This window comes from Sebastes fasciatus, chromosome 14, assembly GCF_043250625.1.
Source record: "Sebastes fasciatus isolate fSebFas1 chromosome 14, fSebFas1.pri, whole genome shotgun sequence".
In the NCBI taxonomy this organism is placed as follows: domain Eukaryota; kingdom Metazoa; phylum Chordata; class Actinopteri; order Perciformes; family Sebastidae; genus Sebastes; species Sebastes fasciatus.
This window is the reverse complement of record NC_133808.1, coordinates 5,408,012-5,552,190: the sequence shown is the minus strand read 5'-3', so window position 1 is coordinate 5,552,190 and position 144,179 is coordinate 5,408,012. Positions and strand designations below refer to the sequence as shown.

At 41.7% G+C, this 144,179-nt stretch overlaps 4 protein-coding genes and 2 long non-coding RNA genes across 8 annotated transcripts; 1 reads left to right on the top strand and 5 right to left on the bottom strand.

The window, feature by feature from the left end:
* Nucleotides 1-37,161: 37,161 nt before the first annotated feature.
* On the bottom strand, nt 37,162-46,948 carry inhbb (inhibin subunit beta B). Its single transcript, XM_074658227.1, has 2 exons — nt 45,734-46,948; nt 37,162-39,626 (listed from the first exon to the last, which is right to left on the bottom strand). The coding sequence occupies exons 1-2, from the start codon at nt 46,128-46,130 to the stop codon at nt 38,788-38,790; spliced, it is 1,236 nt and encodes a 411-aa protein (XP_074514328.1). The 5' UTR covers nt 46,131-46,948; the 3' UTR covers nt 37,162-38,787.
* A 5,670-nt stretch (nt 46,949-52,618) lies between these two features.
* On the bottom strand, nt 52,619-67,582 carry klhdc3l (kelch domain containing 3-like). The gene is made up of 9 exons (XM_074658264.1): nt 67,485-67,582; nt 65,875-65,963; nt 61,314-61,493; nt 60,985-61,067; nt 60,771-60,849; nt 58,648-58,694; nt 57,580-57,700; nt 56,262-56,451; nt 52,619-54,614 (listed from the first exon to the last, which is right to left on the bottom strand). Exons 3-9 carry the CDS (start codon nt 61,471-61,473, stop codon nt 53,975-53,977), a joined length of 1,320 nt encoding a protein of 439 aa, XP_074514365.1. The 5' UTR covers nt 61,474-61,493; nt 65,875-65,963; nt 67,485-67,582; the 3' UTR covers nt 52,619-53,974.
* LOC141782199 (uncharacterized) lies at nt 67,043-108,623 on the top strand. 2 transcript variants are annotated; one of them, XR_012597074.1, is made up of 3 exons: nt 67,043-67,344; nt 87,808-87,864; nt 108,460-108,623. It is a non-coding gene; the product is annotated as an uncharacterized LOC141782199 (long non-coding RNA). The 2 variants fall into 2 exon arrangements; XR_012597073.1 differs by lacking the exon at nt 108,460-108,623 and adding an exon at nt 95,437-96,262 and having other exon boundaries at nt 67,047-67,344.
* Nucleotides 72,558-79,992, bottom strand: slc10a2 (solute carrier family 10 member 2). The gene is made up of 6 exons (XM_074658266.1): nt 78,861-79,992; nt 77,944-78,062; nt 77,680-77,768; nt 77,346-77,521; nt 76,974-77,131; nt 72,558-73,776 (listed from the first exon to the last, which is right to left on the bottom strand). Exons 1-6 carry the CDS (start codon nt 79,271-79,273, stop codon nt 73,589-73,591), a joined length of 1,143 nt encoding a protein of 380 aa, XP_074514367.1. The 5' UTR covers nt 79,274-79,992; the 3' UTR covers nt 72,558-73,588.
* gtpbp8 (GTP binding protein 8) lies at nt 86,408-102,577 on the bottom strand. 2 transcript variants are annotated; one of them, XM_074658269.1, is made up of 8 exons: nt 102,424-102,577; nt 101,076-101,280; nt 100,833-100,986; nt 96,655-96,753; nt 95,420-95,550; nt 93,556-93,655; nt 90,183-90,301; nt 86,408-89,170 (listed from the first exon to the last, which is right to left on the bottom strand). In XM_074658269.1, the coding sequence occupies exons 2-8, from the start codon at nt 101,246-101,248 to the stop codon at nt 89,080-89,082; spliced, it is 867 nt and encodes a 288-aa protein (XP_074514370.1). In that variant the 5' UTR covers nt 101,249-101,280; nt 102,424-102,577; the 3' UTR covers nt 86,408-89,079. The 2 variants fall into 2 exon arrangements, with proteins under 2 accessions (XP_074514370.1, XP_074514371.1); XM_074658270.1 differs by having other exon boundaries at nt 101,076-101,273; nt 102,423-102,572.
* Nucleotides 108,624-139,190: 30,567 nt separating the features above from the next.
* LOC141782158 (uncharacterized) lies at nt 139,191-142,335 on the bottom strand. The gene is made up of 3 exons (XR_012597065.1): nt 142,153-142,335; nt 141,518-141,657; nt 139,191-139,683 (listed from the first exon to the last, which is right to left on the bottom strand). It is a non-coding gene; the product is annotated as an uncharacterized LOC141782158 (long non-coding RNA).
* Between the last annotated feature and the right edge of the window lie 1,844 nt (nt 142,336-144,179).

Here is a 144,179-nt window from a genome sequence, read left to right as displayed (position 1 = left end):
CAGGGATACTTGAAAACTCCTCTGAAAACGCCTCTTTAGGTGTGTTCCCACCTCATAGAAAATCCTTCTGCAACCAAGTGCATCAACAGCTGTCACATTGCAAAAGTAAATAATGACATGATTATCATGATGATAATAATAAGAATGACATAATCACATTCTGCCAATCAATGAATAAATAAAACCAAAATAAAAGTCACATCTTTCCACAAGCACTGGTCGGTATATAAACACACAAATACCCCAGACAAAAAGGGGGGAATACATACACAATATCTATTCAGTTACCAATACATATAAGTTACTTTTAATTCATTAAGATGCTTATTTTTATAATGATAGTAGGGGCAGCCATTCAAATAGGTCTGGTGTTGGGCCAAGGGGAGGTGGGATTAAGAATGGGGACTTTCTGTACCAGAGCAGGAGAATTTCAACAAAAAAGACTAACCCTAACTATTCGAGGTCAATGCCTAACCGTAACTATTCAAGGTCAATGCCTAACTTAACTATTCAAGGTCAATGCCTAACCTTAACTATTCGAGGTCATTGCCTAACCTTAACTATTCAAGGTCAATGACTAACCTTAACTATTCAAGGTCATTGCCTAACCTTAACTATTCAAGGTCAATGACTAACCTTAACTATTCAAGGTCAATGCCTAACCTTAACTATTCAAGGTCAATGCCTAACCTTAACTATTCGAGGTCAATGACTAACCTTAACTATTCGAGGTCAATGACTAACCTTAACTATTCAAGGTCAATGCCTAACCTTAACTATTCGAGGTCAATGACTAACCTTAACTATTCGAGGTCAATGCCTAACCTTAACTATTCAAGGTCAATGCCTAACCTTAACTATTCGAGGTCAATGACTAACCTTAACTATTCGAGGTCAATGACTAACCTTAACTATTCAAGGTCAATGCCTAACCTTAACTATTCAAGGTCATTGCCTAACCTTAACTATTCAAGGTCAATGCCTAACCTTAACTATTCGAGGTCAATGACTAACCTTAACCATCTCGCAGGAGTTTCCCCAGTTTCCCCAGTTTGCTGGTTCCCTTCTAGTCACTACCCTCTGTCAACTGGAAATGACACTTTGAGGACAAATACTGTATGTCACTTGGTTAAGGCAAAATAAGCTGCACGAACTGGCTGGATAATTAAACCTGCAATAACTATTTTTTGGCCACTCTGGGCAGCAGACGATATATCATCACCTTTTAAGTTGATATGTTGAAGTAACAGGTAGCAAACAGTTGCTTAGTTACACATCTAGCAATTACCCATTCATTTGGAGTCGTGTTTGTGTCCACCTGATGAAGGTACGTCTGGTATTCTCTCTTGTAGCTCTGTTTTTGGTCTCTACCAAATATCTGGCTCGTTAGCTGCTAAATGCTCCACTATGTTCACCAGCCGGTCTCTGACTGCTGTTTGCTGCTGAGCAGGTAATGGACAGTGGCCTTTAGAGCTTTTTTTGGTGAAAACAGCTGTCTGCTGCGGCTGAAAATGACACTGTGAGAGCCGTGAGAGTGAACCAACGCAGTAAAGTTATGGGCCGGAGATCTAAACAATGAGCTGAAAGTCACCATAAATCTCAGAAATGGCTGTTTGAGAGCTTGCTTCTCTAACCTTTAGGCCACCACGTGTGACTATCAGGATGTCCACCACACATTATTAAATTTAGGAAGCAACATTTACTGGTCATGTGAATCCCATCCATCCATTATCTGTACCCGCTCATCATTTACAGGGCGGCAGGAGGCTGGAGCCGATCCCAGCTTGGTCATGTGAATTTACTAAAATAATTTTGTGTGTGTGTAAAGTGAGTGATATTTAACGGCTGTCAGTTGTAAGTTAGCTGTGAGCTGTGAAACGAAAGCTCTTTGTTTCCCATATACACCTATACTCTATAGCCTTAAAGGACCAATATGTAATATATTTACTGTAATAAATCATAAAATGACCATGATATGTCATCAGAGATTAAGGAAACATACTGAATTGAGATACTGGCTTCTCTGACAACAAAGCTACAGCCAGTATGTTCTCCTTTGAAATTTCCATTCCGGTCCAGAACGTCTGTTTTTGTTTTGGTCTGTGTGATCCTGTCCGCTGCCAATTCCGACACCCTATTGCCACATATGAATCTACAATTGAACACGAAGAGCGCATACCTCTGCCAATGCATGACTTTAAAAACAGATCACAGTTGGCGGTACCGTGAGCTGGTCGGCTTATTACTAACATGGTGTGTTTCCGTGTAACGTATCGGCGGATGCTTCTCTCATTCAGCAGCCTTGTTATGTCTGTATAATGTAACAGTACGTTGTCTCTCATCCCGTCAGCTACCGCTTTTTTCTTTCTCACCGCGGCCGGCCAGCAGCTCCACACATCCACATACGTATCTCTCTGCTCTCAGAAGGAAGAAGGCGGGGTCATGCGTCATCAATGCATCATCAGTTGCACTGCACTGTGTTATATCCTGTGGTCTTAATGTTCTAGCTGATCGGAGTCCGTAAAGAAATTCCTGAATCCGGATCATGATCCGGATCACCACCAAAATCTAATGGATTGTCCATTGTGCTACACCTCACCTCTCCAAAAAATGTCATTCAAATCCATCGCGAACCTTTGGAGTAATCCTGCTAACAGAAAAACAAACAAACCAAAACACTAAACAGCCTTCTGCAGCCATGGAAGCAAGCTAACGAACTGGATCAACAGAGATAACGCTAACGTTAGATTCTACCCGACCTGAAAAGTCTCTGTACATCTCTCTGTGGTTCGTGTGCAGCTGGTTATGAAGGCAGCCAATATTTGAGACACACAGCAGCCGCTGAAGGGATTCAGACTACTGCTGCTGGCAGACGAGCCACGGCTCCAATGTTTTGCATTTTGACTGCTGCTACCCATTTTAAACGCTAGCTGTCAGTTCTACATATTGCTCCTTTAACACTATAAATATAAATTGTAAAAAAAAACTGGTCAGTTACCATTGACTTCCAGTGAAATACAACATTATTCCTCAATGAATTATTATCAAATTACAGCCCAACTTGAGTAGAATTTAAATTTGCTATCGTTAGTATATCTTTGAAACGTAAAAATGCAAGAAAATACTGTAGAAGTACCTTTGGAGCTACTGTACTACACTGTCAAATACATGTGTGAGCATGCCGTCATCTGAATGTTTCTGACTTCATGTGACCTGTACAGAGTACCGTACCATACAGTAGATTACAGTACTTTCCATGTCATAACCTCTGCAGATGTTAAACAGAGTTGTGTGAATGAGTGTGTGAGGGGTTAAGTTTAAGGGTAGAGTTGTAGAATGGTTCGGTAGGAGATGGGTGTGGGTCTGGGGGGGGTGCGACAAACAGGAAATAGCCATCAAACTGTTAATTCAAAGTTTGTTTAACTCCTCATTTCCGCTGCTTCCATCCGCCTTGCTCAGCAGTCCCTGTGCAAATTTAAGGCTAAAGCAAAGGAAACGTTCTCAGCATGCGATCTACCGATGACGCCGGGATTGAGCTCAAGTTTCACCGCGCTCAAAAGAAGCAGAGTCAAATGAAATGAAATATATTTACAGAAAACAAATGAGCTCCACCGCAGGGCATAATCGGGTTCAGGAATGTGACAAACTTGAACGTAGCTCGCCTTCTAGCGTCCTGTCTCGTTTGATCGTAATTGGACTGTAAAGATGTTTGAGTATAGAGAAGAATAGTCTGCTTTGTCTTTGTGCCAGCTTCATTGTTTTTCATGTGATAATGCAAACAGAATTCAACAGAATTTTGTGTGATGAAACTTGATGTCGAAATGTAAAGCAGTTTGTAAAATGATACTGCAGATGATGCAGGTATCATCTGTAATATCTTTGCCCCATGACCATTTTAGAGTAAAGCAGAGTCCATTGTTGATTGACATTTGACACCCAATGTTACACCAGGCAGCAACGTTCAAAGCCTGACATTTCTCATGGATGAGACACAAGCTTTTGTTTTCCTATTGCAACATGACTTATGTATGAACACGCTCATCTATTACAATGTTTGTGTGATGCAGGAAAAACAATTCCCATTCTCAGCCATCGGTCGATACATCACGTCATCACGAAAGAAAGCTTCTCTGTTTAAATCACAGGCCCTGCTGTTTGGGTTAGAGATTGTAATGTTGTAATGGCTGTTTACAGAGCTTTAGGGTTGGCACACCCTCACACACTGTCCTTTAGCTGCATGGAACAGTGCACACACACTCTCATCTATACATTCAACAAATCAAGTTTGTGAAGTGTTTGTGCTGATATTGTAAATTGCTGTTACTTTTGGACATCTTTGGACAAAGTAGCATTTTTTCCTTCAGAGATTTTCCTCTGTTTTGCCCGCAGTGTGTCACAACGGTTCTCACATTTCATGTGGAGATAAACGTGCCGTGAAATTGACTTTTCTCAAACAATGGACCTTAACTAACAAGACAGAAAATAATTATGTTCCAGTCCCAGGACAGATTTTGACCATGACACCATGTACATGCTGTATCCTCATGTATCCTCTTCTCTTCTTTTAGTTTTAGGACACTTTCACACCTGTAGTATGGTTCATTTGGTCCAGACCTGGGAAACCAGATTTTACGTCTGGTCTAGTTTGTGTTCAAAATGGCTTTTTTATGAATAAACCAAGATACAGATGGACAGGCATTTCATTGATTGGAAGGTTTTGGTGATTATCAGGTGGGGAAATCCAATTCACTGACAGCAGATCATATTGCACTTTAATGCTTCTTATGTGTATATTTATGTTCTCTGGTGCCATAAAGAGCTTGTGAAGAAATAATTATGGTTATTAATATTATCAGACTGAAAATGACTGTATTTTATATATAAATCGGGTAGATACGGATATTGATATATTGATTTATATTTGATCAGCGCTGCCTAGTTTGACCGTTTGATCGGAGTTAGTGAGTGATTGACAGCTGTTCAGAGATGGCAAGGCTCCAGCTCGGCTCTGATTGGTTGTTTTCCTCCGGTCTGTGAAATCTTGCAGATGCCATTAAGAGCACAGAGGCACATGATTTTTTTTCAGATTACCTGTCTCATGCACTACTATCAGGATATAGTGACTGTTTTTTAAAAATAACTTCTTTTACTCATATTTGCTCCATCTAAATGAAAACAACCACAATTTTTTTTTTCCGAAAACGAAAAGGCTGTCAGCAATTTTTTTTCTCCATCTCGTATTAAAGCGCCATGGTCAGTTCAGGAGTATCTAAAATCAGACATGTTATCATCGTCTAATGACAGTGTAGATCCTGAGAAGCCGCTCTCAGGCCAGCGTTAGACGAGCCTCTGATGACAGACGCTGCTGTGTGCTGGGCACAACCTGAAATTAGAGCTAATCCCTAAATGTTATTTCATGAGATTACCCTTTCAAGGATCGTGCCATACAGTTCTCGCTGTGCCACATCGTCCCACAAGAAATGAATAAACAATCTATTCTTCTATCTGTTTATTTGAAGAAAAGCAGAGCTCACAATGGTTGTTTTGTCAGACATAATCAAGGCAGCTGTATTTAGAGAAGAGATGATTGTGTCTCAGGTTTCCTTCCAAGGGGGAAACAGTCGATGATCCAAAACATGAGCTTATTTACGTAATGTCATCACCAGACTGGAAAAATGATTCAGCCTTTTACTTTGTGAAGAGATGGCTTATTTAATTGTTTTATTAGTTTTGGAGGATTATTCCAGGAAGTTAGAAAACAATCAGTCATCGCCTTGTCTGGAGGAAACACTTCAAACACGCACACACACACACACACACACACACACACATGTCACATTCACATTTTATTGATTAAACTGGCACTCTTTGACTAATCATCTTTAGGCTCCTAATTTTTTTTGTCTGTTATACAATGACATCAGATGGGGGTTGGGGAGTGGGGCTCTGGGGTTGGTCAGTTGATCTATTATTGTCCATTGTGAGAGCTCAGACAACAATACTCTGATTTTGACAAAATATAGAGGTATGATGTAATGTGGAGTTTTGATGTGACAGGCCAAATACTCCTCCACTTGAACCACAGACAAGACACACTACATTGTATAAATATGCTTTAGAGTTATGTGATAATACTAATATGTTTTGACACCACTCATTTCTTTAATGCATTAACACAATTTATCTTCCGGAGGTTGTAACCGGCTCGGTTTTAAAGCTGGAGTGAAGATACTGACACCATATGAAACTAGAAAACCTAAGGAATCCAACCATGTGTATGCATCATGTGAATGAAAATGGGTTCTATGGGTACCCAAGAGTCTCCTCTTTACAGTCATGCCCACTTTATGATAATCACATGCAGTTTGGGGCAAGTCATAGTCAAGTCAGCACACTGACACACTGACAGCTGTTGTTGCCTGTTGGGCTGCAGTTTGCCATGTTATGATTTGAGCATATTGTTTATGCTAAATGCAGTACCTGTGAGGGTTTCTGGACAATATTTGTCATTGTTTTGTGTTGTTCATTGATTTCCATTAATAAATATATACATACATTTACATAAAGCAACATATTTGTCCACTCCCATGTTGACAAGAGTATTAAATACTTGACAAATGTCCCTCAACTAAAAATTGTGTAATTAATTGCGATTAACTATGGACAATCAAGTGATTAATCAAGATTAAATATTTTAATGAATTGACAGCCCTAATAAATATGCTTTAGAGTTGTTAGTGGGCATATGTTTTTACTCTGGACAGAGCCACGTTAGCTTTTTCCCCTGATCTAAAGTCTTTCTGACAAAGCTAGGCTAACATGTGTTGAGCTCCATACTTACAAACACACAATTTGTTTTGGATCTTCTCATCTCACCTTTGGAATGAAAAAAAATAAATGTTGAACTATCCCGGTAAAGGGATGATTCATTTATCCATTAATTTAATTCATTAGTGACTGATTTACCTAGGAGGTGCAACATGATTCAACATGCGCATACTACCTCCTAGGCTCAGCAAAAATAAAATCTGTTGCTGCTGCTTGACATGAGTAATAAGACAAATATTTCGTTGCATCAAAGAGTCATTTACAGTAAATGTGACAGTAGAGTGATCAGAAATAGCCAGGAACATAAGGTAGCTTGTCTGACCTTTCTCACGCTGCACTGCTGACACCTCATAACTCCCCATGTCATTGTATAATAGCATGACACAGTTCATCACTAATGCCACCACTTCAGACCTCCCACTGGGACCAGCCATGGACGGAGTGTGTCTCTCCATAGCTGGGGTTAATTCATCGTCCCCTCAGGAGGGATCACACACAAACGCAGCCCCCCTCACTTAACCACGATCCAGCCCCGGTGCAGGTGTGCGACCGAATCTCCTGCATCTGACCGTACACGTCATTCCTCCATGCTCCCCCCCCGATCTATGTCTGTCTCCCTGCCTTCCTCATCAGATCCCCGTGGTACAGATTTGTATCTGTCCATTACTCAGCGAGACCGCAGGGTCCTGCCTGCTGATCCCCGTAAAGACTTTACTGGCCGCTGCCCACTGTCAGGCTGCGGACACCTCGGTATGTTGCGTCGAGGGGACAGCTGTCACAACATTCATCAACAGCTCAGGGAATTGTGTCATTCCAACCTCCCATGCTGATTAGATTTCAGCCATATACTGTAGGCCTATTAGCATGAAGGTGGATGATTTACTGCTCTTAATGGGATGTATGGAGCAACGTACAGCATGTGCGCTGGTGGCCTGTGCAGATTTGTGCTATCAAAATAACAAAACATTGTGTATATTTCAAAATTTAAAGTTGTAAATTCTGACATATTATGATGCACTATTTATCAGTTTTTAGTTCATAAAAGCTTGCACGTTTGTACTTCTAAACATCCAGGGATGTCTTTGCCAGCAAAAATTCACCACATGGAACATGATTTATTATTTTATTTAAAGAATAGAGTTAACTTTCTAATCTGACAATTCAAGGAGACATGAACATGCAACAGCAGAACATCCATCCTTCCATTCATCATTATCTGTAACCGCTTATCCTATTCAGGGTGGCGGGGGGGCTGGAGCCGATCCCAGCTGACATTGGGTGAAGGCGGGGTACACCCTGGACAGGTTGCCAGCCTATCACAGGGCTGACACATAGAGACAGATGACCATTCACGCTCACATTCACACCTACCTGACATTTAGTCAACACTGACCCTAACCTGCATGTCTTTGGACTGTGGGAGGAAACCTGAGAACCCGGAGAAAACCCATGCTAACACGGGGAGAACATACAAACTCCACACAGAAGGGCCCCAAGCCGGGTTTGAACCTGCAACACTGGCACTACGACATTACGTCATTCCACGTGTCATGAGGACTCATTTTCGGCTTTTCTTGTGTCATTTCTACGCCACGCAACAAAACTACCGTAACGTCCGTAGTTACCACTAACTTAGGTTTAGGGAACAAAGCCACTCACTTAAATTTAGGAAAAACATTATGGGAATTTTTTTTGCGTGGCGTAAAAACGTCAGGAAAAAGGCTAAAATGAATTTTTATCGGGTTGGGTTGCCTGTAAGCAAAGAAAACCCACTCAAATGTGGTTGGTCAACACTACTCAGACTACAAATTGAAGCCTCAGTTAGCCTCTGCCAGAAGAGGAAGAACTGGTAACTCCAAAGTTGCCTAAGTTACATGTTTTGTCTTCTTAGCTGCCAGCCACTGGTAATCCTACATTTACAAATCAGCTGAGTTTTGTTCAAACTTGAAGGATGTGTAAACTGAGCAGCGTTAAGTACTGTGCTGGCAGATTATAAGACCATTTTACCTTTCCCAACATTTGTTTTGGGAAAAGTACTTTTTGAATGCGAGAAGCACTTTGTCAGACAAGTCTTGTCGGGAACATTTCCCCGAAATACATCTAATAGTACAACATTTGTGTAGTTTGTCCACTTGTGTTCTCAAGGACAAGTAATAAATTTCATTCTGTTTGTGAGTCAGACTCTCCTATCAAGCTCTTGGAAGCGGTCAGAATGATTTTCTCTTGCTGTTGGCATTGCACAGACAGTCTTACTTGTGCTCCCGAAGACTTCTATTCAAAGAGAACAGTACGTAAGCCTCAAATATAATGTGACCCCTACTTTTCAAACATAATATATCGTATTTTTCCAGACTAGTTTTGGACATTGAGTGAGAAGGGATGGCAAATGAGCTCATGATGGACTGACGACCTCATACAGGCCTCCTGGTCCACTGAACCACAGGCAGCCGTTCCTCGTGAAACACTGAACTATCACTTAACAGCCCTCACATGCCATTCATGTGCACACAGAACTAACAACCATCGATTAGTGGATTCAGGTGCACTAATTCAAGCGTAGAACAATGAGGGTACTTGAGGAATAATAGCCACTGATCTTCAAAGTAGCTCAACGGTTTGATTCCTCAGTCTGCTCTTTGCCTGTGTCACAACACGGGGAGGCGTTGTGGGCAAAGTGAAGACTCCCAGCTGGATCTGACGACCCGTAGAATCAACACAAAACCTGTAAGAAGGGGATGAAAGAGGAGTTTAATCCCTTCCATTGAATGTGCGTTGACAACACATACGAGGGTCTAAAGTGTGCGTTAGATGTGGGTAATGAGGGTAGGTTGTAATGTTGCCCCCGACCTGGGTTGTTCTTCGTTGTCCAAACACTTCAGAGCTCTCCGTTTGGATCAGAATAGCAATGGACAGAGAGGATACGGGTATGAAAGACTTGTGTAGCTCAGTGGACGGGGTTCAATTCTCATTGGAGACATTCATAACAAATTTTACTGTAAGATTGAAAATATTGTTCATTACAAAAAGGTTGTTTTGCTTGTCTTTGTGGTTGTTTTGCATCTTTTTGTGGTTGTTTTGCTTGTCTTTGTGATCGTTTTGCGTCTCTTTGTGGTTGTTTTGCTTGTCTTTGTGGTCATTTTGCATCTCTTTGTGGTTCCTTGGCTTGTGTTTGTGGTTGTTTTGCACCTCTTTGTGGTCGTTTTGCGTCTCTTTGTGGTTGTTTTGCTTCTCTTAGTGGTCGTTTTGCGTCTCCTTGTGGTTGTTTTGCTTCTCTTTGTGGTTGTTTTACATTTCTTTGTGGTCATTTTATGTTTCTATGTAGTCATTTGATTCACTTTCCCAAGACATGCTATAAGTCACTTCATACAGAGGATCTGTTCCAGGGGCCCTGGGCCTGTACTGGCAGGCCTGTTCAGTAAACCATCTATGTTATTAATAAGACAACTAACTATCACCTTCGTACTCTGATGGGGGGGCATCAAGGGGAGACAATCAGCTGTGCCACCCTCTGGCCCCGGCCCTGATGATGAGAACTTTATGAAAGTGCTTTGAGAGTATGGCTTTTACATGCATAGTTTCTCTCTTTCTCTCCCTTCATTTCTCACTGTCTCACTTCCTCTACCGTTCACAGCTGTCCTCACTTCAGATTCCCTTTGGGTGTGGGATTCCACATGTCTTGTCAACAGATATGAAAAAAAAGCTTGCATTGAAATTCAAGAGCACCTAATTTGGTTTTTCAGCTTGGAAGATTTCTTTCTGACACTTGAGAAATGAGTCAAAACATGAGCCTAAATATTAGTCATATTTTTTGGTGTAGGATTTCAATGTTGGCTGCTCATCCACCCTTCTCAGGCTTGGCAGAGAAAGCCCTTTTTCAAGCCGTCACTGGCTCGACAGGCAGTGATCCCGCCTTTCATTCGAAAGGCAGGGAAACCTCAGCAAACACGATGCTGAGAGCTCCAGCTTGATTGATGACCTGTTCTTATTGATACAATCCCTCACATGTGGTTTGGCCATTGTAGCACATGTGGTTAACCAATAAAGAACATATCTAGGTTTGATGCAAAGAGGACATGTAGATTACAGGCTTTGGTTCCTGTTCTAAATCAACTCGCTACATTGTCATTGGCTGGTAAAATGACTCCAATGGACAGTTATATTTTTCAACCTGTCATTATTGTTACTCAGAGGTTTTTAAATAGGTTTTCTGTCATGCTTCATGTTCCCAAAAGTGTGTTTTCTCATGGGATACAGCAAGCGTACGCAAGGAGCAAGAAATTTGATTTTGTTAAAGGAAATCTTTAGTTTATTACATATTTTTCACAGTAGATAATTTGCCATGTCATTGCAGGAAAAGCACAGGTGTATTTAATAACATTTACGATGGCTGCATTCCACTTAAGGGAGGTCCTGGTGTTGTGCGTGCTTGCTCCCTGGGATAGTGTACTGGGACACTAAAATGGAACTGAGCCATTGTTAATGTTATCAATTCCACCTGTGCTTTTCTTGCTATAACAAGTCAAAATATCTGCTGTGAAAAAAAAGAAGTTCCATTGCTGAGATCTGGGACCGCAGCAGCACTGCTAAATGAAGTCAGACGGGTCAAGAAACACGAGCAGTCACATGCTCAGACAGCTTCTTTTTTTTTTTTTAAAAGCAACAAACGGAAGACAAATTGCATTTCAATTATAAACTCAAACTGTAATCGCAGATTGCCATGCATGTATTAAAAGAACTGGATGCCATATTCCAAAATGGACGCCCCATTCATTTCAATGAAAATTGCTCAATGTAAAGTACATATGCTAAAAATGTTTTTTTTGGGCTTCTGCATTTGTGGGTCAATAGAGCATGTATCTAGAGGCCGTCTTTGGCTGAGCCAGCTGACTTACTGCCAATGCCTCGCTTGCATGAATATGATTTATTGATATGGCTCTTTGAGAGTTTTCAAATTTTACTGAACCTAATGGGTAAAATTCCGATAATACAAGGTCATTTTTGGGTGTTTGTGTTCATTTTGCTTGTCTTTGTGGTCATTTTGCTTCTCTTTGTGGTCGTTTTGCGTCTTTTTGTGGTAATTTTGCTTCTCTTTGTGGTCGTTTGGGTCTCTTTGTGGTCGTTTTGCGTCTTTTTGTTGTCGTTTTGCTTCTCTTTGTGGTCGTTTTGCTTCTCTTTGTGGTCGTTTTGCTTCTCTTTGTGGTCGTTTTGTGTCTGTTGGTGGTCGTTTTCTTTCTCTTTGTGGTTTGTTTTGTGTCTCTTTATGGTCGTTTTGTTTCTCTTTGTGGTCGTTTTGTGTCTCTTTGTGGTCGTTTTGCGTCTTTTTGTGATGCTCGGTACAACTTATACATCATTTTACAGTCTTCCTTTTAATGACTTCCTTTTTAATGTGCCAGTTCGGAGCGGGCCGATTGCTTGGTCTCCCAGTATTGCTGCTTGCAGTGTTCTCAAGAACTGCTGACTCCAGGGAAGGGTAGAAGAGTTTGGTTGTTAATAGATCCAGCATCCAGCAGCAAGAATGAACTGAAGTCAATGAGCCGCGGCCTGTAAAGACCCACTGTGGACAACACTCGACTTGTGTTCAGCCCCCCCTTGTTTATTTCAAGTCTATTAATGTTGAATGTGTTGCATGTCCAACTTGCATCAACTTCAACACTGCACATCCTTGGGTCCCCAGCAATACACTAACCGTAGAATGTGAAATGTTAGATTCCTTGCCTTACAATGTGAATGGGAAAAAAGTATGTTTTGGGCGAGTGCGTGTCATGTCATGATATACCGATTGTGGCCACCATGCAGTGGGCTAACTCCGGGTCTGAGAAGTGAAGCCAATGCAGAAGTGCCTTAAACTTACATTCTTTATAATAGCCAGCAGGGGGCGACTCCTCTGGTTGCAAAAATAAGTCTGATTGTATAGAAGTCTATGAGAAAATGAGCCTACTTCTCACTTGATTTATTACCTCAGTAAACATTGTAAACATGAGTTTATGGTCTCAATGGCTAGTTTCAAGTCTTCTTCAATACAGCATGATGTTCATTTAGTAAATTATGGTCCCATTTAGAGTCAAATAGACCATAAAGCAGGGGATGCTTTAGGGCGTGACTACCTTGTGATTGACAGGGTTTGTTGTCCGTGTTTTCGTCTTAGAACTTTAATCCTTTCACAGTGTGTTTTCAGTTCAAGAAAGTTAATTATAACCTTTTTGGTGGATTGAAAATGTCTTATTCAGTGTTCGGTTGTACTCAGCTCCACCCTCTGATGTCACTGCCGGTTGCAAAGAAACAACATGGCGACAGCCAAATACCAGGATGGAGACGGCCTAAATGCCGAACTCAAGGCTTCAAAACAGCAGTCCACAAACCAATGGGGGACTTCTCCACTTCTTATATACAGTCTATGCCACGATGCCAAAATTGCCTCAAGTTTATAAACCAATTACCTAGTTTGACCTACTGTACTTATTGTTGTCGTATGCACACATACTCACATGCTCTCACTTTCAGTTATACCTCCAAATAAAGTAGTGTAGATAATCTGGCTAAACTTTTGGTGTGTTTACAACCTGCATGATTGTCCGACTGCTCATGTTTCTTCATTCTAGTAATGTTGCCGTGTTCCCAGATCTTATCAGTTACTTTGGTGGGTTATCAAAACGGATGGAAATTACTACCGAAACTAAAAAAAAAATAATAATCACTCAAGTTGTAATAAATAGAGGAAAATAGAACACACAAGAGAGGGAAAACGAGACTAAAACACTATTCGGCTATAACCTGAGGTGACACCACGTCCTCTAGATGCTGCTTTTCTTTACTAGCAGTGAAAACTATTTAGGGGTTGACCTTTTTACAGATATGCAAACCAATGGAATTCCACTAATTAGTAGAGCTTTGTCTTGTTCTGTCATATTTGATGGCTAAACACTTGCACTTAACTGACATCTAGAACGTAAAAGAGAAGCCTTTGTGTTGTTGAGGACCACTTGTATCTGTATCCATGAGTGCACTGCATCATTGACCATTACAATCTAATTGTGCAATGAACAGAGACGTAGTTATCCTAAACTTAAAGTCTCTATTCACACATCGCTCCAAGAGAAATTAGAAGCAAAAACTTAGCTATGACTCTCTCTCTCTATGACAGCACTAATAGTGATCACATAATACAATGCCACAAACAGTTGTAGGAGAGGGTGGAGAATCCGGTATACCTGTCTGATATCTGTCTTAGCGACCTTGTTTTGGGGGGGGTTCCTTCCAGATTTTCTCACTTTACTTCGAACTTGCTATATTAAACGAGGGTCTTGACTCAACGACACTGCTACTTGTTTAGAGGCAGGTCATTTAATGGGTCAGACCAAATAATAATCTTCCACACACATCTGTCTCCATAATGATGAAACAGTTTCCTTCTGCTAAAAGCGACCACGGCATGTAGGTTTTCAGCTTAAAGTGGGAAGTTAGTGTTCATTGACCTGTGCTGACACAGGCCAGTCAGTCGGCTTTGATCCAGTTTGTCACTTCCTAATGTGGCTCAGGCTTTGCTTTGCTGGCGTTTTGGTTTCTACTTCATTATTCAGTCATATTAGCTATGTGTGCCCAAACCAATTAGTAGAAAGTGACATCATTTTCAGTCCACGCGGAAGCTGTAGTGGTATTTATTAGGATCGGTATATTTCACGTCAGTCAATGAAACAGGGCAATTTTAAATAAGAATCATACGTGCTTTTTGCCATTTTCATGGCTTATTTCTGGCACCATTTTTTGGCTCTTGCACAGGGAGGTTTCCATTCTAAACCCTGCTGACAAAGCTAAGATTTGTTGTTCTTGCAATTGGGGTCTGCCCATTGTTGCGATGGGCCATTATTCCGAAAGCTCATTGCTCCAAAAATACACACTGTTCGTGCAACAACAGAAGCACGTAGCTAATTATTAGGCAAAATGATGTCAATTTGTCTTCCTACTGGCGAAGGCATGACCCACCACTCTGCATCTTATTACTCGTTGCCTTTTTTGGTTGGGTTGGTTAGGTTTAGGCATGAGGAATGAGATTAGTTCGGTTTAGGGTCAGAATATCAGGGTAAGCCAACCAGAGGCAGAGTAGGGCGGGTCATGCCTTTGCCATGGTAGGAAAAAAATATCACAACCAGGAAGGTCCGATGACTTGATTTTGCATTATAATTGGCCATGTGCTTCTGTTCTGGATAACAGGCTGTTGAGAAATTTTTCGGACTATTGGGTTTCGGGAAAATGGGTCTTCGCAACAATGGTATGGAACCTTGCAATACAGGAAACAGCTGCAATCGAACACCAAACCTATTTGAATCGCTCAAAAACATCACAGATGTGGCTGAGTCAAGTCAAGTCAAGTCAATTTTATAATTTATGTATAGCCCAATATCACAAATCACAAATTTGCCTCAGGGGGCTCCATAATCTGTGCAGGTTACTACACCCTCTGTCCTATATATATACAGTAAATATATATATATATAGATATATATACTGTATATATATATCTATAGATCTATAGATATATATATCTATAGATCTATATCTATAGATCTATAGATATATATAGATATAGATATAATGTGAACATATATGAAGGGATGGATCCAGGAGGATGTCAAGCAGCTTCCAGGCGTCGCCAAACAGATAGAGCCAGAGCAACATAACCTCCTCTCCACCATGGAACCTAGAGAGAGGACATTGCAGAGGTTTGAGAAATGTTGCAGAATGCATATATAGCAATTATGAGGATGATAGAAAAACTGCTGTCACAAAAATGACCATGACCTCTTAACAGCATTCCGTGGTGGTTGCATGGAATGTGTTAAAATTACGTGGCGGCACCACAGAAACAATGCCAACGGAATGTTGATTAGGATCCTTTTTCGTAGTGGACACACAGATTCCCAGGTTCAACAGAAATAGGTTTTGCCGGTGAATGGGTGGGTCAAACACAGACTTTCACCCAGGAGACCGGTGTTCGTGCCTCGTGTGACACCAAAAGTCAACGTTGATTTTTTTAGGTTTTTTTGGGCTACATAAAGAAGTTACATAAGAAACGTAGTTTCTTTTATCCCAAACCTTGATATTTTATTTCCTAAACCTAACCAAGTAGTTTTGTTGCCCAAACCTAATGTTATAATGTTTCTGTGATGGTCACAGGTTTGGAATTGTCCGTCTGCTGATGAAGGCCTCTGCAGTCATGACTCAGCTGCTGTAGCCTGCTGTTGCTTTCCTCTATTACTGACTCATTAGCTTTCTACTCTAAATAATTGTCTGGATGCTTTTAAACACATGCTCAGTCACACTTGAGATTATTTTATGGGCTTGAAAGGCAAACGGTTCGGTGAATCATTTCCCCCATTAATTAATGATACATTATTATTGCAAGTCATATTTCTAAACAGATATTTATTTAGGTCTCAATTCAGAAAGCAATGCAGTAACTATTTATGTTGCACTGACTTTGAGTTTTTCACTGTCAACTGTTTTTTCAGCATTGTCTGATTGATCTCTCCACAAACTACAAATTGCAGGCTGATGTGTCAACAGTAGGATTTGCTGGGTAACAAGCGTGATAATTAATTTGCTGTGACAGGGAAACACCCACCATGTTTGCACATGGGAGCAGGTAGTTAGGGAAAATAGATTGTCATATCTGTTTCTTTTTTTTTTCTTTTTTTACAAAGTCTTGATTATCTGCCAAAGAGTCCGGTTGTGAGCCAGGTGCTCGCTTCTTGTGGTTGTCAGGACAAGGATGGGCGGCAACCACGTCAGCTGTGTATGTGTGTGTATGCGTGCGTTTGAACCTGATGCATTACTGACAGGAGCGGGCCCTGGTGCAGCAGTGAGCCATTGTTTTCCTTGGCAGAGATTAGCGGCCCCCAGGGGCCTGTGCCACAAAGAGAGCTCTGTTACCCACTAGAGTGCTTTATTGTGCCCCAAATTACCCCCGTGGAGAGGGGGAAAAACAGCATGGCAAATATCGAGCATGCATAATGTCAATGAGCAAAATGACAGCTGCCGAGTCCAGAAATTCCGTGCTGGAGGCTTCACAAGTGCTGCTCGTCTTCTCATGCGGTGCCAGAGGAGATGTGTCGAAAAAAACAATTCCGATAAGTGTACAATTTGTTAACTCATAAATCTAGACTGTAGTTCAAATGTGTTAAGAAGCTTGTGGTTTTTTTTTTTTTAGATCTTCATCAGTGCTTGTGAAATGTATATGACATTTGTGTTTCGTTCCACTTTGATTCTCATGTTTCGAGCCCCTCGTTTTATCACGTCAGAAGAAAGAAACCACGTTGTTTTGTGTGGCTTTACTCCCCTCTTAAAAGCTTGTTCCTTTTCATCTGAAACATGGGTAGAACTTCACATCCCCAAATTCCTCTAAGACGGCTCAAACCTCTCCAAAAGACGAATGGGGTCATGTCTACAAAGAGCAATAATCTTCTTTTCTCCGCGGCCTACAAACGGGCCTGTCAATTGGCTTCATTGTCAACATCCTCGGGGACTGGTTTTTAAAAGTGTCAAGATCAAAAGGCTTGACTGACAAAGCACGCTTTTTATTATTGCAGTGGCAACCCATAAGCTTTTAATGTTGGAAATTACGCTCATTAAGTATAAGCTGTACAAGCTGTACAAGCCTTGGATCTTGACGGAGGCTTTGAGGAGTTAACCACAAATAAAAAAAAACAAGCCCATAGCGGAGATAAAGAGGGTTGTATGTAAATATGAGCCCTTTGTACTGGTGTGAGCAGAGCACCAGAGCTCGTCTGCGGTGTTTCTTATCGTTCCCGGCAGCATGGGATTGATGGAATTTAAACAGTTGGTGTCTTTGGTTTAGAATGAAGGGAAAAGGAGGAAGGGCAGGCCGGAAAAAGAATGATAATGAACAAGTAAGTCGGAGAGAGATTGTAATAAACTGACAGAATTAAAAGTAATACCACTCAGAGTGTAAACATCAAAAATATATTTTTTTATATTAGCTTCATGTTTTTTTTTTCTCCTAATGTGACAAAAGTTGCATATTGCAGCTTTAACTGAGGATATGAGTTGTTGGGAGAGTGAGAAAGACGGCGAGCAGTAGCTTGCAGTGCAGTGTTGGTAGTTGCCCTTTGAGTGGCCAGTGCGGTGAAAGGCTGGTGGGCAGGCGTGACTCGGCCCTCTCCTCATTGTTCCCAGAGCTTGGTATTCCTCTCATAGCATGCCCCGGGCTCTAGAGGATATGCTTTTAAAGATCCCAGGCCCTCCTAATGGCCCCACTCACCTCCCCAACTCACACTTTTTTGCAACAAACACACCCCTTGAAATTCATTTCTTTATCTTTCACCTCCGAAACTCAAGGTGAGTTTATTCACAGAAATAATTTGGCGAGAAAAAATTAAAACAAAATTCCTCCCACATTATTATATGTCTTTTAATCCCACCCTCCACATCCACCTTCTCCATATATCCCTCTACTCTTCCCCTCTTTCTTTCATCCTTTCCTCTCTCAGGCCTCTCTCTCTCTCTCTCTGCCTCTCCTTCCTTTTTGCTGAGTGTCCCGCTCAGCTGGCCAGCACCTTTTCACTCTTTGCCTAGGGAATTGTCCCCTGCATGTCAAGTGTAGCCATTAGAAGGAAGGGTTTGGATGAGAGGTGCTTTTCAGGTCCCCGTCCCCCTCACCTTTGAATGGAGACAATAGAGCTGTTCTTTATGTCCAGATGACCACACACAAACACACACACACACAAACACATACTGCCAGAAAACTTTCTAGTGTCCTGCAGCAGTAAGGGCCCGTACGATAAACTCACATTTCACTTCCCCGCTCTATATGCAGATAAACACGCAGTAAACCTACATATCCTGCATATTTGTGAATTTTTATGAACATCAAAATATAAAGTTAGGCAGGCGTGTCTACCTCTGCGCCGCTGACACTGCCACCTTTGCCAGGCAACAGCGGGTACAGAGCTTCAGAGCCGGGGATGAGAGCGAGCGGGTGTCAGCTCTGTGCAGAGCACCGGAACAAAAAGCACCAACACATCTCTGACAGTATGATAATAATGCACTTCCCGTGCCAAGTCTGATCGTCTCTAGATATGTAGCCTATAAATAAGATATATTTTCATAAAATACAGTTGTACTAACAGGATACAGTAGAGCCCAGAAGACTTTTCCATGTCACAAGGCAGACAAGCTCTTGCGTCTGCCTGTCTATTCACATGAGGAGTGCAGTGATGCCTCGCGGATCCCAGCGGAACATTGGTTCAGTAGGCGGTCCTTAATGTGGCCCAGGACTAATTTACGTACACACTGCTAAAAGAATGTGGTCATATGTGTCCCAGACCACGTCAGAATGTGGTCTGAGCGATCCGATCTCAATGCGTCTTGAGTGCGTTCCTCTCAATCCTGTACTGAGAGCTATCCACTTGTGATCCAATCACCCAGGACACGTTAATACCAGGTCTGAACAGGGCCTTTGAGTCAGGACCAAGTGCAAGGGGAGATGTAGCCGAGTCAAATCCAAACTAAAGCAGAATGGGTGCTATCACATGAAAAGGGCCAGAATTGGTCTTTTGTTCAGTTGAAATGGAATGAAATATCTAGCTCTCAACCTTGCAGAGTCATGACATTGTAATGCTGCAAAACCTCTTGAGGAGGAGGTTAGATTGGATGGCTGGACGGTTGGTACCGCTGTCGTAAAGCAGATTGAGGGGCTGTACACATGCCACATTTTTTGCGCCTTCAAATACATTGTTCTCGATGTAGACACCGGAAGGCACGCTCACAAGTGAGAGTGACGCCGCCCCCAAGATAAAATAGTTAAATTTTTGGCACACTGCAGTACATACCGCATGTCATGTGACGAGGAATAACCAATCACTGCCTGCAGGTATATTTTCTTTCTTCCGTAAATATCAGTCTATGGTAAATATATGGAGGAGAGTTTAATCATTTTAGTGCAGGGCTAAACCAGAGCTTTAAGATCTGTCCCATGGACTATTTTACTTGCTTCACCCTCTCTGTCCGAGAACGTCACCACATCCGGTTGAAAGGTCGGCCAAACTGAAATTGAGCAGTAAAAATACTGTGAGGGATTTACAGTGCTAGAAATCAATTTATCTTTTTGACTGTGTTTAGTTTAGTCAGTGAGGCTTCCTGCTAAATTACCGCAACTTCAGTTGCGTAGTGACGGCTGGCGTGACAGGAACGCAACCTCCCGAGCACATTGGAAAAGAAAAAAAGCGGCACAGCCGGTGTTTTCCACACGTTTTAGACGCAGCATTTGTACAGCCCCTAATTCAGCCGGTATGTTTGCTAGATACAGTGAATACAGGTCGCACACCGAACTGTGAGGACTTTAAATCAGGAGACCGGTGTTTGTGTCCCAAATTGTTGTTGAGTTATTTTGAAGTTACGTTGGTGATGTTTGTGATGTGTTGTCCGTACTTATATTACGTTGTTTACATACTTATTTTATCTTTGTTTACATTTTTCCTAAACCTAACTATGTGGTGTTGTTGCCTAAACCTTAGACTTCTATACAATCAGACCTCTTTTTGCAACCAGAGGAGTCGCCCCCTGCTGGCTATGAGAAAGAATGCAAGTTTAAGGCACTTCTGCATTGGCTTCACTTTTCAGAATCAGTGGTTGTTTTTTATAAACTGTGGCCGCTACCATAGTTTTGTTGCCTAAACCTAACCGCAGCCATTCCCTCGTAACAACGTGCTGTTAAATGACGCGCAAAAAGCCGTTTCACAGCGTTAACCCCGTGGCGTATAAAGTGAGACGTGAAAAGCCTAAAATGCATTATCATGACACACGGAATGTCCTTAAGATGGCGTGCTATTAATACGCCTTCCCATGAGATCAGGTTGATTATCCACTGTTGTAGTCAAGTCAACATTACTTGAGTAAAAGTTACTTTCATGTCAAAGTCTAGTAGACTTTGAGTCAGGACCAACAGAATTAGTGACATCCATGGAGACTGCTCTCACATGTAAAGGGCCAGAATTGTCCGTAAATATGCATCATCATAATCAGTAAAGGTAAAAGTTCATTTCTGATGGGCCACCAATGGCCGGAGGGGGGATAGCATGAGGATAGCATGAGCCGGTACCTCTTGGGAACTTATTGTATGTAGGTTTTTTAATCATGCAGATCATGTCATCTAAGAACTTCTTGTCTTAGATGACATCAGTTCAGTTCAAGTGTTTGTTTATTTGGCATTGTGTTCAGTGGCTGAAGCTGGTTTGCGTCAGCAGGAGCCTCAACAAAACATGTCCATGTCCCGGTCCGCTGACTTTCACCGGCTGGCTTCCTCTAATGAGACCAGCCACGCCACAGATTACAGGAGACACGTTTAATTGTTTCACTTCCTCTGTGGCAGCCAGTCCTGCTCAGGCTACATGGATTTGACTGTCTGAGCTTATTCCAAGGAGATTCTCTCTTTAGAGCTGCAGGTCTCCCTCAGCTGCACCGTGGCCTTGAGAATCAATTCTGCTGATTGTCAGAGTCCAAAAACTCCAGTTCAAAGCAGGAGAGCTGAGATAAATTAGCCTCCTGAAAGTGATGACTGCAGAGACAAATCATTTTCAGTTAGCTTGATGGATCACAGTACAACATCAAAGCTGAAGTGTTTAAACACATTTGTAAATTAGATTAAAATCAAAAGTCCTTCTGTCCGGAGTCTGAGGTGCAACTTCATCTAATTTAATATACTTTGAAAAGGATGTTTTTCATGCATTATAGTTTAGAATTATATATATCACATCCAGTCTGACATGCCAGTGTAAAAGGACAACAGAATCCAGGCCCAGATATCGTGCTTGGCAATCTTAAGCCCAGAAACTTCGAGGAAGCTTCTGGCGAGGAAACTTAAAGCACACTCTCTTTTAGGCCACAACGCAAACTTGGCATTCACCGCATTCTCCACCAGCTCCGTTAAAGCCACGGGTGTCAGGACATGTTAGTCTCTCTGCTCACTTTTTACAAGATGTGGCAGTGGGCTTTTCTGAGGAGCGGACCTTGACAGCCTTATCTAAAAGGTCTCTTAAGTGCCTGGCTTTAGCGAGTGACTTACAGGAAGTTTTAAAAACACACATTAAAACAAGCTGGAGGAGGATCAGAGAATGGAAGGGGGTCATTGTAAGCCTTACAACGGCATTCCCATTCCCACCACCACGGGTTTGTATAAGCCCCTTACTGATAATGCGCCGTACAGTCTGCCCATGCTTGCCTCCTTGACTGACAAAGTCACTCATACCAGCGGATTAGCCGGCTGCACAGGGGCCCTCCACCTTTTAAATGGCAGAGGTTGTCTGTAATGTACCCATGATGGACGTGCTGCGACATGTAGCAGCTAGTTCCAGAGCTCCGCCACCCTCCACCTCTCTGTCCCTTTCATGCCTCCTACCATCCCTCCCTTCTTTCCATTCTTCACCTCCCTCCCTTACCTGGTTGCTACATCTGTGTTGAGTAGTATGCATCAGGTGGGAGGCCTGTCCTCCCCCCTGCAGCAACAAGAATGTCAAGATAATCTTCAGGTGGCTGGTACACACACCGGCTTACTCCCAGGGCTGATTGCTGACCTCTCCGGCTAATACATGCAAAGGCTAAGAAAACACAGCCCCCGAGGAAACATAATGCTACCCTTCGAAACCTCGCCGGCTTTTTAGTGCACCCCGCTGTGAAGGAACAAACAAGTCCTGCTGCTTACATGCATTCCAACTGCATATAAACACAGAAGTTAGGCTTTGCCCAGTTAACACTTGTCCTTGTTTCACAGCCTCCAGCCTTGCTTTGACCGGTCCCCTGAACAAAAGCAAGACGGGTACGGGTGTAATTATTCCTATGAAATGGAATGCCAGATGCTGAGAGTGTGGAGGGCTAGATTTTTTTCATCATGTTTCGGTTTACAGTCATTTTCACTTTGGTGGTGATGGTCAATTCATGGGGCTACTTATTTCGGCTACTATGTGATGATGCCTAATTTATACTTCTGCGGAAAAGCTTGCTCAGAGCTTCCGCTGAGCCACACAACTCCTGAAAAATGTTACTATGCGTCAGGCACCGCGGACGCCACAGAGTTCTGACTGGGCATCAGAGCCGGGAGGTTGGATTTCCGCCTGACAAAGGATTTAAAACCGTGGGTACAAAAAAATAAAATAAATCAAAGCTGCAAGCAGCGATGAACAGGCCCTTGCACCTTTGTGCACATTGTGGGTACTGGCAAAACTAAAGTGTAGGGGGCAAGGAACATCACTAATGAAAGAGGATCTCCCAGCTGAGTCCAATGATTCCTACCACAAGACTCTATGACAAACGGTTCATGAGTTATGAAAGGGGTAGGGGCTAATATGTAGGGGCGGGACTATGAGTCTGTATTGGCATGTAAATGACCCCAGGCCTGGACCGTCATCATGGTTCGTTAAAGAACAAAGCCTGTAAAACGCTAAAAAAGGGGCGAAAATGGTACATCGATTTCAAAATGGCTGACTTCCTCTTGGGTTTTGGGCATACCCCCAAGAGGCTTTTTTGTGCGGCTCCACATGCTACATCTACCTACCAAATTTCATACATGTAGATGAAACCGGAACGAGGGGCTAAATTTTCTTTTGACTTTGTAAGGGCGCTAGCGAGCCAATTTGCAACACCCAAGCTCGAGACCCTTAACAACTTTTTGAGCACCTTAAGGCCCTCAAAAATGTGATTAATTTGGGTGAAAAATAATAATAATAAGTCCTTCAGTTTTGATAGGGTCCTCGTGGCCCGACGTTGTCGGTGCTCTGGCCTTTTTTAAATGTTACACATAGTCCAATGCAGTGCTATAAATGCCTCTACAGAACGCATAGGCGTACTGCCATAGGAGTATAAATCAGGCATGATGATTTCAGGACATCAAAGTCAGGACAGGCATCAATCATTGCATCTTGGATTCTTTCCTATTCAAAGCCTGTACTTTAATGTTAATTTCAAAGGTGATCTGGACCAAAACAGAGCTAAAATTAGAGTGAATATTAGAGGTACTTTTGCCAGATGGCCTGAAAAATGACCCCAAAATGAGTGCTAATGTATTTGCTGGATGTGAATATAGGATGCCAACATGTTAGCCATTAGGTACCTAAAGGAACTTCTGTCAACAATAGGAAATTCTTGTTTATTTGTGTTAATCTTTATGTAAAAATCGACCTGTGTTGTCAGTCTAAATCTCAAAGAGGTGTAGAATCCTAGTTTCATTAAAAAAAAGTTATTGTTGATTGGCCCAAATGGCAAAAAATGGATTCAGTTGGTATCAGAAACATGACTAACTAAAATGTTTAGTTGAGAGTAAAATACTATTTCCTATAACCAATCATCATGGTTGAAGTTGGTCTTTAGTCTTTCTCCTTGTGGTTTCCAATTACTTTCAACAGATGGGTTGCTGAGTGTACTGTGTGGATGAGAAGTTGTTCCATGCAGCTCTTAAATTTGTTTCGATCCAAAGTGAACATTTTCCTCTATCCTGTCCTCCCACAAGTTGAAGTATTAAGACAACTACCCAACAGCCCCAAGGAGATGGTTGGCATTGCTGCCTTGGTCAAGGACACTTTAGCAAAGCTCATGTGTGGCTGTTGAATCCTGGTCCTCCAGTAAAGGATTGGTCTCTCTCAAGACCCTCCCTGCTTATCAATTCTTCATCATTTAATTGTAAGGTAAGGGAAGTTATATTACCAGAATAGATATTTAAGTATGTTCTGGACTTTGGCCACAATGGCAACAGATGTGCCCATTCTGACCAACTTTAGTTTCCACCGCTCACGGAAAATGACATCAGAGGGTTATTATAGTGAGTGAAATCAGCTCGCATGCAAAGAGAATATACAGTCACTGCGATGAAAAACCATTGATGAAGCTATTTCCTATTACACCTACAGGTGTGATTAAGCCACAGCTGTCTGGGTTCAGAACGTCGGCTAATGCCGAATGGGGCACACCTGTGTCTTGTGCCATGCGTGTGTCAGTCCTGTGTGTGTTTCATAGTACAACCTTATAAGGGCTGCTTCCAATGCAGACTTGCCGTTATGAGACGCAAGTTCCAGCCGACCCCCTGCATTTATGAGTTATGAAATGACTGTCTGTGAGTTGTCAGCATGGGTTTAATCGTTTCAAACCCCTCCCTTTCCCCTCTGCTTACTTTTTGCTCAAGTAAGTCAGTAGTTTCCACATTGCAACCTCATACGCTCTGTCTGTGAGTGTGTGTGTGTGTGTGTGTGTGTGTGTGTGTGCAGTCAGACAAATGTCTGAGGCCTTGCCTCAGCCAGCTGCTCCCAGCGATGAGGTGGAGCACCTGCACACTGACTTACTCATTCACACACACAAGGACTTGTATATATATACACACATTCTAGATTGTCTAGCCTCAGGATTACAACTGACTGACTTGTTTTAATCATCTGAGTCACACTGGGTGTTTGAGACGAACATCATTAACAAAATCACTTTTACATCCTGTTGGAGACAACCTCAAGTACACCCACTCCGTCAGCCTGCATTATTAACCTCACTTGTCACTTGTGAACAAGCAGATTTGGTAAAATCAATACAATAGAAAATCAACAGGAAAATGACAATATAATTATCTGGCCTATGCATTTTAAGGACCTGGCCTCAGCTACGTAAAAAACACTATGAACCGTATAAACTGTATATAAACCCAGCTTTGACAGAGAAATAACCAAATCTCATGTCATTGTCATGGTCATCATTCAGTGAGACTTGCATCTTGACTTATAATTTGCTTATGACAGAGGTTGTCTCTTACTACTTGCGACTTGACTTGGATGACTTGTGCCTCAATGACTTGAGACTTGACTTGGATGACTTGTTCCTCAGTGACTTGAGCCTTGCCTTGGATGACTTGTGACTCAGATGACTTGCAACTTAAGTTGGTTGACTTGTGATTCAGATGACTTGAGACTTGACTTGGATGACTTCTGCTTTACATGACTTGTGACTTGACTTGGATGACTTGTGACTTAAATAACTTGAGACTTGACTTGGATGACTTGTGATTCAGATGACTTGTGACTTGGGTGACTTAAAATAACTTTTGACTTGAAATGAGATGGCCTTGACCTTAAGGACTTCAAAATGTACTTAAGACCTGATCTAACAGACTTAAAACTTGACTTGGACTTGTCTAGAATGACTTGAGACATGACTTGACTAAGATGCCTGATGACTCCAAATGACTAGGGACTTGACTTGGACGACTTGAGACTCTAGTGATCAAATAACTTCAGACATGACTTCAATGTCTTGTGATTCAGTTGACCTGAGACTTGACTTAGATGACTTCAAGCCAAATAACTTGGGACTTGACTTGGACATGCCCTCAATAACATTAGATTTGATTTGACAGTCTCTTATTAGCTTCAAATATGGATGTAATGTGCATTTTCGTCCTCAGTATAACCAGGGATGTTTGATTTATTTGATGCATTCAAGATTATGATGGATTAAATATAAATGCAGAATTTGGGTTCGCCTGGAAATAAATGTTAGAAAATGCATTTCAGTAACACAACTAGTCAGTGTAATCTTTGAGGTTTTTGGGGAAACTGAAATGAACTATGGGGTTACAACAGCCTCAGAGCCAATAAATAAAAAAGGCAAAGATTTATAAAGTAAAACAAAAAAGTTAACTAAAAGTAACTTATACTCAGGTAAATCAAATCAAACCATCTCACTAACCTTTCTGACTTCATAGGGTCGAGGGTCAACACCTAGAATGTGGATACTTCACTAAGAAATCATAACGCACAAACAGCTATTTAGTGAACTCCTTAAAGCCTCATTTCCCATTAGTTAGAATAGGGCACACCCAAACTTTGATGCTCATTAGATCGCCATAATAACACGCAAGGGCTGTTGATATGTTGATTGACAGTGAGATACGCTGGCATTCTGCTGGGACTGATAGGAAACCCTCGGTACCAAGACAGCACATTCCAAACAGGTCTACGAACAGATGATTTGCGAGGGAGAGGGTTTTAACTTACCGCTGCTGCTTAATATGTTGATGATACCCCTTATGTGGATTTTCTGTTAAATCCCTGTGGCTTTACTACCGCTTGGTTAGACTTAAACACAACCCTTCCCTGTTATTGCAAGGGATTCTCAGTGAAGCCAGCCCAGATAGAGCTACAGTTACCACTGATCCCACTGGTGTTGGGAAAGCATGCAAAGCATCTGGGTCTGTCCCGGCGAGAACCCTATTACTCATGGTCACTAATCCTGCTGGTCCTGCTGGGTCAGATGAAACGCACCCAGAAAACAGAAGAGAGGAAACGAGAGAGAGAAAGAGGGCACAGGAAAGGACACTGGAAGACATAAGGAAGGAGGTGCAAAGGGAAGGCCGGAAAGGACAACAAGTGAGGGACAAGGACGGGAGATGAAAGACAGTAGGGATAAAGAAAAAAATAAAAGAGAGAAGGCGGTGGGCTCTGATAAGATGGAGTACTTGGCCCTCTCTGTGTTTTTGTTCTGTGATTTCAGAGGGCAATTTCACACTAGTCTTGTTTAGTCCGGTTGAACAGAACCCTGGAGCGGTTACCCCCGCGGTGCGGTACATTTGGGTTGGTGTGAACGCCGGACTGGAACTCTGGTGCGGACCAAACAACCGCTTTCTGGTCCGTCTCAAAGGTGTGGTCTCAGACCGCTGTCAAGTGAACTCTGGAACCGTTAATTTCTGGTGTGAACACCATTCGAACCAATCACTGGAAGCGTGCCATTTTTGTGTCATTTCATTGCTTCAAAACATTTGCTTTTCCTGGTTTGGTGACAGGTGAACTAGTAGCCTATTGGTGCGTTTGCTACCATTGAATTTGATGAATTTTCTGTTTATTGTTTTACAATAATTAGCTAGCTAGCACACCCCACTGTCCCTCCGTCTCCGTCCCCGCCGCTAGGGGACTAGTTCGCCGGTAGGAGAGTGGTCGGCAACTGCGTAGTCTCCTAGCAGCGGGGAGTGACGGATGGTCTGTTTAGACCCAGTGTCTGCCGCTGGCTACCAGCCCGCTGTTCGGCTCATATTCTGTAACCAGTGTAGCATGACAGCATGGTGGAATTAGCTAGCTAGCTAGCCAGATGCTAAATGAGTAAAATCTTAACAGCTTTGCTTCATCCATACACTCTTGTCACAGCGTAACACATCACAGGCGTCGAGGCAACTGTTGAGTACGAGGAACTAACTGTATGACCAATAATCAAACAACATTTCCTCCACATGACCGTTTGAGTTTTGCCATTGTGAATTTGGAAAATTGAAACAGTATCATCCTCGCATTGGTACGATTCAGGAACCGGACCTTTAGGTGTGAACCTCTGTTCACTCGAGAGGAAAGTTTACTCTGTGTTATTACCTCCGCCAAGGCCGGAGGCCTACGAAGGAGGTTATGTTTTCACCTGCGTTGGTTGGTTTGTTTGTTGGTTTATCCATTTGAAGGATTACTCCAAAAGTCTCTGATGGATTTGAAGGAAATTTTTTGGACAGGTGGGTTGTGGCACAATAAACAATCCATTAGATTTTGGTGGCGATCCGGATCATGATCCGGCTTTGAAATTTTTTTTAACAACTCCGTTCAGCCTGTGCATTAACACCACAGGCTTTAAGACATGCGCAGTGTAACCAATGACGCGTTCATAAAGCGACGTACTCATCTCAACATAAACAAAAACACATGTGGATGATGGCGCAAGCTGAACGGCGATGGGGGGGGGATGCGACGTACATGAAACCTGTCTTGGTGGAGGTCTGCGCTCTCCGAGTGCACTTCTAGTTTTAACCTTGTGACAAACAACAGATACGTGTTGTCAAGCTGAAGGATTAGACATACAGGCATGCAATATTAGCCAAACGCAATCAATTTGTTCTTCACACACAAACACACAGGGATAGTTATGACATGATGGCACTCCTAACCTTTCCAATCTTATATAAGGCCTTTGAGATAAGGACCAAATGAGCATATTCTTATTAAAATAGAATGTGATCCACTTTACCCCATGTGCCACCTGACACTAGAGGCCCAATCTAATCAGGTCACTATACAGCCAGCTTGCTGCTCCAGGACCAGGCCACTCCATCCTTACCTCAGCTGATATGCATGTGGTCAAGAGAAGGAAGTGGCTGAGATAACTGAGGCGTTTCTCAGTCAGACAGGCATGAGGTAAGGCATCAGGAATCTCTCACAGGGCATTACCTCAGTCTGCAGGCCTACAAGCGGCTGTTGTGGTGTCTAGGAAAAAAACAAAAAAGACATGAAAAAAACACACCCCGGAGGTGGTACCTATTTTAAGGGCCCGGTCCCTCGTTCGTCGTCATTATGATCGTCTGCTGTGGTAGGAGAAAACACCATGACTCATAATTTCACGTTTTTCAGGGTTGGCTGGGGTTTGCGTGTAATTAAAGGCCTTGCCTGCTCTTGTTCAAGCATGGAGCATGTCAATTTGTTAAGTGATTTCACACATAGCTCTCCTAGAAGCTGAAATAAGTAGCAGATTTGTTTGGGGAGATGTGTTACAGACTGGGAGACATGATAAGTAGTCAGAGTTATAGTTTCTTTCTGAGCCCTTGTCTCATCTTGTTATATCCTCAAAAGCAATAATCTTTTAGGTTTTTAACAGCAACCTATGCTGCTTCCTGGCACGGCCACAAGGAATGTTCAGAATGCACCTGAAAAAGTCAACAATAAAAGTATTTAGGAGACATTAAATTGCACACAATGACTGCCTAGTACAACAGACGCCTTTGTTGTGTGTACTCTCAGCTCACCACAGAAGGTACAGCACGGGCAGGGATCCTGTTCCACCGCTGTAATTTGAGATTAAAAAAAAAAAAAAAAGAAGCAGGGGAAAAAATACTTTAGAGGGTGGGTAACTTCAGATGGTATCTCCTCTTCTGCATCATCTGAGCCATCAGAGACAATCAAAGACTGTGTGTGGCACACTCACTCACCCTGATCCAGAGCCAAGGCGCCGCAAAATTAATTTTGATCCAAGCGATATCCACAAGCTCAAACCATGCGTCCACGCCCAGAGAGAGGACCCCCCCGCCCACAACCATCCGAGTTCCCTTTGCCTCGGATGTGTTTGACTTTGTGCCCTCTGCAGTGGTTCGCTCACACGACGGCTAAATCTACAGGAATGTCAATATATCAAACTCTCTCTGTCTAATGCGCTGCGAAGCTATGTGAACTTGTCCCATCTGATAACGAGCAAAAGTAAACGTTTCTCTGTCATTGTTCATCACACACAGATACCAGAGATTTGCTGTTTTCATTTTCTGTTTCTTCCTCACCTCTCGTTTTTTATCTGCCTTGGCAGCTGGCGCCAGGCATGTGTTTAGAAGAGTGGAGCATTGTTTTCCTTCACACTGTCAGGGAGGCTGTTTAAACCTGAAGTCTCTCAGTGTTACACACACCCACACACACACACACACACACACGCACACACACACACACACACACACACACACACACACACACACACACACACACACACACACACACACACACACACACACACACACACATGCACACGTATTTGTTTCACTTTTGAGGACTCACTTTCATATCCTTAAAACCAATCTTCTCCCCAACCAGTTCCCTTAAACCTGACCCCAGTACAAGACCAGTCATTTTAGATTGTGCTGAATGAACAATATTATGGCAAAAAAAAAAAAAATCTGAGATTTAGAGAATAAAGTTGAAATATATTAAGAAAAAAATCATAATGTTATGAGAGAAGGTAACTTGAGAAAAAAAAGTTATAATATTATGAGAAAATTTGCAATATTTAGAAAATAAAAAATTGTAATAAAATAGTTGTAATATTTCAATAACATTCTCGAACATTCTTCAACTTTCTTCTCATAACATCATGACAACAATTACAACTCAATTTTATTTATTTAATTAATTTTTAACTTTAACGTATAATTATTTCCCTAGATTACTACGACATTATTTCCTCAAAATTGCAAATTTAGTCTCATAGCATTGCCACTTTTTTTCCTCATACAACTTTTTTGATCGAAATCACGACTTTATTTTCATAAATCTTTTTTTTTTCTCAAAATATTACCTTTTTTTTCAATATTCCAACCTTGCTTACATAACATTACAGCTTTTCTTTTCTTCTATAGATTTATTTATATGATATATATATTATTGTATTTGGATGTGTCTTCTAACTTTGCAACATTTTCTTAAGTTGTAGTGCGCTGAGCTTTCAAGTCCACCGTAGTTATACAAGACTTTTTCTGAAAAAAAAGTATTCACTATTCAAAACTATGACTTTATTTACGACATTGACTTTTTTCTCAAAATATCACCACTTTTTCCTTATAGCATTATGACCTTTTTCTCAAACAATACAACTTTTTTCCCTCAAAATTACAACTTTACTTTCATAACACATCTCTTTTTCCAAAAACATTACAACTTTCTTCTATATCTTTTAAGATGCTGCTTTGTGAGGCATAAGTCAGTAAGACCCACAAACAAGCTTTGCCAGAACAGCATCAGTTGTTCTTCTATTATTGAAACATCTGTCAACAGCTCCTTTGTTGTATTTATTCCATCCAGACCAAAAGGACTTTCCCATGAGGTCATACACACAGACACGCACAGTCTCTCACACAGCAGGGGATGTTAGCGCCCTGACAACATAGTCATTTCTGCAACCGCAACCCTCTCACAATACAAGGTGAAATTCATCCGAAAGAGAACAAAAAAGTCAAGTTAAGGCCAACTGGGGGACACTTCTGCTTCATGAACCACTGCAGTGTGTCCGCTCCGTGTTTTCATTCACAAAAAAAAACAGTCATCCTCACATCGGTGTCTCTGATTCTGCCTCCTTTATAGTGGCCACTATCACCACATCCCACTGCTCTAACCACCAAACATCCTATTCTTCTTCAGATTATGCTCTCTCTCTCTCTCTCTGAACAAAGGTTCTTGTCTTCTTTTGATGCCACAGTTTTTCTGAGTCTTCTTCACTTTGACTCAGCCCCCACTCCTCCTCCTCCTCCCTGCATATTTTGGTGTTGTGTTTTTGGTATGCTCATGAAAAGGCCCGCAAAAGACGGGACAATAGGGCACCTGCCAGAATAATGAGCCCTCAGAGAGAAACGCAGCTGGGGCCGAGAGTCATACAGGAACGCTGATGATGGCCCCGCTTTAAAGTGGTCAGAGATGATCTCCTAGCCACACCTTATATCCCCCTGGCTGGAATTTCCCCTCTGACACACACACACACACACACAAAGCAGTCATGCTCAAGCACACACACACACACATACCCAAGGTGCACACATGTCGGAGATAAATATTTTCTTCCTTGTGCTGTGTTTATGTCACAAAGGTATCAGTGTTTGTCTGAGTGTGAGTCACACACGCTGCCACCATCCCTGCCAGGCCTATCAGTTAGCCGACTATCACATACGCTACGTCACTTGAACGTGGACAGAAACTATGCTCCTCGGAAACAAAAGCCAGACTGTTTACATACTGGTTCTACATTTACCTCCCGACAGCACATGAGGACATTAGTCACCAGGATTCCTTTCCCTTTTAAAGGTTGTAAAAAAAAAAAAAAAAATCCCTCATCAGTCCAGAATACCATCAGTGAGCTAAATTTAGCTGGTCAACAGGTCCAAGAGTTGCTGTAACAACAGCAAGCTGTCCGATGGCATGAATAATGTGGGTACAGACAGAGACTGAGGGGGATGCTGATTATAGAGCCACATGGTGTTTTCACGCCAAGCACGTTTGGAGCAGTTTCTTGGACCGTAACTTCTTTTGGGGAGATGAGCAGAGAGCTTTTCCCATTCGGGCTGCAAGGAATAACCACGGTGAACCAATGTGAAGATATACAGTAGACTGTTTTATTACGGGTATTATTTATTAGAGTCATTTCATCGATTGATCAGCTTTAATCATGAAGTCATTTATCGAGCAAAAATTCCAAACATTCTCTGGTTCCAGCTTCTGGTGCTAAACTCTGCTTACGTCATTTTTAATCTTTGGTCTCGGTGAAATTCTCATGGACATGTTTCACTATATTCTGACATTTAAAGGGACTCTTATGTAAGAATCAGAAATTGCTTGTTAACAGTGACATCTGTGGCCGTTAAGTCAATAATAGTCAGCATCCTGTTGCTCCTACTACGTAGACGTGAGTGAGCATTGTTGGCGTTAGCAGACTCCATTTCTAACCGAACATTAGCTGTGGTTGCACACTGTTAAGTGTGTTGTAAGTGGAGCTGGAAATAAAGCCACTCGCAAGCGTGCATATCGTCACATCCGTTGGATTTTCCTGGAAAATTAAAAGCAGTCTACGGGCTGATAAAGGAAACCTAGAAAGTAGTGGAAGGTCTAATTTTTTGGGGTTAAGTTACAACCTGTTTACACATTGGCAATAAAAAAATATTAAAACATGTACATACAGTCCCTTTAATAGACCTTATGACGAATCAATTAATTATTCGACAAATTCATTGATATATAAAATAAGTTCAGTGGTGGAATGTAAATACATTACATACACTAAATACTGGACTTAAGTCAAATTTTGAGGTACTTGTACTTAACTGGAGTATTTCCGTTGCTGCTCTCATTGCCCTGAAGGGGATTCTTACACAACAATGACCCGCTAGCTGTACATTATTATTACACGGCTACTTACTGAAGAAATCAATATTTTGACACAAAAATGGTCCGCCAGAGTCCGACATCAGAGCTGCGCCCATAGCAACGGTCTGTTATACAGAAATTACAGACCGCAGAATGCCCTGATTGACCAATCAGAATTGAGTATTCAAATTATCCAATACTACACAAAAAAGGTAAAGATATTATTAAAGTCAAAAAAATTAAGAACTTTACAAATCTTATTTCTTTCTGCTTTCCCGCCCCGTTAATCGTCTAATGACCCCTCAGTTTTATCTTGTGACCATTTGGAGGGGCCCGACCCCTAGGTTGGGAACCACTGGGCTAAAATACCTACAGTATATAATTACAGATGAAGCATCAGTAGTAACAATCTAATAATGTCATATATAATAATTTATCAGTCAGCAGAGACATCCTTCTGCAGAACGAGTTCTTTTACTTTTGATAGGAAGTACGTTTAGCTGATCATACTTCTGTATGTTTACTTTTGATATGAAGTACTTTTACTTGTAATGGAATATTTCTACATTGATTTATTGGTACTTTTACTTAAGTGCAGGGTCTTCCACCACTGTATTAGTTGCAGCCATGTCTTACCTGCAGTACAAGGTGTTCAGGGTGCAAATGAGATGAATGTTGTTGACCAAAAAAAGTGAACTTTTTCCAGAGCTGCACCTCCCAGTCCTCCTCGTTGGATGGAGTTTGAACCAAGTCGCTAAACTTTGCTACTTCTTTCAACGTAGACAAAGGCAGCGCAGACCAGATCCACTCCGTCTGTACTTACCTTTCACAATAAAAGCCCTATAGACATCTAATATTCGCAGGCGATATTTTGCATTTTTGTGTCGTTTATTCGTCACGACCCCCGGTGTGTAAAGGCCATTACTCTCTAACCATGCCTCCTTCCATTCTCAGGATTACATTGCTCCACTCACTGACTGGAGGTGATCCTTATGCCAGCACCAGCCACCGTAGACAACACAAATGAGGGCTTTGTGGCCCTGAGTGTGCCTTCAGTACTTTGGGAGCCAGGAGGTCAGGGTGGTGGAAGGTGGGGTGAGGAGGTGGGAAGGTTCAGGGGGCTGATGGGGAGACATGGTTTTGGGGGGAGAGCAGGGTGTAGGGGGGGAGGCTGAGTTTGGTGACAAGGCTTCAGTTGTTTTGCTAAAAGCGGGAGGAACAACCCTGACATTATGACATTGTGGACTCACAAAAATACACGCACACACCATGCACTGTGGCATGTTGACCCCGTCACCTCCTCAGACACAACGTTCAGGAGACAGAAAATAGAATTACTGATGTGAGCATTTAGAGGCAGTGTTAATGGTATTTTCTCAACGCTTGAGTCAGTCTGGTCCGGTGTCAGTCAACCGATTTATAAAATCATGTCCACTGCTTCCCCGTGTTTTTGAGTGGAATTGCACATGCTGACAAAGGATTAATAAATGTTGAGAAGTCAATAATAAAGCTGTTATCTTGGTACTGATTGGGAGGTTGTGTTACTGGTGAAACCCAACTTCTTGCCGTCTTTTTAAACGAAAAAAAAAAAATATATAGAAAAAGAGAGGGAAAAAAAATGCAGAGATACTGAACGCAGCCAATAAGAATTATTGGATTAATCACGTTTTTTTGCTCATTAGTGCTCACAAATATGCTTTGAGGTTTGCAAAGCCTTTTTTACTCCAGCAGTAATCCGCCCGTGAGAGAGAGCTTGCAGGGACCTCAGTCCACGTTGCTCCAAAGGTCAAAATGTCACTTTGGGTTGTAGGGAGAAGTAAACAAGGGTGGAATAAGCCTCCTGTCTTAAGGGGCCCACACCATAAATCCTTAGAATAAGAGTGCCTCTACGTAGGTCTCTGGAAACTGAAACAAAGGGTCAGGCTTTAATCGGCGGTAATGGAAATCCTGTTGTGTTAGCCCAGTGAACCCAGCTATTAGCAGAGGGCTGCGATCACAAACATCTTTGATGGGAGTTGGATACTATTAAAAAACAAAAACAAAAAATCTCTAGAATTCCATTGGTGGAGTGATCACGTGAGCGATCGGAAAAATCATCAACGACACGTGCGGTGCAGTTCTGCAGACCACGGAGCCAAAAAAGCAACGAGTTGAAGCACAAGAATGCCTGGCCTCGGGCGATGAATAGTCATAAATTCATCAGTGAACGCAAACCGGGCTGATTTGGAGGAATGAATGCTGTAGCGGTGATAAACCAGTTGACCCCATCAACTTGGCAGCTGTCATGACCTCAACCTGCGAAGTATTAGACGAGGCAGGGCCGAGGGACAATATTTGTTTAAGCTGATAACTAGGGGTTGTGGAGGTTGTGTGTGCGTACATGTTTGTGTTTAGTGCCTTGTTTAAGCGTGAGCGTGACTTTGTCTGCACTTATGCAAGTCTGCAGGAGCGCAATGCTGAGCGATGGATCCGTATGCTGCAGTGATCATTGATACAAAGAGTGCGAATGCGAGTGTGTGGCCCAAGAGTGGAACAGCGGCATGCTTAATGGCCTACAGCTTTTTTGCTCAGCGTCATTAACATTCCAGCTGTGGAGATTTTGGCGTGCATTAGGAAGCGTGACGAGACAGCTATACGCATCTCTCCCCTTGCTCTCAGCACACACTGTCATTTGTCAAGAGAGGTGCAGGCTCCACACCGAGGAGATTAAACCCCGGTCGCATCTGACAGATCATTTATCTTCTTGTCCGCCTGCCTGTCAGTCACACGCGCTGTGATATTGATTTGTTTTCCCATTTTGTTTTACTTCTTCTTAGAAGGACGTTCTGCTCCTGCTCCTGCTGACTCATCCATCCAGCGACATGGTATACGCTGGATCCCTCCCCAACATGCTATTTCGCCCCGCAGGCAAACAAATCTAACCGCACTCCCTTTGCGCGTTCCTAATAGATATATTTAGTGCAATTATCTGACAGATATTTAACAGAGACACTTGATGTGTTTTGATGGAGCCTTGCAGAAACATTATGTGTGTTCTAGCCGTTGGTAGGTGTTGGCACAGGCCAGACATTCAGTCGGGCAAGCCTTAGCGCTGTTGCACAAAGTGTTGACACGCTGCTCCTGACATGATGGCAACGGTAAACCTACCTTGAGAAACAGAAAACATCGTGTGCAGTGTTGCGGGGGGAGGGAACCGCTCTGATGCAACATACGTGCACACATGCGCCACAGGAACGCTGCCAGTTTCCACAGTTTTCAACACGCAACATGTGCACCAAATACAGATGCACAATTATCTGCATGCACACGCACAAACACACATCAACAGATGCTGCAGCCAAAAGAGGAATCAAGCAGGTACGTGAAGGTCTGTGTGCTGGCAGCCAGCGTGGATGCCATTGAAGCTGTTAATCATGGTTGTAATTACTGTTCTACAGCTCCAGATTATGGGCGACACTCAGTCCCGACAGACAGCAGGAGAGATGTTTTATGTTTCAACCAGTATGGACGAGGCACGCGTGTGTTGTAGCAGCCAGCTATTTCAGCCTCACCTTTTTTGTTTATTGAGGTGTCAAACCCAAGCACCAGATATCAGTTCTTCATCGGGAGAAAAAAGTCTCGACAACGTGACGCAGAAAAAAGAATTAAAAGTTACGAAACATTTAAGAAAACATTTTTTATTTGACATAAACTGTACAGATGACATTTATTTTGACTAAATGATTCTTAGACAGGAACTAAAAATAACGTTCTTATTAAATAGAAAACTGAAACAAAAATAGAATTAAAGATGAAAAACAATGAAAAGTGTTGCTTATTGTACAAAACAGAGAATGAAAATAGAGCTAAGAAAATGAAATCATATATCGTACCCTGATACAGTGGTAGGCCTATTGCAAAGTGATCAGAAACAGTATTGTACACAGTAACTCAATGGCCTTGCCATCTTAGTACAATAGCTAAAAATCTTGGCCTCTTTGGTTCCATTAATTAGGTAAAATACATTTGAAACAAAATTCAATTTACTTCTATAAAAATAACTTTTCAATGGCAGTTTTTGTTTCACTAATCCCGCAACTTTTCAGTGCAAACGTCACAACAATCATTCGCTTTGGAAAGGAAGCGAAAGATTACATTTCAAGTATTGATAAAGAGCAGGAGGACTGGAGCGAGAAAAGAAAGGAGAGAGGAAGAGACAAGGTGGAAAGAGGAATCAGTCTAATAGAGCATGTTGAGTATGGGGTATAGGTTACTATACATTGCATAGCTCATGTGGCACTTATTTAGCGATAGGACAGGACACTCAGTACCCCTTGGAAGGCATTTCTTTATACAAGTGCTATTCAGGGTGTGCATTTCAGTTTCTGCTAGTGCTGCACTGCACTGTGGCGACCCACTGGGTCCAAACTAGAGTCTCCACGTCCGCAGGCCCACTTCTACTGAGCCTTAAAGGGGGGGGGCAGGAGGAAGCAGTTCTCTCTCTCTCTCTCCGTTGCACAAGTGAAGTGCACTTATGAGATCTATCTTCACCTGGTTGTCATGGTAGCAGGGCCTGCAGCTCTCTTGACAGGCAGGAAGCCGAGGTTGCGGCCCGTAGTCAACGGCAGCAGCAGCTCTGTGGAGGACTTTCTTTCGCCTTTTCTGTGGAGGGGTATAATCCTGCCAGGCATTAAGCGCTGCCGGTCTAATTCCACCAGAGAGGACAGTCAGACTGTGTCTGTCGGCATAGTAGGGAAGTGCTGCTGTTCTGAATTGTATAAGCTGATGAATTGTCAGTGCTTTATAAAAACAAAAGTCTGTCATGTGCTTAAAGTACTTAAAAGAGGGCTGGAGGAGCGGGGTTGGGAGCGTTGGGGCGAAGCCAATAATGTCATCGGCTGATCCTGTCACTTTCCTTAAGCGCTTGTTATCTTCATTCAAGAGGAGATGATGAGCCATTATTTTTTGACTAGAAATGGCAAACTAGAGCAAAGTATCATTTGGTGATAATCATTCCCTTCTCGTCCCGTCACTGACCAGTCGTCGCCGAAACGGACTAAACTCGGACAGCAAGCATGTCACTCAGTCTGATAAATACACACACTCGCACAAACACGTGGAAACGCACACATGGACGCAACATTGGTACTTGCTAGACGTACCGGATGCACCAGTGTGCGCGTCGCTCGCACATACAGTAGGTATAGATATATTGTATATGTGTACCGTACAATAACGTCCTGTTTGTACAAAAAGGCCTTTCTGACTGTTCCAAGTTCAAAGATAATGAAGGGGTCGGTGTGTGGACTCAAGCACAGCCACACTCCTCCACGATCATGTTGGGCACATCCCTCTTGACGATGTTGTATTCATCGTCGAAGTAGAGCATGGACATAGTACTGAGCTTGGTGGGGATGCAGCAGGAGTTGACCGAGCCCGGGCTCATCCCTCTCATGCGGTACTGGTTCACTACTGCAGTGTGGAAGGACGAAGCCGAGCCCGGCACACCCGCCATGTAGGCCGGGCAGCTGCCCTCGCAGTAGTTGCCGTAATAACCGGCCGGCGCAATGATCCAGTCGTTCCAGCCGATAAGGCGGAAGTCTATGTAAAACTGCTGCCGGCAGCAAAGGCCCCCGCTGCTGCCGTCGCACTCGAGCCCCCGCTTGCGAATGCGGTGCTTTCCGTCCACCTGTCGCGCGCGCACCACCAGGAAGGGCCGGTGGGACGGGTCGCCCGGGTCCACCAGAATCGGAACCACGCCGGACGTCTCGCAGCCGTCGCAGTGGACCTCCAGGTCCTGCCGCCGGTTGCCTTTCCCGAACACGGCCCGCACCGCCTCCGAGAGGGGGAAAGTATGCCAGCCGCTGCGTTTCAGATCCACCCGCTTCTCCACCAGGACCCAGCGGCCTGTTGCTCCCCCTCCTCCTCCACCGCCGCCGCCACCTCCTGGGCCTCCCTCTGCACTGGTGGCAACCCCAGCCTCCTGGTAGTGGATCTTGACCGTCACCTTCCTCCGGAGGCCCTTCTCAGGACCGCCTGGCAGGACACGGAAGAAGAGCCACAGGTTCGCCTGGGACACGTACAGGTTCTGGTTGCCCTCGTTGGAAACCAGGAAGAACAAACCAGACTTGGAAGATGTGTGATCATCTGTTGGAGACAAAAAAAAACAGGAATGGTTTATTCTCAATCTGCCATCTCTACAACATTAACGGTTCAATGTAAATGGAGAAAAACATGACACATCAGTCATTTGAATAGATAGCTTGATAGATGAAAACAATGTATGCATAACAGTCAGGTAGTGCTTCTGTAGAGCTGGATGTGTCATTATCGACTTTGGAAAAAGTAGTTTGACAAAGAATTCTTATTCAAAGATTGGTTCAGTTATCAACAATAACAATAACAGTCAGTCTTATGGTGGGAGAGGATGATCTCTGCTCCATTACTGAAATTCCATACTTCCATGACATCTCCATGACAACTGAGCAAACTTCTATCTGCTGATGAGGGCTATGAGATGAGGCTGAAAGCTTGGGAGCATTTCTACTAAATGGACCTTGTGCCAATAATTTTTTTTGCCAAATACATTGTTATTATTTCAAAAGAAAGGGCTAAAGACTGTTTCCCTTCTTCACACACACATGTACCCACATAGAAAGCAGAAAGCCTCCCAAAAAGGGCACAGCTCTGTCTTTTAAGGGCTGTTTTCCCCTTGTTTTCTCTGTTCGCCCTCAATCACTGTGTCAGGTGACCTCTGTGGCAGCTCCTGATAGGCCAGCTGTGACGGGGAAGTTCTGGGATCAGGCCCAGTTGGCCCCAGGTCCAGCTTTGTAAGTGACAGGGCCAAAAAAAAAAAAAGGAGCGAGGGAGGGACAGGGAGGAGAACAGAGAAGAGGAAGACGAAGGAAAAGGAGGAAGGACGCGAAGTGGAAAAGGTGGGAGGGTGGCGGACACGGCCAAAACCCCCGGGGGGTTCATTGAGTTCGCCCCCACCGTACCCCACCCCTCCCCCCCCCCCCTCCTCCTTCCAGTGTGAGCACCCCTGAGAGTGACAGCACAAAGCCCGCTGCGAGGCACTGGGAGACAGCCGCGCTGCAGCCCCCGCCATTGAAGCGCGTGGCTTTCCAGCGAAAAGCATGATGTGGCAAAAATAAAAGCCATTTACATGACACTGGCCACTTTCTACAACGGCACAATGAAGAGATCCCCGGGAGTCTAAAGGTGGCGATGGGCTTCTTCTCTAAGCCTAATGATGTCTTCCAAATTACCCCCGAGGTAACTTGAAAGGTTTCTATTTCAGGAGATTCGCCACAATGTGCTCGAGCGGAGCAGCGCCTTTGAAAGCGGCTAAATGACTTTGTTTGCCGACTGATTAGTGTGTGTCAGTGTCAACAGGTGGCCACCAAAGACGGGGCCCCCCTCTTTAAGGCGCCTCACGCCTCTTCCTCCTGTAAACCGCGGCTTTACATTCACACAGGGACCTGTTCAGACCAGCTCTCCACTCTGTTGCATGTCAGCTGGGAGCTCAAGCACTTCACACACACATTTTCACCCAGCCATGCATGCATACACACACCCATCCCCATGGTAAGCAATACATCAACTATCAGCCTTCTCAATACCAAAGCCTGTGGGTAAAGTATCAAGTGCACAGTGAGAACATATTGAAATCCATCTGAAGTGAACGGTATAAAGGCATCAGCGATCAGCAGGCTGCTGTAAAGGCCCCTCAGGGCTACAAGTAACTAACCTCACCTCATTTAGCACCGTGCGTTCCTACTTGCCTCGACAGCTCCGAGCTCAGCGAGAGGGGGGATCGCACAGCAACAGTGACAGCGTGGTAAACAGACAATAAAACTAATAGCTCAGCTGCTGTTTGTTCAGATAACTTGGTTAAGACGTTTGTTTGTTTCATAAGGTGATCGGTTCCCATTCAGGATATCTGCATTACCCGGCAGGATCGGATCTCCACATCAAGTGCAAAAAAAACTGATGCAGCATTGACAAGTTTTGGCATTTGGTTAACATGTCAGTCACACCGGTGATGCTCTTATAGTTACGCACCTTTTTGTAGCAGGACTTCAGCCAACTTTGAATGTCATTGTCAATTAATCTGTCATTTATATCTACCGATTAATCAATTCATTATTAATCACCATGTCCTCAAGGCCAGGCTGTGTATCAAATTGCTTGTTCTGCCTGACTGATTTATCTGAGTTATTATTATTAAAATAATGAAGGGATCAATTGTTTTCTGACTTTAATCCGTAGCCCTGTTTGACAGCTTTTTATGAATCACACAGGAGTACAAGTCACAGTGCTAACGCTTTGTGACAGAAACTATGAATCAGCTTATGAAAGCATCACTGCCACAACAACAGAGGAGTCCATCTTTAAATTTAAAAAAAAATATGATTATAGTGCTGAGACTTAGGATGAGACTACCACAACAATTACAATTACATAAACTCCTATCGGGTCACTTTAGTAGCTGCTCTGGAGCTTTCAGTCACATCACATGATTCTCATCAGTTGTCCAATTCTCTGTTTTCCTGAGCACATTAACAACCTCTCATCTGTGATAGCTTCAATCAGAAAAATAAAAACATGTGATATGGCCGAAAGCTACTAAATGGACCTTGAGGTGTCGACAACTCTTCCAAAGGTCAAAAATGAACTATCAACCTACTGTCTGCAGTGTATTTGAATGAGTAAATAAATGAAAAACTGCAACACTTTACCCAGCTGTTACTTTTGGGGGATTTGAGGAATATGAAGCCCTCACTGAGCAGGGCACTAAGGATCACCCTCAGCATCACATACAGGTTTGATCTTTGGGCTTCCTTAGCATAGAGTGCTCCAGGGGCGGCATATTTTTGTAGGCCAACCAAGAAGTTAGAATTGCACGGGTTCCCTCGACAAAAAGTCAATGGGATTTTTTCCATTGGCTTTTTGATGCTTTCACGTTTTGTTACGTAAAATAATCTCTACAAATGAACACCACTTTTATGATTTTGAAGCATGAATGCAATTGCCGGGAGTACAAAGCTAGCGTTAGACTATAAACGAACTACGCCAGCATGAGTATACACAACGAGGCTGTGAAGGAGGACGAGTCGGTGTGATGACGTTTAGTAGTCTCATTTAAACACTTGTTAGAAACCGCCTTTTGTAAGACACATAAAAGCTTCAAAATTCATCAGTGGGATATTTATTGACGTATTTTATGTCGCAGAACAAAATGTTAAAATCTCTTCAGCTTGTGTTAACCACAGACCTTATTTCAGGCATCTAACTGAAAACCCATTGACTTCCAGATGAGGGAACCGGAAGTGCCAAAATGCTAACTCATTTCAGGGTTTTAGGACTCATTCCTGTAGCACTCCATAGAGAGAGCATACACCAACATACCATATGACTTACAGTATAGTCTAGTGGTGTAGTGGCGTTAATGAGGTGGGTGTACTACTACGTAGAAGTGGGTATACTATACTTTATATTCCGGTTGCTTTCTGACTGATAGATACTGTAAACTGCCAGAAAGAGAGGTGGGTAAACACTACCGCTTATCTCCACCGAGGTCCTTTTAAGGAACAAATTGTTCTTTTCATCCAGTGTTATAAACAATTTGGAGCTGGCCCCGACACGCCTCGCCTGACCCCCGTAGTTGAGAAGTTACCAGTGAGAATCAGCGGGCGGGACACCTGGGTGGGCTTGTGTGGATAAGGAGAGCTGCTTCAGCGTGTCCCCACCTGCGCCACCAAGTCAGAGGAGAGGCCAATGGAGGCAGGCAGGCAGCCCCCGAGCTCATTACTCAAAGCTGCTGTCGACAAGACCACACGCCGTGGAACGACAAGGGCGCGGCATAGGAGCATTCGCGGCTCTGAGATGAGCAGAGGCGTGCGTATAGCAGCAGCCGTCCCTCAGGCCCCTAGTCTCAGCACTCCAGGAATTCCGCATAGGGAGGGTGAGGAGGTGAGGGAGGGAGATGGAGAGGTAGGGGTTTGATGCGCTGGACGTTTGGCGAGAGGTTAAAGCCGCTGGCTCTGTTGTTGTCAAAGCTTTACTACAGGGGCATTTTTTAATAACATTGCATACATCATTTATAGGACCACGAGCTATAGAGAGGCAGCCAGGCCCATTGAGGACTGAAACACACACTTGCGGGGGTGAATGTGGAAAATGTCTGGACCCGGTCCAGGAGGGCCATGACTGACAGCTCCTCATGAAAGAGTTGTGTCCTGAAGTAAACCTGCCAACCCGATCCTCGGGAGGAACCGGGCTGGAGTTAATGACCTCCCATAATGAAGTCTTAATTCCGTGTCTTGGACCACTCGCCGCGGGTTCACTGGGTCCGAACGGCTATAGTGAGCAATCAAGAAGCGGCGATCTAAACTTCTCCATCGAACCCTTCTCTCTATTTCGCCCTCCCTCCCCTCCTGCCCTGCCTGAGTTCCCCGCTCCGCTCCCGTGGATACGGGACACCGAATCCCTCAGCGAAGGACCCGCGGGACCATGTCAGGAGAGAAAGGAGATTGGCATCGTCTCCCTCACCTGCCCGGGGCCAGCTTGGCAGACCTCTTACCTCTGTGCTACCGCAACTGGAGATAAGAGGGCCGGCTCGCTGGCAGTTAACCCTGTGCCGAGGATAGGCAAGAGGACGCGAGCTGACCTCCACACATAAACACCTATCCACATCTATTTGCTGGCTACTGTTGGCTAAACATATGCCAACCTCACCCCTCCACCCACCACCACCAAAACCCGCCTTCTCCTAAACTGTGACAACAACAATTCAGGCTCCCTCATGCTTGGGGGACAAGCTCCCCTGGCTTCAGAGCTTTCTGGAGACCTTGCCTCTGAGCCATGCCCCGGCTGGCAGCATCCGATCTGGGGGGGCGTGAGCCAGCTGGCCAGGAGGCAGACGGGGTCTAGGGAGCAGGGACCCAAGCCAGCTCCATGGTACAATGCCACACAAAGGCTCAAAGGTGTGAGGAAGAATAGAACTAGAGAAAAAAAAAAAACAGAAGTAGAAGAAGAAGAAGAAGCAAAAGGAGCCCAGCGAACCTTTAGAACGACAAAAGCATTCTTTACAACACTGCAATATGGGCACACACACACACAAACACACACACACACACACACAATATCACCCTCCCACCCCACTCCAGCATCACCAACACCGTCCCCCCCTCCACCCTCCACCCAACCCACACTCCCCCCAATCCAACCCCAACAAACTCAAATGTCTCATGCATTATTCGGAGCAATTTCTTTTGTTTTCCCTGTTTTTTTTTCTCCCCTCTCCTGCTCGACGTTGACATGTTGGGTTCAGCAGGAACACATAGTGCTCTTATAATAATTGCCTGGCTTTTGTTCCCTTGTCATGAGGGCGCTCAGATCATTCCCATTGGAAGGCGGGACCTATGGCAGTACCCATTTGGGGCTAATTGTAGCGGCAGGGCCAATGGAGAAACAGACAGAATGGTGTGTGTGTGTGTGTGTGTGTGGTTAACATATTCTATTTTGGTGTCTTTAATTGTATGTTTTCTTTTTGTTAAACTAACAGCTTGTGTCAAAGACGTGGTTCTCACAGTGCTAACTGACAATTATTGGATTCTGTCAAGCGCAGATGATTTTAGGTGTGTGTGTAGAGAAGGGTGTGTGTGTGTGTAAGAGAGAGAGAGAGGGAGAGAGAGAGAGAGAGAGAGAGGAAAGGGTGTTCTCTTTGGACTCCTGAGAATTAGTTAGATACACATTCTTAGAGGAAGGGATAAATGGCCAATTGAGGGACTTTGTCCGTATTTAAAAGAGGGCTTTATACATTGGAGTATTGAGTGTGAGCTCAGCTTTAGTGATGAAATTGGATTCAGAGGTTTCTTTTTATCCCCTAGACAACACATGGGGGTAATTTAAGGACTCCTCTTTGGTTTCATTTCTTGTTGAAAACAGGAGGATTGAGCAGCAACCACTGGCTTCAAGGCAGGAGAGAGAATAACTGCAATGCAATAAGATGATGGAAACGATGACTGCACTGGATCCAATTTATTTAAACAGCTGATGTGTCTCTCTCTCTGAGTCTCTCTTACTCATATCAACATGAGAAGCTTTACGTGATGAAATTCCATCTATGAATGAGTGATTAACTCACCTGTGCAGGGCTATATACCTGTTACACCAAGTCAAAAGGTGAATGGGTTGGGGTTCATCCAGGGGTCGGTTTAGATGCGCGCCATGAATTATTGATTATTTACCTGATTCTGCGAAGCAGATGATCTCGGAGTTCTCCGCCTGAACCTCGTTGTTGTAAGCAGCCTGTCCGTCGAAGCTGGGGATCTCCACCCGGCCGTCCTCTCGCACCTTGCCGGCGTGCAGCCTCCGCAGCGCCGTCACCATCGCAGCCTTGGGGATGGGATGGGTGATGTTGGGTCTGTCTCTCATCTGCAGCCGGTTCAGGATGTGCCTCTTCACCGCCTCCAAGAAGTCGATGTTCACCCGCTCCGACTGATCGGGCGACCTGAGGCCGCAGGACGCGCACGACTCCTGGGGAGGAGAGCTCTGATCCGTCTGCTCCGTCTGATCAGAGCGCACGGAGAGGACGCACAACACTAGACAGACACACAAAGCCACGCTGGAGGAGATGATGCTCATCTTTCTAAACTTAAGATCACAGTCCAGATGCTATGGGAGAGAAGGGTGAGTATGTTAGACACACACCCTGGGCTTTTAAAGTTTGATTTACAAATTGGAAAGTTCCTGGAGGACATCCACTTGTGCTCCAAACTCGAGATATCCACAGAGGCCAATGAAATGTTTGTATTCCCAAAACATACAAGAGTGCTGCTGCTGAAACTGCAAAGCTAATGAACTCCAGTAGTCATTATGCATTCAGGTTATCCAGCAATGCGTCTTTTTTTTTCTCTCTGCACTAATAAAAGTTCATCTCTCTGATTGTCCAAGCGTGCAACTCACAAGTTTTGGATTTGTTGACGCGCTTCTGTCACACCACGTTCACTTCACACACTGAGTGAGGAACTAGATACCAAAACAAAGTCCAGCGCCTCGCAGAGAAGTCTTAACTCTCGGTGGGTGTCCAGAGGCGTTCGGTCCACTCTGTCCCATTCAAACTAGACATGCAGAGCAGAGAGACTCCTCTTCTTCTTCTTCTCCAGCTGCAAGTCCCAGAGAGAGAGAGAGAGAGAGAGAGAGAGAGAAACGACGCGTCCTGTGTCTTCTGTGTGTATAGATGCGCCTGATGGGTACCGTAGGTGTCCGGTGCGCGCAGCTGTGTGGATTGGATGGCTCAGCTCCGGTGTGCGTCCTGGTGTGAGATGCTGCTGCTGCTCAACTGAGACCCTGTTCTGTTCTCTCGCTTTGCAATCACGACAACAGGGGCTCCGCGCACCCAAAGTTTTTATACAGGAGTCGAAACCACGTGGGGATTTCCACCAACTGGACGCAAGGGATTATAGTAGTAGTCTCCAAGGGCCACGACTCCACTGATGGAACAAGGTTTTATTATGGTAACACCCCCCCCCCCCCCCCCCCCCCCCCCACACACACACACACACACACACCACCACCTACACACCACCCCCCTCCGTCAAAGACTTATAGAGTGAATCATAATGTGATATCATCCAACTTTAACACATCACAGTCTTGGAAGAAGCACAGGTTTAGTTTGTGCGTAAAAGGCTGTCTCACTGTGGTTGATGTGTAGGTCACAGTTTCCAGTTTCTCATCTTCAAAGTCTCTTTTCCATCGCCATATAAAACGTGATCTAGATAAATAATATTAAAAACACATACAGGAGCCCTCACAGTCTCTTTGAATCAGTGTGTGAAAACTGACTTTGTGAAAAAGTTTCAAAATTATAAAGAGAATTATTTAAATGAAGTGTATAAATATAATATTTAAAAATAAATATAATATAATAAAACATCAAAAAAGGTCTGGGTGAACGAATAAATACAAGTTGGAACTTTATAGTCAAGTGAGTTCATGGCTTATAATGCTGATTAACAAATAAATAGCGCCATCTACCAATATACAGCTCTCATTACACACTGCAGCTGCATAGAGATAACTTCTGAATTGAATATAGATAGTCTTATTTAATTCTAATATGTCTTGAATGATAGTGCCCATTAATAAACTGGAAAAACAAAGTTTGGAAACTTGTGTTTGGTGGATTATTTCTCTGTTGTTACAATGCTAATGGTCATTGTATTTTATATCGTTGGAAAGCCTGTTTATTTACCTTCGCAATGATGTCCAACTTGTAAGGATCATGCATTTGTGGGATGAGCAGCACAGCTGATTATGTGGGTAGCGCCCAAGAAAAATTTGCCAAAATGCTCCGTCAATGGTAAACAGTGTATTCTCCTGTTGGTATTGCCTCTTGTTTTGAGTTGTTTGGTGGATTGGATGATTGAACTCTCTATCAGTAACAAGGAACAAACAAGACATATTGGCAATTTTACACTTTATTCATTTAATACACCGTCAGGAGCCTCAGTAGCGGTGGAAGATCCATACGCAGCCACAACAGCCTGGCACCTCCTCCTCATGCTGGTCACCAACCTGGTCACACGTTGCTGTGGGATGGCGTTCCATTCCTCAACCAGGATTCGTTGCAGGTCAGCCAGGGTGGTTGTGTCTGTCACTCTAACACGTACAAGCTGATCCTAAAAGTGTTGAATTGGGTTGAGGTGTGGACTCTTGGCAGGCCGTTCCATTGCCTCTACTCCCACATTGTGGAGGTCGTCTGTGTTAACCCTGGCTCTGTGGGGGCGAGCGAGAGTTAGGTCCGAGATTGTGGAGATATGGGATCGCCACTGGCTGCAGAATATCATCCCGATATCTCACTGCATTGAGATGGCCTTCAATGATGACAAGCCTTGTTTTGCCAGTGAGGGAGATGCCCCCCCCCCACACCATGACACTTCCCCCACCAAAAGCTGTTACTCCATCGGTTCAACAATCAGCATAGCGTTCTCCACGTCGTCTCCATACTTTGATCCTGCCGTCCAACTTTCGCAGACAAAACCTGGACTCATCACTGAACATGACATTCCCCCACATGTTCAGGTTCCATTGTCTGTGTTGTCGACACCAGCGCAAATGGGCCTGAAGGTGAAGGGCAGTCATTGCAGGCTTCCTGGTAGTCTTATGAGAATACACTGTTTACCATTGGTAGAGCATTTTGGCAAATTTTTCTTGGGCGCTACCCACATAATCAACTGTGCTGCTCATCCCACAAATGCATGATCCCTACAAGTTGGACATCATTGCGAAGGTAAATAAACAGGCTTTCCAACGATGTAAAATACAATGCCAATTAGCATTGTAACAACAGAGAAATAATCCACCAAACACAAGTTTCCAAACTTTGTTTTTCCAGTATATAGTATAAAAAGAAATAAAGAAAGAAAAGAAGAAGCGCAAGTTGAAAAGATAATACCCTATGTGGTAACACTTTGATGCCCATGTCTATAATGCATTATAAACATACTTACTTGTATAATCTACTTACATCACTGTATAATTATAGTTATAAGCACTATTCATAATGATTTATACTAATAATCATAACACATTATAAAGCATATAATACTCATCATAATAATTGCTGGTCAGCCATATTTCTTTTGCGAGGATCATAGCGTATTATAATTCCCATCGTTGTAATACATTATAATATTTGTATAATGCACTATTATCACAGTTATGATGTATTATAATGTGATTATAAGTTACTCTAAGTGGTCATTGTTTGCTGTAAAGGGACAGTTTGGGTGTTGGATGAGGAACTTATCCATAGTAGGTGTATTACCTACAGTAGATGACGGTCGGCGTGCCCCGAGCTTGGAGAAACAGACAGGTGTACCGACACCGGAGCAAAGCAATACAGTGCTGTGAACGGGGACGGCAGAAAAACTTATTTTAGCCACATAAAAAGAAAGGCTCACCATGAAAATTGATATCCGTTTAAGTGTACACTATATTTAGAATATCTTCCGACGGCGAACTGAACTGAAAGTGAAACATATCTACACTGTCTTTGTCATCTGAGCCTGCTGGCTTCGGAGAAAGCATAGATAACGGCTTTAGTTCCCTGTCGGAAAGGGCCGTCTGACGGCAAGATAAAGCGGTGAAAATATTCTAAATATAGTGTCCACTTAAATGGATAGCGATTTTTTTTATGCGAGCCTTTCTTTTAGGTGGCTAAAGTAGGTTTTGCTGCCGGCCCCCCGTTCACAGCACTGTATTGCTTTGCTCTGGTGTCGGTGCTCCTGTTTGTTTCTCCAAACTGGGGCCAACCATCAAGTAGGTAATACACCTACTATGGATAAGTACCTCATACAACCCCATTTCAAAACACCTAAACTGTCCCTTTAAGTAATCATTAAATCTATGCAAGAACAGCACACAAAATGTTGTAAAATACATTTCTACTCTACTTATATCAAACAATGACCATGCATTATAACAGAGATTATAAAAAAGATTCCAATGTATTACAACAATATTAATTATAATACACTATGATCATTGCAAAAAAAAGCCAGTGAGTGACCAGCAATTAAGAAGTATTATGATACTTATATAAGTCATTATGAAAAGCTTTATAATGTGTTAGGATTATTGTTATAAAGCATTATGAATATTTATGAGTGCTTATAATTATATAGTGCTATAAGCAGATTACAATGCATTATGAATATGATTGTAATGCATTATAGACATGGGTGTCATAGAAAGGCAGTACAGCAAGGTGCAGGATTATACGTGCATATTCAAATGGACTATATGTATTATACAGAGGTAGACGTACTGTATGTTCTGTAATGATATTGCATAAGAGGTAGCAATATAGATAGAGAGCCCATTGTGATGTTGTTCTTGGTCTTTCAGCTGCTCCCGTTAGGGGTCGCCCCCAGCGGATCGTCTGAGATATGTTTTTTATGATCCGCATTAAGGTTTGGTAAAAGTTTCACGCTGGATGTCCTTCCTGAGGCAACCCCCCATTCAGAGGCCATTGTGATAAGAGTAGTAAATAGTACTTGAGAACATTTACAAATGTAATCCAGGCACAATTGAAGTGGCAGTTTAAACTGGTTCATCATTAAGCATAGTAAGCTCAAGGGCTCTACTGAAACAGAAAAAAAAAACACTATTACTGTCTGACTAAGAGAAGACATTATAACTTCTGTTACACTAAATGATGATATTATTTATAAAACACTGTGTTCAGTCTGTTCAGTCTATTAAAACAATTGAAATTAAATTAAAATTAGAAGTAAAAATCACTTGTTGAACGACTCTGAACTCATGTCAACACTGAGGCCTCAACCTGTGATAAGGGTCATTAGAAGCTATTATAAGGGGTCAAACATGTTGGGAGTCATTGCTATAGCCCTCATAGTGACAACCAACCAGATACATTATTGGAATATTTATGACACTTGTATTATACATAGAATATAATTCAACAATATGGGACACAGAGAACACATGATGTGACTGTGGTACATGATGTTCATATTATGTGATGTATGACCTTATCATACAGTCATTCATTTACTTTCCAAAGCCCCACTAGGAGAACCTAGCTGTGGTGGTTTTCAGGAGCAGGTCTGTGTCATGAGTGGGAGCAGTAATGTAGGTCAATGGGCCAAACGGAATGAGGCCCAGCAGCAGTGATGGATTAGAGCAGCCTGGCCTGCTGCATTTGAGCTGATTAGTTTACTTTTCCCCCTCCAATGAATCGCCACCTTATCGTGGTGGAGGGGTTTGTGTGCCCCAGTGATCCTGGGAGCTGTGTTGTCGGGGGGGGCATTAGCTCCTGGTAGGGTCTCCCAAGGCAAAGTGGTCTCAGGGGAGGGGCCAGACCAAGAGCGATTCACAGACCTCAATGAATCGGACAAGGGAGAACGGGGCCCCCTCCTGGAGCCAGACCCGGGAGGGGAGCTCGCCGGCGAGCGTCTGGTGGCCGGGACTTGGCCCATGGGGCCTGGCCGGCCACAGCCCGAAAAGGCATCATGAAGTATGCCTTTGGGCCCACCTCCCTGAGGGATAGGCATTGGGGTCGGGTGCAATGGCAGCGCTGGAGCGGTACCAAATAGATATAGTTGGGCTCACCTACACGCATAGCTCTGGTTCTGGAACCACACTCCTGGAGAGGGGCTGGACTCTTGCCTTTTCCGGAGTTGCCCCGGCTGAGCGCCGCTGTGTTTGAGTTCTCCCCAGTGAACGAGAGGGTCGCCTCTCTGCGGCTTCGAGTCGCAGGGAGGAAATCTCTGATTGTTGTGTCTGCGTATGCCAAACAGCAGCTCCGAGTATGCGGCCTTCTTGTAGTCTCTGGCTGGCGTCCTGGAAAGGGCGCCAACTGGGGACCCTAGGGGGGTGATTGGGAGGAGCGGCCTGCCTGATCTGAACCCGAGTGGTGTTTTGTTGTTTGTTGACTTCTGTGCTAGTCATGGATTGGCCATAACAAACACAATGTTCGAGCATAGGGCTGTTCATAAGTGTACATGGTACCAGAACACCCTGGGCCAACGATCGATGATCGACTTTGTGGTTGTATCATCAGATCTGCGGCCGTATGTCTTGGACACTCAATTGAAGAGAGCAGCGGAGCTGTCAACTGATCACCACGTGGTGGTGAGTGGGATCACGTGGCGGGGGAGGCTGCCGGACAGACCTGGTAAACCCAAACGTGTAGTGAGGGTGAACTGGGAATGTCTGGCTGAGGCCCCTGTCCGCGAGGTCATCAACTCCCACATCCGGTAGAATTTTTCGCGCATCCCGGGGGAGGCTGGGGACATGGAATCTGAGTGGGCCGTGTTCAAAGCCTCCATTGGCTGCTAGCAGTTGTGGCCGTATTATTTGTGAGTATTTGTGGCAGCAGGACAGTGTATGTGGGGTTGAGTCAAAAAACAAAAGAGAAAGCACATGGTCACCCGCCTTATCATACATCAGACCGGCACATACAGGTACTCCGCTAAAAGTCAAGGCCACGCCCCCTTTTGGGGGAAAGAAAACAAAAGATCCCATAGCCTTCAATGCTATTAGACGTATGTTTGGACGGTAATTTTGACAAATCAGTCTGCATTCATCTCGTTATGCAAACGTTTATTTTATACACATGTCTAATAATTATTTTGCGATCTCGCTTGAACCTGAGCATTGGCGATACCTTAATAAATGAAGGTTGATCGCTGTCATGTCCCTTCAGTCTTCCCCTGTCCAACACAGTGGCTGGATATTGCTTATCCAGACATCTCTACATATCTGATTGAATCCCCTTAGGCTAAGTGTTATCTGTAAATAACCAACGTGTTAATAGCCAACTGTTTGATCTGTAGGCTGAGATTTAGTTGGAGACGACAGTCTGATGCTGCTATGACGTTAATGTATAACTGTATTACTGCAGCAGCCTCACACTCAAGCTAACGTTAGCTAGCCACGCTAGTCACTTTCACCGGCATCAACAGTGTCGTCTTTTCCTGGGAATGTCTCCACAGACACCCAGCTCATAATACTGTAAATGCAATGGCTTTCATCAGTGGGCCATGGGCTCAGGCACCACTGTGTTACCTCATTCGGCGATAGATAGTGACTTAATAGATATTTATTTAAAGATTATGACTTTAACTTAGAATTACTTTTGAATTGTGTAATTGTGAATTTATCATTTTGAAATGAAATCACAAATTATTCTGTGCTCACATAAATTTTTTCCCAATTCAGAGAAATCAGATTTCTATTCAGAGGTACATGTGAAAACAGTAAGTTGACTAGTTAGCTAGCTGTGGGCTTTTCACTTGATTTACCAGAAGCCTCATACAGTATATACCCTAGGCCAATAACTGAGCCTTATTCCTTCAGTTAGAGCTTAGACAGAAAGACCACGTTGAGCTCTGGCGCCATCGTGTGTAATTCAGGGTATATTACAGACATTATTATCATCTCCATGTTGTCAAGTTTGTTGTAAATGGTAAGTGTAATGTGGCTGACACAGTTTTGTCGGGCTGAAATATGTCTCAGACTTTTAGTACAAATTAAGACCAAACTGTCACAGCAGTACGGCTAATATAAGGGAATGTATTGTACTTTAGAGGTCTGGGGTTGGTGATTCTGATTTTGCCATTTTTATGTTTATGTGTGGGCTGTATATTTTTCACAATTACACTACTACTTAGATCATTGTTCATTACGACGGTAATCATTTTATAGTTTTTCTTAATGTCATTTTCTGATAATTTATTTTAGTACTGTAAAAAGGAAATGTATGCATTCATAACATTATATCCAACAACAACAAAAAAAGCGTTATAAAAATAGTTCACAGATAATTTCTTGTTCACAAAATGACCATTTAAACACATAAGAACAAAGATGAAGCGATAATATAACACTGATGTTTGTTGTTTTTTCAAATTTCTCATATAGAGAACATGTTTGTAAAGTTTGTTCTTCCCATGCTGTCATGAGTCGGTCAGAGTCATTTGCCATATGGAGATAGGACTGTGTCTGGTGCAAGGTCTTCCCCCCAGCACCAGCAGCAGATCGGGCAGATGCTGGGCTACGTCTTCATCCTCCTCGTCCAGCAGGTCCTCTTCTGTGCAGCTCCACTGCTTCTTGAAAGCCCTGTTTTCAAAGGTCAAACAGTTTCCGATCCGCTGCGTATCTTTCCCCACCAAGCCCTCTTTGCTGTTGTCCAGTTCGGAAGATTCTGTGAGTGTTCTGCTGCCGTAGCATCTGTCCGGGCTGAACGTCTCCAGCTCTATAGCTCCCTCTGATCCTAGAAACTTGAGCTGGGCGGGGAAGCACTTGTTCTTGAAAGGCCTTAGTTTCCCAGCCAGCAGCCTGGGTTGGAGTCCTGAGCTGGAGCAGGGGCTGCCGGTGTTGGACTTGTAGCTGGGACCCAGCCCGGCGCAGCAGTGGTGAATCTTGTCCGGTGGGGTCGAGCCTGGGAGTGTGGAGACCTGCCCCCAGGTCTGAGAGGTGAAGTTGTACCTCCACAGGCAGTTCTTTGGAGAGTTCTGGCTCTCACCTCCTCCAAAAATAAGCATGCTGTCTTTGTAGGCCACAGCCGAGTGGCCCATGAGTCTGGAAGGGCCGGACCTGAGGAGAACAACCAGAGGTGGTGTTAGCAGGAAGGAACACACAAAACAATGTCTATTGTGTGCATTGTAGGCTACCTCCAGCTGTGACAGCGATGGGGTGGAAATCCTCAAATTATACTGAACACATACAACAAATACTATGGAAAACAATAGCTTCACATTTCTATGAGGGTGGGTACTGTTCTGCTTTCAGAGAGGCCGAGCGAATGCATGGGTCTGATGTGAATTAACATTCCTTCACTGATGATCTATTAAGTGTGAACAAATCACGAAATGTCAGAGTGACTTGATCATTTGCTAATGGTGAGCAACAGGAATTCATGATACGTCCTGTATTAATTCATGCATTGAATCATCATGAGTCATGCTTTAGTTAAGCATTACTTAAGTATATGATTTATGTCCTTTAGCGCTGTCAAAGTTAGAGTGATAATAACGCAAATTTGTTTTAACGCCACTAATTTCTTTAACGCATTAATGTAATCAATCTTTCGGAGTTTGTTGACTCTGTTTTAAAGCTAGCCTGAGGAATCCATTGGTAACAATCACTAGCTTGTCGGGAAGGAGGCTAAATAATACTCCAAACTTACACTAAATTTTGGTGAGGAAAAACTGTCATGGCCATTTTCAAAGGGGTCCCTTGACCTCTGACCTCCAGATATGTGAATGTAAATGGGTTCTATGGGTACCCACGAGTCTCCCCTTTACAGACATGCCCACTTTATGATAATCACATGCAGTTTGGGGCAAATCATAGTCAAGTCAGCACACTGACACACTGACAGCTGTTGTTTGCCATGTTATGATTTGAGCATATTATTTATGCTAAATGCAGTACCTGTGAGGGTTTCTGGACAATATTTGTCATTGTTTTGTGTTGTTAATTGATTTCCAATAATAAATATATACATGCATTTGCATAAAGCAGCATATTTGTCCACTCCCATGTTGATAAGAGTATTAAATACTTGACAAATCTCCCTTTAAGGTACATTATGAACAGATAAAAAATGTGTGATTCATTTGCGATTAATCATAGACAATCATGCCATTAATCGCAAAATATTTGAATCGATTGACAGCCCTAATATCCTTATAAAGTGCTATCGATATTCTTTTTTTTTTAAATAATATTTTTATTGCAGGTTGCTACATTGGTACAAAAAAAATCGATCTTATTCTTCCCCCTTTCTTACAATAACAACTTTATAGCGCCGTAAAAGAACGTACAATTAAAAATTATTCGGCAAATTTTATACACATCATTGACTCATGTTAAGAAACAAGAGCACAAACCAAGAGAGCAATACGAAACAGACAAAAAAATTTATTTACTTTATGATTATGTACAGCAGCAAAACACACACGGCTAAAAGCAAATGTAACGCTGCTGCTGGCTCCACTGAGTCTGTTTCAGGGTGGACCCCGCCTGTCTGTCCTCTTTAAGCATTCATATTCCTATGTTGAAAAAGTCATTTTTATAACTCCTAACTCCTTGTGAAAAGTCTTGTGATAGAGAAGGGTGTGGTTTCCTCATCATCTAGCATTAAAGAAAAAGCATTCTAGGGTTCTTTTGCAATATCAACATTGTATTAATATAGGCAACACCATGAAGGACAGACTGACACATGCAATCACTTCTCACTTGTTTCTGAGGGAACTCCACACGTGGCTGGTAGAATTCCACTTCCAGAAGTCTCTCTGCTCCCGCAAGCCTTTCAAGCCCCCGAACAGGTACATGCAGCTTTGGTTGGCCACGGCTGAGTGGCTGTGTCTGGGGCCTGGGCCTAATGAGCCCTGCTGAGAACCATTCAGCAGGGACCAAGCCATGGTATCTGCCATGAATATAAACACACACAATGAATGCACATACTGGAGCTTCCACTGTGTGCTCACATGTTAGTCACAACACGGTACTATCATGGTATTGAACACTCAGCCTGCCGTATTTCTCAGCAGCTGCTGCGTGGTGAAACTTTTAATAAATTCCACCTTTGTTCTATGTCTGTCTTGTCGTCAGTAGCAGTGGGTTGATACCTGACATAGTCTCAGAAAACAGAGGAAGTAGTATTAAAGAATTGAGAGAGGCTGCAAGTGTTTTAGGGCGGATTGGTCGCTTTTGCTCTCTCGATTTATCTGCCAACTTTACACTGCACAAATGGCTGATAACATGAATAATACAATATGTACAAGTAAGAACAATACACTGAAGGGCGAATTCACAAAGAATGGAGGATAGCACTATTACATGAATTGAGTATCATTTGCTGCTGTCTCAAGCTCCAATTCACAAAAGATATAGTATATATTACAGCGTAAAAACACGCCCATGAAGTTTTACAGCTGAGGGCAATTTGCCCCCTTTTCTGCATCTGATTGCAATTATCCATGTGGCAAACTATAAACGTTGCCTTTGTAGGCAGAACAATAGCAGCGAAGAAAAAGAAAAATGAATTCAGACTGCGAGCTCCAGGTCCTGACCGACGAGGTGCAGAGGCATTCCTCAAAACGTCAGGCAAGGAATTTAAAGGCGACAGAGAGAAACCCTATTTTGGATTTAATGCTGCTATAATCAGTGGAAAGTCTGGGTGTCACTCCCCTTATAAATACACTTCAGTTACCGACAACTATCTGAAGAAGCTAATAATTTCACTGTAACTATGCGTGGCTATTAGAACTGATCTTTGTGAATTGGACTGTTTTTGCAACGAGGCTCATTTGCATAGAAAGTGGGTAATTTTACGCTAACTGTCTGCATATGAATTTAAATATGTGCAAATAGCACAGAGACACTATTAGGGATGCATTTCACCCTTTGTTTGATGTGCTTTGAGACTTACAGGGTTTTTCTTTTTGTCTTATTTGTGCAGGTTTAGCGGCCGCAAAAGCCACACAATCCTTTTTGTGCACCCATGAGGAGCTTTACTTCTTTTACATGGGAGTAAAAGCAACTTTAAACTCACCAAAGTCCAAACTCCAAAAGTCCTGCGAGGATCCTTTCATGTCAACAAAACCTCCGTACACCAGCATGGCAGAGCCAACAACCACAGCACTGTGTCCCTTTCTGTTGGTTGGCATTTGGGTCTGAACACACACACACACACACACATGGACACATACACACATCTATAAGAGTTGGCAGGCTATTTACTAACAAGCCCCGGGATCTTTGGGTTTCATATTTTATTAACAGTCTTATAATATTTCTCTTGTTTAGGTTCCATGGAGCCTACAGAATTCCAGATCTGATGTGAGCCTTGATTTGGGGGGGCCGTCAGCGTGCGCAGGGTACACCTGAACAGGTCCTTCTGTTATTCAAGACAAGTGGGAGCTGTGAAGTCTCTGACTACATGTTGAAGAGAAAACCCACTTGAATGGCTTCCAAACTTGTAATTCCTTTTCAGAAACTCATTCTCAGAGCTCTAGTTTCTCTTTGTGTCGAACAATATGACATTCAATGCCTGCGTATAAATGTAGCATCCACCATTCTGGAAATCTGTTCTAATCTAACACATTTGCCCTGCAATGATTATATCTTTGTAAAAATGTACATCAGTGATATTTTTCAGTCATGCATTGAGCATTTAAAGGTCATACAAACACGTCTGTGACATTGGTAAAGATATACATGAAAGCATTCATCAATGAAATGAATGAATCTTGATTTTTTGTTCAATACTGTGATGCCTTTCTTGACGGTGTTATCTCTACTGATGATAACAAGGCAGCTGATCTGTTACTGATTCCAAAGAAACTGCTACTGAAATGCAAAACAGACTTCCAGTAAAGACCTACTGTACCCGAGGGCAGGCGTGTTGCTTTCCTTCATCAACTAACTTCAGTATAATGTGTTGTAAAGTTCTACTTGTGCAAAACATGTCATTCTTTTCTTTTCTATTATTAAAATGTTGTGTATTATCAATTTAAAATAGGATCTAGTCCTTTACAGTTGATGTCAGTAACACTGACAAAGAAACTTGGTTTCATATCATATAATCTGTTATCCTGTTCACATGAAAGGCGCTCTGTACCTGAGAGGAGCTCGTCTTTCCCTGGCAGTGCACCCATTTCTGCTGTGCTGAAACACAAACAAAGGAAAGAATACAGGTCTGTTGGAAAGGTCATAAAAAATGGGAACAAATCTGCCCCTTCAATATACAAAATAATATAAGAAACAACTCCTGATCCGATACTTCTATTCCTCCAGATAATAACTGCACAGTGCACACTTCAAGTACACTGAAGTATTGAAATCAATCCAATGCATATGCTTGACAATTAAATAGCTCTGCATTACATTCAGAAAACAATGCCTGCATCTAAGCTGTTCCTTAATGGGGTTTTATTTTGTTGCATTTGCAGTGGTGTGGTGAGTGTGGTTTTTCTGTCTGTCTGTGCAGTTAAACTAGCTGAGCAGAAATGAAACGAGTGCACATACGTTAGGTAAATAACGTAAATAAACAGTCTCATACGGTGTTATGCTGTCGTTTATGGAGCTCAGCAGAATGTTGGAGAGACCGACAGCGGAGAGTTGGAGAGTTGACTGCAGCTGCGATCGTTAGGTTTCTGCGCATGAAAGCTTCGCGAGTAAAAACACCCGTGTGACAGCTGACATAAAACGAAGGATGGGATCGGACTCCATAGCTCAATATAGCCGATACTGATCAGTTAAAAAATGCCTTGATCTCTGAAATAGGATCGGGACATACCTAGAAACACCTTTACACTCTCATATTTGAGCATTTCAATTTAAATTGCTGTACACAATTGCTACATATACATGAACAGTCTCCTATATGCAGATTTTGTAATGACGACATTGAATCATTAGCTTCCATATTTTGGTACAGTGGCACTCTCCTGGACCAAAGTTGAAATATGACTAAAATATTGTATTCTAAAAGCTGAAGTGGACATGCATGCATGTATGGGTGATTTCAAATATATAAATGAGGTGGTGAGCATGATCATCATTTCATTTAACAAGCACACATAGTGGGAATACTAACTGCACAAAGCAAGTACAAGACATACGCTGTTAGATGAAAAAAATATATACTCTCAGACACGCACACAGGAACCAACAAGTTGTGGTATTTGTAGTGCAGGAAGCATGTCCTGTTACGCCCGGACCAGACGGGGCACGTCAGCAGCGTGTGGCGGCTGCCTCGCTGAACTCCTGCGTCTCTCCTGTGTGTAGCGTCCACACCAGCAGCGTTTCTGCTGCTGCTGCCAGCCCTTTCTTTCTACATAGAGTTTGCCTTTCATAATGTCCATTTCATTTCATTATAAATGTCATTTATATTTATTTTAGACAGAGAAAGGTTAAGATGTCTGTGCTTATTTGTAAATAATAGTAATAATCCACAATTAAAACCCCGTATTTTTTTCATATATGGAGCTCTGCAAGTCACTGCATGTTCTACAACACTGTCCTGCAAATATTTCAGAATAAAAGCCTTGTGTTAACAAATGAAGGACAAAATGCTTGAGGGTTTTTATTTTGAAACGGAAGAAGTGTTCAGTTGAAATAAATCTTTACTTTTTTTCATGTCTGTGACATATTCTACAAATAGAGACATCGAAACTGTGGTAATGTTGCTGGTATGATGTCAATATACTGTCAAACGATCATTTTCACCGCCTGTTGTTGCTGTGAACCACGTGCGACTCGCGGTAAAAATGGACAAGACCTCGAATCTCTGGAAGAGACGCGGCTGTCACGCAGCCGAGCTCTGTGTGGCTGCTCTGACCTGTTAACATGGACGCCAAAAATTAAAAACAACAGGTTCTTCAGCCGCCACGCACTGCTGACATTCCCTGTGTGGCCCGGGCTTTAGTGTGTGACAGCTGATAGTTAATTAATAGTGGACAACTCTTTTTTACTTTTTTATCTTATGCTGATAAGCATTAGTATTTATCAGCATGAAATGAATTGTTGATTTTGTTACATTTTGTTAACTTTAACATATCATTTGGGACTTCCTCCTTTTTGTTGAGCTAACAGCTCATCACTGATATATTTTCACTGGGGCTTTGAGGCGTGGGCCTGGAATAGACATGCAGCAACACGTTTTGTCTATCATGCCTGAGCATATGCAGACAGTAGCCAATGTAATTTGCATCACACATGCACCTCCTTAGTGAAACTCACCCATGTCAAATACCCAGAGGGGACATCTCCACCTGGTGTATGCAGAATCCAGCATGCCTCCAAACACGTACAGGAAGCCCTGAAGAGATCAGAGCCCTTAAACGTTTTGTTGACACACTGACACTCCAAGCAGTAGGATATCAGCAGAGATAGAAGCACCATGAGATCATTTCAAATGATTTTTATGCCATTTAAAGTAGAAATGTTTTTGTACCTCATGAGTCACCATAGCATGTTCCTCTAGCGCTTCTGGCGCGGCTTCACTGGTGCAGTTCAACTCTGTCCACTCGTTACAAACTAAAATAATGAGATGTTTGATTAGCCGGGGATCATGTAACACAGCTCACCTTCCTCGTCTTTCTGGCTTTTAAACAAGCATATCCTATTGAGCAGTCTTCTAAATACATCATGCATCATATGAAACACTGCAATAATAATGCAAACAAATCCAAATTCAACAAATCCTTAGTTTTTGTCATGCGGTAGTAAAAGTCCTATTAGCATTAGAGTACAGTGAACAATAGTTGTGTATCCAGCCCTTACCGACGCTGTACCTCCAGAAGTCCCCCAAACAGCTGCTGCCTCGTCCACCCAGGATGTAGACATTCCCATCATAGCTGCAGCAGGCGTGCTTGTAGCGGTCACATGGGGACTGGCTGCTCTGGGGGAGCCGAGTCCACAGGCAAGGACTACTTTGACTCATAGCTAGCACCGGACCATTTTCTAAAAGAAACAACATTTAAGTGTTTAGGAAAGTTAGCTCATATTGTATATAAAAAAGTACCCATAACTCTTTCTCAAGTAGGTCTTCTTTTTACTTCCACTATGCAGTGGTGAGTCTTATAGCAGTGTTTACCCTGCTACGGGACCCCCGCCCCCCTGACAGAATTAAACTAAATATTTTATTTACTTAATTTATGTGCACTCGTTTCATTTCAGCTCAGTGTGACAGTCTTTACTGCGTTTCGCGCTAGTTTCTCTCCTCTCCTTTGGTGTTTCACCAAGGGCGGAGCACACACAGAGAAATTAGTTTCCCCATCCCACCCACCCCCCAATGGTTAGAGAAAACACTGTATGGTACTATGGGAAATACTCACACTGTGCTGTCACACACACATCAGAACGTCGGAAAATGTTTTACATTGCAACTGTACTGACCTGATTGAATTCAAATTGTAGTCTCTAAGTGCAACAGAATGTTTGAATTGGTTTGCCATATGGTCAAACAAAGGGCGCTCTTAAAATTCACAATCTGCTTGACCTTTTTTAAACTAAGCTAATGAATAGAAATGAAGGACAATAACGAAGAGATGTGCTGATCAGACAATCGTGACACAGAAGCATCTGAGAACCAGTGTGTGGAAGTTATTTGGGGTTCTACACCTTAGATGGCAAAGTGTGCAACAAGGTTATCTTGCTCTATAACCACGACAAATCTGAGGACTCACCTGCAAGTGAGGTAGTGTATTATTATTATTAAATGAGGTTTATTACTGTAGCAGTAACAAAGACGACACTGCGTGACACACTGCCTATTCCAAAAGGGAAAATACAAGCAGCAATACATAAATCAATTAAGTAATTAACGCCTCCCATATTTTGCAAGTGAGGCGATTGTTAACTAAATTGTTAATAAGGTGACATACAGTACATCTGGATCTGCATGCCTTTGAGGATATTAATCACAACAATGTCAAGAAAAAAACAAAAGCCTGAGTCTAACTTTTAGAAGTTGGAATAAGTAATGTCAAACAGCTCTATCAGTCATATTCCAGTGGGGATGTGTAACAACGAAATACACAGCACAAGCAGAAAAACACAGGCGCCAGTCTGCTTGTGAGCCGGCTGAAGATCGGCAAAGTTTCACTTTGGGGGCATTACGTGAGCGGGCATTATCAGTCCACTTGACGAGGGTGCTTTTCCCGTGCGCATTCGTTTTTCATTCAGAGATAACTTTCTTTTTTCCCATTATGATATCAATGGGTACGCAGCACAGGTATCCAGCTGGAAAGCAGACAGTCTGCGAGGCAAAGTATCATCGGAGTAAAGTAAAAAACTAAAATATAATAAAATATAAAAATAAATATAACATAGTTTTAAAATGTTTTTCCATATGTTGTCATGTACTTGATTACTAGTTACAAGTATGTAACCATGATCACTATAAGCAGTTTCCACTGTACAGCATGTTCATTTAGTGAATTATCGTCCAATTTAGAGTCAAATAAGACCATAAAGCAGGGGATGCTTTAGGGTGGGGCTACCTTGTGATTGACAGGTCCCTACCACGGCGTTGACAGGTCAGGGAGTTGTCCGTGTTTTCATCTTAGAACTTTAACCTTTTCACCGTGTGTTTTCAGTTCATTAAAGGTAATTATAACCTTTTTGGTCGCCTAAAAATGTCTTATTCAGTGTTTGGTTGTACTTAGCTCCACCCTCTGGTGTCACATGGCTTTAAAACAGCAGTCTACAAACCAATGGGTGACGTAACGGTGACTACGTCCACTTCTTATATACAGTCTATGGTTTGCATCAATGACTTTGATTGATCAGAGTGTTACTTTGAAGAAGAGTACAAAACCACAGCTCTGCCTCTCTGTCTGCTCCTCCAAAAATCCATCGTGTATACCACCAAACAACGTGCGGAGGGAAACCCCTTCAGTTTAGAACTCCATAGGTAAGATCATGCTGAGAACATGACAGTCAGGTGCCTTCTAAGAGGAATAGAAGAAAATGGATGATCTGTGATACCCGATATGATATCCTCTCTCCAACTGCTGCAGCCTCTTACAGTGACAAGACTGCCATATGGCATGACGAGCTATTGTGTGTTAGCAGGCCAGTGTTAGTTGTTATGGTTGTAGAGAGCTTGGCTCCTACAGGTGTTCAGCTGGGACTGACTCACAGAGCACCTGACTGCTGCTCAGGGGAGCAACACCTTGCCGTAGATAGACTGTGAGGCTCGGCTCTGGGGAGAAGCTCTCTAGTCACTGAATGTTCTTGTACAGTTGGCTTTAACTACAGTCATGATTATTCTTTTTTTTGTTTTTATTAGATCACTTTGGTGACAGAATTTATTTACAAGACTTTTGGCAGTCATTTAGATCCAAACAGAGACCGATCTCAACTGTAGTGGACATTATAGATTAAGTAAGAGATAATGTACAGCTGGCCGGTCATTGTTGTGAAATAAACCCCGACAGTAAGCGGACAACAACAATGACCCACTAGCTGTACATTATCCCGCTTATTACACTGATACCTTCTTAGGAAATCAATAATTTGACACCAAAAACAGTCTGCCAGAGTCCGACATCAGGACTGCGCCCATAGCAACGGTCTGTTATACAGAAATTACAGACCATACAACGCCGTGATTGACCAATCAGAATTGAGTATTCAACAATGCCGTGTAATAAATAAAAATAATGATGGGATACAATTAGTTGTGGATACAATATTCTTGAAGAAAAGTTACATTGTATAATTGATTGTGCAGCACTTATAACAACATTACTTTCTGTTTTTCACTGTAGCATGTCTTTAATTAATGGCCATTTTGGGAGAAACAATGATACAAATGTAATTGGAATTAATAACAAACTAGATTACACAGAAATAAATTACCAAATTTTTTTAATTCATTAAATCTTATGGAGATAAGTTTATTTCTTAGAAAAAATATAAAAAATCAAACACTGTGGATATGCTATTTGATCCATGGCACTGAAAAAAGGCAAACGGGTGCACGACATCACATGCACACATGATATGCTCCAAAGTCACTTCATTTTCATTAAGCAAATTGAGGTTTTCTACAGTATAAAATGTGACTATGAAAAAAGTGAAAAATGCTGGTGATGCAAGTAAATTGCCACATCAGGCTAGTAAATCTAGCAACTCACTAAAAGAATTAAACACGTTTTATTTTCCGGAGCTGATCATGGAAGTAGCTTCAAGAAGTTAATTTACTTAAATAAAGATTAAACATGACAATTAACTTTAGTCTTTGTTGTTATTTGATAACAACTAAAAACCTAAAACAAATTGTATAGGGACAAGTCAAAATTGACTTTGGGCAAGTAGATTTCTGACCCATTTGCCCGACGGGCAAGAGAAAAAAGGTCGAGGTGAGGTTCCAGATTGCAACCAACTAAAACTTCTCCCTTGTGCCAAGCGTGTTGGAGAACTACGGTGGCCGGCGCTAAAACATGAAAATGCGAATGGCCCTCCCTAGAGCCAGTGTTTGGTTTGTCCGTTCTGGGCTACTGTAGAAACATGGCGGCCGGCTCCATGCAGAGGATCCGCTCCCTATGTAGATATAAACGGCTCATTCTAAATGCAATCCAGGCAGTTGCTGTGTTATGGCATTTGACCTTAAAAAAAGAAAAAGCCATAACCGATTTACGAGGGTTGACTCAGCTGTCAGAAAAAGAGAAGGAAACCTTCTCTGAGGAAACCGATGACTCACTTCAACAACCTTTTACAATATTCATGAAGATACATTGTGTTTGGTTATCAACACAGTAATTTTCCACGCTGAACTATCTATGACTGAGGAGGTACTTTGAGTTTTTCCACAGTGACACATGACACATGAGCTGCTGCAAAGTTTGTGGCCACTCTACTACATCTTATCAAACTGTCACATGAGCAAACAGCTCTGGGGTCATGACATTGTTGTAACACACCTAGTCAGCCTTGTATTAACACCTGACTGTTACTTGCATAAAGAGCGATGTGGTCAGCAATTTTTTAAATATCCAACTGAAAATAAATACTGGCAAGACAAGAGAGATGCAGTGGTATTTTCAGTAAATGGCTGTGAGTAAAACCTGGCAATCAACTATACTAACAATATTACAACAATATTAATGTAGGAGAAGCTTTTGTTATGCCCTGACATGTCACTGAGAAGTTTATATGTGACACATGTTGGTTCATTTAGATAACAGGCCTACAGATTAAATTATGATTGGGGAAGAGAGGCTAGATTCATTTGTAAATTAGGCTGTTTCATTTAGCTACAACATTACAATATTCACGTATGTGCCCTGCCTGCAACAAAGCTCTTTGGGACTTATAATGAATCTGTGGTACTCACTAAAACTTGCTTCATGGATCTCCTGTTGCAGAATCTTCACAGAATGAGTTGTTTCCTTGTTTCAGTGCAGTCAAGACTGTTTCTGAATGCTGTAAATGATGAAGAAATGTTGGAAGTGTCAGTGACTGGAAAAGGATGTGTCATCATGTTAGTTTGAGCTGATACTTGCAGCAACAACACAATGTGAACGAGGATTCCAGTGGCAAGTTCATTTCAATTTAGCACACCAGCAGGAAGTAGCTAGTTAGTAGCTAGTGTGGGAAAAGGAGGCTATACAAAATAAAAGGGCCTTTTCTACTCACACAAGATATTCACAGTTACTTTACTCTTATTATTCCTAAAATATCCAACGCATTTTCACATTTGCTGTGATATTAGAGCACCTTTACAAAATAGTGTGACCTTTCAACCTGAAGAGCTTTCCTAACAGAAACATTACAGCTAACTTAAAGGTCCCATATTGTAAAAAGTGAGATTTTCATGTCTTTTATATTATAAAGCAGGTTTAAGTGCTATATAAATACTGTTAAACTATCAAAACGCTCAATATACAGAGAAATACACACAGCCCGTATTCAGAAATTGTGCGTTTGAAACAAACAGTTAGGATTTCTGTCCATTTGTGATGTCACAAATATACAATATTTAGACCATTACACGGTTTTAAACGTAACATTCCAAATGTGTCCCAGTTTATTTCCTGTTGCAGTGTATGTGAATGACATCAGCTGACAGGAAGTACACATGGACCCAAACTGTTGCCTAACAACGCAATTCCGTTGAAATGCACTAAAACGGAGCGTTTCAGGCAGAGGGGCAATACAGATATATTCAAGTAGACAGTATGACGAAAATAAAGTTGTTTTTTTTAACATTACAGCATGTAAACATGTTCTAGTAAAAACACAAAATACAAGTATGAACCTGAAAATGAGCACGATGTGGGACCTTTAAAGTGAACTTTATAACGTTTAAATTGTTCCTTTTCGTTATCTAGCAGTATAGTGACCAAGTTGGGCCAACTTTCTCCTATCTAAGATATAACTTACTGAACTATATGAGTTTAATATATCAGCTAGCTGCCAACCCATATCTGAGCATCTTTCTTGCGTAGTAAAAGTCTGTACGAGGAATCTACGGCATAGTTATCGTTTTACGTTGACATTACGCTAACTAGCCGTTACTAACGTGAGTCAATAGCATAGCAACCACTTCGGGAGGAATGCGACCCGTTAATTTACGGCTCAGTCTCCAGGGCAACATCAACGACCTATATTTAGGGGTTCAACTTGATAAAAGTAATGTACCTAAGTTATAACTTCATCTGTCAGAGTCTCATTCTGACAAAGTAAAGAACTAAAGCGCAAACAGGGGAACGGTAATAACGGTAAAGTAGAATAAGAAGAAGAAGTAGAAGAAGAAGAAGAGGAAACGAGGAGATGAACTTTCTTTAGAGCTTCTTTGAAGATAGTAAGTGACGTTATTCGATGCAAATAAGACATGAGACAGTCCTGTGTCAGTGCTAAATTTGTTTTTACACTTACAAAATAGTGTGACAGGCATTTCATGTTTGAAAAACAAGTTGCTGTGAAGAATAATGTGTTACTTACGAGGTCCGGGCTGCTCCTCCCGGTCTGACGGTCTGACGGTCTCTATGATGTCCTCCAGTGAACGGGCTGGTGCTGCGTTCACAGTCTCCTCGTAAACTGCGACTTCTGCTGAAAACGTAAACACTCCAAATGTGTCCCAGTTTATTTATATTACTTAATTTATTTGTATTATCTATATTCATGTTGTTTGTTTGTTTCATTGACGAACACCATGGTAAACATAAAGCAAATACATAAGCAGATAATGCCAGGGGATCAGCGCACTGACATAAATCATAAATCAGTTTATAAAAATGTTATACAGTTGTAGATACAGCTGTATAGATATAAGGTTTTAGTAGCTTTTCTGTTTTTAGACAAAAGGATCGATGCAAAGGATTGTTTGAATTCAATTTCCCCAAAAATATGAGATTTTGCAAGAAATAAAATAATATAATATTTAATTTGCTTTAGTAGAAGAGTAAGTACAGAAGCCAAACATTGCATTTTTTAAGGAGAGGGAAAATTCACGATCAATATATTGGGAAATAAATGTATAGACATCTTTCCAAATAATACAAGAGTGGGGACAAGATCAAAATAGATGATATAAATCTTCTTGAACCAGTTGACAAAATGAATGTGTCCCAGTTTATTTATATTATTTAATTTATTTATATTGTCTATATTCATGTTCTTTGTTTGTTTTATTGATGAACACCATGGTAAACATATAGCAAATACATAAGCAGATAATGCCAGGGGATCAGAGCACTGACATAAATCATAAATCAGTTTATAAAAATGTTATACAGCTTACATAATGATTTAGTAGCTTTTCTGTTTTTAGACTAAAGGATCTGTACAAAGTATTGTTTGAATTAATTTTCCAATAAATATGAGATTTTGCAAGGAATAAAATCAAATGAAACGATATAATATTTAATTTGCTTTAGTAGAAGAGTAAGTACAGAGGCCAAACATTACATTTTCATAGGAAAGGGAAAATTTCACAATCAATATATTGGGAAATAAATGTATATACATATTGCCAAAAAATACAAGAGTGGGGACAAGACCAAAATAGATGATATAAATCTTCTGGAACCAGTTGACAAAATGAGCAGTCCCTGTTATATCTTTGTAGAAATACCTTGGAGGGATAAAAACTATGGATTATTTTAAAAGTCACTTCCTTAACCTTATTTATTATCAGATATTTAGAAACCATATTTATTATCAGATATTTAGAAGGTATAGGCACCACATTTTGTTCCAGTCCAGTGTGAAGTAAGGTTATTCTAGGAGGAAACAGCTTTTGGAACAGAAACTATTTCTTTTTGAAATAAAGCATTTATTCATTTATTCAGCACAGTTATTATTGTTCTTTTTAGAGGAGAAACAGATCCGACCAATGCCAGTAAGAACAGGTTCCAGCAGTAGTAAAGTCAATTCAGATAGGACTGAGTTTCTAAATAGCATAACATACAGTAGCCAGAAGGGATTACATTAAAATCTTAATCATATTCCCTTGGTGGTATATGAATACCATACTTGTTCAGAAGTTCGAAGTTCACATCAACGTACCTGTGGTAATAATGAATTTTATTTACTGTTCCAGATAATGTGATATCTGTGAGAGGAAGAATTCAGTTTATAAATTAAGTACCTGGCATGGAGCAATTCGTTTGTGAAAATTTGACAATTTCAAGTTTTTTTTTCAACATTGTAGCTGCAAGGTAAAACAAATTTAAGGCCTCCAAGTTTTGAGGACAAATCAACTGTACATTATCTGGAACAGTAAATAAAATTCATTATTACCACAGGTACGTTGATGTGAACTTCGAACTTCTGAACAAGTATGGTATTCATATACCACCATGGGAATATGATTAAGATTTTAATGTAATCCCTTCTGGCTATGTTATGGTATTTAGAAACTCAGTCCTATCTGAATTGACTTTACTACCGCTGGAACCTGTTCTTACTGGCATTGGTCGGATCTTTTTCTCCTCTAAAAAGAACAATAATAACTGTGATGAATAAATTAATAAATGCTTTATTTCAGAAAGAAATAGTCTCTGTTCCAAAAGCTGCTTCCTCCTAGAATAACCTTACTTCACACTGGACTGGAACAAAATGTGGTGCCTATACCTTCTAAATATCTGATGATAAATATGGTTTCTAAATATCTGATAATAAATAAGGTTTGGGAAGTGACTTTTAAAATAATCCATCGTGTTTATCCCTCCAAGGTATTTCTACAAAGATATAACAGGGACTGCTCATTTTGTCAACTGGTTTATATTTGACTTCTGCACTTACTCTTCTACTAAAGCAAATTAAATATTATATCGTTTCATTTGATTCTATTCCTTGCAAAATCTCATATTTTTTGGAAAATTAATTCAAACAATACTTTGCATCAATCCTCTAGTCTAAAAACAGAAAAGCAACTAAATCCTGTATAACATTTGTATAAACTGATTTATGATTTATGTCAGTGCTCTGATCCCCTGGTATTATCTTATGTATTTGCTATATGTTTGCCATGGTGTTCATCAATAAAACAAACAAACAACATGAATATAGATAATATAAATAAATTAAATGATATAAATAAATTGGGACACATTCATTTTGTCAACTGGTTCCAGAAGATTTATATCATCTATTTTGATCTTGTCTCCACTCTTGTATTATTTGGAAAGATGTCTATACATTTATTTCCCAATATATTGATCTTGAATTTTCCCTCTCCTATGAAAATGCAATGTTTGGCTTCTGTACTTACTCTTCTACTAAAGCAAATTAAATATTATATCATTTAATTTGAAATTGTTTCTTGCAAAATCTCATATTTTTTTGGAAAATGAATTCAAACAATCCTTTGCATCGATCCTTTAGTCTAAAAACAGAAAAGCTACTAAAACCTTATATCTATACAGCTGTATCTATACAACTTTATAACATTTTTATAAACTGATTTATGATTCATGTCAGTGCTCTGATCCCCTGGCATTATCTGCTTATGTATTTGCTGTATACACCACTTGTATTTACCATGGTGTTCGTCAATAAAACAAACATTACAGTGAGGTCACCAAACTTCACGAACCAATAAGAACTTGACCCACTTGCAGCAAAAACTAATAGAGCGCTACAGGGATGACGTATTTTTGTAGGCCAACCAGGAAGTTAGCATCACCCTGGTTCCCTCGACAAAAAGCTAAAGAGATTGTTCCATTGGGTTTGGGATTATTGCAGAAACTAAGCTCTGTGGCAAACACACGTTTATGATACTTACACATTCTGTTCAGCAAGATAATCTTCACATAAACACCACTTTTATGATTCATGAAGGGTGAATGAAATCGCCAAAAGTGAAAAGCTAATGTCGGCATGATGACGTTTAGTAGTCTCATTTAGCCACTTGTTAGCAACCGCCTTTTTTCAAGACATATAAAAGCTTAAAAATTCACAAGTGGGATATTTACTGATGTTTTTTTTTTTGTTGTTTTTTATCGTAGAACAAAATGTTAAAATCTCTTCAGCTCAGACCTTATTTCAGGCATCTAGGCACCCATTCAAAGAAACCCATTTGACTTCCAGACGAGGGAACAGAAAGTGCTAAAATGCTAACTCCTTTTCGAGTTTTAGGACTCATTACTGCAGCACTCCGGTGATTTAAACCAATCACTGTGTTTACACACCCACACAGAGAGAGCGAAGAGTCGAATTAGGCAAAATAAAACACCTGTGTGGGAGGGCCATGGTGGGCGTACAGGGCTGTTAAGAGATAAGGTAAAAAATGTTCACGTATGTGTTCATAATGAGACAACCCAATGGACTAGTTTATTAAACATATAAAATAAATACATGCATGCAATGTTTACTACATTCAATGTCGAATGAAAACTGGGAGATACATATTTTTTGGAAGTGTGAGAACTCCCATTATTTCCATCAGTAAGTGAAAGCAGCTGTAGTGCACTCATCAGGAGGAGGAGGAGGAGGCATTATATGTGGTATGAAGGGTGTTGGTTGAGCTCTCGTACATCTCAGGCTCACTCAGCACTGAAGCAAATGTCAGGGACAGCTGAACACGTTTATTATCACATGACAGCACTTCTTTTGTATGTAATTATGTGACTGTGGACAGCTTTTGCTGTCACATCTTGGACTTTGGACAACTATAAGAATTAAATGTGATTATTTTATGGTTGGAAAGCAAATATGTTTCTGACCTTGTACTGGGAACATGTGGCCCGTAAATGTTAACATTTTACAACATTATTACGGTACAAGACGAAATTCTGCATGTGCCGGTTTTTCAGAAGGGCTTAAGGGTCATCGTCATTTGAATGATTCAAATATTCTCATATATTCATAAAAAATTATCACTAACTATCACTTCTACATTAAAGAAACACATACAACATGAAGGGAAAGTTAACAAATATCACTGTTTTTCTCATTCTATTTGGCTCAATTCTTAAATGATAATTATTTCTTTCCAAGCTCTGAAAATTAGTTTGTTGTTCACAACAGATTTGAATTCTCGCAAATTGTACTTACTCTTTCACAAACATGAAGCAAAACATATGCAATTTGCTTGAATAAATGATACATTCAAATCTGTTGTCAACAACAAACTAATTGTTCAGAGATTTGAACTCATTGTTTTGGAAAAAAACTAATTGCCATTCAAGAATTGAGCCAAAGCGAATGAGTAAAAGGTGTAAATGTGTCAATACGAGCAAGTGCTGTCCTGTATAGTCAATAAAAACTCCTGGAAAAGGTCCTGGAAAATGTCCTGGAAAAATATTTTTAAAAAAGAGTAGGAACCCTGCCATGCTGAAAAAACACATTTATTAATTAATTCATTAATTAATAATATAAAGAATATTTTGACCAGTACGGCTCACACGATTGACATTGGCCAGTTTACTTACACAATAACTAGGTTGGAAAGCATGAATGAAGTGTTTGGGTGAGTTACTACCTTTTGCAGACATGAAATAGATGTAATGTCCCATCAAACAGTTAGAACAGTTTAGAGAATGTTAAGACTGTTTCAAAAAATTAGCCAAATAAATTGAGAAAAACTGTAATATCTTTACTGAGTTGAATACGAGTATTAATATTCACAACAAAATATACAACAAAAATGTAAAAGTTGTTTGATAAAAACGCATAATTTCAGAAAGCAACGAGGGTTTGTAAAATCTTTTATTAATGTGCATCCGTGAAATTCGGGATTCTGCGTTTTTCCCATTTGCACAGAAGACTAATAAATGAACTGTGAATATGTTTCATAAATAGATGTGTAAAACCACAAGCTTACTTATTTCAAAATGCCCCAGAATCAGCTGTCACCCTACCATACCCTGACCTCGATTCATCTACTGGCATAAATGAGGCATAGAAGAACTGAAAGGAACGGAAACAGAAGTTTGCATCAGGGCCCAAAGCTGGTCTGTTGTAACCACATATTTCACCTGCTACATCAGAATAGAGAATAACAAAGGGTTATTTTTTTGTATGTTACGTATTGTATAGTGGGTTTGACGACTGTGAAACAGTGGCTCTCAAAAGTGCACACACTTCTCTTCATTTGACACAACTCTGTCTTATCAGAGAAATGATGAATGTCACGTAAACATGATATATTTGTATTCAGTTGTATATTCCACCATTCAGCGTAAACTAAAGTAAACAACTGCATATGGACATATGGTTTAGCCACATAAACAGCATTAAATATTATGTTTGAATTATTGATAAGATATGTATAGAAGACACAAGTACATGCGTTGATCAAGGAAAATCGGCACAACGGGCTTTCTCACAGAACGTACAGAGTAAAGTTTTCTCGAATGATAATATATGAATAAATTAGTTGAAGTTAATCGTTGGCCGTACTGGAGAAGACGTTAGGGCACCCCCGTTCTTGCAAAACGTTTCCCAAAGTTGATTTGAACAGGACCTGTAGTGCACACCTCCGGCCTGCAGAGAGCAGTGTGTGTTCACAGTGTTGAGTTATTGCTGATGTCTTCAGTAGTGCCGTGGCCCTGGATGTTCTTTCTCATAGTCCAAAGTCTGTGATTTGCAAGTGTGTAATTTCACAGCTGGGTGATCTTTCTGACGTCCCTATCCTTCTCTTCGCCGTTGTCATCAAATTCAAAGGCACTATTTTCCACAGCTTGTCCCTTCTTTTTTGCTGATTCACCATCACCAGCTTCCAGGGATGGATCCTCGAAGTCTGCATCAGCTGGGCGACGGCCACATTTCTTTTTATATATCTGGTAGGCTGTAGAGGAAAAAAAAACATGGATTCAGTAACACTGATTAGTCATCCTGACATGTATCTTTTAAAACAGCATTGAAATTAACCTGGGCTTCAGTGAATGATCCTTTTCTCTTGACAATTTTCTGTCATCTAGTGCTTGTGTTGTTCTTGTTCTGCCAGTTATTATAAGGGTTGATAATGCAATGATTGAAGGCAGAGGTCCATCATGCAGAAAAGGTGGATTTTTGTAAGCCCAGTCGCCAGAAATGAATGTATGTCTGCATTGTACATTCCTGCAAACCACACATTGAATGTGTCTGTTTTTGCATTCTGTCAGAGCAAGTGATGAAGTATATCGAGCCACCGCTACTGAAAGTGAAGTGGTATGAAAGTTATGTGGTATAATAACTAGTATAAGAAGCAAGAGAGTCGACTACGGGCCGGTGGGAGTGGTGGTGGATGGATGGGTCAAATAAACACAAGACTTTCAACTAACCAATCGTTTCACAACGTTAACCAAGTGACATAGTGCGTTTCGAGGCTGATATGAAACGTATTTATGGAACGTATTTTTGGTTCAGATATGTGGACATTAATTTTCCCTTGCAGTTATATCAACATAGATTCAGAGAATCAATATTTCAGGAATGGGAGGTAACTCCCATCCTATAACTCTCAAGTTGCCTAGACATTGGAGCGTCACAATTTCGTCAAAATCCGACTCAGAGGTGAACCAAGTAGGAACAATTTCCAACCAAGGGCAAATACGTCGCACCTCTTTTTTCACTGAAATGAAAGTGGAACAGATGTTGATCTGACCACACCTGTGCAATGACACACACATTTTCACTAGAAGTGCAGATGTTCTGCAACACATGACACCATCAAGCAGACATACATCGGCTTGTCACTATAGTCATTGTGACCCTTGGATCATAACTTTATGTAACAGAACAAAACAGTCTCACTGCAGTTCGTGAAATAGTCACCATATTTAATGTATTTGATTTGTGTACATAGACACAAATTTCCCTTTCAACAACGTATTTTTAGTGCATTTTCCTACGAATGTCCTTGGTTAGGCTTAGGCAACAAAACGACTTAGTTAGGTTTAGGAAAATATCGCGGTCTGAGTTTAAATAACACCGGAGTGGCGTCACTTAAGCACGGAAGTTACGTGACAAAAACTACTAAGATAGGTTTAGGAAAGATCGCCGTTTGGTTTAAAATAACTCCAGAAGTGTCGTAACTTAAGTACGGAAGTTACGTGACAAATAAATAAACTTTGACCCTTTTTAAACTTACCAGTTCACAATTACGAGGAATACATACAAATTGATTTTGTCTATGTAGACAAATCATTACATTTAATTTCGTGACTATTTCACAGACTGCTGTGTGACTGGGCCTGAACAGAAACAGATCTATGAATATGAAACATCCCTGACTTCTGTTACTTGCTAAAGTTAAGTGATAAATAAATGTATTAAATGGCACACTGGGCTCAATTTGATGATTTAAGAAACCTGATAATGCTTGGAAGCAGCGGTGCTAAGTGAAAAGGCAGGGAAGCAGTGTTTTCACGATGGGATAAAACAGAACATCTGATGCTCTAAATATTCCTTAAGTGTGCCAGAACTGAGCACTGACCCAGTGCAACGAGTAGTTATGGAACAAGACAACAAACAACATGCCATCATGCAGCCTGTCCGCAAGAAGCATTTTAGCAGTGGATGACTGAAAATGGTCATGTCAGCAGAAACAGAATCGCAGTAGGAAATGGCTGACGAGATAATAGTGGGGTATGTAGGAAGTGTCCATTTCGATCACCAAACCCATTTTTATTTTGCATGTGGTTGAACAACACGCACGAACCACTTCTTTTTCTAGTATAATCCGGCCCAGTTAAACCCACAGAGACTTTGTTCAGCTGTGTCAGAAGCCTTGTGGAGGATGAGACAGCTTCAGCCGTATGTTCCCCCTTCATTCTTTTGATGGTAAATGACTGGCCAACACCTAGTTTTCACTAAAGTGCAACTTTTTCTTTGAAAAACTGCCATCCTTAAAGTGGCAGTAAGAAGTATATTTTTGCATCATTGGGCAAAAATTCCATAATAACCTTTCAGCATATTGTAATTCAAGTGTTCTGAGAGATAACTAGACTTCTGCTCCTCCTCATGGCTCTGTTTTCAGGCTTTAAAAAATCTAGCCCGTGACGGGAGACTTTGACCAATCACAGGTCATTTCATTGAGAGAGCGTTCCTATTGGATGTGACCGGAGCTTGGCGTTCCTTCACCAGATTTCACAATGGTGGCGGCGTCACAAACGTTCTCATTTTACAGCTAAACAGTACACTACAAGATGATTCGGAAAACATTTGAGGAGAGAAATAGGCATTAACGTAACATAATAGTGATTCATATTTGATCAGCGCTGCCTAGTTTAACCGTTTGGTTGGAGTTCGCGAGTGATTGACCGCCGGCTCTCATAGACAGCAGATGGATAGAAGACCTCAGATCAGCTCTTACTGCTTGTTTTCTTCCGGTCTGTGAAATCTTGCAGATGCCATTAGGAGCACCGGGGGACACCAGAGGACAAAGAGGCACATGATTTTTTTTCAGGTTACCTGTTTCATGTACTACTGTCACGATATAGTGAACATTTTATAAAAATAACTTTTTTCAATCATATTTGCTCCAATCTCGCCTACTTCAGCTTTAACTGTGTACCTTATCTCTACAAACATATTTTGCATTAATATGGCAATGGCATAAGAGTTTGGTATCAGAAGCGTGCGGGTTTCCGTTTGTATTCCGAGTAGTATCGACCAATCACGTTCGAGAGGGCTTTGGTTGAACGCAGGATAAACAGTAGGTGTGGAGAGCAAAAGAGGCGGAATGCATTGGCCGAAATGCAGCTATTGTCTGACGATGATTTCTCTTTTTATTGGTTTGAAATTAGCTTGTAAACTGGCTGCTTGTGAAACAATGCAGTCGTACATGTTGTCTCTCAACTTCAACTACGGTATCATGTCTCAAGTTGCTAATCGGACTGTATACAATGAGCAGCGCACAGAGAAGGAAGTCTTGGCCCAGATACCCGCTGGCTACACCGGAACCCCAGAAATAAAGCCCCTTTCCCCCAGAGGCTTATCTGTCGTCAGACCGATAGCTGATGGGTTCTGTGTACGTACAGTATCTGCCTGCTAAACTCTCACCTCCCACAGTTATGCTTGCTGCCACTAGCTGGAAGATGCTGTAGATGAGGGGGAATGAGAACATGACATCCAACTCAGCTTGGCTGAAGGACAGCTGGACAATGGTGCTGCACAGCTGGGAGTTCTGGAAACCTGTCTCCAATGCGATGGTTCGAGCTCTGAACAAAGTAAGGAGCGATAAACAGCCTCATTAAGTAAGTACATTTATTACTATATGGGTTTGTTGATGCAGTAGTGGTTTCATGATTTATACAACTGAATTCAAGTATAATATACCTTTGGCGGCAAAGTTAAATTTAAATCAAGGAATCAAGATACAGGCTTTATACATATACTGTATATGCCAACATCACTACAACGCTGTCACCTTACCTGAACCAGGGTTGACCTGCAAAGCGGGCCAATAAGAATCCCAGGCTATAACCAATGCAGGGGTAGATGGTTCCAATAATCCATAGGGAGGGAGCAATGGTCCAGGAGGACTGGTAGAGAATTCCTCCAACCACAGCTATGCCGATAATGAGACAAAATCCTGCAATGGACCCAAACTGTGCAAAGCAGACACACAGGCAGTCCCGGAATTTCCATTAGATAAATCCATGAATGTCACAACAAATCCCTTGATCAAATATCAGATTCATAAAAAACGTATTGGAGTAATACTTAGATGTCACTCTTTGCATAAAACAGTCACATGGATTCCTACCTTGAGGATCTTTTTCGCCCCGTTGGGCCATCTGCGTTTAACATAAATTCCCAGAGCAATTGGAACAAGAATGGACACTAGAGTGATACCTGAGGATACACAGAATTCATAGTGTGACATAATTATAGGATTATAATAATCCTGTACAGTGCTTTTGGTACAAAACTACAAAGTGAGTGAACAACACAATAAAACGGTAGATGTGGACGTCCTTAGAAAGTTTAGCTTTATGGGCTAGTAATCATACAGCATTTTCCTACTTACCAATACTTTCGTATGGGATCTGGATGGTGCTGGAGGAAGTCCAGACGGAGGTGTAAATGATCAGACAGAGAGGCATCATCCCCATGGCCAAGACAGAGGAACAGACTGTCATACTGATACTGAGGAGGGGAGTATATGAACAGTGTTTTTGTCAAACAAAATTCTTTAATAACATTATATTTTTCAAGCAGTGTATGTCCTAAAAATAAGGAGGGGGCCTGCGACTGATGCTGTGTCAGTCTCCAATCAACTGATATCCCACTTGGGGATTTGCTCGATCATTAGCCTACGCAGTACGCTACCTTATGAGGCCCTGAGAATGATGGTTCCCAATTGTACTCCATGGTAGCCTCATTAGCAAACAGCAAACGTATCGCCTGGGTTGTCTAAATGGGACCTAAATGTGATCCTATCACTATTTTGGGCCTACAGGGCCACATTGTCAGGGCAGCTGTCTGTGTTTTCTAATAATCAGATGTATTAATTTTTTTTTTTGTGGTGTATAAAGTCAAGATATATAATAAGTAGGGTTGTGTATTGGCAAGAATCTGGCGATACGATACGTATCATGATATAGGGGTTACGATTCAATATATTGCGATGTATTGCGATACTGTAAGCAAGGCAATATATTGTGATTTTTTATTCTAATTTCAGGAAAACTGTCATAGTATAAAGAACACACCATCATCTGCATAAAATCACAGTATTTAAAAAAAAAACTTGTTTTATGCAATCACAACAGTGGGATCTGCATTTGCATTTATTTTCACAAATATTTGCATGTAAACTACTGATTAAAAATTGATAAAGTGTTTTTTTTTTACAATTAATACAGTATCATAAAACATAATGTTGCGATCCTCAAGCGTATCGGTATTTACTTACACCCCTAATAACCCCAAAACAATTCTTACCTTAGATCCATGTCTCCGTCCAGCCAGTAGCAGATAATGTTAGAGCCGGTGCCTCCAGGACAGCAGCCCATGATGATGATGACAACAGCCTGTACAGGCAGCACATTGAAGGCCAGCGACAAGGCAAAGCCTGCGAAAGGCATGATGCCGAACTGGCACAGGAAGCCGATGATGATGCCCCAGGGTCTTCTGATGTGGCCCAACAGCTTTTTGGTATCCACAGTGCAGCCCATAGAGAACATGACCATAGCGAGCATTAATGTGAGCGTCACGCTCATCGCCTGGCTCAGCATGTCATTGAAGTTACTGGGAGGAACAATGCAGTTTCCGCCTGAACACACTGTGGCAAGAGGGTCGCAGCCGGTAGGCACCGCGGTCGTCACCGCGGTCGTCACCGCCTTGGATATGTACATCGTGGAGAATGTAATAGGAGGAGATAAGGATAATCAGTGGCTCCTGATTTGAAAAGAGAAGACTAGATGTAATTCTTAGAGTCCACGGGACTACTCCTGTTTCTCCTCCTCCGATATCCACGAAGATAACAGCGACAGTGACAAGAAGCGTCCAGCTCACGGCTCTTTATGCCTGCCCTGCTACAGCCAAATATAGTTGGGAGGGAAAATCAGCTGGAAAAAAAATCAAAAATTAACCAATACTTAATGTTTTTATGGGGGCGGTGTTCAGAGGCACATGCATATAAAAAGGAGAATCATTCTGAAATGTGAAATGTCATTGCGCAATGACTCCCAACTTTTACTGCCCTTTGGCCTCTTAAAACTTTATTGGACAGCTCTGCTATGCAGCATCATCATCCTACAATGCCAGTAAGGAGGGAAGATGCTAGCAGTTCTCAAAGACAGGGCACACCCTGTAGATATTATTTGCACAGTGCCTGTAAAACATTATATCATACAGGGGATGTAATAAAATATTTTCTGACATTGTTTAATAGAAAAAAAAAGTCTTAAAAGTATCTAGCGGTGAGGGGACAGATTGCAACCAACTGAAGCCTCTCCCGTGTGCCAAGTGTGTAGAAGAACTATGGTGGCCTACGCAATGTGAATGGCCCTCTCAAGAGCCAGTTGTTGGTCATTTGGAGCAGAGCCAGTGCGTAGAGTGTGTGCGTATGTGGGAAGTGTTGGATTTATTATGTACAAAAGTGCTTACAATGACCTGAAAGTTTTCAGTTGCGCGCAGGAAAACAAACTAGAAGCATCATGCAGTACGTCAAACTGCTAGTAGCGTTTGCTGTAGCATTTGTGTTTACCTCTCTTGTCCTCGTTCTTCCGTACAAACTTTCTTAATGTGATTTGTCATGTATTTTAAATGTTTTCAGCTATAATGTTTTAATATTATATATATCATATATGTTTAATGTTTTCATTTCATATTACTATCTTAATGCAATTCATCATGTATTTTCGTGTTTTCAGTTACCATTTTAGTTATTCATGATAAAAGGAGGGAATGTGAGAGAAAATACCATGACCCTTGTGTAGAATTTGTGTACTCAGATAAATCTGAATAACCTGGGAAAGCACAGACTGTACTAGTTTAGATACATTACTTATCATCCTCGCCTCTGCACTCTGCTAAAACTAGCTAATCACAAGTAACTCTTTAACAATAGACAATGCTTTCACTCAGAAGCAGGGTGGAAGGTGTGGGCTACAAGGGGGGGAAGGCTAAACCAAGATTATAAAGAATGATGTAGTGAGGTAGCTCCCCTAATGAATATAAACTAGCTGACCAAATAGCTGCAGGTTTTGAAAACATACCTCTAATAAGTGCTCTGATCCCTATCACACCTAACAAAAATGTTGACCGCATTAACTACATCCACTATAATGTTCTCCGTTTGACTAATCTAACCCGTGATGCAATTGCCGGACTAGCTGAACAAATGGCTCCTACGTCACTGATGGTGATCCAAAATAGAATGGCATTAGATATGCTGCTGGCAGAGAAAGGCGGTGTATGCTCAATGTTCCAAGACTCATGTTGTATTTTCATCCCTAACAATACAGCGCCGGACGGGACTGTAACTAAGGCACTAGAGGGGCTCCGGACGCTGTCTGAATCCATGCACGATGACTCAGGTATCAACAGCCCCATTAACGACTGGTTAGACCGTACCTTTGGGAAATGGAAATCCATGGTGGTATCTCTATTCTCCTCAATCCTTGCTGTGTGTGCATGCTTAGTATTATGCGGTTGTTGCTGTATTCCATGTATTCGCCACCTCACTGAGCGTGTGATTATTTCTGCTGTGCAACGAAAGCATCCGGATGCACCTCCTTCTTATCAGATGGCCATGTTCCAAGCTGAGAGACAGGGTCTCCTGGAAATGACGGAGGATAGTGAAGATGTTGATCCTGAAGAGGTTGTGTGATGATGCTTATAATAAATACATCTGTATGTAACATTATCTGTAGGTGAACTTAGTTAAGTTCAAAAGAGGGTCTGTTGGATTTATTATGTACAAAAGTGCTTACAATGACCTGAAATAACCTGATTGTTGGATTTGTTGTGCATGAAGTGTTTGCGAGGACAGGGAGGATGCACGTTCTGTTCTTTTTGCAAGGTCAAAGAGAGAAAGGAGTCAGAAGGAGAAACAAAGAAGAAGATATGCAGCAAAAACATCACGTGCCATAATCTCATGAATATTACTATTGTGTAAACCATGAATAGGCTGGATCAGGGATAGCTCGGGGTTCAGACTTCGCGAACTGACCCATGCACTGTATGTTGTCAGGGACACGTTGATTGGATCCAGATATCTGTAAACTCTTTTATTTTTACTTATGCAACATTGATTGTTCGGAATAAATTGAATCATTATGCTTTAACTCATCTGTTTGGAAATTCTCTTTGTCACACAAGATTAACCAACACGTAACTGGGCCTTGACCTTTTGGAGGTAGAAGGCCAGTTCCTTCAGAAGTGAGTGGTGAAGCAAGAGAAAGAGAGCGGTGATCGACTCGGGCCCAAACAGGAAAAGTTAACAGAGTTTGGTTTGTCCGTTCTGGGCTACATGGTGGACTCCGTGAAGAGGACCCGCTCCCTACGTAGATATAAACGGCTCATTCTAAGGTAACGAAAACACAACGATTCTCCTTTTCAGGTGATCATACACTAAAGAAAACATACTTATAAATATTATATTATATTTCTGTCAATAGATCCCCCTAATTGTTACACACCGTTCCTTTAAAAGTAAAACCAGTAACTGATAAATATGGAACACAAAATAAATTTAGCAACATGGTTATAGAAGTATGGGAAGAATACATGAAAATTCCCAAGGCACTGAGGCAATCAGGCACTGACTGAGTCACTGGGCTCGATGGCTGAGATGGTAGACTCTACATAGCAACTGTTGCCCAGGTGACTCACCAGTCGCTGCTTATTTGCTTTTTTTATTAAATCCAAGTGAATTATATATTTTTATAGTTCAATTACAACTGCATACATCTATCAAATACAAATCTAAGCACACTGTATTATACCTCATGCAGCAACCTGTTTCATTAATCAATCCACTACTTACAAACTTCAGTGTGTTGCAAATTTATCACACATTTTTTATCTGTTCAAGATGTCCTAAAGGGAGATTTGTCAAGTATTTAATACTCGTATCAACATGGGAATGGACACATATGTTGGCTTTGTGCATATGTATGCATATATTTATTATTGGAAATCAATGAACAACACAGAAACAATGACAAATATTGTCCAGAAACCCTCACAGGTACTGTATTTAGCATAAAAAATGTGGTCAAATCATAACATGGCAAACTGCAGCCCAACAGGCAACAACAGCTGTCAGTGTGTCAGTGTGCTGACTTGACTATGACTTGCCCCAAACTGCATGTGATTATCATAAAGTGGGCATGTCTGTAAAGGGGAGACTCGTGGGTACCCATAGAACCCATTTTCATTCACATATCTTGAGGTCAGAGGTCAAGGGACCCCTTTGAAGATGGTCATGACAGTTTTTCCTCGCCAAAATTTAGCGCAAGTTTGGAGCGTTATTTAGCCTCCTTCCCGATAAGCTATTATGACATTTTTTAGTTTCATATGATGGATCTTCACTCTACCTTTAAAACTGAGCCCGCTACAACCTCCTACAACCTATATATATATACTGTAAATATGAAATTTTATCTAAAAAATCACAAGTCTTACTGAAAACCAATGCTTAAATCCTGGAATCCAGATTTCAGTTCAATCCAGAATTTGTGTTAAAATTTGCTGTTTTGTGGAAGAATAATCGGTAAAAAGTGTCCAAATGTGTAAAACTGATACAGGGTAGATCTACTGTACCTCCACAGTCTAACAGCTGTAATTACTGATGAAGGTGCTTCTGCTAAAGGGGGGGTGAGCACTTATGCAGTCAGTTATTTTGTATTTTATAAAGTATTTACTTTTAATTTAGATCAGTTGGTGGAGATTTGTTTCCATTGAGACATTTAAAGTAGTTTTGGTTTTTAAGTGTCGAAATTTGTATATCTCTAAATCTGATATCCACCCTGATTCAGTGTTGTAAAGCAATAAAACATAAAAAGATCTAACTGGGAATAAATATAATTTATAGGCACTTTCGTGGATACAATAAAAAAGTTGAAGTGTTATAAAAATCACATTAATGTTCTACAGCTGCTCATTCCCTGTGGCTTTAAAGTACTTCAGTGTGCCCACAAAGTCGAGGAAAGAGTTACAAATAACTACAAAACATTTGCTAGCAGTTTGCAGGAGAGGAAAATCTTTTTATTCTAATTCAGATTTTCTTTTTTCGCTCTCCAACAACAACAAAAACTGACAAGATCGGGTTGATCTTACCTTCCCAGGGTCCTATTGAAGAGTTTGTGTGTGCCTCCGTATGGAATGGGTAATACTTAATCTTAAAGTTAAAGGACAACCAGTCAACGCCGGCTAAAGAACCTGTTGCACTGCATTAAAAAAATAAAAGCTGCTTAAGCCACTATGTAGCTGCATTTATAAAACAATGGTTTGTCTGCAGTCTGAACAATGAAGAGCATGAAGAGTGGACACAATAAAAGCAATAATGTGATTTGTATAATGTATTGCAGTTCAACATTAGACCCTGCAAAATACACAAACTTAATGACACTTAAAAAAATGTTTTTGTTGAGACTGTGCCAGACAAAGTTTGGTTTTCACTGAGGATTTTGAAATCTGCAGTTTGTGGTGCTGTTCAGTTTGATGTAACTTGGCACTAATTAGGCCAACAAGGTCTACTATTGGGGGTCTATTGGTTGCCAGAGGAGTTAAACATGGCTTAACTGCATATTACAAATTACAGTTTTTCATTAGATATCAGAACTGATATCCATCCATCCATTATCTGATTCACATTCCTGTTCCCGTGTCATAAACTGTAAAGGTGTGTGCAGTATTGCTCTTCCTGTATGTCTAAACCCGTACTGTGGAATGAGGAAAGATCAGTGAAATACTTATGGAAGCCCTTCAGAGGGAGTCTTATCATGTCTTTATCTTTATCTGTCCCATCAGCTTTTATCTTTTTCTCCCCATCTGACTTGTCCTTCGTTCAGGACGCAGTAAATTTTAAGTATCTTTCTTGCTCCTGGAGTGTGAATGAGTGTGAAGGTGTGTGTCACGTCAAGGCCATTATCTTAGGCGATCTGATTGCAGATCACAATCTGATCCGATAGCTGCATGCTGTACTTCATGAACCTGCTCCACTGTAAAATAAAGAAATGAAATGACACCTTTGGGAAACTGTCCCAATGGCTAAAAAAAAGAAGGAAAAAAAAGGATACAATGACACTTTCAGCATGTGACCTTCACCCCTTGTTGATAGCCTCTATAAAAAACATTATGACTGTCTGCTGATCTTCTACGTACTCTGAGTCTTCTACTGCCACCGTTCTTTGCAGACCAGATGTTTCCTATCATATTCATACGTACGCGTTGTTTTACCGCTCTGCTAAAAACCCAGATTCTAACAGTTTAATGCTCAGCAGAATTCTGGGTAGGGGTGTACATTTTGAGTTGTAAGCTATTGTTAAACTTTTACTTTTACTCTGTTATTATCCGCTCAATTACGAACAACACATTTCCTTGGCTTATAAAAACAGTTGTCTGAATAATTGAGAATATTTACTTAAAGAAAAATTCATTTAAAATGAATAATTTTCTGTTTGTGTCAAAAAAATCCTCATGCAAACCAATAAAACAGGGAAAAAGGTTCATTGGATGTGAACCGTTTTTATAGGCACAGCATTTAAAGTGGCTGATCTAGACATCAACAATGGGAACTAACATATAGAAAAAAATGTTTTAATTATAGAATACATGATTAAACGGCTTTTGCTGAAACAATAAATAAATAAATAAAAGAGGCCAGTAAGAAAAAGGTTGTTTTACGCACACCTACGAAAAGGAATGCACTGTAATAATCCACGTAATAGTGAGCCAGGACGTGCAGGGCTGCCTCTAAGGAAGTCAAGAGACGTAGGTCGGGGTGGATGGATAGATCAAACAAACACAGGACTTTCACCCAGGAGGCTGCTGTTTGTGTCCTGTGTGAAAGCAAAAGTCAACGTTGACTTATTTAACCTTACGTTAAAGAGTTACGTTACTTTCACTGAAGAGGATGACAGAGAGTGCTGTGTGCTGCCTTATATACTGTGGGGTTCCGCACGTATTCGGGTATGCGCGTCCTGCATTCTGGATCAACTGGAGGGTCTTTAGAGACTTATTGGAGCAGCCTGATAATAAGGAGTTGCAGTAATCAAAATCTAGAAGTAACAGATGTGTGGACTCATTTTTCTGCATCGTTTTGAGACAGGATGTGCCTGATTTGTGTAATGTTACGTAGGTGAAAGAAGGAAGTCCTTGAAGTTTGTTTTATGTGGGAGTTAAAGAACATATCCTGATCAAAGATAACTCCAAGGTTCTTTATGGTGGTGCTGGAGGCCAAGGCAATCTTATAGATAAGACATACAGAATACATATAACAATTCGTATAAACTAGACCAGATGCCGGAACTATTGCTGAAGTCTGCAAGCCGGCCGCGGAGCTCCGTTGTGCTGCGCATCCTATGTGAACAGCCTAATATTGGGCAGCGGCTCTTGTGGCCTATGTGAACCCACCGTTAGCCTACTGATTTACATGTCATTTCTTCTGAGCATAAACATCTGCATTTTTGAGATTCAAGGAAACAATGAAATGTTGTAGTCCCTTTATGCTACACAAGAAAAAAACAAGATAAAATGTTTTTTTTTATGGTGAAATAACTTTAAGGTATAATATGCAGCATTTTCCAAAAAACAACGTATAGATTGATTGAAAAATAATCCCTCTCAATCATCACTTCTGACCCAAAAGTGTGCGGGGTTGTCTGTATCTACTAACTGTACTTTCTCTTCTTATTTTGCTGTGTTCGGGACATTTCTAGGCATCAGCAAGCAGCCTTTGGGCCCCACATGGGGGTGTAACCCGTTCTCATTCTCAAAATTCATTTTGATGATGAAAAATTGACTTGATATGTAAAGAGTCAAATAAAAAGCATTTATTAAGGAATATGCATAATAAAATAGCTTTGAGTCAGGTCATACCAATACATTATGGTGAAGCAGGATCCTTGTATCTTATCTTAATTGTGATCGATGAGCAACCATCCCTCAAGTTAACTTTTAACTGTCTGGTCTTTGCTGCACCCTCTCCAAGTTGAGAGCAGGTCAGAATCTGTCTGGCACACCTCTCACCAACAAAGTGCAGCATGTGTTCACAGCTGAATTAGATTGATTAGGTGACTTGCAGGAATGCAATCTCACAGCTGCGCTGAGTGTTCTTGTTCATGCTCTTACACTTCCCTGTTGTCGTTGTCATCACCCTCAAGGCCACAGTTCTCCACAACATAGTCCTTTTTTTTTTTTTTAGCATGTTCAGGGCCGTCAGTCTCCGTTGGAAACTGGTAGTCCGTGGAGTGGAAAGCATGGAATCAAAAACACTCATTTGACGTCTCATTTATCTTTTAAACCTTTTAAAAAGAAAGGTGAACAGGCCTTTCCTGTCATCTACTGTTCGCCACACTTTGGAATAACATGAATGTTTTATCAAGCTCTTTTCATGGAATTTGTTGACAGCATGAAAAATAGGGGATTTTAACTTTAATACTGTGATCAATAAATGTAAAAAGTGACAATGTGAATTTGAATGGTGCCATTTAAAAGTATATAATATTTATATATTTTAGGGAAAATCCATCCATCCATTATCTGTAACCGCTTACCCTATTCAGGGTCACGTGAGGGCTGGAGCACACAAGATTAAAAAACAAATCTTTGGTACTTTGTATTTAAAGTTTTGGACTGTAGAACCAAAACGATGAGCTGAAAGACACTAAAATGCTCCATAGAGCTGAAAGAGACTGTTTCTAATGTACATGCAGTGTTCAACTATGTGATGGGTTTCGTAATGCCACAGTGACTGGTACTCATGTTCTCTATTATCTTGTTCAATAAACCTTAGTACTGTAAGTACGGGATTATACAACATAATAAAACAGTAAGAGTTAAAGCCATTAAAAAAAACACATTAAATTTAAAAGAAAAAGGTTTCCCTGTTTGGCAAATGATATTCCAGTTAAACAATATACTGTATGAAGCCCTGTGAAAGTGTGTTTTACGAATTAATAGTAAAAAAATAATGTATTGGTACTCATTTAATGCACTTCTTGATAGACAGTGTCCCACTGTGTTATTGGGGAAAATATGTGATGTTTTAAACTGCATTTGATACTGAGTGCCTCCAGTCACACACATTTGCTCTCTTCTCCTGTATGATATGAATGTGTTTTTGGTGCGTATTGGTTTAACTAATAATAATTGTGTTATTCATGTTTTTATTCATCCAACAGATAAAAGATAAAACATTTTTTTTGTAACTTTCCAGAACAACAATGCGCCCACTTCACGCAGTGATTGGCCAGCTGTGCAGAAGTATGTACAGGTATGTAGAATTGTAACTTTTCTCTTTAACTCTGTTTGTGTACGTGTAATACTATAAATGGAAAGATTGTCCACAGGTTTATGCCCTTATCCTCTTTTGACCGAGTGCTGTGTCTCGTCCCTCTCTATGCAGGCAGCATGGCTCTCCAGAGCTGCTGTAACACAGTTTTGCCTTCAGACATAGTCTGATGGCTTTGGTCTTACGAACTAGTTTGTTTGTGTGTGCTCTTATTTCCATTTGTACAATTTGTCCCATCTTAAAGTGTGGCCACGTGGAACAGGTGTAAAGACCTTTGTTTGAAGCACACTTAGAGTTGTCAGTAGTAATCACCTGTCCAGTGCTAACTATTGTACCAATAAACTTAAGAGACTTCAGTCTTCATAAACGTAATTCTGACACAAACGTATGTTTAGCCTGTAACCCACAGCATTACACTGAATTTAACTCTCAAACTTTGCAGAAACTTTTTGACTGTCTATACAAAAAAAAACAAAAAAAAACATACTGTTTTGGTCTGTGACGGAAGACTTTGACCAATCACAGGTCATTTCAGAGAGAGAGAGGGCGTTCCTATTGGCTGTGCTCCAGCTGGTGGGCGGTGTTTGGTATTTCCTCAACTGATCTCAACATGGCTGCCGGGTCACAAACTTTCTCATTTTACAGCTAAACAGTACACTACAAGATGATTCTGAAAACATTTGAGGAGAGAAATAGGCATTACAGTAACAGAATATTGATTCATATTTGATCAACCTAATTTGACCTTTTGATCGGCGTTCGTGAGTGATTGACAAATGGCTCTCATAGACGGCAGCTGGACGGCAGACTCCAGATCAGCTCTGACTGTTTTTTTCCTCCGGTCTATGAAATCCTGCAGATGCCATTAAGAGCACCGGAGGACACAGCGGAACATGATACTTTCAGATTACCTGTCTCATGCACTACTGTCAGGATATAGTGACCTTTTTACAAAAATAACTTTTTTTTAACCATATTTCCATTTCTACCCACTGCTGCTGCTTTAATGCCCACGAATAAGATGCTAAACTTGTGTTCTTGTGTGCATCTGTCTGCATTCTGGAGAGAGTGATGTAATGCATAACTAGAAAGTAAAAGGACAACCAGCCGAACCAACAAAGTGAGCAGTTGCAATGTGGATGTATTCAGGTCTTAGCAAGTCCCAGCTCCACCCAGTTAGGCTGAGCTGGCCTCTTGTCAGCTTTGAGAGGTGTTCGTTAACCTGATGCTCCCTGTTACGTGAGTAATGAAGCATCTCAGCAGGTAGATCCCCCAAAACTGGAGGGAGCTGTTGTTAAGAGAGAGAGAGACAAAGAAACTTTTCAATTAGGCACAATTACAACCAGCAATGACAATTCTCAGTTATTACTGTAAACAGTTGAGCAAGTGATGAACCCTTTGGTTGATCTCTGCATCCAAAGTCCAATGCCATTTTTCTCTTACATGTAGTTCTCTCCTTAATTCTAATCTTGTTGTTTTCCTATGCAGAGAGGAAATAAACTTTCAAGTTTTATGAACACTTTTAAACCACTTGTTTGGTTTATTTTCAATTATTTATATATTTTGTTCAGCATTTTGTGATTTCATTAATAGTTTTATATTCATCTTAAATGTCCTAGATAAACCTGACTGGTGTCATTTTAACAAATGCTCTTCCTAAATACTACATTGATGGCATTTATACAAACTGCACACATGAACCATGTATGATTGCTGCTGTTAGAACTGTGACATTTCCCAAAGTCAGCAGAAGTATAGAGTTTTATTTAGGCCTGAACAGATTTAAATTCCTAATGTTTCATTTTGACTGATTACAGGGGATGATGACTTTTAAATCATGGTGTCATTTTTATCTGTAGAGTATGATGTGTTGGCCAGGTCATCTCTGCAGCACCACAATATTTAATTTAAAATGGTATTTTTACACATATTCAGCCCTCCTGCAATTTAAAAACTGCACTATGCCATATTGAGATTTCAATAAAATTGTGATTAACTGTGCAGCCCTAGTTGTATTCAAGGTTTCCTGGGGAGTTTTTTGACGTGTGTGTGTTCATGGTAATGAAGAAACATGTCGCCCAGTAGTGTGACTCATCGATGTGTTTTTAATAGTTTTTGGACAACAGTGGAGCTCTGTGGCACAGAGGAATCAGATATATCAGGCTTTGGATACATAGACATACTTGTTAGTAGGATCAATTCAAGGCTGATCTTTTTATGAGCTTTGTTGATGGTAAGAAACATTAAAAATATCATCAGCCTCATTCTTTAAGCAGTCAAATAGAAGTCATGACTCTCACCTGACCAGGAATGGCTGGGGGAAGCAGCTTGTAGTATGTGTTTTAACAACATCCTGAAGATCCATTAAGTTTTTCAGCAGTGTTCCGTACCCACATTTGTCCATCTTAGTCACCACAATCTGCACAACAAAATGTTTCACACATTACAATTTTACCTTAATGTACAATACGCATATTCAGACTGCACTGTGCAGTCTCTGTTTGCATAGAGCAGCTGCAAATTCATCATTTCCATTCCCACATATTTTAAAAGTTGCAGTGTAGGAACTCTAAATTCTTCTGTCAGAGGATATAACTGAATGCTGAAAAAAAGTGAATAGATTTAACTGGTTCCCTACATGCTGTTAATCTTGTCCTGTATCTTATTCCATATCAATCAACAGCATGACAGCAAAGCAACAACTTTAAAGTCTGCTTCAGGTTGGAAAGTGACCCTGTCACTTCATTCCTTCATGCTTCCTTTGCCTTTCAGCAGTGAGAGTTCATCTTTGTTAAAAGCGGTACTGTCACAATCTTAATAATGGTCAAAGTGTTTAATAACCTGAGAGCACGAATAATTGACTGTGGAGTGCGTAGAGAGTGGAGGGGTGCTTCATTATAACGCCTCAGCGGTGGCATTTCAGAGGGGACTGCAGTTTTTAAATAGCTGAGTGAGAGCGTTCAGCATTAATGCAGTGTGGACATAATGATGAGGACTGGTAAGAAGAAGAAGTTAAATGTGAAAAGGAGGGGTGAAAGTTGGCTAATGCTGACGGTACCACCTCCATCTAATAGCATAAATCCTGTTTCCAGCATGAACAATGCTGCGTGCTACCTGCTGTTTCTCAAGCAAACATTTAAAAGGTTTAATGTGTAAGATCTGGACAGAGTTTTAGTTTAAAAACTTAAAAAAAAGGAACTAACATAATCAACAGAATGTGAAGAGGTTACGCCCGGGCCAGACAGGGAACGTCAGCAGCGTGTGGCGGCTGCCTCGCTGAAGTGCTGCGTATCTCACGCATGGGTTGTCCACACCAGCTGTGTTTCTGCTGCTGCAGCTGCCAGCAATTTCTTTCTACATTGAGTTTGACTTTCATAATGGCATTTCATTTCGTTATAAAGGTCATTTATATTTATTTTACACAGAGAAAGGTTAAGAAGCGTGATCTAATTGGTAAATAATAATAATCCACAATTAGAAGCCGGTACTTTATTCATTCATAACGCCCTGAAAGTCACTGCATCTTCTACAACACTGTCCTGTAAATATTTCAGAATAAAAGCCTTGTGTTAAATGAAGGAATTCTGTCCACAGAATTATTTTGAAATGAAAGCAAGAAGTGTTGATTTAAAAATAATCTTTCCTTTTTCCATGTCTGTGACATATTCTACAGATATAGACATTGAAACTGTAGTAATGTTGTTGTTATGATGTCAATATAAGGTCAAAAGATCACTCTCACCGTCTGTTGTTGCTGTGAACGGCTCGCGCTAAAAATAGGCTAGACCTCGATCTTTAGAAGAGACACAGCCGAGCAGCGCTGCTCACGCGGGCAGTGTGTCTGCTCTAACCTGTTAACGTGGACGCGGAAATAAAAAACAACAGGTTCCGCAATCGCCACGCGCTGCTCGCGTTCCCTGTGTGGCCCGGGCCTTACAGTGTTGCAGAGATATCTAGTGAAATGAGCATGCTAACCAGTAGCCCCGGCCCGTCCTGTCTTGTCTTGTAAAACCACTTGTACCTCGAGAGGCGATAGTGAGTCACTGTAGCGTCCAGTCTGCCCTCAGTCCAACACGAGAGGACCAAGCCTCATCCTCCCCGGGTTCGCCAGGAGTAAAGTGTGCGGCAGCTCCAGGAGACGTACCCCCAGTTAGCAGTTAGCTCAAATTCAGCCAGTACAATCACCAGCATCGGGGGTCTGATTCCAGGGGGCTGCCGTTACACGGGTTAAACCCAGCGGCCGCTGACTGGGCGTGTATCTCCCGGAGCTGCTGAGTGCCGACCGTTCTCCTCCCGGCGGGGTGGTCTCATTAGGGAAGTAAGAAAATATCCATACAAATGAGTATCAAGGTATCCCTGTATCGATTTATTTTATTAACCTCTTAAAAATTTCGACGACCCGCCGCCGGGCCCGATCGCGATTAAATCTTTCGGAGTTTGTAGCGGGCTCCGTTTTAAAGCTAGAGTGAAGTCACTAACACGAAACTAGAAAAACCTAAGGGATCCATCGCTTGTCGGGAAGGGGGCGAAATAACGCTCCAAAGTTGAGCTTAATTTTGGCGAGGAAAACTGTAATGGTCATTTTCAAAGGGGTCTCTTGACCTCTGACCTCCAGTTATGTGAATAAAAATGGGTTCTATGGGTACCCACGAGTCTCCCCTTTACAGACATGCCCACTTGATAATCTTATGATAATCGCATGCAGTTTGGGGCAAAAAAACATGTAGTCACACGTGAAGATTATAAGTTAGCAGTGTTATTTTGACTCTCAGAGTTTCAGCAGTTTGGTTGAATTTTGCATATTCTTGCCCTGCTGTTAGTAGTTGATGTTGTTTTTTAGTTTTTTTCTTACAACTGATGACTGTATATTTGGATTGTATGGACCCACTATAGAGGTGAAATGCTGCCCCCTATTTGTTTGGAGCAGGTGGCCTTACATGTTACACACTGCACCTTTACACAAACTGCACATTGACCAAATCATTTAATGTGTTTGTTTTCTCCACCGCTCCCACACTTCATCATCTGCTTGTTTTTTGAACTCGGTTGGGGTTTGTGTGTTCTTGGCACAGCAGATTTTTTTTTTCCTTTATTAATCGATGATTGTTTGGCTTAGGAAATGCCAGAAAATGCTCATCACAGTTGCACAAAGCCCAAGGTGATGTTTTGGTTCATGCAATCATCAGTCCAAAACCCAGAGACTTTCCTTTTACAACTCTAGAAGACTAATGGAACCAGAAAACATTCACAGTTGAGAAGGAGCCAGAGAATTTGGGCATTCTTTATAAAAAAGAAAAAAAAGAAAAAGACTAATATTGATTATTTGATTGATCGACTAATCGTTGCAGCTCTAAAATGTTTACAGAAATGATCAATCAGAACTCAAAGGTCATTTGGGCATATGAGATGGTGATCAATTGAGCAGACAACTTCTTACTGCCTGACCATAATTTGAAGTACCATAATAATCATAACTAATTAAATGGATGGAAGAAATAAAAAATAAACAAATAAATAAAAAATGAAATATATATATACTGTATATATATCCATCATAGTTTCCTTTAGTTTTTCTCCATATATTCTGCTTTTGAGCTGTGTTCTCATGGAAGTTTTCATTTGGAAATAAACATGATGTTACTATCTATGAAGAAACAGAGTGTGACCTCCTACCACATATGGCCGTCTGATCTCCTCACACATCTCCAGGGCGATCAGGTCAGCCTTCTGAAGACCAACACTGCCATCGACCAACAGGAACGTCCTCACCAGACTGAGGGAACATAAACATACGTTAGCCAAAAGAGCGGGTTAATGGATGTGACTGATGATGAAGAGTTTTCATGGTCTTCCACAGCCATAGTAATAAGGACACAGACTCTTACCAACACAGATCTCTGGGTCCAGGACGAGTAAAAACAAATTAGTAATTATTTCACCCCTCTCAGGTCACCTTGGATAAAAGATCGTTCAGTATCGTAACCATCCTGTTATCCTCAAATTTACTAACATCGTTTATCCTCGGGGTCAATTTGACTCCATCAAGTTAAACCTCCAGAAATGATTGTAAAAATATGCAAATCACCATAAAATCTCACTGACTGACATACATTTGGAAAGAAATGTTTTTGGTGTTTTAATGGCTTTTTTAACTGTCCCCATTGGGTTAGGGTTTGATGAAAAGTCATACTTTTATTCAGCACCTTTCTAAAAGCTCTGTAAATGTATTATTTCTTTTTTTTTTTAAATATTCTTCTAAATAAAAATGTTATCAATAAGACCTTTAATGTATTGTTTTATCATAAACATAAATGCACTCCTATTCAATGGATATAAACATGGTTATTTTATGGAGGGACATGCTTTTAATGTCTTACCTAGCCTATGTGTTGTTTTAAATTAAATTATTTATAAAATAAACGCTTACGTCGAGTTATTATGACTGTGAATTAATCACTTTAAAACTTTTAAAGGGTCCATAATTAATCTTTTGTTTATTTCTGTGGAAAATAACTGACGTTTGGTTCCTACTTCTAACACGGCTTGTGAACCAATAGTATAACAACATTGGTATCATGAGGTATCTGTGTCATCAGTGATCAAGTTGCCAGTTAGAGCGGAAAAAAACTGTCTTAGTGTGACAGTAAGTGCACGGCAACCATTTGTTTTGAAGTGAATGCAAGGGAATGGGGGAGGGAGAATGCGACATCTAGTGGCTGAATGTTACCAATAGCACCTTTAACCATCATTGTGGCATGTCTTGAGAAACCTTCAGTGAAGTTGTCAATGAATACATAAAAAATAACAAATAAGCTCTCAAATAAGGTCTAATGAGTCTCAATTACAACAGTTCTCATCAGTCAGAAATAGGCGTGGTTGCTGTTTACAGACGGTGTGGGCTAAAACACATAATTCTCCTTTACAATAATTCACTACATGTTTAAAATCAGGTGAGCAAACTCATTAAAATATGCAATAATTAAGATCAGTGATATGATGGAACAGTGGCATTAGAACGTGCCAGAGGGAACGAAGTTTGGGCTTTTTCACGGCCAAAATCTTTCCCCCCAGCTGGAAGATGGATGATATTATTAACACAAAAGGTTCAACGTCATCACAGTGATACTACAAATGTGTTAATATTTGCCTTCTTTTAAGTCGTAGTTCTAAGAACTTGATCAAACTTGTGCCTGAGGAGGCCCAATGTAGATGACTAAACACTCTGAGAAGCCATGTTGATGTCATAGGCTTAATCAGTACTCTGTGTAGAGTGCTTGAGTAAAAAGAGACACTAATGTCTTTTGTTTATGATGCTTTAGCAGAACATGTCTGTGTCTCTGAATACTATTTATTCTACCCGAGGTGAGACAAACTGTGTGTCCTCTTCTTACTGAAAGGCTTTTGAGATGTTCCTTTCAGCACAGCGGACCTGAAAATCAGATATGAATGAATTTCACCTCCCGTAATAATGAAGGGAGTTCTGTCATGGTCTCCTCCCAAACTCTGATTAAGTAAATGTCTTAAGTAAATGTCTTACTTTTCCCTTGTGTAAAGGTACGGCTCCACCATATCCACAAAGTCGTTGGGGGCTTTGTGTCCGTAGCCCGGCATGTCAACGACGGTGAACGCTTTGCCCACTCGGAAGAAGTTCATCTTCTTTGTGTGACCCTGAGGTGGAAATACAAAGAGAGAAAGACAGGAGGTGTCAGGGAAGAAGAGTGAGGAGAGGAGTACAACTCTGAACAAGACAATTCATACGCTGATATCTCACACTTTGCTTCTTTAATTTACATATAGACTAAATACCTGCTCACTGCTACACCGGTGGTGTGTGTGAAGCCTTTGACCTAAATTCAGTATAATACAATGTTATGATTTTACTGTCTCTAATATCATTATTTCTAAAAGAGTCCCACAAAAATATTTATATCTGCAAAGAAGACAAATTTCGAGGGTAACAATAAATAGTTAACAAGGGTAAAAATGGGTCAAAATTGTTAATAACGATGTAAAAAATAAGAAGATGATTTGTACAGAGCATATACCAAGAGGTAACCGCAAAATTAGCATCGACAGGGACACAAATCTTGACTCTTGACTCAAGGTCTACTTACACAATCCATTATATTATTATATATTATTTTGTCCAACTAAAGTTTGAGTATGAATTTTCATTATGCTTTTTTAATTCTCAATTTTTCCGCAAAACCATTTTTTTAGTCATTTAACTAAATGTGCCAAATTTCTCAATACGTCAGTTTTTTAAGTTGTCTTCAAAATACTACTACATAATACACAGTGCTACTACATAATATAGTCTAAAATTAGAACTAGGATTTAGATTAAAAAAAAATCTGAAAATGTTTTCTTCTTTTTTTAATTAAAGCAAAATTAATAATAATAAAAATGATAATAATTATAATTATTATTATTATAAATATTGTAAAACTGCAGAAGTGATTCAATGTAAACAATCAGATGTTTGCGGTCTCTTGCAATTCAAAATTTAAATAAAATCTGATCAAATATTGTAAACAAGACTTAGAATATGTTCAGATCATTAATATGAGACAGTTTTTGAGACTTGATGCTGAGACTCATTTCTCAGGGATTGAGGTTCGACACCCAGCTCTACCCATGTGTATAACAACAGGTTTAACTTCAAAATAAAAGGGTAAAACATCATCAGTCTGAGTCCACATAATGTTATCTCACACAAACAAGACCTTGAAACTGAAACACACAGACAGTATGTGGGATAAGACTACTCACTGGAGTTTTGGATACTCGGACTTCTACCTCAGGAGTCAGGGAGAACAGACCTTTGATGAGAGACGACTTGCCCACGTTGCTTCTGCCGATGAAACACACCTGGGAATACACACAAGTTGCTTTATTCTCGAAATATTGTGTTACTGTTACTGTGCTAATGGTGAAAAGCTCTTGATAGTTTGTGCTGGAATATTTCCTGACAGTAGTACATGAGACAGGTAATCCGAAAAAAATCATGTGCCTCTGGTGTCCTCTGGTGCTCCTAACGGCATCTGCAAAATTTCACAGACCGGAGGAAAACAAGCAGTTAGAGCTGATCTGAAGTCAGCTGTCCAGCTGCCGTCTCTGAACAGCTGTCAATCACTCGCGAACTCTGACCAAACGGTGAAACTAGGCAGCACAGATCAAATATGAATCAATATTCTGTTACTGTAATGCCTATTTCTCTCCTCAAATTTTTTCAGAATCATCTTGTAGTGCACCGTTTAGCTGTACAATGAGAAAGTTTGTGACCCGGCAGCCATGTTGAGATCTGTTGAGGAAATACCAAGCACAGCCCACCAGCCGAAGCACAGCCAATAGGAACGCTCAATAGGAACGCTCTCTTTCTGAAATGACCTGTGATTGACCTGAAGCCTGAAAACAGAGCCATGAGGAGGAGCAGAAGTCTAGTTTTCTCTCAGAACACTTGAATTACAATATGCTGAAATGTTATTATGGAATTTTTGCCCAACGATGCCAAAAACGTTCTGCCTACTGAAGTTTGATAGGTTGCAGCCGCAAGGAAATGTGGGACAGCAATATCTCCTTTCCTTTCATAAAGGATGCTCCAGTGTATCCTATGCTAAAAGAGATAAGAAAGGAAGCAGTGAAGCACCTTTCCTCAGCATTTAGAGAATTCGACCAGCTCTTATCATGGCTGCTACTGAGATAATTCCAGTTCGTTTCACTCCGTTAGGATCCTTCCTCAGCAAAAAAAAAAGACTTCTCGACCGCAGCCCTGCTCTGACTGTTACAGGCTGTTCCGATTGGCTGCCGCCACTTTGCCACTGCAGTACCGACGAGCGGCAGTCCCACAGGACACGACTCCGGCTCCTCCATCTCTCAGACACAAGACAGATGGATGGAGGCTCACGCTGCTGCCAGTAAGCTGCAAATACATCATCCTCATGTCAGAGCAGAGAGGCAGAGTGGTAACTAAGTCGGCATGCCAAAGAGACCCCGTTGTCCCATCAACACAGTGTTCCATTCTGAGCCCTCTGGTGAACACCTCTGTCTAAGAGGTTATAAATCTGCTCATTTATTATCAGATGTCAACTTCTGCATAATTATGTATGAGGCTGCAGGAGGGTAAAGAGACATTACGCTCCATTTTTCACAGACTGACTGTCCACGTTTTGGGTCGAGGAAGGGCAATGTGGACAATCACGGGTATAAAAGATAACACGGGTCGGTTAAATGACTTTGTACATGTAAATGGGTTTAAAGCAGCAGTGGGTAGGAATGGAGCAAATATGATTACAAAAAGTTATTTTAATAAAACGGTCACTATATTGTGACAGTAGTGCATGAGACAGGTAATCTAAAAAAAATCATGTGCCTCTGTGTCCTCCAGTGCTCCTAATGGCATCTGCAAGATTTCAGAGACCGGAGGAAAACAACCAATCAGAGCCGAGCTGGAGCCTTGCCATCTCTGAGCAGCTGTCAATCACTCGCGACCTCTGGTCAAACGGTCAAACTAGGCAGCTCTGATCAAATATCAATGCATATTCTGTTACTGTGATTGGTCAAAGTCTCCCGTCAGGGTCTAGATTTCTTAAAGCCTGAAAACAGAGCCATGAGGAGGAGCAGAAGTCTATTTTTCTCTCAGAACACTTGAATTACAATATGTTGAAAGGTTATTGTGGACGTTTTGCCCAATGATGCCAAAAACATTCTGCCTGCTAAAGCTTTAAGGGTGGAGACTTTGTCCCTCTTAACATCACTAGGTCATTAAAGAATAAACTGTATTTTTGTTTGATGCGGTCGGTCCAATCTGGCTGGACTATTGCAGTGTGAAAAAGTTCCAGACTTGCCAATCTGACAGTGACACAACATCCACAAGGAGTTCTGCTCACGGTGGAACGCAGAGAAAATAAGAACCTCCACTCATAATTTTTTACATAAACAGAGATTATCAATTCCATTTCCTTCACAGAAACACAGCACAATTTGATTTTTGACACTACAAAGTTATGCTAAATTTTGGAGAGGAAAAACTGTCATGGCCATTATTCAAATGAATCCTGCGACCTCTAACTTGCATTTAATCGCGATTGAATATTTTAATTGACTGACAGAGCCTAGTTTATCACTAAACTGTGTTCTTCACTGTGTTCCTCTGTGCCCTAGCACAAAAAGTTCCCTCCACCATCTGTGGCAAACCGCCAGCGTATTACCACACCTGCTAAATTGTAGCTTTCACCAATTTGTGCTCTCTCTAATTATCTGTAGCCTTTAGCGGGCATTCAGACAGAAAACTGCCCTGCATCAAAACAACGCAAGGGTTGATGGGGGCGTGTTGCTCCTGGTGAGACAGGAGTCCAGTTGAAGGAACAGATCCACAAGTTTCAAAGTATATCAGATGCCAAAACACAGCAGAGCAGTTTATAATACTAGCAACAATTATTCTTGGGATGTTTGCGAGGTAAACAGTAGAAATACGTGTTCATGTTACAAAGTAGTCTACCAGGAATCTGCCATTGCATGCACGTGTTCAGTCAATGCAGCATCTTGCCAGATTGTGTCACGGCACCGTCACATTTACGACGGAGTATTAGGGCCACATTGAGGGAAAAAAAAAATCGGAGATTTCGAGAATAAAGTCACAAGTTTATGAGAAAAAAAGTCATAAGTTTATGAGAATAAAGTCATAACTTTAAGAGAAAAAAGTCGTAGTATTATGAGAATAAAGTCATAATATCTTAACCCTCCTATTATCTTTGGGGTCAATTTGACCCCATTCAATGTTTAACGTCTCTAAATAAATGATTGACATGATTTTTTTTGCTTCATATTTAATGACTTTTCCTAATTTAATGGGGACAACTGGGTAAACATAAAATTAAAATGATGATATGTTTTCAATGTCCTGTACACATGCTGTACGCATCGGTGTTCTTTGGGGTCAATTTGACCCCAGGCTGTTTTAGCTGTATAAAACATATAAGAAATATCAACATTTTACACACATTTGTTTTGGATGATATTGAGGACACTATAACATGCAACTTTATAATATTCAAAAAGCTTTAGGGCCCTAACCTAACATAACCATAACTGTAGTAGTGAGAGAACCACTGATAGTTCACACGACATGGGAGAGGGGAAACATCATTCTTGCGAGAACTTTGATATTTCCCCACGATTCGGGGGCGGCAAAATATGGTTCCCGTGAAGATATTGATTTTATTTAAAGGGCTATTTAGGTAGTCAACAAACAAACATAAAGTACCTGACACATAGACTTGGGTAACAATTTTAATTATAATAATTTTCTGGAGGTTTAAATTGCTGGGGTCAAATTGACCCCAATGATAAAAGATGTTAGTAAATTTGAAGGTAACAGGAGGGATAAAGTAGTAATTTGAATTGTTATTTAGAGGGAAAATAGTGTGAAAATGAGGAACGTGGAGCATCTTGTAAAGTTATTCTTTAGTTTAGGTTTCACTAATAACCAAATACTTCATCTTTTGGCTCATCAGCACCACAATATCATCAGGACCTTGAAAAGATTGTGCAAGAAACTGCGTTTATTCCGAGAAAGAACCATACGGACCTGCTGGGGAAACTGCCTCTTTTGTGGAGGAAGAAATTACTTTATTTCTCGCAATATTATGACTTTATTCTCGATTTATTTCCCTCAACGTGGCCCTAATACTCTGTCGTATACACTGACCTCATTCAAATGAATGAAGAGAGCTGTGATTTTTCACGCAGAGCTGAAGCCAGTCTGAACTTAGTCAGGAGCAGATAATATTGTTAAGGAGAGCCATGAGAGCAATACGCCTTTTAAAATACACTCATTGTTCTGTATTTGATGAAGAGTAAAATCACATGAGGTAACTTTAAGAGATAACATTACGGCAGCTCTGAACATGACTCAGTTGTTAACAGTGTGACCGAGGCGGCCCACTAACCTCTGGTGCTTTCAGTGCAGGTACATGGTCCATCCTCTCTGCAGAGATGTAGTAATCAATCTTATGAGACGGAGAAGCGTAGAAGAGCTTTTCTGCTTTAACCATGTCCTCCACACTGGGATGAAAGAGCTGGAATGGAGTCCTGTCCACTGACCTGAAAAATGTCATTCCAATGAATCAACTAAATAAATCCACTTCAGGCTATAAAAGAATACATGTGCCTATAGAAAGTAAATCCAGTACCTGTCCAGGTAAGCTTCCAGCCCACTAAAGGGGTAAAGTAAGCTTTGGACTTTCTTCGGGGGAAGCTTCGTGGCTTTCTGAAGTGAGGCCAGTTTATGGACAGTCTGCCGGCGGGACACAGAGCAAAGTTGTGTCCCAGGCTGAAGCCACAGTGACAGCCGGAGACAAAACATCTTCCTCTGCAGATATCAGACCTGCCTGCAGCGGAGAAAAAAAAGGACAGTGTGATTATCACTCCACTTCCATCTATGTGCAGTCTCATTTGGTGGTGGCATCAGCCATTTTTTATGGAGTGGTCTGCTGGGGCAGCAGCATCTCGGCTGTGGACAGGAAGAGACTCTACAGAGTGATCAGGAAGGCCAGCTCTGTCCTGGGATGCCCCCTGGACCCAGTGGTGGTGGTGGGAGAGAGGAGGATGATGGCTAAGCTGTCATCCATGATGGAGAATGACTCCCACCCCATGCAGGACACCATCTCAGCACTGGAGAGCTCCTTCAGCGACAGGCTGCTCCACCCAAAGTGTGTGAAGGAGCTATCGCAGATCCTTCCTTCCTGCAGCTGTCAGACTCCACAACCAGCCCTGCTCCCAGTAGACCACAACCAGCCCTGCTCCCAGTAGACCACAACCAGCCCTGCTCCCAGTAGACCACAACCAGCCCTGCTCCCAGTAGACCACAACCAGCCCTGCTCCCAGTAGACCACAACCAGCTCTGCTCCCAGTAGACCGCAACCAGCTCTGCTCCCAGTAGACCACTTACACACCAAAAACTGACAATAACCTGATATTTTCAGGTGGAATTTCATTCATTCATTCTCACTGAGCAATATCATTTTCCACTTGTGAAATTGTGTTAATATAGTTTATGGTAAATACTGTATATACTGCTCCTATTGTTATACTTCCTTCTATTTAAATGCTTCATATTTTGTTACACTTTGTTTAGCTCTTTTTCACTGTGTTAGCTGATGCATCTTGTTTTTTGCACTCTCCCCTCTGCTGCTGTACACTGCTAATGTCCCCACTGCGGGACTAATAGAGGAATATCTGATCTTATCTTATTGAACACATTCTTCAGCTTTAATGTGAGTTGATGATCTGCTGTCATCCCTCAGAGAACTTTAACACGAGACAAACTGCAGAGCCAGCTAATGTTACATTTAAAAACACCACGCCGACTTTAAGTTCTGTCTTAAAAACACACCACACATGTCTAAATGAAGTAGTCTGCCTGCCTGTCTGATGCTGACTGAGTGAGATGTGTCTGTAGAGCCGGTGAGGCTGCGTGACCTTTAACATACGTTTAAAACCAACAACACGTCACAATGCCGGTTCATTCCACGACTCACCTGAATTACAATATTTCCATCGCTTAATAATGGAATAATAAAGCCTGGTTTGGCTCCAGCAGAGCGGTATACACTATATCAGGACTGCTCTGCTACAAAATGTGTTTACTTTCCTCCATGTTGCGTGCAGCGCTCAAATAAGTCCGACGAAGACAATTTACATTAGCTAAAGGTTCCGCTGTTTTAGTTATTTTATTTAATATTAAATATTCAGATACTTAATCAACATACTTTAATAAACCAACTGAAACAAAGTAAAAGTAAATTACTATGTAATAAACACTTCGTCAAAACTGGCCAGAAAAAAATACATGTTTTTATAAGGCTTATTTGTTATAATAATAATAATAATAATAATAATAATAATAATAATAATAATAATAATAATTGTTATTATTATTATTATTATTATTATTATTATTATTATTATTATTATTATTATTATTATTATTATTATTATTATTCTATAAGTAGTAGTAGCAGCAGCAGCAGCAGTATTCTTTTATGTTTTAGTATTGTGTGTATAAAAAAAAACGTGTGCGTTTGGATCTCCTATATTCTATTTCTATGGTTTGGACAATAATTTCAGCTAATAACGCTATTACACATTCATAGAATCCCCCCCTTAGCCTCTGCTTACATTTTAAACTCACATATTTAAAAGAGGATCGAAGCAATAACAAGGGAAAGCAGTGCACTTTTTAGATGTTCACTCCTAAAACCCAGTTTTCACTTGCAGTTTTTGCAGTCAAATTTGGAACAGCTCTAGATATGAAATGCAAACAATTACCCAAACACATTTATTACATCCCGACATCCTGTTTTCTCAGAAGATATGTCATAATACAAAAATGTGGGAGCTTGAGACTCGAGTAACAGACGATGAAATGAGACCCTGAGGAGGCTTAAACAAGGGCATTGCAATTACATCTCTATCCCCTGTGCTATTCTAATAATGCATAGGACATTGGGACATAATTAATGAGCATGAATCCTCTTTTAGATTCGGCTACATTCTTCACATTGATGCACGGCTGCATTTGAAACATGCAGAAACATTCCTTCTCTCCTCCCCACAGGGAAAGGTATACAGTTCTAGCTGTCACATACATCCTCCATCACCCTCTCTGTGGGGATTATTGAGGATTATAATACTGACGTTTATGTAGAGCACGCCAAAGAAATGTCTTCATAAATTTGGTTATAGGAGGTGGCAGTGATAAGAGCGACTCCGGGCTTCTCTCCCACTCTGCATTCTTTTGCACTGAGTCTCCCAGTAGGAAATGGACTTTCATCAATAGTCAAATGGTGGTCAGGTTTCACAGGTTCATGAACACAAAGCGGTTAGCCCTCCTCTCACAGTAGTTACTCTCCACATTCCTTCCTATGGGGAGAAGAGATCAGTTCTAATATATATCAAGCTTTGATTAATAGTTTGAAAAGCAATTTTTTTATTTGAAAGGTATCGAATATTTGGCACACTTTGGAATCTTTAAATATAAGCACTTCAAAATGTGTCACTCACGGCTCTCCCACAGTGTGTGTGGACCCTTTTCTCTCCACGTGGTGGCAGTGCAGACTGTGGTGAAAGCATCCCTCTGCACTCACGCTGGTATGTTAAATATCTTTCCTTCACCACCTTGTGCCAATCCTCCCTCTGCTCCATCTGGGTTTTATGACCTGATGTGATTCATAGTAAGTTCAACGGACAAATTAATTCACACGATATCCAATTACAGCTCTCATATTCATCCTGTCCTTTTGCAGTGGAGTCTTTTATTCTCCTCTGCCATGTGGTAATGCCCGCGCCTCTTCCATTCATCACCCATTTAAGAGAATATAGATTTCATATGAATCCAGTGCCTTATTAAACGAGAAAATTAAATATCTAATTGATTCATTCTCTCCGTCTCTGTCCGTCTCTCTCTCGTCCCTTTATTGCATGTGTGTCTTGTGCATCGTTAAGTGAGCGCTACACACGTGTTCGGCGGTTAATTAAACAGCTTCATCTGAAATCAGAACAAAAGGAAGAGTATACTGTGCTCCTTGGATTACTTAGCAAATTAAAGGCTGGTAGCTTGCATTACTTTAACATTTCATTAATACACAGGGAGATGAAGGAATCGCCGCCGAGGACAGCTGATGGGGTGCTTAATAGGTGGACGTTTCTCGCTGTCAGACGTTTATATGGCTTTTAGCACAACAGAACCCTGGACCAAACCTTTAAACCTCACAAAGCCACACCTCACCGGGGGTTTTTAAGAGGCACTTGTGTGGGAAACAAGACAGTGAGGGATATATAGCGGCAGAAGGGGGACGGGTAATTGATGGAGGGGAGCGGAGAGGAGAGGAGATAAGAGGGATAGGCAGGGGTGGGGCGGCCATGGGTGCTCTCATGGCTCCATCACCCCATCCTTCACCGTGAGCCAGAGGATCAAATGCCAGACCAATCAATCGTCCACCAAGCAGACATCTATAGCGCGGGCCATGATGGCATTTACCTCCCCAGGGTGCATATCAATAAAATAAAAAAAAAAAGATATCATACAAAATTGATTGTTCTCAAACAGCCCGCCCACCTACACCAGCAGGCCAGCCTCTCACCATCATCATCATCATCATTTCTTCTTTGGCTCCTCATTCGCTGTCTGTCCCCATCTTCTGTCTGTCTCTCTTTCCCATCCTTCGGCTTTTTTCTGCCTCTCTGTCAGTTGCAATCCTTCCATTGTGCTTGATTGATGCACAACAGGCAGCGTTTGCAGGGTTTGGAGGCAGCGTGCAGCAGCCACTAAGAGGCCTTGTGGTCTTTTTCACAATGTAGCGTGAGGCAAAAGAGTCCAGCTGCAACGCTGCTGACGAGCCACCCACAAACACCCACACTAACACTGATGATGCTTTAATCTGACACTGACTTATCACACGGTTTGACCCGAGTGACCTTTTCAGACCCATTAAACCATTCATTTGCATGTTAACCACCGAGGCCCGGCCCAGCCGCCTCCCCTGCACGGCCTCCGATACCTCCCGCGGCGGCCCTGACAGGGGCACAATGGGACGTGCGCCGCCAGAATACCAAAGCCAAATACCAAAGCTTTTTGTTTGTCCGGGAAGGATGAAGTACGGAGGAGTTTATCAAGTCAAGAGGTCAAACCATCAATACGCCTCAAACAAACGCACACAGCTGTCACATACACTCGCCTCAAGGGCAAAAAGACAACTAGAGATTAACACGGGCTGTATTTGTTCTGTCTGCCCATCTGGCCCGCGCTGAGAGCTGTCGAGCCAGACATCCTCCATCTAGCAGTGGTCAGTGTGTGGACAAGTGGACAACTTTGCTCCTAGAACAGAAGGCTGTATCATTTAATCACGGCCCAGCTCGCTCCCTCCTGCGTTTCAACTCTCATTACTCTCTCTGTCTCCGTTAAGTAAACAGGACAATCAGAGGAATGGCTGTGAAACAAAGGCCCTGTTCCAAGTGATTCACAGGCACATCAATAATATTCACACTCCTCAACAAACTTGAGCTGAGACTGGAAACGTGAGCCGTTAGCTCTACTGACTCTGCAACATTTAATAAGAATGCATTAAACTATAAATCACCACAAGCTGCCCCAGTCTTCTATTTAAGATCCCACCCAAGCCCCCAGCTGTGTCAGTCCTTGTTCTTCTGCGTGTCTCTCTCTAAGCATCTCCCATGAATACAGCATAAATATTTTGGCAGGTGGTGTTTGGAGGATATTAGAGCACAAGCGCTGAGCGCTCAGGGATATCGATTGAGCTTTAGCGGCCAAGAACCATGGCTCTACTGGCATCGATACGGCGAGGAGAGGAGGTTGAATGAGGAGGAGTGACCTTGGGCCAGGAAACAATCTTGACAAATAAAGCCCCGGGAAGGAAATGCAGGGAAACTAAACACTGAGGATGTCAGAGTGCAGAGACTCGGGGGTGACACTGTGAGGTCTACAGGAAAACAATGAGGGGAACGACACAGATCTAGAATTCAGAGTATTTGGTGTTTAAAGCAATCACTTTTTCTTCCGATTGATTTAGTATAAAAAAACAGATTTGAAACACCGAAAAATAAAAATGAAGGAGATTGTAAAAAAAGTTTTTATGCTTGGCTGAGGTGGAAAAGTTGGTGAACAGATAAAAATAAAATGCAAAGTACAATGGCACACATCTGTGTGGAGCCATGAGGAGACTATAACCATCCTCAAATTAATGTTCATTAATGAAACAAACAGAAATATCATATTTCCATTTTGTTTACTGCACTGTTTCTTTTTAAGTTTGACTCTTTTAATCATGTTATCCATTCTCTGCATTGGTTTAAAGCTTCAGTAGGCAGAAAGTTTTGGGCATCATTGGGCAAAACTCCACAATAACCTTTCAGCATATTGTAATTCAAGTGTTCTGAGAGATAACTAGACTTCTGCTCCTCCTCATGGCTCTGTTTTCAGACTTTAGAAAATCTAGCCCGTGATGGAAGACTTTGACCAATCACAGGTCATTTCAGAGAGAGAAAGAGAGAGCGTTCCTATTGGCTATGTGGCTGTGGCTTGGTATTTCCTCAACTGATCTCAACATGGCTGCCGGGTCACAAACTTTCTCATTTTACAGCTAAACAGTACACTACAAGATGGTTCTGAAAACATTTGGGGAGAGAAATAGGCATTACAGTAACAGAATATTGATTCAGATTTGATCAGTCCTGCTTAGTTTGAGCATTTGGTCGGAGTTCATGGTCGCATCTAGAAGGTAACCTCCAAGACTCGCTGCCTGACGACATATCCTGACCTTAACCATCACGCAAAAGTTTTGCAACTTGGTTTGTTGGAGGTCTCGACACAGGCAACACTCTTAAAACCCCGGCAAAGCCAATATACTGGTGTGGATACGCATAAATCGACACTCATGACCAACGGCACTGATGACTGGTCGAGTCTAGTTGGTAACCCTCGATTTGTGAAACCCTTGAGAGATGGTTGAGGTTAGGCATTGTCCTGGAATGGTTAAGGTTAGGATAGGTCATCGGGCAGCGAGTCTTGTGAGAGTTTTCGCAAAACTAGGTTTACCATCTAGACACGACCCTGATTACTACAGACTACCTCGATGCTGTATGCCCTGGTAGTCACATGTAGGTTTGTTGCTGGAGTGAAATACCAACGCTAAGGTTGGTCGGGTTCTGCTTGAAAATAACTAGTTTGTACGACATGTTTGGCCGACCTCGTTTGGAGGCTGTTCTGAAAACGGCCACACTGGCAGGCCGTCATAAAGAGACGCTTGGAACATTTCAAAGCTATCCTTTCAGGATGAGACAGTATCATAAAAGCTAGAACTTCTTTTCTTTAATAATTGCTGTCTTAGTTGACCCCGTGTTTCGTAGCTACGGTCTATTACGGGTCAAGGGGAAATGGAGTCTAACTGATGTTGACATGCTCCAACAATAAATAACACCTGAAACAACAAGCGCACACATGATCTTTCTCTTACTGGGTCATATGAAAATGCATCCGAGACCAATTAAAAACCACAGGACACCATTCCTTCAGAAGCAACACTGTATAGCCTCTCTGCTGCTGTAGAGAAAGATAGAGAAGTGCATGCCAGTGTTGCCTCTGAGCTGATCGGCCTGAAGCCTTGAACTTGTTTATTAATCTGATGAATTCATCCATGTGGAAATGAGGTGTGAAAGCACCGAAGGTACTCCTACACGGCAAACACTCGGCTGGTTATCAGCACGGAGCTGTATTGTGCAACTGTGTGAGGTAACCTTTAGATTGCTTAGGTCATGCTTCAGGATTTAGACTGCCTCCAACCTCAACTAGACCATTACCTCTGCCAGCACCTCACTTTCTCTTCCTTGTATCGGATATTTCGCTTCATCCTCTGCTCTCTATCGCTTCTCTTTGTCTGTCTCTCACACACACACACAAACACACACATAAACTCACAATCCTCCACCCGCCTCTTTGTGTCTTCCTCTCTTTCATTCCACAGAGATGATTTATTTTGTTTCTCCCCTCTCCTCCTCCAGTCCGCAGCCGCCCTCGGGGTCAGCGCCGAGCTCCATCACTGTCTGGATTCTTAATCCCCACACTGGAGACGCCCGTGCCAATACAGGAGAATAACAGATTAAAAAACAGAGCCCGAGCTCCGAGTGTCTCCCCTTTTCTCTCTGTCTGTCTCTGCCTCCCTCTGTCCTCGCAGCAGATAAGTGGAAAAATAAACTTGGGGGAGCTAAGCCGGAGTTGAGAGGCGAGTCATCGAACCAGGGATGACAGAGAAGCTTCCAGCGCGGTGTTTAATGAAGGTGATGCAGCAAAGCAAGGCCCTCTGCAGAGGCTCTCTGAGTTATAACACTGGAGCCTTGGGAGGTGACACGACTGCAGGCGGGGAGGGTTCCACTTGGCTGCAATTGTCGAAGGAAGATACATGGTTGACCCCAGACTAAAATATAAGTAGCAGAACATAAAAATAATGAAACCTGAGGTTCCATTTTCACATAACCAAAAATAATGGCTCTTTCTCCTATAGGAGGTCATTGTCAGCTCTGGCTCCAGAGTGCAGGGAGGACGGGGTATTAAGGGTAATGGAGACAGAAAGTCCAAGGGATCTTATTATAGAGAATGTAAAAAATAAGAAAAAAAAAACAGCAATGAATAGACTCTGGAGGTCATATTCACAAGAACTCAGAACAGCATGCCTAACCACTGATCCGAGACCAGTTCCGCTATGAACTCATGCTGGTATTTGCATGACTTCACAACCCAACCAGTGACCTTAAACCAGGATCTTTAACAAAGCGGCTGCAGTCCTTTCATTCTGATAGGAGACTCCTGTCCCTGTTGAGTGAGAGTGAGAAGTGGTGGTGGTGGTGGGGGGGGCAGCTACAAGACAGATAATGGCTGTGTCAGTTTCCCACTGCTCTCCTCATAGAAGCTGAGCCAGGAGGAAGCTGAGAGGGAACAGGGAATGCAAGTGCATGTGTGGGCGTGTGCACGCGAGTGTCTGTCCATGCAGGTCTGCATATACGCTTGAGTGCTTGTGTTTGCATTAGGTTCAGCTCCATCTATTGCTATAATGTACAGTTTTGTGTACCGATCTTGACATTCTGAATTGAGGTGCATCATTTTCTTTGTAGTATAAAAGCATAAATAGGTTTACTGTCAACAAAGCATGGGAAAAGCCACACAGAGAGTGGAAAGTTCTATACTCAGCAAATATAATTTTGTTGAGTTTTTCAAATGTATTTTTTCTTTTGGCGCTTTGAGCACGACAAGCCGAGTGTCATCTAGTTCTATTATATTGGAGAGAAGGCAGACATCTATATACGGCGGCCGATACCTCCAACACACGGCAACTCACACCAAAACAATCTAGATTAATAAATAGCACTACAGTTAAAGTGGCAGTAGGGAGTATATTTTTGGCATCATTTGGCAAAAAATCCATAGTAACCTTTTAGCATATTGTAATTCAAGTGTTCTGAGAGAAAACTAGACGCCTGCTTCTCCTCATGGCTCTGTTTTCAGGCTTTAGAAAATCTAGCCCTTGACGGGTGACTTTGACCAATCACAGGTCATTTCAGAGGGAGAGCGTTCCTATTGGCTGTGCTCCGGTCATGTGACCGGTAGTTTGGCGTTCCTTCAAGAGAATTCTCAGTGGCTACCGCGACACAAACTTTCTCATTTTACAGCTACACAGTACACTACAAGAATATTCTGAAAACATTTGAGGAGGGAAACATGCATTAACGTAACAGAGCATTGATTAATATTTGATCAGCGCTGGCTAGTTTGACCATTTGGTCGGAGTTCGCGAGTGATTGACAGCCGGCTCTCATAGACAGCAAATGGATAGCAGATCTCAGATGAGCTCTTACTGCTTGTTTTCCTCCGGTCTGTGAAATCTTGCAGATGCCGTTAGGAGCACCAGAGGACACAGAGGCACATGATTTTTTTCAGGTTACCTGTTTCATGTACTACTGTCACGATATATCGACCGTTTTATAAAAATAACTTTTTCACATTTGCTCCAATCTCGCCTACTTCAGCTTTAAGAGGAAAAATATGTATTTTTTATTTTTGGGTGAATTGTCACTTTAACACTACTTAAAGTACCAAGCAAAACATCCTGTCAAAGTTCTTAACGTAAAACAAAGGCAGCTAATGCTAGGGACACACCTCAATGCTTCTGTTCATCTCGGCTTGTATTTGAAGTGCAGAATTTGGGGGGGAAATTGGGTTGAATTTCTAAAAGTTACATAGGATATTGGCTTTACTGTATGCATTTGTCATTTGCTGTGCAGACACAGTTGAGCATCTTTTACAGACCAGCCGTTCTGCTATTCAGTAGTTTTAAAAAGCGGCCAACTCATAATGACACTCATTATTAGGTTTCAGTGGAGAGTTGGTGTCCCTGACAGCTTTTCCACTCTCAAAACCAAAGCACTTCTCTGTGATTATCCATTTTAAAAATATAAGTATTGGTATCATGCTTCAAAAAAGCAAAGAAAGAAAGAAAACGAGAGAAAAATACAAAAAAAAGTTTCTGTGTCTGACTGTGTGGGCTTGTGTCTTCCAGGCTCATTGTTCACTCCTCCACACCTCTGTGACTCTCTGAGAGGACAGTAGGGTGCATGGTGGGGGTGAGGAGGGGGTGCCATCATCACCCCTCCTCATCCTCCTCCCTCTCTCTGTCTCACTCCCTCTGTTCCCTCTGGCCCTAAAGAGAGTCTCAGGGCCATGACAACGGGACACCCCTCTCCCACTGTGACCAGTATACACGCTGTTGGCTCATTGTGACTCGCTGGACTCTGACAGCACAGCCTGCACTCACAATGTGTTTATTGGACACGGCTGCTTGTGACGCTTCACCCCCCCTGAGTCCCCCGGGTCTCTGAGCTCCGTCTGTGTGGTGCCGATGGCAGGTGGGGGCCCCGGCTGGACGGTGAGGTCATCGATGTGGGGACGATGACGGCGGTACGGTGGGGGAGGATACAGGCCTACAAGACTTCGTCTGTATTTGGACATTGAGATAAACGGAAGAAGGAGAACAGAGGATGAGGATGAGAGGTGTGTTCAGAGAGGGAGAGGTGAGGAGAGGTGTGGGAAGGTAAATACAGGACAAGAGGAAAGCCTCATTCAGGTTCCCTATACTTCCCTCACTAAATTCATCACTCCAGATGGCATTTGACCCATTGTGTAGTTACAGGAACTGGTTCTGTAATCAATATTCCATGAGAAAATCAACATTATTTGAATTAATACTATTAATAATATTAGTATTATTATCTTATCAAAATCTGAAATTGTTATAAATTCCTATTATAGCTTCATGGTAAGAAGAAGAAGGTGTCTGTGAGGTTAAATACATAATTATAACCCCCTAAATGTAAAATCTTATTCGAAGGCAGACAATCCGAGACACAAAAATGACCTGGAGCTAAAACTAGAACAGAATTAATTCATCAGGTATTTTTGTCATAAACCAAAGTAATGGATCACATTTTGACACCTGACGCTAGAGGAAAAGTCCGGAGATCACCAAACCATTACAATTTGTCCTGTGAGGAACATTAATGTCTGTACCTAATTTCATGGAAATCAATTCAAGAGTTATGAAGACATTTTACTCTCAACCAAAAATATCAACCTGCCGCTGGCGCCAGAAGAAAAATCAGATGTGTTGGACATGGACAAGTCATGCTAGTGTGGCTACTGAAGGGGACAGGAGAGACAGACACGAAAAGGAGAGAGACATGAGACGGAGAACCCATTAGAGGATCTGGTTCATGATGAGGTTATCGCCTCACAAAGCCAACAACAATCAACCCACAGAGGGAACTGAGCGTGGAGTTTGCCGCCTGCGAGCCGTTCTCTCTCTGAATCGACGACATGCTGCCCACTGTCTTGTTAGAGCGCTGATTGATTGAGCGGGTCTGGCAGTCCTGAGCCCCCTGCTCGGTTCATTTGTTATACATTTATAGTTCATAATCCATCTGCTCTCACCTCTTCACATTTCATGTCATTTTTCATCCTCCTTTTGTATCAGGGGGGTCATTTTTCTATACGGTTGTGATAGATTGTTTAGTGTCTGCTGTCTATAATTGGCCCAGATAGTGGGAAGACTCACATGTGTTTATGATTAGAGCCTGTGAGTCTGTGTGGAGATCTCTTCATCATCACTCACAATGGGTGTCCACACTTCAATTATTGAACTGAATTGATTCATTAAGTCATTCCTGAAGCTGTTACAGGGTAGATGGATGCATCATAATAGTAGTTTTCATTAAGTATTTCACATGATGGCAAATAAGGCAACTTTTATTTTCTATTTGTATTTCTATTACCCTTCCTGCGTGACACCAGCAGGTGGCAGTAGAGGACCATGCATGGACGAGCTGTAGGCTGAGTCATTCAGAGTTTACCATCTGTTGCTCTGCAAGAGTTCCTGGGAGATGCCAGACACGGGAGGTATAGACCTAATGCTTGTTACTCAGGCTCATCCCACTTTTTATTATTTCTTTCATTTTTTATCTCCACAGTTCCCAGCCAATGTTTTCCTGGTCACTTTTTTAAATCAGTTTGAATTACAGAGCCCGAGGCAGGCTGAGGTTTGCACGCATTTCCAACATTTGGGTCAAGAGAAAAGTGGGGATAAAATAAAAGGCACTTGAAAAAAGAAAAAAAAAAAACTCCACCACGCAAAATTGATTTTAATGATAGCTTAGCATTATTTTCAAATGAAAAAACCCCCAGAATCAACAGCTTATTGGTTGCATTCAAGCCAATGCAAAAAAAGAAAAACAGCACGCTAGCCAACGGGTCGGTTTTGGGAAGCTGCTGGAGCAAATGCAGCTTGGTCTCTCACCTGAAAAATACTTTTAAAATAAAATACAGTAGCATGAACTACAGGACAGGGTTAAACAACATTGTTAATGTATATCAAATGCAGCGTCCACGAGAGTTTTCTGACCTCAATTTGTCGTTGCCTGCCAAAAATGGTTGTAAAGATCTGGGATTAATGTTGACCTATTTCCTGAACAGGGATTCTTCAGATCTGTCAGCGGAGATACTTCACATATTCTTAACCTATGAGGGATACAAATGAAAGTGCAAGTTACTGCTTTGAAAAAGAACAAGTTCCCACCAAAATAAAACTATTAGACTTCCAATTCGGACGTTGCAGGTAATTTACTGGCTCATTTCTGTTACAAAGTTGTATGGATGAGTCAACAAAGCTGCAGTCAGTTTTGGTTTGTTTCACTGATACTTGCACTGATACAAATACAAAACGTCAGCGTAGCCTACACTATTATGCTGTAACATGAACCTAAAAAAGGTACTGGGGGAAAAATGTTTTGGTCAAAAAAGTTAAGGCAAAAAAAAAAGTTTAAAGGGAAATTTAGTACCAAGGGAAAGATTGTTCCGTAATAAGAAGATTGTGCGTTAAAATTCTGACTTTGGAAATCTCTTCTGTGTTTCTACACATCCATATCAACTGCTGAAAATACTGAAATACTGTATATTTGTGCCTCAAAGAAAATGAATCCAGGCTTTGTTGATTACAAAGATCAGAGCTTGTAGTAGTTCTAGTAGATTGACATTCTGTTCATCATGTCACAATTAGCTGTACACAGGCAAGCCTCTAGCAACTGTTTGACAACCTTAGTCATGCATGCCACCATTGGCACGCCGTAGCTTAACCAGTGGCACACTAGCAATAAGTGTGCAGGAGAGTGTTTTGAAAATGTTGAAGTGCATGCAAAATGACCTCTTTCACAGCCATCGGCAGGTGTGCAGCTGGTTATTTATGGTAATTTGATTGACTTTTTCCCCAACTAACATTTTGCGAAGACCCGCCCCACTCTGCCTCTGATCGGCTACCCGTTGCCTTCTTCGCTTCAGATTTTTGGTTGGTGGGGTTAATGATTCCCACTCAGATGTAATAAGGATGGCAGCCTTCTTGTATTAATAGTGCTCTCATATATTTATAATACAAGGTCCTGATCATGAGAGAAAAACATTTTTTATTTTTTTATTTTCCTATGACTATTTCGATGCAATAAAATTACAGATCCGTTGTAGATTTCAATTTTAATGTGGTGTCATAATTAAACATTTAAAAATGGCACTTCATATGAAAAAAGGTTGCCGACCCATGCTCTAGCTAGTCTGTAGGCGACAGTGGAGAGCATTACAAGCAGATACTCTGATGATCAGACAAAGGTGCTCCAAAAATAACAGTGTAATAGTGAGAGCTCTTTTCAGTGTCAGGCGAGAACCCATCCATAACCCCCTGAGTGGGTGTTGTAATCTGTATGGATGACTGATCTCTATAAGTGTGTGCGTGTGAGAGAGACACAGAAAGCAACAGAGAAAGAGAATCCTCAGAGCAAAGTGAGGGAGGTGTATAATGAGAAAGAAGGAGCTGGTGGAAGAGGTCTGATCTCTCTCGGCGTGCCGCTGAGTGCACATGTTGGTTGCTGCTGAGGGCCCCGGTTGCTCGTTCCCCTTCTTTTGTCCTCATCGCTCCAGAGGACAGCGGTGCTCCGGGAGGTGATGAGGATCCTTTTGGCCCTGTACACGGCCAGCCATGTTGGAATAAATCTGTCCTGTAGCTGTAAGCATTACCTCCTGAGACCTGTGCTGACATACTGAGCTACAGCTCAGGCGGGGACGATGCCATGCAGACGGGAGAGAAGAGACTGAAAGGTAGAGGAAAGGGTGGAGGAATGGGAGGGTAAACTGAATAGGATTGAAATCTGGTAAAGAAATAGCAACATTTTTGTTTCTAGAAGTAACGGAGAGGATTGATACTAATCTCATGTGTAAGTACAGAGCTTGAGTCAGGACATGTTTAGCCTAACTTAGTATAAAGACTGGAGGCAGGGGGACACAGCTAGCCTTGCCCTATCCAAAGTGGAAAAATAGGCCTCTTGATGTTTGATCTCATTTGTTTAAAGCTTCAGTAGGTAACAAGTTGTTGGTATCATTGGGCAAAAACTCAATAATAACCTTTCAGCATATTGTAATTTAAGTGTTCTGAGAGAAAACTAGACTTCTGCTCCTCCTCATGGCTCTGTTTTTAGACTTTAGAAAATCATTTTCACTTTAGAGAGAGAGCGTTCCTATTGGCTGTGCTCCAGCTGGTGGGCGGTGATTGGTATTTCCTCAGGAGATCACAACATGGGGTCACAAACTTTCTCATTTTACAGCTAAACAGTACACTACAAGATGTTTCTGAAAGTATTTGAGGAGAGAAATAGGCATTACAGTAACAGAATATTGATTCATATTTGATCAGCGCTTCCTAGTTTGACCGTTTGGTCGGAGTTCGCAAGCGACTGACTCGTGGTTCTCATAGACGGCAGCTGGATGGCGGATTCCAGATCAGCTCTGATTGGTTGTTTTCCTCCGGTCTGTGAAATCTTGCAGATGCCATTAGGAGCACCAGAGGACACAGAGGCACATGATTTTGCTAACTTTTTATAAAAATATTTTTTTGAATCATATTTGCTCCATTTCTACCCACTGCATCTTTAAAGTTACTAGGAGGAACTTTCATTTTATGTTGATTTTTTTATTTTTTGTGTGTGAAACTCTGCTCCTGGCCAGAGGAGGAGCTGCTGCCGAGCGCGGAACTCTCCACCTCCCGCCGGAGCTCCAACTGCAGGTCGAGGGGCAATAATCTCGCTGGTGGTCTCGTTTACTTATGTAGGTCATATAGACGCATCGGTATTACACTGAGACTGTTTCGTAGCCAGTTAAACGTTCCTCACAGTAGAAAAGCACGTATTTGTGGTGTTAGGTGGAATTACATACTGGAACTACTTTTGGCGAACAACAGCTGGGCGCAATGACTGCTCAGCATCCTTAAGTCTTGCGGTCACAGTGAAGTTGCAAAATTTGATACTTTGGTGAGACTCAAACTAAAACCTTTCCTCCCTGACTGTATCTGCTGGATATGACTGTATAGCTGGAGAGGCTGCACATTAGCTCTGGGTGGATGGATTAATTGCTGTTCATCAAGAAATAGCTCCAAAAATTCATTTTCCATTTTACATGTCTGTTCATGTGCAAGTTAATTTAACTGACACATGGTGTGAATGCAGCAGCTTTGGAGGTGTTGGTGTATTCTTAGCCACACTAGCAGCGTAGCTCTTGTGATGGCAACGTTGGTTGGTCCACCACACTTTGGTCCACATTTAAATATCTGAACAACTATTGGATGATTGCCATGACATTTTTCAGACATTTCTGATCCCCAGAGGATGAATCACACTTTTATGGTGATCCTTTTCAGCAGGTGTTCAGTTTCAGTTTGTCCAAAACCTGCCGAACTAATGACAGTCCCATCAGCCTCAGGGCTTATTGCTTCAGTGCTAATTAGACACTGGTGAATGTGGAAAACCATTACCTGATAATCATCACCCTTTTAGCATTGCCACTGTGAGCACCTTGTGGGCATGTAATCATGCTAAGCTAGGCTAAACATATGGTGACTCCAGCACCAGACTAAATTTACAGACATAAGACTGATATCAATATTCTCATCCCACTCTAGAAAAGAAAACTATACTTACTGAGATTCATTTCAAATAGAGTAATAGAGGGAAAATGCTCGTTTATGATTGGCTGGTAGGTGTCCATTAAAATTAGATTGAGCATGAACGTTTATTCTTGACATTGGAAATAATAGCTTCTCAGAAAAATTGCATCTCAAGGTCCACTTTCACATCTCATAGTCTCCCTCAGCAATCATGGAGATGGTTCAGTGGTTATGACATGACCTGAATATGTTTTAGGATAGTCTTTTTTTCAGCCATCCACTGACTCACGGCCAATGACTTTGAGCCCCTCCCTGCTGTGTCCAGTACATCAGGAGAACCACTGCTCTGAACCAGTGTTTACAGGTAACCATGGCAACACTGCTTGTACTTCATGCTACATTACCGGTTATTCTTATTATGCCTTTCAACAATCTTCAGAGAACATGCCTGGCTTTGCTTTAAGGTGGAAAGAGCAGCAGCATTTCTTCTGGCTGTACTGCATTCTGGTCTTTTGAAGGCATTCTGACTGGGGAGACATTTTTATCTCTGCCTCTACAAAGTCTAGAAAGAAGCCCTAGTTCTTTGATTCTAGATGTAAAACCTGACATTTAGCCTACTGTTGAGGACAACCTCCAGTTTGCCAGCTATCTGTATAAAATGAAAAATGTATACATCATTTTGCTCCATCTTTTGAGTCCCTTTGAGTCAGAAACACATTTTGAGTTTTCTATATGCCTGTAAAGAGGAAACCTTTTTTTACATGGATTAAAACACATATATTAAGACTCAAGTCAAAATGAACACAATATTTTCCGCAAAATTGACACCCAACATTTCATAGTGTAGCCTATACCTGCACGGAATAAAATTGATAAAATATTAACAAATATACTGTATATATGATATAATATACTGTATAACATGTATTTAAATATAAATACATGTTATATTTAACCGCTGTCCGTCTCCTCATCTCTCTCCTCATCACCCGGTGCGGTGAAATCATCCGAAAAGAAGTCGGTTCAGATCGTCGTCAGATGTAGCACCTCGAACGGGAATTTAATTTAAAAGTCGAGCGATGTTTTCCTGACGTGAATTCATCTCGTCCTGCCAGCTATCTTCCTCTGACAACCAAAATCTGTCATCTGTCAATAAACTTGATTCAACCATGTCAATAAATAACTGTCTGTTAATGTTACGTTTAAGAGCATCAAAACTATACATACCATTTGAATTTTACATAGATTTTTACAGTGTATTAAAGCTGAGAGTCTATTTATTCAGAAACACAGCACAAAAATTAACTTTTTCATGTAAAAACGTTTTTTTAAAAGAATGCGCTGCCGAAACTTCCAACTAATTTTGATAGAATAAGTCACATATATACACCGTCAAACTGTGACTGGAAACGCAAGATATGGTACATAGCAGTTTATCTTTACCAGTGATAGAATATCAGTAGAATAGATAGTGATAAATAAAAGGCTTTGAGGTTGGATGTTTTCTTTAATGGCCGACAGTGGATGATTATTTTTGCACTCAGCAGCTCAAACCTATAATGTGTAAATTATAAAGCTAAGTCTACCCTGGATCTATAGACCTACAATTTAAAAACATTAGTGCCTCAGGAAACAGTCGGCAGAAACATCGTTAAGCTAAAGCCAACCGTAATGTTCTTTGTTCATAAAGACCTCAGTTATGGGAGTGAGACGGATTCTCCTCTAGCTTTATTGAACAGAAAAGTGCTGCTTTCAGGGGCCCCGTCTCTACTCTGTGGCACAGACATAGTCCAGGCGCACCCCGATGCTATGTTTATTTGTTCTGCACTCATAAATAGACCGGTTTCATCTTTACCCACGCCAGAATGTTATTCCCCGTGTTATTTCATTATGCCACATTTTTTGCCCCTCTTAGTAATACTGAATAGGTTTAGCAGATTGACAAGTGGGGGAGCCAAAAAAAAAAAAAGCGTGAAGGAAAAAGACAGATAGAGAGGGAGCCAAAGGTGGAGGGAGAAAGTGACAGAGACAGATGTGTCTGAGTGAAAGAGAGAAGCTGGAGTTGGAGAAATGAAAGAGTGATTGGTTAAATGAAAGGGACCGAGCATGCGGTCCCGCTCCAAGCTCTGCGGTTGCGGGTGTTTGTCCAGGCTTAGCAGCCCGCGGATGAGAATGGGCCACAGCCTGCTAAGATGTGCTTCTAGCTTTGGCCGGCTCACTCGGCCTCTTTTGGCTCGGCCGCCACCCTCCTCCTCTATAAAAGGAGAGCGCTGGCTAACGTCAGCGCGGCCACACTCTTCATAGCCCAGAACAACCTCTGGCTCTTGGGACTGCTTACTCATCCCCATTTGGCAACCGCACATCTCCCCGAAAAGCCTCCAACCCCTCCAACTCTCACAAGCCCAACAGGCTCTGATGGAAAAAAAAGTGACACCCGCAACACTTTCTCATGGTTAGTAGTCTCCACTCAAAAGACATTGAACTCCAAATCTGTTTGTCTTTTCCAATCCTCAACTCACCATCAGAGAAGAGCTACAGCCTGAAGGTGATTATGACATTAGTGTGGAAATTATGGTCATGAGAGATAAAACTGAATTAGAACAGTAATTAAGAGAGAATTAAGAGTGAAGGTTTTTACCAAGGACACGCACAGACATACAATGCAGGCTGTTATACTCAAACTGCCGTTTGGGTCGAAAGCATTTTGGATGGCATCTACAGTAATTATCCTCGGGTCTTTACGGATAGGGTCAGTCTGTCCTCGGGCCTCTCTCGGATTGGGTCTCTCTTAAAAAAAACAAGGAAAAAAAAACACATCTTGCTCAGGTGGGTTTTCCACAGGTTGGCTTTGAACCAGGTCCAAGATTTTGACGTCTTCTTCACAGTCAATTATAAAGATTGAAAATCACTGTAATCCTGTTAGCTCAGTGAAATTACGGTTTTCTTTTAGCTCACTGCATTACGGTGCATTAATAAACCTGCAGAATTGTGGTTGTTTAAAAAAAAAACACTAAAGAAGCAAATTTACATCTAATGAACCCAGATCCCATACCCTCCCCTTACCCACTAGCTCCAGATTGTCTGGTGAATTACCTTCATACAGAGGGACGGACCACTTCTCCTGTCAAACAATGGACATTGGCAGTCGATAAACAGGAGGGCGTGGATACACAGAGCGCCACAAAGCCTCCGGTTCCGTTGTAGCCATGTGTGACACCATGTGAACAAGAATCAAGATCCCTTCTGTCATTCACAAACTTCCCAGCGGTCTGCCGTTGCCATGACTCCTCCGCCACCAACAGTACTTTCTCTTTTGTTCCTCACGACTATCCATCTCACTCTGGTCCAAGACTTTATGGCATGCTGTGATTTGTCATTACTCATTCAGTTAATACATCCTGTGACTTTATCCGCCCAAGAACGAGTACAAGCGAATGCCCTTCTTTGGTGTTTAATTCAACCAGCTTGTATCATCAAAGGTAAAAAAGTTGCTGACGTGTGATGATAGTCTGGTGCGTTGAAAGTGGTTTACACAGCAATTCTGGAACTTCATGCCACAGCTCAAGGCTTTGCTGAGTCCCCGTTGGCTAAATGTTAGCCATCGTGCTGTGAGGCACAGCCACTCATGAGTGAATGACAGCTTCTTGACAGCTTCATTAAGACCACAGATGGCGGGGGAAGTGAAGAGGATCTAGAACAAATGTAACGCTGGCGAAATGTGCGGGAGGCCGCAGGACCTTTTCACAGCTTGTGCGGCTGGCCCACGTCCAAGCAGCCTGTCTGGGCAACCCGTCCCCTCTATCTGAAATCTGGCTTCGGCCGAGATCACGGAGCCCCTGCAGGTGAGATCCGATGTCACGTTGGTAACTTCTCTGCTGCTGGTGGGCGAGGTCCAACTGCTCCCCCCTACAGACTAGGAGGGGTGGTCATAATTACTTACGTTGAAGACAATCCCATCAACTCTTTGCAATAAAGTAATCAGTCTTGCACTAGCTGCAGGACAACATTTTGACAAATTAATGGGAACATGGATCCAACCACAAGTGTTTATTAAAGCCTCCATGCTCCATCTGGTGTGTTTTTTTGACATATGCTTTCAAAGGAATAGCTCTGTCATTCAGTCATTAACTATTGATTCCCATGTTAGTCAAAGCTCCATTGAGGTTTTTAAGGAAAGGATCCAAATCGATAAATACAGAACATAATGAGGTCAGTGTGGGAACCCACAGGACAGGGCGGTCATCAAAATCCCTTATGCGGGATGAACTTTTGGAGAAATCCAATTGTCATTGGATCCATATGTATTAGCTGTAAAATGATGACTGTGTTAAATTCAAGGATTTATGAGGGGGCTACGATGGAACTCTGAGTCAACTGACACTGGTTTGAGTGACAGAACTTCTCCTTTGGGCCAAACTATTCCACTAAAACATGCTATAAATAAGAAAAAAGGCCTCTGAGGCCCTATTTGGATGTCTCATTTTCTCTCTGGCCAAAACAGTCAATTCAAACTGTGATGACATAACTGACATTTGCTAACTGACCATTCCTAAAGCAGCTGTAACTATAGGCACAGCAGGCCATGCTTTGTATTTCTCAACATGCCTATTGCAGTGTGCATGGCACTGTGGAGTTTGGAGGTTCTGTCTTATTTAATTCTTTTTTATGCCTAATTGAGGGCGTGGCTGCTTTGATTGACAGGTGGGTGCCGCACCAGGTCGCTAGCTGCTAGCTGTCTGCTCTGCTGCACCGATGATCCACCTCTTTGCCCATTTTTGGATTAGCTGGGAGTTAGGCTTTGTCATCACTGCCAAGATGGCGACAGAGGGGTGACGTCACTGAGACTACGTCCATATTTTATACAGCCTTTGATGAAGCCATTAAATGCAGACTATTGAGGACCCTTTTGCCGGCTTCTTATTCTCATACGAGTCAGCCAGAAACATTCAAAACACTGAGCTTGCAGTTAACTAGCTCTTCCACAGCTGATAAAATCTCCTAGCAACCGTCATTTCAGCCGGTTAAGCCTGCATTTTTCTAGTTCTGTCCGTCTGAAGTAAAGGATCCATTGCCTAAATCTGCCACTATTATCTTTGTAAACTGCACACTAGACTGGAAAGTTCAACAGGCATAGCATCAGTAGCTGTGGGGGTGGGAGAAATATGCCTCTGCCTGCACTGTAGTGTAGATGAACATAATAAAGAAGAGCCAGAGGGACACACAGTCAGAGACAGAGGTTTATGTGTGTCCCTATGTCAATTTAACTTGAAACCACAGAGCAACAAAGACAGAGTTGTACTTACTTACTTTATACTTTATACTTTATTGTCAGACAGGTCTGAAATTTGTTTTGCATAACAGCAGCTCCGTTTGCAACATCACAGAAAGGACAAAGACAATAAACAAGGATACAAACATTTAAACATTACAATCACAGAAGACAATATTCAGGGCCCTTTAACGCACATTTGATCTGGGATTAGGCTCCATATTTAGTTTAAGGATTGACTGATGCAAAAAAGAGTGCTTCAGTCAAACCTTATTAAATCGTGGAACCATGTATCTCCGATTCGATGGTAACAGTTGATATTCACTGTTCAAAACATGATTGGGGTTAGAGACGATGTTGTTAGCCAGCCTTAAGATGTTATTATGATAGGCTGATTCATAGAGTTTCTCAAGGGGTTGACCAACAATCTTTGAGCAGATTTTCATTTGTTGGAGCAGTTTTGACTTTAAAGTAGTTGACAAATTCTTGTACCATGTAGTATAACAATACTGTAGAACACTCATAATCACAGAAGTAAAAAACAATAGAAGAATTTGTTTACTTGCCCCAAAAGACCTGAGGCGGCGGAGAAAGTAAATTCTTTGTTTTGTCTTTTTACAGACAAATTCAATGTGGTCTTTCCAAGATAACAGATGATCAATCATTACTCCCAAATATTTATATGAAAATACCTGCAGGATTTTTTCGTTATGAATAACAATAGGAACTTTATGAGAATCAGATGGTGAACCAAATACAATTTCTTCCGTTTTCTTTGTGTTAATCTGAAGAGCATTACTGTCACTCCACTCGACCATTTTGTTCACGCCATGTTGGTGCAGCTCAGGGTTGTCCGAGTGACTTAACAGAGATATTATAGTTGTATCATCAGAATACTTTAGGATGTATTGATTTGGTGTATTTGTACGACAGTCATCGGTGTAAAAGGTGAAAAGCATAGCTGAACTCACGCAACCCTGAGGGGCCCCGACGTTGGTCGTGATGGCAGTGGAAAGGGTTTTATTTATTTTTACAATTTGAACTCTGTTAGTGAGAAAGGAGGCATACCAGTGTATCAAATAGGGATTCAGTTCCCGCTGGACCATTTTTGACACCAAGATGTCTGTCTGTATTGTATTGAAGGCTGATGAAAAGTCTAGAAAAAGGGCTCTTGCATAGGTTTTTGGTTTGTCTAAATGTTTTGTAATAATATGAACCAGAGTGGCAACAGCGTCTTCTGTACCACAACCCTGCTTATATGCAAATTGATATGGATCGAGTTTGTCTTTTGTTGTACTGACAAGATATTGGAGCAGAATTCTTTCTAGAGATTTCATAATCACTGAGGTAAGGGCTATTGGTCTAAAATCCTTGTGTTCTTTAGGACATGGTATTTTGGGTAAAGGTTTTATTTTCGCAGTTTTCCATGACAGAGGTACAGTGTGCGTGTCTACAGAAGCCTGAAAGACTGGTTGCCACACTGGTGCCAGCTCGGTTGCAAAGTTCTTCAGAAGGAAAGCGCTGCATTCGTCCGGTCCAGCAGCTTTCTTGGAATTTGTACACCGAAAACTTTTCCTAACATCTTCGACAGTGATGACAATTCTGTCTGAGGTAGTTGGTATAATAGTTTTAAGTATTTCAGTGCACTTATCAGAATTATCTAGTGATTCAAATCTGGTAAAGAAAGTGTTTAGGTCGTTGGCAAAGCAAAATTCATTATCTGTCACAATAGGTTTAGTTGGAGATGACATTCCTGTCATAGATTTCATGGTATCCCACACCTTTTTAGAGTTATTAGCTTTAAAGGCATCCTCCAGAAGCTGTCTGTGTGCCAGTTTTGCTTTCCTCAATTTGATTTTGAGCTCTTTTCCTGTCTGTTTAAGTGCTCCATAATCTTTGTTTTTGAAAGCCACTTTCCTTGTATTTATTACTTGTATTATGTCCCTGGTCACATATGATTTATTATTTGGATAGATTTTAATCTCCTTTGTGGGGACAACCAGCTGTACACAAAAATTTATATAATCATTTGTAACAGTAGTCATTTCTTCTAGTGATCCCTCCTGAAAGATTTCCCAATTTGTCCAATCAAAACAGGCTTTCAGTTGCTCCCTACTTTCATTTGTCCATGTTCTTATCACTTTCTTTTCAGGTTTACTTTGCTTGAGTTTGGTCTTATACACTGGGATCATGTGCACAACGTTATGATCGGAATTTAATATGGGTGGCCTACACTTGGAAACATAGGCACCTTTAACGTTTACAAAACACTTGTCCAGGATATTGTCTTTTCTTGTTTGGTCCTTAACATACTGTTCGAACCCAGGTAACACAGTCTCCAAGTGGCACTGGTTCAAGTCCCCCACCACTATAGCCGGTGCATCGGGGTGGCTGAGTTGTAGCTCATGAACACAGTTAGCTATGGTGCTGGCCGCCTGTGACGCTTTGCCGCTGGGAGGCGCGTACACAACAAACAGCAGTATACATCCAAACTCTCTAGGTAAATAAAAAGGTCGTAACGTCATGCCGAGAATTTCTACATTGGGATCACAGATCTTATATTTAACTGAGTGCAATCTGCACCATAGATCATTTATGTACGCGCAAATACCGCCTCCCCGAGTTTTTCCAGAGTCCATATCCCTGTCTGCCCGCACAAGGGTGAATCCTGGGACTTCAAAGAGAGAAGTACAGGTGGAGCGGTGGACAAGAACACATTCAGCCTTACAAGAGGTGAGATAAAAGAAACCCTGAACACAAGTTAATGTAGTGCAGACATAGCACATAGGCTACACACTTCTGCCTAATGCCTGCAGAGCAGAATTTGCATCATTGGCCTTTGCAGGCACTTTCATACACACGCACACAGACACACACGCACACACACACACACACACACACACGCAATGAGCCCAGGAGGGGAAGGTTATCAAACATAGAGCGGGATGAATAAACTCATGTCGTGAAGCAGTGAAACTAAGAGGAACGTCTCAGGGGGGCCAGCAGATAGAGTTGCCAAAGGATCTGTCTAGACTCTTTGCTACCACCTACACAGCATATGGTGCAGGCTGATAACTGAGGCACAAACGAAGAAGAGTGGTGCATGTTAACAAGGGGAAATGACCAGATATGCTAATGAATGTGTCCATTAGCTGCAGCAGCGGCAGCAGCATGTGAAGACAGAGGAGAGGGGAAAGGGTAGGTGGGTGCTATCAACAAGTTTTCAAAATCCTCGAGGGTGGAGAGAGTGAGCAACGATTGTTCTGACATTTGATTTATCTCTAATTTCCTCAGCCGACGTTATCTATTTAAATTATCTTCCCTAGAGTCATCCAGGAGAATGTGTAGATTAGTCCCTGGTGTCATTTGAATCATTCATTTTCATAACTATGTTTGCTGGCATGAGTAGATTATGAGACAATGGGCCCCTGGACACAGACATGCAAAAGGCCCAACCACACAGGAGCAAGACACACAGACTTTATAGATGTTTAGCCTCTTTTTGTTGTGGTTTTGCGTCTCTTTATGGTCATTTTGTGTCTCTTTGTAGTCATTTTGTGTGTTTGTAGTTGTTTTGTGTATCTTTGTAGTTGTTTTCTGTCTCTTTGTAGTCATTTGTGTCTATGTAGTTGTTTTGTCTCTTTGTGGTCATTGTGTGTCTCTTAGTAGTTGTTTTGTTTCTCTTTGTAGTTGTTTTGTGTCTCTTTGTAGTCATTATGTGTCCCTTTGTTGTTGGTTTATGTGTCTTTGTAGTTGGTTTATGTCTCTTTGTATTAATTTAGTGTCTCTTATTAGTTGTTTTGTTTGTCTTTGTAGTTGTTTTGTGTCCCTTTTAGTCGTTTTCTGTCTCTTTGTAGATGTTTTGTGTCTCTGTATAGTCATTTTGTGTCTTTGTAGTTGTTTTGTGTCTCTTTGTGGTAGTTTTGTGTCTCTTTGTAGTCATTTTGTGTCTTTGTAGTTGTTTTGTGTCTCTTTGTGGTAGTTTTGTGTCTCTTTGTAGTCATTTTGTGTCTTTGTAGTTGTTTTGTGTCACTTTGTAATTAGTTTGGTCTTTCTGTAGTTATTTTTGTCTGTAGTTGCTTTATATCTCTACAGCTGTTTTGCATCTCTTTGTAGTTGTTTAGTGTCTCTAGTCTTTTCGTGTCTTTCTTGTAGTTGTTTTATGGTTTTGGTCATTTGGAGTCTCTTCCTGGTTGGTACGTGTCTCTTTGAGTGACGTTTTGTAGGTGAAGGCCTGACACTTTGGACCCCTGTGCCTGTGTCCCCAGTAGGCCCGTTCAGTAATCCATCCATGTTTGCTGGTCAGTATTTTTGTCCCATAGGCCCTATGTGTGGCAGTGCTAGGAACATGTGGTGAGTCTGGCATGGCCCGGGGGCCAATGGCTTGTCCACTGAGTGTCTCATAAAAAGCTAACCGCAGTGAGTTTCACTGCCGGACTGGCCTCGAATCGACACTAGGCCCGCACCATTAGTGGTTAAAATGGGCCGTGGCGTACACATCCAACTGTGCAAGCTAGCCACAATCCATTATATTTTAGATCTGCTCCCACATTACATAGATGGAGCCTCCCGTTAGAAATGGGGTGAAGTAAAAACAATCTAAAAGCAAACAAGAAAACAAAGCGGAACTAAAAACACGTTGCCTCAATTTCCTTGGGTTTCCAGTCAATTTCATTTCTGATTTATTTTTTTATGGGGTTATATTGATTTCTACCTGCAAAGGCGGTGTAGTTTGTGCATTTCTGTTTAATGCTATTGTAAATCAGCAGCTAAACATGCAGGAGCGTGCTGCTCTGAACAGATGCATTCCCTTGCCCAGCGATAGCCTTGCAACACAAAGGGATGTATGAAACGGAGTAGTGGCTCACCAAGTGCCAAGTGATCAAGGACCAGTGTAGAACTGTTCCGTCTTACTAAAACAGGAGCCCTCTCACTTGTAACAGATGTTAAATTTCAACCACTTCCATGTCTATAACACACTTGATGTGCTGTGACTTAGTATGCATTATAGAAATCTGCTGTGTAGCATCCTGGATGTCCTTGTGCATTTCCTGATGCATTTCCTCATTTCACAGTCGACCCACCGCGCCGTCCTTCGTACACCCTCGGACACCGACTATCATCCGCCCTCCTCTTCCTCCTCCTCCTCCTCCTCCTCCTCCCTCCCTACCTGCAGGACTTGAGCTCATTGTTTTTGCCCTGCTGATTAACCTCTCCCCGCCCCAAGGAATGTCTCACATTGGGTTCTGGATGAATACGGGCTGTGCCGGCACCAAAACATGCCCAGCTTTTTCTAATGAGTTCCAGCCGCTCAGGGCTCTGGGCGAGTTAGCCTGCTGTGATTGGCACCTGCTTAGGACAGTGTTGCTGTGAAATGGGATGAAAGCAGAGTTTAGCTGAGGGGAACACTGAGTCCATCCTGCAGCAATCAGCAATGAGACAGCGAGGTCGTATTTGACTCAATTAAATTATGGCAAACTTTGATGTTACAATTGTTTCAGTATTTAAAGGTGCTTGATGTAGACGTGGTATTAGAGGTAGCCATTTGTAGTTTACCAGCATTCTGTGTCTACTGGTTTGCCCAGTATTTGGTATCATTCACTATAAAGAACAATAAACAGGCTGTTGTTATGTTTCTTGATGTCATCAAATGAAAAGACCAAAACCAACAATGAATTGATTCTTCTAACAATTATTGTATCCAAAGCCTGATATATTATTCCTCTATAGAGCTCTAAAAACATATCAATGAGCCACGCTGTTGCACTTGGTGAAAATAGTTCCAAACACCCAAGTTGTTTCAATTCACAACGTACACGTGTTTAGAACTGCAACCATTTCACAACGTGTCGGTAGGTGCAGTTTGCCCCGTCTGAAGCATTATAATGGTAATGATAATAGCTGATAACGGCCATTTAATGGGCTGATAACACTTGAAATGGGTGAAAAAAACAGTGTTAGTGGTTTCAGTGTTATCGTGGGATTTGTACAGTAAGAAAAATAATTACAATAGAATAATACAAACATTATCCTATCCTATTTAGTGGGCTGCTGTATGCATAGACAAAGTACCTTTTTATGTTGTTATTTTTTTTTTTAAATCAGACCTTTATTTGACTTACATAATTCAATTTAACAAGTATTGCTGATATTTTACAAGATTGTTCTGGCCAAGATAACAGCAGAACATAGAAAATGTAGGTTAATAAACACAGACTTAAACTTAGATAAAACTAATAAAATAACAACAGCCAATTTATAACTAGTTCTGCCTGCCACCAAATCATAAGGAATCATTTTAAAAGAGTGCAAGGACGTGACGCTCTTCTCCCATATAGTGCACCTTAGAAACGGAGACAGGATGTATGTTCCACAAGCACAAAGAGTTAGCTCCTATAGCCTTGTTTGGGAGAATATAATTGCCAGGTAATATGCCAGGAATAGCTTTGTAGAAGAGTGTGTACCTAAGAGTGAGTTTAAAGAGCCAGCCAACTCTACCGTATACAGAACACAATGATGGGTACCGACAGTGCTTTTAGTGATAAACCTCAGAGCATCATGGTAAACAGGCTCTGAAATGCGTGGGTGTTGAGAAGAGGCATGCTTGTGAATGGTGTCTCCATTATCATATACCAATAAAAATGTAGAGAGTTGTTCTTTGCTTCAAAAGCAGTCCTTCTTTCTGGAATAAAAGCCGCAGCCTTCAGCTTTTCCATCAGCCGAATAACATGATGCAGGCGAGACGGGCAGTTATTGATTATAAACTCACACAGCTACTCCCTCTCAGTGCCCCGAAGGCTGACGACAGGAGGACGGTTCTTTGGCCTGTACATGTTGCATTCCTAATGCGTGATGGCAATACTTTTTGCTATCAACTGTCTGTAGCCTATTACATTTGGATATCAACACTTGTGTATAGGAGTTGAGCGGCGATTCACAGCGGCAAGGGGCCATGGGCTCAAGAGGGGCTGCACATAGCCATATAAACACCACGCCACATCTATATGCTTTTAAAATGGCAGTAAAGCTAAAGTTTGTCATTCCGCTATTTTCTATTGTCATTTTGAACCCATACCAGTGAATGAATTGGAAAAAAATAAGTGCTAGTAAACCCCTTATTCGCGTTGGCGTGTATCAGCAATCTCTTGCAACTTATTCCTATTTATTCATTATTTCTTTCAGCATGTTAAACTGTGTCAGTCATAATCAGCTGTGATTTTATTGCTATATTATTATACTCGGGGCAATACTATTCCAACTGTATCATTATTGGGTTGAGGTGGTGGAAAATTTGAAGGTTTTTGTCTTAAAACTATAATTTTGCACCATTATTATTACTAGTTAAATTATTATTTATATTATTTTTCACAGCCTTTGTCTGAACATTGCAGTTTGCCCTGTAAAATCAAAAGAGCAGATTCAGAAAACTTTTAAATGTTTCATTTATTATATACTGGGAAAAAAAAGTTCGGAAACTTGTGTTTGGTGGATTATTTCTCTGTTGTTACAATGCTAATTGGCATTGTATTTTACATGGTTGGAAAGCCTGCTTATTTACCGTCACAATGATGTCCAACTTGTAAGGATCGTGCATTTGTGGGATGAGCTGCGCAGCTGATTATTTGGGTAGCACCCAAGAAAAATTTGCCAAAATGCTCTGAAAATGAAGACGTGCCGGTACCGCGAACCGGTGAGTACCGGCCCACTTCTAGCACTGGCCCACACCAGTACACGTGCTGCAACTCCACATCTGTTTGATTACAGGTATTCATGCCAGATTAAGGAGTTTGTGATTCACAAAGTGAGCTGGCATTACTAAAAAAAAAGAAATGCATTGCATAGCCTTTGTTTTATGATTTACAGTTTCAATGCTATCCAAGGTAACAAAGTCATTGTTGTACAAATCAATAAATCATCCAGTTGGTTATATGTAGAAGGGCTAAGTCATAGGCAGCTGGACATGCTGGAGATTCTTGGACGTTTCGCATCTCACCCAAAAGGCTTCTTCAGTTGAATCAGACTATTTTTTCAATACCTTCCATTATCTGGGCTAAGCCGGTGATGAAATTGCACAGAAAACAAAAAAGACAAGACGACCAACAGTAGCAAATGATATTCCAATGTTTTCCATCCTTTGTTTTCTCTTTTTCAACAGCAGCCCTTTACCTCAGCATGCTGGATAACTTTGCAAATGATAATGCCATTGCTCCATTGGTGCTGAGCCTTGACCAAACGTGATTCAAGTTGGGCTGGAACAGCGTTAGTAGTTTTCCACAGGACACCACAGCAAGGTAAAAGGTGTTTACCTTGATGACATGTTAGTTGGAGATGTGCTGGTTGAGCCTGTTGACAGCTCACTGTAGCTGTGTGTGCTTGTGTTATACCTCCCTGCAATATTTAAAACAAATCTGCTGACCTTGTTGTGTAGGTCAATTTTGAGAGCTGAGCACAGTGAGACACTACAGAGCTTTCATTCTATTTGCTGCCACAGGCACACGTGTTCAGTGCAAGATGTGGCTTTGGTTTGGCACCAGTTGACCATGCTACTGTATCAAGCAGGACCACAGCGGCATGGGTTAACACAGTTGTGAGGTCACTGTGGAAATTCATAGGACTTGGCACAGCATGGTGTGGTGTAAGCAGCCTATACTGGGCCCATGGAAAAATAAACCGCCTCGCGGTTGTATGCCTTCGCCAGCAAGTCAAGTTCCATCCATGTCACATCTATGTCTGTCCAAAATATCATCACTTCATCATTTTATCCTGTTAGACATTTGTGTGATATTGCCATAGCCTAATTAGAATATGGATTAATGAGCTAAGGCCCAAAACATGTTTTGTGAGGTCACAGTGACCTTGACCTTTGACTACCAAAATGTAATCAGTTCATCCTCTAGAGTGGATGAGAGAGTCCAAGTGGATGTTTGTGTCAAATTTGAAGAAACTCTCTCCAGGTCAAGCCCCCAGGAAGAGTGCCGGTCGTTGATCCCAACTATCGTAGTGGCCAAACGGAGGTACTGCAACCTCCGTGTCCATCACGTGATGCCATCGGGCCCAAAAATACTTTTTCCCATAGACTTACATTGGGAAAGAGACGTCTGTAACTCAGCGGATCATTTTTTTTAGGTAAATAAACTCCCCAGTACGAACACTCTAATAGCCCTTATTCAAATCATTAGGTTTTAAAAACTGTAAAACGCTGAATCCAGAGTTATTTCCCTTCCTCCGTTTATGTAAATGAGACCCAGACTGAGGCTGGAGCGCAAGCCGCGACGACAGCGTGATGTTGGGACCCTGTGACTCTCCTCTCCTAATACATCCATGCTCCAGGCGTTCCTGAGCTACCGGGTTCACGAGAATGGGTCGTATGGACGGTCAGACGGACAGATGGACAAACTGAAAACATAATGCCTCCGGCCAAGGCTGTCGCAATGGCATAAAAAAGGTTCCACATACAGTATACTGTATGTATGCAGCAGAAGCTTATACCTATCACTATAAACATGCTTGAAAAACAACAACTTTATTACTATGTGGTTTAAACCCTCATAATGCACTCCCATTTCTTTAAAATTTCAAGTATTACTAACAATAGCAACGTGGTATCATCCTTAAAAGTGCTAAATGCATTTCTATTGCCTCCGCATGGCTCTCAACCTGACGGCGCCTGAGTCGGCGGCTCGTAGCTAAATGTGAAAACAAGGCAACAGTGCTGACAGAGCTAACAGTGCTAACCTGGGAGGGAACCGGAGGGTGGGTGCTACGCTTCCGCAATGGTGCTGTCAATCGGGACGCCATTATCAGCTGTAACCGCCGAATGAGAACAGTGCAGAGCGCCGCTGGCTATGTCAACGAAGCACAGAGAAGTTCTGATTGTAACACACACAGAGTGAGAGAGACTTCATTCTCTGCTCAGGTAGACATTACTCCTCTATATCTTTACATAGACAATGGTTGTTGATGATATATTAATGCTCTGGATATCGTATAGAGCAGCTTTAACCTTTGACATAAGACTGAATGATTTTGATTTAACCCCACCGCATTCCAACATAATTTTGACATTGTATCAGTGCAGAGACCTTTTAAAACTCACACACTTTAAAGTCAATAAACCCAGCAGTGTGTGGCTGTGTGGGCCTGGCTCCTTCTCTCTCAGCCTTTTTGACCGTGGTCAGGCGACTCGTCTGGGGCAGAAAGGTGTAACAACAGCGTGTCTGCTTTGTTTTAGGAAATTAAGCACAGGATCACATCGATAGTACTGTGCAGCAGCTCACAGCCAGTCCCAGGCTCTCGGGTTAGACGTGTCTGCTCGCTGCCTGGTCACCCTGACAGGACCTCCCCAGCAGGAGTGATGCTTCACATAATGGGAAATCAATTCTATTTTTGTTGCCTGGGTAGGTGGGCTTAAGGAATAATTACTCAGTCAAGAAGCAGGAAACAGGAGAGAGAGAGAGAGGCTGTCCTTACAGCTCATCCACTGTGGTCTTCCTGCTCCCTCGCTGATGTGAAACCAATACCATTATCCAGTTAAATCCTCCATGGACTGCTTCGGCTCTGTGAGAAAAAAACAGCAGTGTGAGGCTGCGCCATCGATGTGTGGAGCTCCTTAATGAGATTCCTTGCTGGCATTCTGGAATTTGCTGGGATTTTCACGATTCTCTTTGCGTTGACTTCTTTCCATCTGGCTAGTGGGTCTACAGGGAGGCAACAGATGATTACACACTTAAACACCCTGGTGCTCTTAACAGGACACTTCATTTGTATCCGTCAGCCACCAAACCCCAACCGCCCCCCTAACCTTACACCACCACCACCTGCGTAGAGACAAAGGCAGTAATAGGCAGCCAAGTCCAGCATACTCTTGACTGTCTATAGATGGATGGATGGATGGATGGATAGATAGGATAGTCAGTGGGGCACGCTCACATTCACTAACATGCACTTAAAGTATGCGCGGGCCAGCCCGGCTATGTCAACAAAGCACAGAGAATCTCTGATTACAACACAGACAGAGAGAGAGAGACTTCATTCTCTGCTCAGGTAGACATTGCTCCTCTATATCTTCACATAGCACATAGTTGTTTGCTGCTATATTAATACTCTGGATATCGTATAGAGCACCTTTAAAAAGGTCTGGGAAATGCTAATTCCAACCACTTCTAGGAGCTTGAGAGTGTTTAAGTATGCGACTGATGATTAAAAACATACCTCAACCAGCTAAACAGAGAATTTACATTATGCCTCAATAGTATTTCATGTTTCAGTTTTATTAGAGAAAAGGGACTTCATTATTCTCCGGCTACCTGTAGGGGTGTAGGAAGGTGGGAGGGATGTTATATAATCATGGTAATCTAATCTTCGGGTCAATATGGAACACTGTAAGAGATTTAATGAATCCAAGCCGGTGGAGAAGCTCGCTAACAATAGTGCTTGCTTGGCTACACCCGTCAGTCACGTGGCCCTTGTCTTACACGTCCTAGTGGCGCCTGGAAAGTCTCTCAAAGGAATGCTGCTGTATGGGCTCTACTTACCTTTGCTAAGGAGGATTGCTAAGTTTTTTGATTGCCAGCTTGAGATCCAATCACAATGTTAGCAAGACGACGTCCAGATAAGATCTGGCCAATCCGATGGTATTCCGATTGCAATGCATTTAGGCTACACCTTTCATTACCTTTTTCCATATCCAGATAAGACATGCAGATTCAGATTGCATGTTAATACCAGGTGGAAATGGGGTCAGATAGATAGATAGTTACTTGTGGTCCTGTTAACCTATGAGATCACCCAGCCACAATAATACCAAGAGCAAGACCGTGTTGATTAACGGCTTAGAAATCCAGCGGGCTGTTATCTCACCCTTTCTCAAACACACAGTTCAAATCCGGAATCCTTTTCTTCCAAAGTCTCCCCCTCCTCCGCTCTCCCACTCCTCCCCCTTCCCTCACACCGCTCACATCGCAGCAGGCTGTGCATCTTTTGTGAAATGTGTGAAAAACACAATGAAGGTTTAAGATGACTGAACTTGGGGTTGAAATCTGGATGCATCTCTCTGCAACCCAATTAACACAGAGTCAATAGAGAGCAAATTAAAAAGGCCCCGGGTGGTGGACCTTGCCAGAAAACGCCAACGGAATCAAGACGGTCAAGGCCAGCACAAAGGCACAAACCCCCTGGTTCTGTACAATCCTTCTGAGCTCCCCCGATTAAAGCAAGGGGAGATTATTTAGGCCCTTTTCTTTCACGGAGAGGGTAAATGGGGGGAGAGGGCATCCATTCAAACAGGGCAAAGGGCTGGGAAAAATGGCCGACTTTGGGTTGGGTACCATTGAGGCTGCTCACTGAGGTGTGAACGACCCACCTCCCAAAGACAACATCCACAGTGGGGAGAAAAAAAAACAAAAAAAAAACTAAATGAAAATGGAAAACAACTCTGGTAGGGGGGGTTAAGACAAACATTGGGACATACCAGCCTTTCCAGGAAAACTGTGGCAGGATTTAATATATTTCCCATGATATGCAGGTTTTTTTTTTTTTGGTTTTCCATGAATGCCTTGTGTCCATTCCGTCTGGACTGCAGTCAGCATTGTATATTGTAGCAGTAATTACAAATATGTTTATGGTTTGTGTGAGCCCATTTAAGCGCCAGATGAGTGGGATTTCCCTCGTGGAATAATGCAGTGTGTGTCACATGGCTCCCAAAATCACATTGAAGTATTTAAAGGCGATTTTGTGTACAGTACCATTCTTGATTGAGAAAGACACTGAATTGTCTTAATGTGGGTAATCCCATTCATCTGTTCCGCTGTGCTCATTAAGCTAAGAATTATTTTCAAATACCATATGCCCGAGTCCTGAGTACAGCCAGGTTTCTATTTAATGGATGCGTGACCTTTATTTGAAGAGTTTTACGAGTTGGTTGCTGGTCTCAGCGGCTGAGTGAATACCTCACTATCCTCCTTTACTACTTCATAATTAGGTCCCTTCACTCACCTAACCATCTATACTGTGTGACTCAACCCTCGTCCAATTTAGTCACAGCATGTCAGATCGGAGGTTAGGGATCCCCCTACTCCTTCCATAGGACCTCTGGTTGATGATCCACCCTCGCTTTAGACAGAGAGCCCTGCGGAGACACCTTTCATTGGGCAAAGCCCTCTCCTGGCAAGATGTGAAGCAGCGAGGGAGCTAAACTAATTACAGCTGGTCCTGTCTCCCTCCCTGTCTAAGCCAGGGGCTTACCCAGCACAATGGGGCCTTTAGCAGAGTGCCTATCCTCTTTTAGCTCCACGGTTTGGAAGCACTGAGGCCTACAAAGGGACTTCCATTAGTGTAATTAGAGGCAAAATGAAGTGCAGTTTTGTTCTGTATCTGTACTAAGTTGTTTGGAAGGTTTTTTGTCTGTCCTTTTTACGTGATAGAGGGACCTCTGGATTCTTTTAGCTTTTGCTGAGCACTTGGGTGATAATGAAACATAGCCAAGACAGGGGGAACCATATCTGATGAAGGCTCTTTTTACTGTTTGTTTTCTTTTTGTGTTGATGCTAAAAGAAAATAAGTTAATCGTATTGCCATGGCAACTAGCCCAGGGGGTAATTTGTGAGGGGAAGATTATTATCTTAAAAATGCCCTGCACCTTAACACCAGCTTTTTTTTCTACAAACAGTCAAATGAAACTCCCGGCTATTTCACATGAAGCCTCTAAACCGCTTTGGGAATAAGATGCAGGGCTTAGCTTGGATAGAAATGTGTGTGTTTTACTAAAACCACCTGAGCTGAGACAAAACACTTGTATCAGAGTGTATCAGAATATATTTGCTGTCAGACGGAGCCATAAATGGATTGTTTTTTTCTAAAACAAAGACTTCATCAGCAAAGCAACAGGTTGTCCATTGTGTAGCTGTGCAACAGTGTTAAAACCTCCAACCATCAGGGCTAAAATAAGTGATGTTAACACTGGCATGGTAAATCAGGTATCCAGATACAGTAAGAGATGAAGCATTACATTTGCTCGAATTGCATCTCAGGACGTATTTTATGAGCTTTTATGTCTTCGCGGCCAGAAGAATCATGTTTTCGGGTTGTCCGTCCGTCCGTTCCATTCGCATGAACGCAAATCTCAGGAACACCTGGAATTTCTTCAAATGTCCACTTGGACTCAAGCATGAACTGATTAGAATTTGGTGCTCAAAGGTCAAAGGTCAAGGTCACTGTGACCTCACAAAACTTGTTTTCGGCCATAACTCGAGAATTAATATGCTAATTATGACAATTTCATACAAATGTCTACCAGGATAAAACTATGTAGTGATTACAGGCATGGATGTAAACTGCAACTTGATCGGTTGGCACAGGAATACAAGCGCAAGGCGGTAATTCTATTTTTTTCATGACAATAATCAAACAGAGCTGTACAGTATTTGAAAATAAGCAGCCCTACGGTTCATCCAGCATCCCTCAAGCAGCCGCCTCCTCCCTCTCTGCCTGCCACCAGGTCTCATGAAAACATACACATTATGTCAGTATTGTAAATAGTGTGTTTTCTGTGTTTTATACATAGTAAATATTTGGTTTGAAGAAAAAGAGAAGAGTTGTAATGCTTATCTTTTCATTAGCACACATCCCATGAAGCTTGATATGCCTAGTATGAAGCCATTATTCAGTCTCATATGATCTCTGGTGAAAATACAGTGACAGACAACACTTCTACTCAAAAAGCGATATTACAAAATTTCATTTTAGACATTTATTATACATTTATATACTATTTTATTCATATATTACAATACTTTTGTGGACCTGCAACTTTAGTAAACCAATTTCAAGCACCAAAACAATTGGTCCTCATGAGTAAAGGTGTGTTTTCACAAGATAAACAAAGAATTTTAAAAAGTGACTACAACTTGTCAGCTTTAGGACCCACATTATGTCTTTACACAGTGTTCTAGGACAAATGAAAGCCTCAGGAAGAAGAGAGCTGAGAGGGTTCTGCAAACCCAAAACAGAACAACAGGCTTTTTATTAAACCATGTCTGAATCATCCATAGGCAGAAAATCTTCAGCAAGCCGGTTATAGCTAACACACTAAGAGTGGTTGGCAAACGCTGGCTGACACAGGTCTGCGTCATAGCAACCTTGTGACTCATCCCTCTCCACAGTATAGAGGCAGGTGTTTAAAGCATTAGCCAAACTGGAGGAGCCCAACATCCTTTGAGAACCAAGTAGCCCAAGTTATCCCGTCCCAGGAGACCTGACCGGGGCTGAGTGATGGCTTCCCCTGCCCCCCTCAGATCGTCGACCTTGGCCTGGCAGACGAGTGGATGGATTGCGGCAATGGTGTTGGTGCTCATGGCCTGCAGGTGCGAAAAGACGTCCTCCATAGAGGGATTTAGGGGCTTTGGGGACGCTCCTTGTTGCTGGTATCGTGTTACTGACGGGAGGTGCTGCTGTCAAACATGTTTACCTTCAAGTCAAGACTCTGTGACCTGTAACTGCTAAACAGCACTTAGGAGTCAGTACAAAGAGAAATAGTGCAGTACTCCAGCTGCGTGTGGGTCTGCCTGAGGAAATATCTGGAAAAATGTAATTACAAAACAATTTATTTAAGAAGAAACCTTTGAAAAAGATTTAAACTCTATATTCAAAAGCAATAGTGGAGCACATTGATGTGAGACATTAAAAAATTGACATGTTCGCGACTCTTTATCTGATTTTACAAAGTATTTCTGGTGAGACATCAGCATGGCGATGACACTGAGGAACATTTGTGCTTGTGTTGCGATAATTTATGAACTATATCAATGACTGTAAAATCATCAGGGGGCAACCTCCGGTTCTGAAAAGTGAAGCCAATGCTGAAGTGGCTTAAACTTGCATTCTTTCTAACAGCCAGCAGGGGGCGACTCCTCTGGTGGCAAAAATAGGTCTAATTGTATAGAATTCTATGAGAAAATGAGCCTACTTCTCACTTGATTTATTACCTCAGTAAACATTGTAAACATGAGTTTATGGTCTCGATCACTAGTTTCAAGTCTTCTTCAATACAGCATGATGTTCATTTAGTAAATTATGGTCCGATTTAGAGTCAAATAGACCATAAAGCAGGGGATGCTTTAGGGCATGGCTACCTTGTGATTGACAGGTCGCTACCACGGCGTTGTCCGGTGTTTTCATCTAGGGCATTTAAACCCTTTCACAGTGTGTTTTAATTTCATGAATGTTAATTAATACCTTTATGGTCGCCTGAAAATGTATTATTAAGCATTCGGTTGTACTCAGCTCCACCCTCTCGTGTCATTTCTTGTTGCAAAAAAACAACTTGGCGGCGGCCAGTCAATGCCGAACTCAAGGCTTCAAAACAGCAGTCCACAAACCAATCGGTGACGTCATGGTGACGACGTCCACTTCTTATATACAGTCAATGAAAATCATATGTGGATGTAAAGGAGACTTTTTTACATTTCCTAAACTGTTGCTATATGTTGGTGAGTGAACATGTTTCCTGTCAAATTCGTGCATTTTCCCATGAAAATTTGTCATTTTCAAAGTTTCTTTTTCAAAATACATGTTACAGACTGTGTTTGTTGTACTTTACTAGCTTTACTTCCTCGTTGTTCTGGGATTTTTCCTGGGAGGGTATGCAATTTTGTTTGCTCTATTTACTTGTTTCTGCTTTATATGTGAGGTTAAGTTACTTAAGCAAGTTTATGTGAATGTGTTTATATATTTTTAGAGATTGTGTTATGCATTTTCATGCATAAAGCTGCTAAATAGAAGAGAAGTTTGTTGAGCCAACTTTGTGTAGCTAGGGTGCACTGCTGGCTAGTGCATAGCATATTGTGACATGGTATCTCACAGGCACAGGGAGCATTTATGCAAGAGAAACCCTGTGAATGCTATTTAAAGTAAAGGCCTAAAGAGAGACAGTATCCATATTTTGAGTATCATATTTATGTGTGTAAATACACTTCATTAAACTACATGGTGAAATACAACTTGACACAGACAAATGGCCGGTACACAATGGGACAACATGGCATCAACATCTTGTCATTGTATTTCTGCCTATGGTTTCATAGTAATTAGCATGGGGATGGGGGGCCGTTTTGGGCCGTCATGGTGATGATGACAGCCCCTGTTGCTCCCTTCAGCTGTGCCGCACCTCACACTAACCCTGTCGGCTTCAGGGTCCGTCGTCCATCTGCTAATGGGGCCTTCCTCCCTCACGGTCAACCACCTGGATATCCGTCAGCGCCAGGGTCTGGGGCCTCTGGAGGTCCACAAGAAGTTAGTTCCCAGAGGAGGGGGGGTCTGATTCAGAATGTGGCTTGGGACTTTGTCGTCATCTCCTTCCCGGCCGCCTCCAGATCTTTCACTCGTCACTCGCTTCCCCAGCACCACACTGAGTTTCATCGTAATGGTGATGATGACAGGAGGCTGCAGGCATCGACAAACGGGAAAAGCACAGGTGACAGAGAACGTCTGGCAGACTGCGTGCTTTTACACGGCTTGTATCAGCGAAAGGCTGCAGTTAACAGGGATAGGCTGCGGTATGTGTGGCTACAAGAGAACCACACCACCATGTGTCACCGAGCTATCAACGTCAAGACCTTACCAGTTAGATTTGTTAGAAGACCAATTGAAATATATGTGTCATCATACCAGGGTCAAACATGTATAGGGGCTCAATGTAAAAATCTAAATTACTGTGTGAAAAAAAAGGTTTAAAAAATACCTTCAATAATCAGGGAAATACTTTTTTTTATTAAATATTCACATACATTTTTATTTTTATATATTTTTCTGAAGTTTCTGAGGATTAACTGTTATAGAACATAGCATGGTGAATAGGTTTACTTCTTCAGACTCACAGCATTACAGACAAAGCATACCCTGATACAACCACAACAACAAACTGACAGTTGATATTGATACTGTAAAATAAAAGAAGAAGAAAAAGCGTTGGTGTCTGTATACACACAAAGCCTAAAAGTATGCTTAAGGAGACACACTGCTGGGTGAGACTACGGCTGAAGAATGGAGAAGGACCTCACGTCTGGGGACCCAAAGGTGTGCAAGCCTATGGGTCATCTTGTCACCATTAACTTGGTTGTTACATAAAGAGCAGGCGATGTTAGCCTGTTGGAGAAGCTAGCATTGATGTTAGCCTAAAAAGAAGCATGTGAAACAGATTGTAATGTATCATCTGGAATCCAATTGAAAACATAAACCCCTGATGTGCTTTGTTAGTGTTTGATTTTAGTCATTCATGTTTGCCTAAACTCATACTGCCTTCAAAAGATATGAATAAAGTAAAGAAATTAAAATAATATATATATATTTCAATACTTTTAACTATATATATATATGTGTGTGTGTTAGGGCTGTCAAAGTTAATGTGATAAAACCTGTTAATGCTAATTTGTTTCTTTAACACAACTTGCAATTTTTAGATTGTAGCGGGCTCAGTTTTACAGATAGAGTGAAGATACCGACATCATATGAATCTGGAAAACCTAATGAATCCACTGATACCAACCATGTTATACTAGCTTGTCGGGAAGGAGGCTAAATAATGCTATGAAATTACCCTAAATTGTGGCTAGGAAAAACTGGCATGGCCATTTTCAAAGGGGTCCCTTGACCTCTGACCTCCAGATCTGTGAATGAAAATGGGTTCTATGGGTACCCACGAGTCTCCCCTTTACAAACATGCCCACTTTATGATAATCACATGCAGTTTGGGGCAAGTAACAGTCAGGTCAGCACACTGACACACTGACAGCTGTTTACCATGCTGATTTGAGCATATTTGTCCACTCCCATGTTAATAAGAGTATTAAATACTTGACAAATCTCCCTTTAAGGTACATTTTGAACAGATACAAAATGTGTGATTAATTTTGATGGACACAACTATGGACAATCATGTGATTCATCGCGATTCAATATTCTAATCGATAAAAGAAAACCCTGAAAAAGCACAGTGACATTATTTTTGACAACCAAACTGGGTGATTCATGTGATTTTCAGTCGGGCTTTAACATGCACACAAAGTTGAGAAAGATGACATGCCTTCAGGCAGGAGAGGTAGCTTATAAATGCTCCTATCACAACCCCAAATTCACCCCCTACTCAGATGAATGCAGATACAGAACGATAGGAAGGTGTAATTTACCGAGGGAGAAGATTGCAGCGCCGGGGCGTCTGTTGATAATATGCCCCGGTAAAACAACACAGGTTTATCTGGCAAATACTCTGTGAAATTACCTGTCGTCCTGGGGGCCTCGAGAGGTGACTAGTCAAATTGTTCTTTTGTTGTGGCCCTGCTCTGGCTGGGGTCTCTTACACATCGGTTATTGGAATCTGTGTGAGGCCTCCAGACAACCAGATAGAATAAAAGGCTACATCTGAAAACACAGGCAAATGAATTGTGACAGAGGATCACAGTAACAACATTTTCATGAAGAAAGTTGAAATTCGCCTGACAGCCAAGTTACTTAAATGTATGTGAATATAAGAGACTGATAAATTATGAAACATGCCAACCCACCCCATCTTTGAGAGAAGATATGTGGCCTCTGCTGGCTTTAAAGCGACGCTGTACCCACTGCTACTCAAAGAGAGAAGTGAATAATGAAGTGGATTCAGTGGCTTTGAGGGCAGAGGCGAGTGGAAGAATTAATGTCAGGGTTGAATTAATAGACTACTGTGCTCTTCCAACCTCAGTGTATGAGCATAAAAGTCTGCTAATTAATAGCAAACCAAAGAAAAGATGATTAAAACCTGGTATTGAGGCTGTGTTCGTGAGATGGAAGACACGAATGCTGCTTGTAAAAAGAAAGACAATACTAAGATGGACAACAAGCTGTTAACTGAAACATTGTTTTTCTTTTCCGTCCTACCTTTTCCACCTTTTCTTAAGTAGAAATGAAGACCAAACCAGAACTCCCTTTCCATGACTCCTCTTCTGGTGAGGGTTACAGAGAATGTTTTATAATGGCCCATTGATGCTCTGACAGCCACTGTAATTGTCGCTCTGCCCAGGAAGTGTGCTCCAACAGTCGCTTGACTGACTTTAGTTTGCTACCCGTCGCCATGGAAACAGCCTTGCACTCTTGTGCTCTTGGTTTATTTACAGATGGGCAATCCTAAATACATAGCCTGCTGAATCCTAGTATTGTATCACAGACAGGGATGGATACCTGTTATTAGTAATCTATGGAAATAGGTATGTTGATCTGTAGCTCCATGGGAGATGTGCGGTGTGAATGCTGTAAATGTAACCGCTTTAAACATAAAGCTGCTATCATGATTTGTATATTAAAAATGGATCAAATTAACTCAGACAATTATCACCCAACTGTGCAGTTCCTCTCAGCTCCACGGAGCATTACAGCACCTTTTAACTTATTCATTTTGGTTTTACAGCCTCCATCGACGTTGTTTCGAAAACAAAAAGCACTGTACTGCACATTTCTAGAACCAAATGGCAGACAAAGTTAGTGACTAGCTGGTGAACATGGTGGAGTATTTAGCTGCTCAAGACCCACATGTTAGGCGGACACAAACAGGACTCTAAATGAATGCTAATTTTAGATGTGTGAATAGGCAACCTTTTGCTAGCACACTCTCCATATCAAATTATTCACGTGGTAATGGGCCTATTAAACAATCTATAGCACATGGTCCAAAAACGCATGGTGCAAGTGCATTTAGGGCGTGTCCAACTCCGCTTTTGCTGGTTAAGTGGAGCATAATCTGGGCGCAGAGTTTAGTCTATTAATTATGGTGTGTTTGGGGCATAAAAGGAATTAAACCAAAGGCTAAATGCCAACAAATATGGATTGAAGCAGAATGGTTCTTTACTTTAAAACATGTTGTGAATTTTAGAAATGATTACATTTATCTTTTTTCAATAATTTCTTGGACTTTACAGCGCATTAGAGTTATTGTAAATGTTTGAAACAACCCTACACAGCCCCCACTGGAATCGAATTCTTCAAACAGTATAATACTAATAATGTTAGTGTAGCCTGATCTTTATCTGCAACTGTGCAGAAACACCGGCTTTAAGCACAAGGAATAGACATGCAAAAAAAACAAAAAACCCTGCTGTGCAGCATTCAAATGCTGATTTAAAATTTCAATGATAATATTGATGAGTTTCATATTCTGCATATACTGATTAAGAGGATACTCTGATAGGGGGTGCATAATTAATGTTGCTGTGGCATATTGTGAAGGGAAGATAGGGACACTTATGTTGTCCTTGGTCGGTGGACCCTCTGCCTCCGCCGTCTCCCCATCCTCTGTCCCATCAACAACTCCATCTGACTGCACATGAGCAAATGCACCAATAACCTATTCAATTGAGGAGGAAAGCGCTGCTGCGCGTCCCTGTGTGAGACAAGCAGAGTGTACACGCATTGTGAACCTGCCAATGTAGACGCATCTTACAATCTGAATAATGCGCCCTTTAAATAATAATACATATAATGTATGTCCTTTTCTGCTGCGTCAAGATAGCAATGCACCAACAAAGTGCCTGACCACATCTCATTTTAAGACCAACAAGCCCACGTGCGCACACATGCTACGCACAGATGCTACGCAAACAACGTGGCGTGGGTCTGAAACTAGCAATGACAGTTGTGCTGCGCCGTGCGCCACTTTGCACCGTAAGATAGGGCCCAATATGTCAACGTATTTACAGCTTGATGTATGTTCTTTAACACTTTTCATTTGCATGCTGGTGCAGTGGTTATTGGTCTGGTTGTATTGTGGCTTCACAGGAAGAAGGTTTGAGTATGATGTATAAATACGTGATAAGATAAAACTTTATTCATCCTGAGGGAATTGGCTGTGCAGCAGTTGTATATTAAGTGGGAGGAGTGCAAATATAAAAAAGTGTAAGATAACAATAAGGCAA

Bases quoted from the DNA above. Each gene is read 5' to 3' on its own strand.
- gtpbp8 (XM_074658269.1), bottom strand. From the start codon at position 101,248: ATGTTTTGTCTCCGGCTGTCACTGTGGCTTCAGCCTGGGACACAACTT. The intron at 100,987-101,075 runs GTACTGGATTTA...GACATTTTTCAG, and splicing joins CTGGAAGCTTACCTGGACAG to GTCAGTGGACAGGACTCCAT. The intron at 95,551-96,654 runs GTGAGTAGTCTT...TTTCCACCTCAG, and splicing joins TCCGAGTATCCAAAACTCCA to GGTCACACAAAGAAGATGAA.
- slc10a2 (XM_074658266.1), bottom strand. From the start codon at position 79,273: ATGTACATATCCAAGGCGGTGACGACCGCGGTGACGACCGCGGTGCCT. The intron at 78,063-78,860 runs GTAAGAATTGTT...TCCCCTCCTCAG, and splicing joins GACGGAGACATGGATCTAAG to TATCAGTATGACAGTCTGTT. The intron at 73,777-76,973 runs GTGAGAGTTTAG...TTTCCTCTACAG, and splicing joins AGCAAGCATAACTGTGGGAG to CCTACCAGATATATAAAAAG.
- klhdc3l (XM_074658264.1), bottom strand. From the start codon at position 61,473: ATGAGTCAAAGTAGTCCTTGCCTGTGGACTCGGCTCCCCCAGAGCAGC. The intron at 58,695-60,770 runs GTGAGTTTCACT...TTTGTGTTTCAG, and splicing joins CCTCTGGGTATTTGACATGG to CACAGCAGAAATGGGTGCAC. The intron at 54,615-56,261 runs GTGAGAAGTGAT...TGTTCTCCTCAG, and splicing joins TGGAGTTCCCTCAGAAACAA to GTCCGGCCCTTCCAGACTCA.
- inhbb (XM_074658227.1), bottom strand. From the start codon at position 46,130: ATGAGCATCATCTCCTCCAGCGTGGCTTTGTGTGTCTGTCTAGTGTTG. The intron at 39,627-45,733 runs GTAAATAATCAA...TGTCTCCAACAG, and splicing joins CATCTGCTTCGCAGAATCAG to ATGATCACACATCTTCCAAG.